This window comes from Rhinichthys klamathensis, unplaced genomic scaffold (genome assembly GCF_029890125.1).
Source record: "Rhinichthys klamathensis goyatoka isolate OS25496 unplaced genomic scaffold, OSU_Roscu_1.1 h1tg000107l_1, whole genome shotgun sequence".
Taxonomy (NCBI): domain Eukaryota; kingdom Metazoa; phylum Chordata; class Actinopteri; order Cypriniformes; family Leuciscidae; genus Rhinichthys; species Rhinichthys klamathensis.
Genome location: NW_026606645.1, coordinates 1724548 through 1868726, shown reverse-complemented (window position 1 = coordinate 1868726; position 144179 = coordinate 1724548). Strand labels below are relative to the sequence as shown.

The 144179-nt window shown below is 39.0% G+C and overlaps 7 protein-coding genes and 1 long non-coding RNA gene across 13 annotated transcripts in view; 3 read left to right on the top strand and 5 right to left on the bottom strand.

Moving 5' to 3' along the window:
• Positions 1-21543: 21543 nt before the first annotated feature.
• Positions 21544-25750, bottom strand: srd5a2a (steroid-5-alpha-reductase, alpha polypeptide 2a). The gene is made up of 5 exons (XM_056253602.1): positions 25424-25750; positions 23695-23858; positions 23283-23384; positions 22154-22304; positions 21544-21801 (listed from the first exon to the last, which is right to left on the bottom strand). Exons 1-5 carry the CDS (start codon positions 25741-25743, stop codon positions 21735-21737), a joined length of 804 nt encoding a protein of 267 aa, XP_056109577.1. The 5' UTR covers positions 25744-25750; the 3' UTR covers positions 21544-21734.
• Positions 25751-33637: 7887 nt separating this feature from the next.
• On the top strand, positions 33638-50818 carry psen2 (presenilin 2). Its single transcript, XM_056253601.1, has 11 exons — positions 33638-33729; positions 34809-34973; positions 42357-42571; positions 43411-43552; positions 43684-43751; positions 46839-47059; positions 47634-47732; positions 47879-47923; positions 48057-48176; positions 48363-48478; positions 50632-50818. The coding sequence occupies exons 2-11, from the start codon at positions 34842-34844 to the stop codon at positions 50785-50787; spliced, it is 1314 nt and encodes a 437-aa protein (XP_056109576.1). The 5' UTR covers positions 33638-33729; positions 34809-34841; the 3' UTR covers positions 50788-50818.
• A 3114-nt stretch (positions 50819-53932) lies between these two features.
• dpy30 (dpy-30 histone methyltransferase complex regulatory subunit) lies at positions 53933-56625 on the bottom strand. 2 transcript variants are annotated; one of them, XM_056253599.1, is made up of 5 exons: positions 56539-56625; positions 56214-56254; positions 55935-55982; positions 55638-55789; positions 53933-54149 (listed from the first exon to the last, which is right to left on the bottom strand). In XM_056253599.1, exons 1-5 carry the CDS (start codon positions 56546-56548, stop codon positions 54077-54079), a joined length of 324 nt encoding a protein of 107 aa, XP_056109574.1. In that variant the 5' UTR covers positions 56549-56625; the 3' UTR covers positions 53933-54076. The 2 variants fall into 2 exon arrangements, with proteins under 2 accessions (XP_056109574.1, XP_056109575.1); XM_056253600.1 differs by lacking the exon at positions 55935-55982 and having other exon boundaries at positions 56539-56613.
• A 544-nt stretch (positions 56626-57169) lies between these two features.
• spast (spastin) lies at positions 57170-71758 on the top strand. Of its 3 annotated transcripts, none has more exons than XM_056253584.1 (17): positions 57170-57638; positions 59777-59860; positions 62476-62559; positions 63389-63469; positions 63579-63733; positions 65071-65216; positions 66579-66672; positions 67052-67126; positions 67219-67290; positions 68921-68996; positions 69084-69175; positions 69253-69332; positions 69416-69458; positions 69747-69826; positions 69915-69985; positions 70103-70143; positions 71483-71758. In XM_056253584.1, exons 1-17 carry the CDS (start codon positions 57308-57310, stop codon positions 71606-71608), a joined length of 1731 nt encoding a protein of 576 aa, XP_056109559.1. In that variant the 5' UTR covers positions 57170-57307; the 3' UTR covers positions 71609-71758. The 3 variants fall into 3 exon arrangements, with proteins under 3 accessions (XP_056109559.1, XP_056109558.1, XP_056109560.1); XM_056253583.1 differs by having other exon boundaries at positions 57171-57638; positions 63573-63733; XM_056253585.1 differs by lacking the exon at positions 63389-63469 and having other exon boundaries at positions 57171-57638; positions 63573-63733.
• Positions 71759-71950: 192 nt separating this feature from the next.
• On the top strand, positions 71951-73167 carry LOC130087330 (uncharacterized). The gene is made up of 2 exons (XR_008807350.1): positions 71951-72177; positions 72688-73167. It is a non-coding gene; the product is annotated as an uncharacterized LOC130087330 (long non-coding RNA).
• A 472-nt stretch (positions 73168-73639) lies between these two features.
• On the bottom strand, positions 73640-101076 carry ugp2a (UDP-glucose pyrophosphorylase 2a). Of its 2 annotated transcripts, none has more exons than XM_056253589.1 (10): positions 101017-101076; positions 97370-97497; positions 93099-93206; positions 89813-89998; positions 87961-88094; positions 78497-78794; positions 77120-77317; positions 76804-77046; positions 73961-74065; positions 73640-73869 (listed from the first exon to the last, which is right to left on the bottom strand). In XM_056253589.1, exons 2-10 carry the CDS (start codon positions 97466-97468, stop codon positions 73762-73764), a joined length of 1479 nt encoding a protein of 492 aa, XP_056109564.1. In that variant the 5' UTR covers positions 97469-97497; positions 101017-101076; the 3' UTR covers positions 73640-73761. The 2 variants fall into 2 exon arrangements, with proteins under 2 accessions (XP_056109564.1, XP_056109562.1); XM_056253587.1 differs by lacking the exon at positions 101017-101076 and adding an exon at positions 97706-98083.
• An 846-nt stretch (positions 101077-101922) lies between these two features.
• On the bottom strand, positions 101923-113496 carry mdh1aa (malate dehydrogenase 1Aa, NAD (soluble)). 2 transcript variants are annotated; one of them, XM_056253595.1, is made up of 9 exons: positions 113203-113496; positions 107818-107916; positions 106439-106535; positions 105348-105523; positions 105074-105196; positions 104570-104746; positions 103726-103839; positions 103522-103611; positions 101923-102348 (listed from the first exon to the last, which is right to left on the bottom strand). In XM_056253595.1, exons 1-9 carry the CDS (start codon positions 113254-113256, stop codon positions 102226-102228), a joined length of 1053 nt encoding a protein of 350 aa, XP_056109570.1. In that variant the 5' UTR covers positions 113257-113496; the 3' UTR covers positions 101923-102225. The 2 variants fall into 2 exon arrangements, with proteins under 2 accessions (XP_056109570.1, XP_056109571.1); XM_056253596.1 differs by lacking the exon at positions 113203-113496 and adding an exon at positions 108489-108643.
• Positions 113497-142013: 28517 nt separating this feature from the next.
• otx2a (orthodenticle homeobox 2a) overlaps positions 142014-144179 on the bottom strand; it is a 5544-nt gene continuing 3378 nt past the window's right edge. Inside the window, exon 4 of the mRNA XM_056253597.1 lies at positions 142014-143132. Within this exon, the coding sequence (XP_056109572.1) occupies positions 142401-143132 (732 nt within the window). The 3' untranslated portion in view covers positions 142014-142400. The remainder of the gene's footprint in view (positions 143133-144179) is intronic.

The following is a 144179-nucleotide window of genomic DNA, read 5'->3' as shown; positions in this document are numbered from 1 at the left end:
ATGTTTCCTTATGCAGATTTAATGTAACCCAGGTTCTGAATTGCAGGTCTGACATGGTGGACACAGCCGTAACCGTCCCAACAGGGTCCACATTGTGTGTGGCTATAGACGTTCAGCTGAGCGCGGCGGGTGGGCGACCATGTGAGACAGGTTATGAAAGGCCTTCACACTATCTCTCTCTGCTGTCGTGGGAAAGCTGAAGATGCACACCAAAATAGACGGCATGAGATGCGCTTGCCTAACGTGTTTGCAAAGGCATCGCACAAAGAATGTCTTCTTCTAGCTTTTCAGCTTTTCTTTGGAAACCGCGCGATGACCCTTTCTCAACAGGCCTGATTCACTGAACATGTGCAAAACTGTTTTTCTGGAGCTAAAGTGACTGACATGCACGGATCATTAATCATGTCACTGAAATCATGACACATTGAGAAAGTATTTGGACATTTAAGACATTTAAAAATGTCAAACCACAATGTATTTATTAAAGCACAATCACACTTTTAAAGCATAAACGCGAGTTTGTTAAAGGTAGCCTATTAAACACCCCATGTTGACAAGTTGACAAAATTCACTTTTAGCACATATGCACATTTAAAATCTAATATGAAAAAACAAATGACATATATATATATACACCTTCCACAAATGTTAGACAAGAAAGATTCGAAACACTTTTTGAACAGCATATCTGTGTGTTTTATATATATAGAGAGAGTATATATACTAAATTATAATCCAGACCCAATATATTGATGACTCATCTTGAACTAAAAAATGTTTGTCCAATCAAATACTCTCTGGAATAAACATGCCCCTCCCACTAATACTTCTGACTAGCAATAGCAAGTAGCAAATCATGTGCAATTATGAAGTAAAATAAAGGATGGTGACTGTTAAAATGGGATGAGCCCTTAGAAATGTACTATTTTTCCAAAAGGAAATGTCAACACGGGAAACAACTGCGCACGTCAAGCGATTTCCCATGGTCATTTAGCAATAAAACACACAGATATGCTGTTCAAAAAGTGTTTCGAATCTTTCTTGTCTAACATTAGTGGAACATCTGTGAGAACTAAACTTCAGACATCAGTTGCTTCAATATATATATATATTTAAAACTTTAAAGCTCTAGCAGCATTTGAGCACAAATGACACTTGGTTTGACATTTTGAACGCAATGACAATGCAATTTTTAAGTGCAGAATAATCCAAATGCTTTCAGGGCCCACTCATTTTTTCATTTGAACAGATGTATAGCAAGCAGAAGCAGACAGAACAAATGCCTTCTGTGAAAGTCCCGCAGTTGTCTGAAGACGTAGACAAATCCATAAACACATTCTGACTATTAATCTAACTGACCCTTCGTTTCCTGGTCATCAGAACAGAAAATATGACCATTTCGCCGACTTCAAAGCCTAAGAACTGGGTCAGGCTGAAGGAAAGTCTCTCTGAAACTTGACTTGGCCACATTCTCCAACGCTAATGGCTCCATCACGTTAACAAATTTGTCACGGTAACTGGACTCAGTGTCCGCTTTAGAACAACACTGCCAGGGCTGAGGTGATGAAACATGAGCTTCCAGAAGGAGTTTTATCGTCATTTGTTCTATAAAAGCGTATTAGAAACGGATCTCTGTGTGTGTGTTTGTACTGTTAGGAGTGTTATTCCAGAGCAGAGGGTTGGAAAGTACAACGCATTTACTGCTAAGAGACACTTGCGCTCGATTTTAGCCAGAAAACCATTAGCTCTGTTCCAAAACCTAGTGAGATGCCTACAAGTGGTGTTTTAAGATAACATCCCAGCAACGGGGAACATTATTTGGCTAATGTTCTGGAAAGGTTCTCTCAAAGTTATGAACAAACATTATTCCAGTAACATTAATAGAACCTTCAAAGTCAAATTTTTCGTCATTGATGAGACAACTTACCCCGCCATTGATGAAATTTCCACTCCAGCTCAGAGATCCACTCGTCGACGATCACACGTTGATCTGATTGGTTACAAGGTAGTGTGACGTCAGAAACACCAGCGATTTCAAACCGTGTTTTTGAGACTGTCTTTGGTTCACTGCAGTTTTAAGGAGAAAATACTCAGCAATGGTGTTGACATGAATTTGCACATGGTTTGTCTTAAACCATATTAAAAATATCACATAGACATATAAACAACATTAAAAGCTTGATTTTAAAACATACTACTTGGTTTTAAAACATTCAGAGAACATTCAAACATTCCCATGATGAATGCAAAATGATAAAATGGAATAATGTTGCCTGAACATTTCAAACTAAAACATTTCAGAAAAAAAAGGCTCTATAATGTTTGGTGCTAAATTCTGTCAAATTGCACACTGAGTCGGAAATTTTCGTATGCGTTTTTTCGTATTCGAGATTCGGTGGCTCTGAATTGTCAAAACATCATTCAAACACCATTCAAACTGATTGCTACGGATGCGAAAAACGCAGAAAATCGAACCCGATTCGATTTTTTTTATGACGGACGAAAGTTTCGGAGGCAGTGTGCAAGCGTGATTGACATAATGTGAGGTCGTATTTATTTTTTAACGTGCGAAAATTTCGGATGCGAATTTCGGACTCAGTGTGCAATGGCCTTTAGGCCGTGTGTCCACCAAAGCGTTTTTAGCCAGCTGAAAACGCTAGACGCTCTACTGAAAACGCCTAGCTGTGGGCCATTGTGTGGGGGCTTGAGAGCATTTTGGCAGCGCAGCGTTTTTTCCGTTGAGACGTTTTCGTTGCTATGTTACAGAATTTTCGCAGCACAGTTTACTTGTAACTGATTTCGCAGATAATTTGTTTCATACTAAAAAAATATTTTTCATCCATTTTGTTCGGTTATCTCTGCTGGTTGATGTCGTTGTACAGAAAGAATGTTGTGACAGTTGGTCGGTGTGGTATCATAGACAGTATAAGAAGTGGACAGAGCCATCTCATTGGAACTCAGTTGAGACAGTTGAAGCCCATTTTTAGCGATTTTTGAGCACTTCCGTTCCTGATGCGCAGACTCAAACCGACTCAAACTAAGCTCGATGACGTGAGCAACCTGTCTGACAGACGTTACTCTTCTAGTAGCTGTGCGTGAAAATTGCCAACGTTAATCTTGCAGAGACAAGGAACTTGAGCAAAGAGTTCTTTGGCGTGAGTGAGCAGGAGTAAGTATTCCGTTGCTTTTATGGACTCATTATCTATGGGCTTCTCCCTTGACGGGACGTCCCCCCGATTGCCTGCGAGCTTCTCCTCCTGTCTGTACGGTAATTTCTGTACAGCGCGACAGAGAGTCGAGTGGTTATTACGCAATCGTTAGCCTATTTTTACTAAATCTGTTTCTACGGGGCCATAATGTAACATAGAAGGTAATGGAGCCCTTTATACATTGTCGTGTTTCTTTAGAAATAAATAATGGACAAATGGAGTCTTTAAACGCCTCAGATGTAAAGTTATTCGCTGTCAAAGTGACGCCAAAATGAATGGGAGTCAATGGAAATGCTAACGCAAGTGAAGTTCTGCTACAACATGGCGGCACCCGGCCGGCTTCAACTTCCGGTCGATGGATTACCCCCTTGTGTGGTATAAGTGAATACCCGCCCCTCCTCCACTGTGATTGGACGGCTGAGTAAAAAGTGACAGTGATGAGCGCTGCGTTTTATCCAAAGTTGAACATTCTTCAACTCTCGGCGACCTGTAAAAACGCCGAGCTCTCAGCGCTTCAGCGTGAAAAAAAACGTTCAGCGCCTCGTTACGCTCATGGCGTTCTTCTGAACGAAAATTCTATTAACGTTACTGGAAGAATGTTTGTTCATAACTGTTTAAGAATCTTTCCAGAACATTAGCCAAAGTTTTGAGAACTATGGCTACCGATGTTAGCTGGGTATGCAGCATAATAATGCCTCGTTTTGGCCATATTGTGAGCCCTTCATGGAGAAAGCAAACCCATAATGCATTGCAATGTGGTAGGTGAAAACATCCATCCATTCAAAATGGTGGAAAAAGCGGGAGAACTGTCAATTATAAATACCTAATACCTAAAGTATCAAAAGAAATAGACCAATTGTCTATTTTTTGTGGCTTTGTTAGCTTAGCAACATGCTAGCGACAAACTATTTTGAAATCAACTGTGAGTTAAGTTTCCTGTGAAGTGCTCTACTGGTTTTTGCTAGGCAGTACGTGCTTTCGGAACAGAACCATTGAATTTCAGACGCCATATACACTCACGCATCGTCCTAAACGTTAACCAACACTGGTCTCTCGACAGACAACTCAGTAACGTTACACACGCACAGATTCATGCACCCTGTCCTTGATGAGACGGGGGCCTATTCCTGCAGAAACACTTTCCCAGCGCAGCCACACCCCGAGCAGAGTCAATAATTAGGCGGTATCATGACTCAGCCTACGAATGAGTGAGTGTGAGACAGCGAAACAGAGACACGAGACTGCGTGGGAACTAATGTGTCCTCAGATGATGATGTCAACTTTCTTTTTTGGGGCGAAGAATGTGCTAAATAAAATTAGGGAAGGAGAAAGACAGGGAGATAACGCCAAAAGGGACAGCAGCCGCCCCTCGGGCTTTAGTCAGCAATTTAGACTGCAGTTGCATTGACAAATATAGCTTATTTACAGACTAACAGAGGCAGTTTGCCGATTGTATAGTGATTTGCAAGCACATGATGTTGTTGTACAGGCTATTAACATAGTGCAATAGGAAATCATAATTGACATTTACTTTCTTAATGCATGTCCCTGGCAGGGTTGCCAGGTTTGCATAAAACAACCAGCCAAAACCCGCCCAATCGGAGCCAAAACAATCCCAATCGCGTTCCACGTTCGCTTAACCCGTGCACTAAAAAAAACAACCCGCAGCAACAGTTTAAAAGTAATTACATGTTATTTGTGTCTATTTTCATATGCCCATTGTTTATCCCTACTTGAGTTTGTAAATTGATATTGTTTAATAAAATAATAATAATTTTTAAAAAACAGTATAAAAGTAGCAAAATTCTGCGGGGAAACCGCAGACTTGGCAACACTGGTCCGTGGGTTTATTGTGCATGAATCATCAATGCATGTGGTTCCAAAGAAGAAAACATTTCTTAATAATCTTTCATCAAAAAACAAAACATACATAAATATAGAAAACAATTCATATTTTTTTCTATCTATACACAAGTTTACGCGCCAAATCATGGGCGCCGCCATAACTCTACTTAAATGCACTTCATTTCCGCCGGAAGAGGTTTGCACACAGCGTCTGCCGGTGTACACAGCGACGGTTCCACGACTGGAGATGGCGTTACTATCCCCCACCCGAATTCAGTGCAGAACACTAACATGACGACGTGGCCCAGCATAACGTACAGCGAGATTTGCTCCTACTTCGTGCAATCCATGGCAATAGATGGAAAAGCAATTGGACAATCTGAAAGCCGTCGAGGCATATCAATATCTGCACAGCAACAAAGTCGGTTGTGTCATGTCATACACAGCTAGATAAAACAGACATAACGTGCAAATAACTATCAGTTTATGTCCGTGGTAATAGCAAATGTATCTGTGTGTTACTTTAATGTTTCTTTTAACATAATAACAACAATTGTGGCTTAATAAGTGTTTGCAGTTTATAGCTTAATCAGGGAAGACATTTACATGATTATAGGAAATAAAAGAAGCATGTTGTTGCGGATGGAATACGTGTTTGTATTTGGAAAACGGACTGTAACCTATAACATGACTTACTGCTGAGCTATAAATAAAGACATGATCTCTTTTGCAATTATCCTTATGACTCTGCATTGTTTTACCTGCTGTGTACCAACCAACCATTTTACCGGTTAAAATACCTTTAAATGTCGAAACTAACCCCTTAAAATGCAGTAGCCTATTCTACTTACAACAAAACGATTGAAGCCTCTACTTATTGCAATAAATAATGCAATCACTTTTCGGCACCGTGCCGGATCTCCGGCGTGCGGCCGTGAGAAAAATATTTTCCCGATTCATTTTTGTCCAGCTTTAACGTGTTAAAATATTTAATGCAAACGCAACATCTGTTCTTTCTGTCATCCTTTTGCTAGGGTTATGACCATTCTCTTATTCACGCAAATGCTTTAACCACTCATGCGCGACAAGACAAAAGAGAACGCGCTTTCAGTGAATGTCCTCCTGACGATCCGAACTATATCATAGGCTTCTTAGCTAGAGTGCAAAGTGTGTGTGTGTGTGTGTGTGTGTGTGAGCCATGATGATAATAATTAGGCGATCGAACTGTGTGTGAGAGAGAGGCGCGGGCGCGATACTGTGTGAGTGTGTTTGTGTGTAAACAATGGAGCGCATGGACCTCTTCGTAGCTGGTTTGCGGTCGTAGAACTCTCTATCTAACCACTCGTTCAGGTGCTTTCTCGAGTGTTTACAACCAACTATCACACACATCGTTCCCGAACCACCTTTCTTCATGTTGTAATTGTTATGTCACTGCGATATCAGCGCTTTGTCGGAGCTAGCTAGCAAAACAAACCCAGCCCGCCAGAACGGAAGTGGGTTGCATCGACGGGAGGAGTTTAGGATGTAGAGCGGAAACGGCTCATAAACTTGTGTATATAATCTATAGCCTATAACTCAACCAATAAAAAAATATACATGCCATGAATCACTTTTTTAAAGCCCCACCCCTCCAACCACCTGGTTCATCTTACATTTGGTCAGTGCTGAATATTCAGTTTCAAGCTAAATGGTCAGATTATTATTATTATTGGTCACTTTACATTTCGGTCAGACAAACATGCAATGTGGACCAGACTACATTAGCCTTGTGCACACATAACTTAACATCTTGTGAAGTCAAAATAGAAATCACATGCTTTGCTATAGCATGAGATCAGTGAAACCCCCCATTTAAAATGGTGAAGAAATAGGGAGAAATGCCAATTGTAAATACAGTTACTTTAATACCTAAAGAGTCCATTACAATTCTAAGTTTTATATGCATGCATTAGCTTAGCAACATGCTAAACATAAACACCAGGGATTTAATGCTAATAATCATACAGAGTCACAAAACCACACATTCTTCCATGATCTGATCACACACACACACACACACAACACAAACACGCTGACACACTCCCGTTTCCTCTTTAGTTCCTTTAATCACTCTGAAACATGAGAGTGTTTAAGAGAGGTCATAAAAACAACATACAGCCTTGCAGCCGAGAGAGACTCTGGCCTTTATCTAGAGCGTTCCTGTGTCATGGTTTTTAAGGTCTCTTTTATCTGAGCCGAAAACAAAAGCTGAATCTTTGGTTTCGGAGTCAGGAAGTGTGTGATCAAACAGACGGCCGGTGTAAGACAGTCTAGATTTCAGGGCCTCGCCGTTAGCGATTAGCTTATCTGCAAGGCGTAACTGCTGTGTTATTCTTCAGCGTGATAACAGTCTGATTTGCTTCTCTGATGTTGTAGATATTTCCCACAGTATCACATCCTCGACATAGAGCTACACAAGGCTGCTCAAACACTTCACAAGTGGCTAGTTGACAAAGAGGTTACCGTGTTTTTGAGTAGGTTAAATTCACACATAATGAACATCACAGCAAAAGAAAACAAAAGAATTACTTCACCACAAGTCCGATATAGGAACATATTTGACATAACCAAGGCATTGCTAGGTTTTACACTGTTCTTGATATTTTCTATAGTGTAACTATGGAATTGGGTCTTCTTCGGGTGGTTGCTAAGTGTCTTCTTAGTGGTTATTACGTTATTTCTATGCTGTTCTGGGTTATTTCTATGCTGTTCTGGGTTGTTTTTAGGATGTTCTGGGTGGTTGCTAGGTGGTTTCCATGTCATTTCTAAGTAATTGGTAGCATGTTGGTTTCTTTCCTTAAAGAATCGCAGTGAAAAGGAAATAGCAAAAGATTGTTCCTTTCTTAATATTGCTGCGTACATCTGAGTGTAACAGATTTTTCAAAAAAAAAAAAAAAAGATTTACAAATGTAGATTCTATGCATTGGTTGTTGATTGTATGCAGGCATATCTAAATGCAGGTTTGCAAGGTTTGTTCAAGAATATTATCTAATCAATATTTTCGTCTTTTTTTCCAGTGTAAATATTTAAACGTCCATAAGAGAAGATAAATTTACTTGAGAAGCAAAATTGCATGAGATGTTTAGGCTTGTTGTCAGAAAATATAACCTCTTATTTTAAATCAATGTAATTGTTTTTAAGAAATAAACTCAGCTAACAAGAATTTTCGCTAACCTTCCTACAAAATTATGAAAACTTTATTTCTAAATGTTCTCTGAACATTCAAAAGTTTTTTTTACGTTTGAAAAAAAAAAGTGTCCTTGGTTATTGCTAAACGTCAGATAAAATATTAAGGGAACGTTCCATTGTATAATTTTGCAAAAATTATGGGAATATTTTTTTAATGTTATCTGACCATTCTGAAACAAGAAGTTAGTAACATTTAAATAGCCTACATTAGATGAACGTACAACTAAATTCAAAAAAACACTTGTGAATGATGTATAAATTATATTTTAAGAAAATTATTAACTCTTTCCACGCCAGTGTGTTTTAAAAAAGTTTCCAGTCACCGCCAGCATTTGTAATCATTTTTCACAAAACTTTAGGTGTGTAAGAGCTGATCCTGTTGCAGTGTTTTAGACGGAGTATGTGGTGCTGAGAGTCCAGCTCTCTCTGTGGACTCACCACTGGGCTGTTTGTGTGTATTTTATCACCCTACAGTGCAAACTGTTGACAAACCGCATGCTATTGCAGTGCACGAGGAATGTAGGTCAGCTACAAGTAAAACTAAAAGTCTGACCTGTTCAGGCCCTCTGAAGTTCAAAAAAAAGTGGACAAAAGTCCAGATTCACAGATGTACTGCCAAGCACTTGAGAACACCCACACACACACACACACACACACACTCGTTCGCCCCAGCAGTTGTCATTCATGCTTATCCAGCCCCCACATCTACACATATAGGCCTATATGAATTTCTGTGGTATTTGTGAGGGAAAAAAGTTTTTGCCCAAGTTTTTTAGTGTGAATGCAAAAATGACATGATGATAAATCATGTTTTAGTCAAGCAGTGATGTTCAGTTCCCAGAACACTGGAGTCATCTTTGATTTACGACGATTCATTAATTCCCGTCAAGCAATTACTACCTCCACCTTTGATGACATCATCAGGGCATCCTTTCTTACATTACATATGAGAAGCTACTGGATTAAGGTGTGTCCACCAAACACACACACACACACACACTGTTATCTCGGTTTAGATACTGTACATCAGCAGTTACAGGTAAAACGATTGGGTGTGTCAGTGCTGAGTTCCATTTCAAGTGTTCTGGAACAAACCTTCAAAACAAAGGTAACAGAGCCCAGGCAGAAAGCTTAAAAACTATTTAAAACCATTAAACCATTGTTGTAGATGCTAAGGTGTTTCTAGCTGTTGCCTATTCTAGGCTGTTGCTGACATGTTCTAAGCTGTTGCTAGGACATCTCTCGACTGTTGCTGGGTAGTCTAGGGTTTTAGCGACTATTCTAGGCTGTTGCTATGGTGTTGCTAGACTGCAGCTGGAATGTTATAGGCTGTTGCTATGGCATCGCTAGGCTACTGCTGCAGTGTTCTAGGGAGCTGGTAAGGTGTTACTAGGCTATTGCTGGGATATTCTAGGGCTGTTGCTAGTGTGTTGCTGTGCTGTTCTTGGTAGTTTTTAGGGTGTTGTTGGGTTGTTGCTGGACTATTCTAGGCTGTTGCTAGACTGCTGCTGGGATGTTATAGGCTGTTGCTATGGTATCACTAGGCTGCTGCTGCAGTGTTTTAGGGAGGTGTTAGGGTGTTGCTAGGCAGTTACTACGGTGTTACTAAGCTATTGCTGGGGTATTCTATAGGCTGTTGCTGATGCATAACTGTTGCTGTGCACTAGGGAGTTGTTAGGCTGTTTCTGGTTTGTTCTATGCAGTTGCTAGGGTGTTGCTAGGCTGCTGCTGTGGTATTCTATGCAGTTACTAGGGTGTTACAAGGCTATTGTTAGGGTATTCTAAGCTGTTGCTAGTGTGTTGCTGTGCTGTTCTTGGGAGTTTTTAGGGTGTTGTCAGGTGGTTGCTGGACTATTCTAGGCTATTGCTAGACTGCTGCTGGGATGTTATAGGCTGTTGCTTTGACATTGCTAGGCTGCTGCTGCAGTGTTCTAGGGAGTTGTTAGGATGTTGCTAGGCTGCTGCTGGGGTGTAACTAAGGTGTTACTAGGCTATTGCTGGGGTTTTCTATAGGCTGTTGCTAGTGCATTACTGTTGCTGTGGTGTACTAGGGAGTTATAGGCTGCTGCTGGGCTGTTCTTTGCCTGGCTAGGGTGATGTTGGGCTATTCTGTAGACAGACAAAAAATATATGATAGATCATATTTTAAATTCAAATATCACTAAAATGTTGTCCCTAACATTTTTTTTTTTTTTTTTTTTTTTTAAATGCAGAATGTTTTCTGTGAGGGTTGTGTTTAGATGTAGGGTTAGAGTTTGAGGATAGAATATACAGTTTGTGCTGTATAAAAATCAGTATGTTTATGGAAAATCCCCATAAAACATGGAAATATGTGTGTGTGTGTGTGTGTGTGTGTGTGTGTGTGTGTGTGTGTGTGTGTGTGTGTGTGTGTGTGTGTGTGTGTGTGTGTGTGTGTGTGTGTGTGTGTGTGTGTGTGTGTGTGTGTGTGTGTGTGTGTGTGTGTGTGTGTGTGTGTGTGTGTGTCTGTGTTCCCTTTTTATGCAAATTTACCTAAAATTTTCTTGGAGTGAGACAGAGAGGGAAAAAAGGGAAAAGAGTGGGTGAGAGAGGGGAAAGGTCTCACACTAATGGGTATAAGTTACTGTCATCAAGGAAATTGCCCTGAAGTAATGGAGAAGCTGTAATACCAGGTGTTACACTCACACAACACACCCAGGCAGACACAAACACACATTTTTTCATAGATGTTGCCTGGAGGCTGTTGTCCTTCAAAAGTGGTAGTCATTATGAAAAGGAGGTAAAGTAGTAAAACTTCAACATTGCTGACTAACCACAACACATGTACATGTATTTTCAAACACACATGACTTGACTGTGTATACAGTGTTTTATTGCATGTTTTTCCATAATACCAGTATAATAGATTTTTTTTTTTTTTAATAATACATTTTTTTTTAATTATGAATGGAAGATCATTTAAAATAATACCCATAGGTAGTGCTGGGTTGCCTTGAAAAATCTGGTGTACGACAGCCTCCGATAAGAGCAACAATTACAACATCTGTCCCGGGGAACAGGTGGTTTCTACAAGGACCTGAGAAACGTATCACTTGGGCAAGAATGAGTTTCAGAGTCATTAAGTCAAGATCACTGGTGCTGAGGAAGGGAAAAGTGGTGGATAAATTTCCACTTCTTGCTATCTGGAATGACGTGTGCCTCTAGCCCATTTAGAGGTTATTTTTAGATTAGGCTCTTTGATTCTGCACTGAAAGACTTTACTGCTATTCAAAAGTGCAACAAAGAGCTTGAAGATTGGCTTAAGCTTGGATCTACCAGCATTGCACTCTGCCATGAGTCTTGTGGCCTTTGCTGGTCTATGCTGTCCCATTGTCAACAGTTGATGAATCTCTAGAGGGGAATATCAGCAGATTTCTCCCTATAGGTGGTTGGGTTTTCCCTGGAGCTTGAGTAGTGGAGCACTATCTGGAACCAGTAATGCTCTGCAGCTCCCATTCACTGCTCTCACTGAAGAGTTTATGGTGGCATGAACGAGAGAAGCCCAACAGTTCAAGAGACCCGAAGGTGTTATCAGCCAGTATAGAGGTGAGGACAGGCAGAAAATGGAGGGCGGAGAACACTTTGGAGGTGGAGGAGTCCCAGCTAAAGCAGAAGGCATTGGTGGGAAATGTGGCAACTGCCTGAGAAGGTTTGGGATATTTCCCAAAGGTCCAATTTCGAAAGACTTGGGGCGAAAGATCTGGGATCGAAAGATCTCAGTGCAAGATCACCTGGACAAACATCATGCAGGCAGACTAGTTTCATGTCAAGTTCCTTGTCCAGGCTGTGTATGACCAAGTCCAGCAAACCTCCATGTCTGGGGCAAGAGCGAAACACCCTCCTGCTCCCTGTGTCCAGGGAAAGGCTCATTGAAACATCTTCTCAGCGGCTGCCCAAATGCCTTGGGGGAAGGCCGTTACTATTCAGTGCTCGGGGCAGTTGCTGATAGTATAGCTAAGGCCATAAATACCAGCAGTCTCACTCCCACTGTGCCCCCATAAAGTCCATCCATTTTGTGAAAGCCGGAGAGAAACACCAGGTACATGCTAAAACAAGGTTGGGCCTCCTCTAACTTGCCTCTTGAAAGTTGACCTGGGAAAACAGTTGAAGTTCACACCGCACGCTGCAATAACATGACTCCGGCCAGACAGGATCATTAGCTCTGAGGCCACAAAACAGCCGATCATGCTGGAACTTACAGTGTCCTGGGAAGAGCGGATGGAAGAGGCAAATGAGCGGAAACATGCAAAGTACCAGGATCTGGTGGAGACTTTAGCTATCTGTGGGTCACCGGGGCGACAAAGAGAATATAAGCCATCAAATCCATATAAAGCTGCAGAAACAGCCACTAGGTTCCTTGGGCTGTTGTTACTGGGGCCTGATCAACCCCGGCCGGGTCTCCCATGGGAGAAGGTGTGTTGAAAGACCCGAAACCCTTGGACGATGTATCTGCTACATCAGAAATTTTTTTCTTCTTCTTATGTAGCAGAAATGAGGCTTCCAAAGTTGAAATTGAAAAATGTAAATTGTTGTCAATAGCAGGTGTAAACAAGACCTCTGTGTCTGCACAAGCCCAGAGAGAATGGGTGCAGATTGGAGGATTACCATGTGCGATGGTGTGTTTTTGCTTTCGTGCACGCGTGTGTGTGTGTGTGTGTGTGTGTGTGTGTGTATGTGTGGGGGGGGGGGGGGGGGTAGTTTGGGCATGTTACTGTAACACAGACAAGTTTCCCACACTACGTGTGTGTGCGTGTGTGCGGCGTATGTGTGTGTGATAGATGACTGCCATATAGCCCTGAGCTTTTTTGCCAGTTTAAACTGTTCTGTAATTCCTTCAAAACCTGCCATTTCTCTTTTCCCGTCTCCTCACTGCATGGGAAGGCTGGCAACTGTTTGAGGAGAGATGGAAATAAACAATCACCCTAATACAGGGAATGAGTATGACACATCTTTTCTGTGTAGTGACTTTGTCGTGATCCATTTCTTACTGTCTGTTTCTGTGAATCTGAGACGTGAATGAAGGCTAAAAAACAAAACTGAGACAGACACTCCCTCTCATTAATCTTTATTTAGCGTCTTATAGTGATCTAGTAGGCCTATAGAAGTTCTCTTGACACACACACACACACTGTGGGGGGACCTGGCGTGCTCTTGGGGGGATTACTTGTGAAGTTACAGTGTATGTGAGGGCAAATTCTCATGGGAACTGCAGAGATGCTGGCCTGTTTTAACAAAAGCTTGTTTACCACACATGCTAATTACAGAGTAAGCTTGGTGTCGAAATGAGTGGGAATGTTGTATTGTGAAGGATATTTCCAGAGAATTGGATTTATGGAAGCATTAATGGCAGAGTTCACCCAAAAATGACAATTCTGTCATTATTTTCTCACGTCATTCCCAAACACATACGTTGTGATTTGTATGGTGAATCTTCACGTAGATCTTTTCCAAATATTCCGGGAACATTCGGAAAACCAAGAACTAATGTTTACCGAAGCAAAAAATGTTAGTATCAGCTGTTGTTGTACATGAAAGAGCTGCTTGAAGATGTTCCTACACGTTATAAGAGCATCAGTTGCAATTTAGTTTTCCTATAATTCCAACAAGTCATGTCAGTGCAACGGAACTGTGTGGAATGATCTTGCATTTAATATCGGAGTATCAAATCCTCCGACAGCTCCACACCCTATCATTAGTGTCTTTAAACAGATAAGACCCAGATGCTGCACATTCCTGGCATTATAAAAGAAACTTCACAGACTATAATACATGACTGTCAGAATTTCATTACATTTTATAGATGTTTTTGGAACAGCTTATGCAGTGGAGCAAGATTGTAATAATGTCAAAGCAACAGTTTTGCCTTTGACAAACTTAAAATTAAAATAATAATACACATTATTCACTGCATGTTGTATGCAGTTCACTAGTATTCCCGTGCGAACTATTGCTCATCACTTTTTCAATCCTGTGATCGTTTACATGCTTATGTGAGGCTACTATATGTGAGTAGCTCCCTCTGCTGGTGCTTTATAGGCGGTACATTTTTTTCTCAAATTAATACCTCTTTTGAACCAATAATATCATGCCGCATGAAAAGTTAACCAATTAAAAGTGTCCTGTCATTCAAGAGTTTAAAGCATTCCTTTAAGGATCAAATCAGCTTTTAAGCCCCCCTTTAGTCAATAATTGTTTCCCTTAAAACTCGTCTTTGATCACCAAAATGACACACTCACACCCATGGCCGGACTTCCCATTGGGCTCCAAAAATGGATTTTATTGATACCGACTTCCTTTTATTTGGTCATAATAGCCATACACCGTGTCTTTCCATTCTCATTGAATTAGTTGACTTAATGTAAGAATCTGACATAAGAGGACATGATAGCTACGACGATTAATTTAAAAATACAGTTTTCTCTTGGCTTTTTTTATTAGAGTTTTGATCTTCTCTCAACCGAGAGAGCACATCCTGCATTATATTGTATTATAGCCTACCACTAAACTTTGACTAGGCATGTTGCATATTAATTTTTCTAGGGACCTCAAATCATATTTAATTTTTTGTGTAATTTGTGCTACTCCATGATGTTTGTAGCGTAGGCTAAGTAAAGCCTAAACATAAACTCAAGCCCAGGGGCCCCCAGCCCCCTAAATCTTGCCCTGCTCACACCAGCTCAGAGATTCACTCGTTGACCTGATTGGTTACAAGGTAGTTTGTGACGTCAGAAACACCAGCGATTTCAAACCGCGTTTTTGAGAGTGTCTTTGGTTCACTGCAGTTTAAATGAGAAAATACTCAGCAATGGTGTTGACATGAATTTGCGCATGTTTGTCTTAAAGGATATTATAAAACACCACATAAACATTAAAAGCTTGATTTTCACCACACGGGGACTTTAACAAATCTACTCCTGTGTCCGAAATTGCCCCTTTATACCCTTAAATAGGGCCCTATTTGAAGGGACAGCCATTAGTGAACATTATTCGAGTGCACTAATTCAATCCTGCGTCATGCATGCTAATGTAGGGAATAGTGAATTAGGGTATAGGCTAGGCTATAGGGGGCGATTTCAAACACAGCCTTTGTAAAATAATCAAACCCAGTATTATAATGTAGCATCTCACATGAGGCCAGAGTTCGGTTAACTTGTTTATTCACAGAAGCACAACGTGCAGGCATTCAAACCATAGACAGTATAAGAAATGGACAGAGCCAGCTCATTGGAACTCAGTTGAGACAGTTGAAGCCTATTTTTAGCGATTTCTGAGCACTTCCGTTCCTGACGCGCAGACTCAAACCGACTCAAACTAAGCTTGATGACGTGAGCAACCTGTCTGACAGACGTTACTCTTCTAGTAGCTGTGCGTGAAAACTGCCAACGTTAATCTTGCAGAGACGGGGAACTTGAGCAAAGAGTTCTTTGGCGTGAGTGAGCAGGAGTAAGTATTCCGTTGCTTTTATGGACTCATTATCTATGGGCTTCTCCCTTGACGGGGCGTCACCCCGATTGCCTGCGAGTTTCTCCTCCTGTCTGTACGGTAATTTCTGTACAGCGCGACAGAGAGTCGAGTGGTTATGACGCAATCGTTAGCCTATTTTTACTAAAACTGCTTCTACGGGGCCATAATGTAACATAGAAGGTAATGGAGCCCTTTATACATTGTCGTGTTTCTTTAGAAATAAATAATGGACAAATGGAGTCTTTAAACGCCTCAGATGTAAAGTTATTCGCTGTCAAAGTGACGCCAAAATGAATGGGAGTCAATGGAAATGCTAACGCAAGTGAAGTTCTGCTACAACATGGCGGCACCCGGCCGGCTTCAACTTCCGGTCGATGGATTACCCCCTTGATTCCATAGACAGTAAAAGAAATGGACAGAGCGATCTCATTGGAACTCAGTTGAGACAGTTGAAGCCCACTTTTAGCGATTTTTGAGAACTTCCGTTCCTGACGCGCAGACTCAAACCGACTCAAACTAAGCTTGATGACGTGAGCAACCTGTCTGACAGACGTTACTCTTCTAGTAGCTGTGCATGAAAACTGCCAACGTTAATCTTGCAGAGACGGGGAACTTGAGCAAAGAGTTATTTGGCGTGAGTGAGTGTAGCCGGTTCGGGCTCGCGTGTCTCTGCTATTACGACTCGGCTACCCCTCTGCGTTGTGTTGTGTTGTGTGATGAATAAAGACTGGAGTCGAATCGCTGGTTCAGAGGTTCTTTATCTGCATGAGTTGAAAAATGCAGTAATTATTTGTTGCATTCAATGTAGTGTGTTTTTAATCAGCCCTCTCCTCGCTCCGCTCAGACCTCCCGCGGACTGAAGCGAGCTCACATTGTACAATCTCATTTACAGTCATAAAGAATAAAAAGAAAATAGTAATAATTAATATCACATCAGATGTATCAACAATATACAATATATATATATATATATATATATATATATATATACATCTCTGAACATACATTGACACTCATCAAACTCATAAAATATACATCTTTAAATCACCCATATTCCAGCATTTTATATAACCAATACGGTTGAACACAAAGAAATCACAAAAACAATTTATAACCATACCTGCATGAGTTGAAAAATGCAGTAATTATTTGTTGCATTCAATGTAGTGTGTTTTTAATCAGCCCTCTCCTGTCAAACATTTGAACATAGAAAAGATATCAGCAGACACGCTTCACAGGCCTACTTTCACACTAACATACTAACAGCGTGATACTGCATTCACTCGGTTAAACTTTCACTTATGCAGGAAAAACAGCTTAACAAGGAAAAATCACATACTTGTACATACTCCTTAACATTTTAACGAAATCAAATCACATTTTATTAGGGATTATTTTCACTTATAACACTCTTTTGAACAGGAGTGCACACATTACATACCTCGCTCCGCTCAGACCTCCCGCGGACTGAAGCGAGAGCGCGCGCAACGCGACAATGACGTCACAACTGCGACGAACGCAAACCTCATAGATATATATATATAAATTAATTCTTTTCTTTTCTTACATATATATCTAACAGAAAAATTTGGATTTTGTGTGAATTTAAAATTAAAACAAGTTATAATTAATACCCGTTACATGAGCAGGAGTAAGTATTCCGTTGCTTTTATGGACTCATTATCTATGGGCTTCTCCCTTGACGGGACGTCCCCCCGATTGCCTGCGAGCTTCTCCTCCTGTCTGTACGGTCATTTCTGTACAGCGCGACAGAGAGTCGAGTGGTTATGAAGCAATCGTTAGCCTATTTTTACTAAATCTGTTTCTACGGGGCCATAGTGTAACATAGAAGGTAATGGAGCCCTTTATACATTGTCGTGTTTCTTTAGAAATAAATAATGGACAAATGGAGTCTTTAAACGCCTCAGATGTAAAGTTATTCGCTGTCAAAGTGACGCAAAAATGAATGGGAGTCAATGGAAATGCTAACGCAAGTGAAGTTCTGCTACAACATGGCGGCACCCGGCCGGCTTCAACTTCCGGTCGATGGATTTTTTTTTTTTTTTGAATTTTTTTTTTTGAAATTTTTCTTATCACAATAAACAATAAAAACGTCTGACAAAGAAGAAAAATATGACATCCTCAAAATGTACAATATAACCTTATTGTATTGTAAACTAAGAGTCACACCTCCTGAAAATCATCTGAAACGACATTTTCTATACTGTTCACATGACAAGGGAGAACAAACCAGATTGAAAGAACTCAAAACAATAAAAATAAACAAAAACAAAATAATAACATAAACAAACCAAAAAAGAGGGACTCAGCTCATCTGAAGTGTTATTAAACGATTATACAGTTTTTTAGCCTGGGCATTCTCAACCTTTATAAGACAGTTTTGAAAACTTCCGGTCGATGGATTACCCCCTTGCTTGATTCAAACACAGCTTCAGAACAGCTTCATAACCCGAGAACTTCCTCAATTCCACCCCCATAACCCCAGGGGGACCCGCCCCCCTCTCCCCAGGCCGCCAACCAACAGCGCGCCCGGGGTTACACATAGCTGATTGACAGCCGCACAGCCATTAACAGTCGCTACAATAATAATAGAGTCACCTCACCTGTTAAGAAAATTGATTAATTTATCATTCTCCTGAAGTAGCTTTTTTTACATATAATAGTGCAAACCCCCAAATGAGCGATCTAAAAGCAACTTTAGTAAGGAAATGCTTCCTATGAATAATACTTTAATCGATAGATTTTTACATTACTGTAATAATTAAAACAACATTTCAATGCTTGCGTTGCATTAACATATTTACCCATAGACAGTATTTACATTCAACGGGGTATTTTCCTACTAATATTTTTTTAGTCAGGACAGTTATCGGCTACCTAAGCCTCCATCGTCAGGACCCAAAATGGTGGCGACGTGAAGCAAAAAGTTGAAGGTGAGTGAGAAATTTATATAATCATGTACACATTTGATTTAACACTTCATCGTCTACAGATATTTAATTTATCAACCAGCATATTCACTCCTAAACATGTCAAAGTAATAAACTAGACCGGTATACAATATTACTGCGTCTGAAGTGTATGAGAGGAGGATTAATTCACACAGAGGAGGAGAGACCCGTCACTTTTTAACTGCAGTGAATGTGATGATGTCAACTGCCTATACCATCTCTTCCCACGGGTCTGGCATTAGTTTATTCATGTGTTTTTATGTATTTTGGTATCTATAGACATGAGTAAGCTCCGGAGCTTTTGGGATAACTATAAAGTCCTGATTGTTATGGGCTCTGGCCTCGGCTTGGTTCACTGGGGTTGGTACTCGATCAAATCCAATCCACTGCTGAAGAAGAGCAGGGAGGAATATATTCCCGAGCCGGGCATCGTGTCGTACGTCGACCCGTCCCCGCCTCCCCTGCCTCCCCTGCCCGAGAAGAGTAGAAGGAGAGAGAGCAAAGCCAAGGAGTAACTGCAGCTGCTGCTCGAGGTGGGAAAGGTTTTACTTAACTGATAGTTCAACCCCAAAACAAAAGTTCTGTCATTATTTACTCACCCTGTGAGGCGTTTCTGTCACTTCAACCTTGAGCTGTAACTGTCATTGTGCTGCAAAGATATTCTTCAAAGACTTTGTTTTCCATTCAAGTAATAAATTCAAAGGGGTTTGGAAAGAAATGAGCGAGTAAATGATGCCAGAATTCATTTTAACTGGCTCATAGATAAGTGTACGCAATGTCCATGTCACTATTTCTAGTTGTTTACAATAGAATATGAGATCACACACACGGATCTTTCCTCTTATGAAATGTGTGTGTGTTTAATCTTATCTGTGAAGATAACAGGGTTTTCTTGATAATGACAGTTTGGTAAAGCTTTAGATTACATCCCGGAAAGTACTGTGTAATTAAGAGGAATTTACAGAGTAACTTTCGGTAATTATAGTGTACCTATAAAGTACTTGCATGTAAGTATAATGGAACAATATGTAAAGTTTGGGGAATAATGGGGTAACAACCAGGAGAATTAAAAAAATATTTATACTGTAAGTATTATAGAACTAAGGGGTACTTATTCTACAACAATCTTACATTTGGGAGCAATTTAGCGAGAACATACACTGCGTACCTTTTTGTAATAATTGTGTATCAAGGCAATACATACTGTATAGGCTTTTAAAAAATGACAGGGTACATATCTATGCATTTATACTTTTATTTTTTTGATTGCAAAAGTGCAGATGTTTAAGTTTGGGCCAACATGTTTCAAGGCAAGAAAAGCTAAGACTATTGCAATTTTTTTAAATACTAGGAAATATATCTTGTTTCATGTGGTTACAGGGTAAGTGGTGCTTGTATATTAAATAAAGGTTTCTGAGTCAGTGATAAAAGATTGTGTATGCATTTTTATTGTACTTACCCTGTAACTACATGGAACAAGAGGGTAACAAGCACCACTACATGAAACAATAATATCTTTCCCCATTATTTAAGCAAAAGTTGCACTAGTTTTCGTTTTCAGTGCACTTTTGTTAAAAAGATTACATTTAAAAAATTACAGGGTACATATCTATTATATCTATTTATAAAGCCTATACAGTATGTACTGGTTCACCATTATTTCAAAAAGGTACGCACTACGCAGTGTATGTTCTTGCTAAATTGATCACAAATGTAAGATTGTTATATCATAATAGTAGAATAAGAAGAAGCCCTTAGTTCTATAATACTCACAATATTAATATTTTTTTAATTATCCTGGTTGTTACCCCTTTATTCCCCAAACTTAAAATATTGTTCCCTTATACTTATATTGTAAGTACGTTATAGGTACACTATAATTACCAAAGGTTTCGCTGTAAAATTGCTTTAATTACCCAGTACTTTCCGGGCTGTAATCTAAAGCGTTACCGACAGTTTTGGTCAAAGTGTAGAGTGTGCGGTTTTTATGATGGCACTTCTCCTTTACTACTGGGCACATTTTTTTATTAGGTACACCTTGCTAGTACCAATTGCACCCACTTTTGCCTTCAGAACTGCCTTAATTCTGCGTGGCACAGATTCAACAAGGCGCTGGAAACGTTCCTCGGAGATTTTGCTCCATGGATCTCCCGATCCACCACATCTCAGATAACAACACCTCTATTGATTCGCTTTTTCTTTCCTAACTCTCTCCCTTGCATTCGCAGGTCCTGAGCTGCACCTCCCCTTGAGGACAGAGAAGATGAGAAATCAGAGCTGGCTCAGGAAGAACTGGTTTTGGGTTGCCGGCGGTGCATTTGCTGGCATCCATTTTAGCACATGGCTCCTGCAGAAGGCGATGAAGAGTTCGGTGCGCACAGAGCGGCAGATCAAAAGCAAGACGGCTTCAGAGGAGTGACGGCAAATTCTATATGCATTTGAGTGATTATGTGTGTGGTTTATCACAGTGCGTTGTTGTCTGTCTGGTGACAAATTAAAATTACACACTCTGTTTGTTTCTGATCCACACATATATGGAAATCATTTGAAAGTAATTCAATTTTAATTCTAATCTACCGCCATGAAGCATTTACTAAGGGGAAAACAATAGTGGTGCGTATCGACCGCATTCAGTGAAATGCTTCAGTTCAGTGGACTTTGAACGGCAGCTTTGCTCGGTTTGCGATTCATGTTCGAGCACCAATGACGCATGACCGATGTCATAATCATTTATGACTGATGAATAGCTTTATGACAGGTCCATGCTCAAATGGGAATATGTATATAAATGACCATTCTCCACTGTGTACAGATATAAACATAGGTTTTTAATGGTGTATTTAAAAATAATAAATACAAACCTTCAGAAATGTCCCCTTGGGTGATGTTTGTGTGTGTGAGCAGGACATGAGGTTCTTATCTAGATCATGGCTTAAACTTGTTTTCATGAGAACTTTGTCGTTTTTCCACTTTATAAAATGTTTATGGCCGCTGACTGTTACAGCAGAAAAGGGATCACAGCCTTTCTTGATTTGGGGTAATCTTTAAATTTCTCCAAGTAATACCTGTGAAGAAGACAAGAAGGCATTTACTTTCAGGTTACCATAAGATAAAGACATAAACCCTTTATTATAATCCATTAATGTAACTTTGTGTGCTGGATTCTGGATTGACTTAAGAAGTCAGTCACCATTTTAATGTTGTTTAAGCTAATGTCATGTATACCAATAAGTATAAATACTTAAATGAAACTTTTTATCAATACTTTTTGGTTTTGAATGAATTATGTTTGTTTATAAATAAATAGTATAATCAAAAGTAGATATCTTTAGAAGGCAGCATTTTGGAAGAGCCTGCAGATATGATATATATCATAGATATCTATGTTTTGAAAGAGTTTTGGGGTTGGCGGAGCACCTGTGATGATGGTAGGCTCGTGGCCCGATGGAGCAGACGGTGAACAGAGCGAAGGAGAACGCAGGAAAGGACCAGCTGGCCACAGCGTAACCACACCATTCAACGATCTCCCCGAAGAAGTTTGCGCCGGAGACCAACTCAAACATTCCTCCTAAAGATAACACAATGCTAATATTCAGTGTACAATTGAGGTTCAGTCCCGCTCAGATAAATCTCACAAAACCTTTTTAAGAGTATATATATATATATTTGTGTGATTTATTTTAGACCATAAACAAAAAAATATGAATTGTCTTTATGCTGTAAATTGGTCACACTTTATTTTAAGGTGTCCATGTTATAGTGGAATTATACATTTAAGTACTGAGTAATATTAATGTACATGTACTTACTATAGGGTTAGGGTTAGTTTTGCATGTAATTATGCCTCATTTATAATTTTTACTATAGTAAATACATGTTATGTGTAAAAAGGCACATTAAAATAGTGTTACCATTATATTTATTATAATTACATATTATAATATTATATGTATAGTAATGTATTTATACCTCCCAATACACACATATACAATATAATACATGCACACATTTTTATTATATTTGTATTTATATAATTTTATACTATATAATAGATATAGTAGACATTATTTTATAATTATATTTCTATTCTATTATTTTATATATATAACACAATAATATACATAATACATGACTGTATATTTATTTTATAAGAAATATAATTGATTAATTTATAAAAAAAAAAATATATATATACAGTAGCCTATATATCACTTTTTATTATATAATATATATATAAAATAATAATAATATATACAATACATTACTATATTTATTTTATAATATAATTTTGATTTATAACAATTTATATATATATATATTATATAATTATTTTATAATTATGTTCTATTATTTATTATTTTATATAATATATATGTACAGTATATATATATATATATATATAATATTATAAAATTATAATTATAAATATTATAATATTATATATAACTCATGCAATTAAGTTTAAATTACTTTTAATAAATATTTTTTTTCCTTCTTTTTTTTTTGTACTTTTCCCCACATAATTATTCATAAATCAGATACTGACCTCTAGGGATTTTATAGCTGAGCTCTCCTGGTTTCCTCAGGTTTCGTAAAATATAGTCGCTGTGGATGTTGATGGCCATTCCAGAGAAAAACATCAACACACCTGGAAGGAACATTCATTTCAATTGAGTGTTTTTATGATGTATTATAACCAATGAAACAGCAGCAATAATTGATTCACGTAGTTGATCAGAAAGATTGAGGTGGGTGACAGGTTCGGTTGGGAGGTTTGGGTTTGAGCTGGGGTTAAAGGAAGGGTCAACAGTGTAATTATAAGACATGATTACACACATATATATTTTTTTAAATACAAGCACACTGTAAAAAACATGCATGTACACAATAAATGCTTTGTATTAAAAGACTAATTGAAACATTAGTACAGTTAAGGATCTATTATTAGCACCATGTACCAGTTATGAAGCGTGTGTCTCTGTGCCATTCGGTGTGGTACTGAGTGCAGTGGAGCATGTAGTGACCCTGCAGAAAGCCATTCACAGAGCAGAAGATGACCGCACTCAACACAATGTGGAGAGGAGACGGCCTGCCTTTGGTCAGTAAGGAAAACACAAAGGTCCTGCAGAACAGCAAAGAGTGTGAGCAAACAGTCGCCACAAAAGTGATTTTCTTTCATCCTGGAAGGATGTTTCTTTCAGCTGGGATATGTGACCGTATCATGCTGTATCAGCACAGACTTACAGGATATGTATACAGAAAAATCATAAGTTTAGAGATTTGATTTGAAATCTCTGATTTGGCATTTTCTGTAAATAAGACCTCAGCAGAAATCTGGCTAAAAACAGATATGTGCGCAGTAAGCCTGAGAGTACAGTCCTGATTAACTGAATGCAAGTCCATTCCTGTTTTATTAAATGCAAGTGCAAACCTGTTAAACTTAAACTGTGTCTGGATTATGTTTCAGTAACATACTGGCGGTTGAGCAATAAAATATGACAACAATGGTAGCCTATCTTAAATGTTGCTTCTTCCGCTCAAATCAGGATTAAAAAAATTATATTTCCAGCTGGTTAAGTCAATGAGGATATGCATTTGAATTTTAAATTACGTCCATCTTCATGTAAAAGCAGCAGTGGTTCAATTGCTTCACAAGTAACAAAAAGATGTGAACGTGATATTTGCCTTCGTTGATGTGCATTGTTGCTCTGTTATGAGAAGAAGCCGGTTGACTGTTGACGGGTGCTGTTACAAAACATATTTCCTTCCTGTTCATTCCACTGAGCTGAGCTGAACCTTAAGTGAAAAAGAAACAACTTCTGCCCGTACACCAAAAAGACATAGAAACTTACATCACCGGGTTTAATGAACTTGAGTAACTGTACTTTACTATGCTAAAGTAGTATGTTCGAGAGTTTGGACTTAGTTTGAAGTGCAAAGTACATTTGTGCAGGCTATCATGACTTCATTTTTTTTTCATTTGCCCCATTTTATTGAGTTGGTATGCCGGTTTAAATCAAATTATGATCAAATTATATACTGACTAGAGCAAGATATATGAATTATAGTCACTGCTGGAGATGGACAATCTTAACTCAAGTGTGAATGCAGTCTTTGTGAATGCTTGACTTTTATAAACCCAACTTCTTAACAATTTAGGTGGCAGGTGTCCCCTAATTATAATATATATATAATATATTATTTCAGTGCATTTTACAACCTGTTATGGACGTAAAGACTCTGATAGTGATTATACTTCATGCACCACTCACTTTCCTATTCCAAAACTCAAATCAATACAAAAATCAAAACTACACTGTAAAAAATATTTTAGCAATTTAGTTATTTCAACTTATTTTTTTTGAGTAGAGATAACTAGATTGTCCAGACAACAAGAAATTTTAAGTTTTCGTGTCCTCAACTTATCGAAATAAGTTAGTTAAACTAAAAAAAAAACCCATGCAAAAAGATAACACAAAATAATGAGTTAAGTTTTTTTTACAGTGTATAGATTATCTGATACGGCAACAAGCATGCATACAGTCACGTTTAACTGAACCTATGTCTAGATTGTTTACTGGCAAAACTCAACTGTGCTTCTCTAGAACACTCAAGTTCCTTGTCAGTATGAAAATGCAATGCTTGTTAAGATATTGCTAATCTAATATGTGAAATGTGAGTTGTTACCTTTGAAAGTAGTGCAAGCAAAAGGTCCAGAGCAGTAAATGTCTTCCTATCCCTGGCAAGCTTTCTGTTGTCAAAAACAAGAGCACAGGAACAAAGAATGATGGAAGTTCCTGAATAAACCAGCCCACCCTGGCTGGGACCATCACCCCTGGGGATTTTGTGTCCACATAACGTCCGTACGGCGTGTGCGTGGTCAATTGCCGCAGGAGGTAAAGCAATCCACCGACTACAAAACCCCAGCTGCAATAGTGAAGAGTGTTTTCCTGGCAAATCATTGCTTCTTCTGTTATGTTCCCCAGTGCACAGTGTGCTCTTCTCATGGGTTTGAAACCACCCTCATGTAAAACTCTTGGGTTCCTCCCACCACATTTTATTGGCTCTGTACAGTATGTGCCTGAAATGTACAAGAGCAGATAAACATCTGGAATCAATGAGTGACTCCAGTCACACGAAGAAAGAATCCCATGACAACACTGAGAAACTGGGATCCTGTGAGCTGCTGTTTGTCAATGTTTGTCAAGAACGAATGAAATCCATTGGTACACTCTCAGAAAAAAGGTACAAAAGCTGTCACTGCGGCAGTAACCGTACACTTTCAAAACATGTACAATTTAGTCCTCTTACCCCCAGTTTCACAGACAAGGCTTAAGCTAGTCTCAGATTAAAATGCATGTTTGAGCTGTTTTAACTGGAAGCATGAATCTTAAAATATGTCAGTGCCATTGTTTTGTTTTTTTGTGCATTTTTTTTGCACACCAGTAATGTTTTTTTTTTCTAAGACATGTTTATAAAAGCTACCTAAATGTCCTGATAAAACCATCCTGGCTTAATCTAAGCCCTGTCTATGAAACCAGGCCTTAAGGTACTAATGTGCATCTTTTAGGGGTAAATATAGTAAATATATGTACTTTTTTAAAGGGTACCACCACGCAGTGACAGTACCCCTTTGTTAGAGAGACCTTCATTTGCAGTCATATGTAGTTTAAATGGTCTAAAGCAGGGGTCTCAAACTCAACTTAACTGGGGGCCGCTGGAGGTAGAGTCGGGGTCAGGCTGGGCCGCATCAAGTATTCCACAAAAAAATGTATTCAAGTATTCCAAAAAAGGAGCACTGATCCAATCTTCTCAATATTTATTATTAACGTTTCTTCTGAACTGTTCCTCTGAATTTGAACATTCCTTTCTGTACATGATTGGTTCTTCATGAGCTGTCCTTCTGACAGTTGAAGTTCATTTTACAAACTTTCTTTGTCTACAACACATATTTGTGATATTTATATTTGCTTATGTCCTTTTTATTTTCTTTATACAACACATTAATGATATTGAATGTTTTTTTTGGAAGGCACATTTCCTTTTATTATACTTAGAATTTTTTTTATTGCTTTTGAAATACAAATATTTGCAGTCATGTCTGCCCGTCTTATTGAATTCTTTCTACACATGTATAGTGTCTCAAATTACTGACTGCACAAATCAAAGCAAACCTTCTTATCAACCTGTTGGACACATATTACAAGCTCAAAGTGATTTTTCTCACATTGTTTTAGAGCAGGGTCTCTCTCCAACACGTCGCTCGCGAGCTACCAGTAGCTTGTGGTCTGATAGGCCTATTTCACAAGATGGCCCCCGAGACCGGAAGTAGGGTAAACTCTTTTCCGGTGAAAGCGGCGCTAGCAGTTACAGTCGGAGGACAAATGCGGAAACTATAAGCGGTTTAGTCCTGTTGCTTACCTTTTAATGGTGTTTATGTCAACCCAAAGAAGAAACAACCCTATTTATCACTTCACAGCTTTCCGTGTCTTACGGGTTTTCATGGAACAACTGGGGAGAGGTTAAATCACGCCAGACACAGACGGCAAAAATACTTCTGGTCGCGCCGCCCGCCCGAATCGCCATTCATTTTCAAAATGGACTTTGAACAGCTTGTTTTCTCTCCCAGTCATTCATATAACGTTATCTGACAAAAGTGAGAATATCAAATGTTGTCCGTTTTGTTGATAGTTTTCAGGGAGTTGTGAAAAGATCGAAATTGGACAAATTCTTGACGTTTACTTAACGTTAGTGCTTACATAAAAAAGTTCCATTCATTTTTGGCATGACACTTGATGACTAAGCTCACATTTAACGTTAATATATCGAAAAACAATAAATAAATAAATAAATTGAAATGATGTCTGATTGTAGGCTATGAGTGAAATCTAGTGGCTTTTGTTAAAAAAAATCATGTTATTAAGTGTTAGTCCAGGAGATTGCAGCAATCTTCCACTACTAGATTATGGCTCCTTTTTCATGTTACCATGAATGAAACTAAGAATTGTACATCTTTACAGTGAATTTGACCTAACGTTGCTAGTATGTCTAATAATGAAATTAAGGCAAATAAAAAAATAGTTAGATTAAAAACATGAATGAACTGATTGATATTACATGTTAAAAAAAATCATGTTCCAAAATAATATTTAACTGTCTGGGGTCCCCTTATGAAAAGAAAATATTCCCTATATGAATGATCAATATATGAAATGGTTTAACAGTATATTTGAAAACATACAGAATAATATATGGTGTTAATATATTACAATATATTGAATGAAACATGTCATTCAAGTCACTTTTTGCATAGAAACAAGTCATTTTCATATATTTAAAAATGTGAGAATATATTTACAAATATATAATGTAATTTTATATTCAGTAATACAAATATATACAGGGATTAAAGTTATCCGTCGCTACGACGGACTTCTGTTAATATCAGGTTTCCCCTGTTTCTTAAATTACCCTTTTCATTATTTTAAGGCCGTAAATATGCTTATATTTCTCAAATAGTGTAATAAATGTCTTAATTTTAGTTCGAATGGGTCGGAAGGACGAGGTGTTCACCCGCTTAGGGAGATGTGATCAAAGCCTGGACTGGAGCAAAAGCCCGTTCCTCTCTGCACAGAAGCGTTCTATTATCACTCCGCTCCTGATCCACTTCGGGTTTTCCAGTCCCACTCACGGGAAAAACTGCTCCGTGTTCAAACAACTTTAAAAATTATTCCAATATGTTTATTTTTTTAAATCACAAACGTCTGAATTTATAAGACTATATGTAACGGTTTGGAAAGTATTTTATACGTTTAATAAATGTCCCAGCTGCCCTTGCTTGCACAAGTAAACAGCAGGCCTAGCAAAGCGCACCCAGGTAAAAAGGAAAGAAAGTTACAGAAAACAACTTCTACAAACAATTTTAATTTGCCAACAGGTAATAATAATAAATAAAAGTGCATGACGTGCAAATCGGGTAACAATCAAGTGCAATACATGTTTTGTCAGGGCATCAGTCCCGAACCGGCATCAACACTCCATTTCAACATCTGCTTCCTCCTTCACACGCGTCTGGCGTGATTTAACTTCTCCCCGGTTGTTCCATGAAAACCCGCAAAACACGAAAAGCTGTGAAGTGATCAATAGGGTTGTTTCTTCTTTGGGTTGAAACATAAAAAGTTAAAGTCCCCGTGAACCGGAAGTTGCAAACGACTTTTCTCCAGTGTTGTGACGTATTTCCGAGAGAAACGGAATACTAAATGAGGCAAAATGGTGGGCGTGGCTTTTTCCCCAACTAGCACCTGATTGGATCTAGAAAAGTAGGTGTTTTCATTCAGACTGTCAACTGTCAGTTGGAGGGGCGTGATTACGGATGTTAAGAAGACGCCCAAACCGTGAAACCTACGTCATCAGGGAAGGTCCTCCAATGCAGAGGGGAGGGGAAATTTCAGATTTTGATTAAAGATTACGAAGCCAAAAATTTTTTTTGTGTGGATTGACTTGCATGGATGAATTGTTCACCACAAAACGATCAATTTAGGCAAACAAAGTAAGTATGGTCAATTTTGAATTCATGGGGACTTTAAGCAACCACTTTTAGTCTCCGCATTTGTCCTCCGACTGTAACTGCTAGCGCTTTCACCGGAAAAGAGTTTACCCTACTTCCGGTCTCGGCGGCCATTTTTGTGAAATAGGCCTATTGGTGGTAGCTCGACAAGGGGCCGTTCACATATCGCGCTCACATATTTTGCGCGCTCAAGTTCGTTATTTCAAATGTAGGCGCGCGGTAAGCGCGCTCATAATTGAAGCGACGCGCTCATTTTTTCCAGGCGCAGTATGTTTGTACTTCGCGGTTGTCTATGACAACTATTGACAACAAACCCACCGTAAGCTGTCACGAGACTATCTATGGTAGCTCATAAGGGATAAAAAATAAAAAATAAAACGCGGCACACGCAACGACGGGCCGCACTAACATTAAAATTTAATGTCAAGTAGGGGGCCACAAAATATCACCCCGCGGGCCGCGAGTTTGAGACCACTGGTCTAAAGAGAGATCTCAATATTGTTGCAATAATGTTTTTGCTAAAGGATGGTTAAAGGAGTCATAATGTAGTATTAACTTTGATACCCACGCTCTATTATAGTCATTTCATGCCCTTCTAAAAAAGAAAAATTGGAAAAAAATAAACACAGAGCTCGTTTGACCCTTATTTCTGAATGCATTATTGTCTCGCGAGATCTGATGCGAGGTTTTGGCTGTCGTGGACGGTCATTTTAATAATGCAAATGAGGGGCGCGTTGACTGGTGGTAGGAAGGAGGGGGCTTGACACCGCAGGTAACTTCAGCATATCATTCCAAAAAGAGATCATGGCGCAAGTTGTTAATGAACCCGACCTGGCCGCGACCTACGGGATTCAACCGTATATGTTTGAGCCAGACTCTGAACCAGAGCTGGAAACGGAAGAGGAACAACAGTCAATTGAAGGACGTCTACATCAACATGTCTCTGAATGGTAAAGACAATTTTTTTGACTGAGACATACATTAACATCAGTAACGAGCTAAAACGTTTTTTTTGCTATTTTCTCCCACATAAGTTTAGCTTTAATTTAATGTAGATTACATTAACGGAGATGTAGTCTACTTTATTTTCAGCTTACAGTGGTTATAGAGATTAACGTTTGCTATAATGTGTTGTTTTTGCCTTTTTTGACGTTGTGGTTTTTTAGATATTTAATCATTTTCATCTGCAGACATGTAACGTTATGTTTTTCTTTATGTTTATTAATTCTTGACTGTTTTTTAAATGTATCTATCCTTATCACATACATTAACCGCATTAGTAGTTAGCTGCTGTTTGTTACACAAAATATAGTAATAAAAACAGTCTTACCGTTTCAAATTCAGGCAAGTCCCTGATTGTTGGAATGGCACCTTTTTCCAAACGTAGCTTCGATGCCAACTTCGCCTGATATTGCCCCAAATTTGTAAAAGATTCTTTTGTGAAATGTTTAGCGCAGACACCTGGGTGATTCTCTGAATTGGGTGCCCTTCAAGTCCCCCAAACTTGCTACAAAGATTTTCAATTGAAGGAAATCACAAAATGCATTTTAATGCTGTCAATTAATAGAACCAGGTGCCTTTGCATTATAATGCAACACAATTTCTTTAAAAAAAATATTTAATTTAAAGATAAGGTTGCCTAAGTAGTAGACAACAAGCAAGTTTGCATGTCCTCACTAACCATCATTACATTTTCGTTGCATATTAAACAAATAAAAAGTACAATTAATACCAAAATGTTGCTGCTAATATAATCATATGTTGGTCTACTTTAACTAAAATATACATATATATAAAAAAAATAATTAATTATATATGAAATTACAATATTTATACACGTCCTCCAGTTTGTTTTCAACCCCGTCACGCCATACTATTTACCCCCCTATAAAAATAATGGATCAATCCCTGTGGCATCTCATCCAGGAAGTGACATCACACAAGTCTCTTAAAGAACATGCTGCAAAGAAAGGCAAGTGTCAGTATCTTTTCTTACCTATATTTCATGTTTTTCGCTGTCAGATTAAGATTGTCAGGCTCAACATTTCAACTCTGTTGTATGACTAAATGATAGTAAACAACGGTTTGAGAAGAATTAAATAATAGTTTTGCAAAACATTACAATTTTATGATGTCCTAAATGCCATGTGGTGCAACTGTCTTTGCTTAGTAAGGAGTTATGGTTACTATTAGCCAAAAACTTCAACCCCGTCACATTCAACCCCGTCACATTTTTAGTATAACAGGGTTGAATCGTTGTGACAGGGTTGAATGTTTGACACTTCTTAGTAGATTACTCAATTGTAGACTTGTTGTATTGTGATGTGAACTGTCAGAAATAATCGATTATGCCGTTTTATTTTCAGACATCGCAATGGCAAAAACAGCAGCAGAGAGGCAAAGACAGTACAGAGCAAGAAGGGATGCAGACGCAGAGAGAAGGGAAAAATATCTCAGGAGAGAGCGTGAAAGGTGGAAAAGGGACACAGAGGCAGGGAAAAAGAAAGAATAAGTCGTAATATATAATAAATAAATCCATTCTATATTGAAATAATGATGATCACTTCAACCCTGTTATCATTTTCAACCCCGTTATGCTGAGTTCAACCCTGTTATTTGATAGTTTTTATTAATATTTTCGTGATAAGAAGACAAATTAGGTCAATGTTTGTTTTGCTGTGTGTAGAATTTACCGGACAGTCGGAAAAAATACGAAAGCCTGATTAAATCCTAATGTTAATGCATATTTTGTGATAAGATATGAAGACCAATGTTAGATACAGTTTTCATGAGCTGATTTGGTATTCAAATGGTGAGTATTTAAAAATAAAATTCTACAGGCAATAAATGATATCAAACAAGGGACATCTCATTGAAAAGCTTCTACAAGAATTTACTTGAAAATCTATTAAAACCATATTTAAACAGGGTCCAAGTGGTCTGTGACGGGGTTGAACTTCAAAACAACTTTCAGTAAGAAAAAACACTCAATATCGATTAGAATTTCATGCCTGAGGTGGGAAAATGCATTTTCTTAAAGGTTTGACTAATCCACTATCACATGAAATGATCAGAAATACAACTATTTGAGGTATAAAAAAAAAAAAAGGTATGACCCAAAAGGCACCCATCTCAGAGAATCACCCACCTAACGTTGAGCAAGTTGAGATGGTTGTTGGAACAGCGTCATTAAAAATAAATTTCATCCTCTTGTCCCTTGTAGTTTGGTCAGTTTTGGGTAAAGAAAAAACATTAGAATGTGGATTATGACAGTCAACCACAGAGCAACTCACGTGTGCACTACGTTCTTGCATCTTTCTTGACTGAATATGATGGGGAGAGGGGCAGGGCGGGCCTCCTCTGCGGTGTCCATATATGGTATATCCGGCCCCGTCTTGACGTCATGTCGGGGGAGAAATTGAAATCTCGTACTTGAGTGCGCGTGCACGTTGGCTAGTTTAAGAACCCTGGGGTAAACAAACGCTTCACTTTTGAATATCGGCATCCCGGCAAATGTATAATCGTTAGTCAATCATAACATACATTGATTCTCATGGAAAAGTGAAAATTGCACATTATGACTCCTTTAATAGATGACAAATTATGCAGATTGTTCCTTAATTTCGTCCTTGGTCACATAAACTGTGTGTCTCAGTCAGTGATATATCAGAGGTAGCATTTATATAATACCTCTTTGTTAGAAATGCATTTTTTTTTGTAACCAGACTCTTCTCAATGACCATTTAAAATTGAGTAAAACATATTACAAGTAAATACATATTTTATGTCACAGACCACAGAATGATAAATGGCAAAATACTACTACCATTAGCCTACTGCAATAATAATAATAATAAGCACTGTACACACACACACACACACACACGCACGCACGCACGCACGCACGCACACACACACACACACACACACAAACGAGTTTCAAAAAGAGTTTCAGCAAACTTTATTGAATATATATTGATTAAGTGTCATTTCATTTATTCAAAAACAGATGATATTTATGTTGGAAATTAGCGCATGTTTGTTTCTGAATATAATTTTCCATGCAGAATATTAGATTAAGTTTATGACGTAACCTACCTTGTAGCCTAGGTTGTTCTTGTCTTGTTCTTATTAGTATTGACACATGTAATATATTTCATGGACTGACTATGAATAATTAGTTGGGTCAAATATTGAGACAACTAAAATTCCGACCACACTCATAAAATAAAATTTGACTTGTTGACACCAGAGCCATATAGAGAGAGCTATGCTTTGGGTGACACGAATGTGGTCAGGTGACGTGACGTCACGAGGATCAGCTGATTGGCATCACTTCCTCATTCGCGATGTTTTGACGGAATATCCTTCTACAAATAACATTGCTGGATCATCCTTCATGTAAATAAATACCGTCACATTAAAGGTATTTCATTCTTCTCACCTGTACGATACGGCAGATGTTATTTTTCTTTAGATACGTGGAGGAACTGGGTTTCCAGACACATTAGGAGACGTTGGGAAATCATGGATCATGATGAATGCTTTAATCTGCGGAACATTATTGAAACATGACAGTATAATAACGAATAAGAATAGGGCTGTAGAAGTGATTAAAACTGGGGGAAACGCATATATTTGTCTCAGAGATAAACTTCCTATTTTTAAAGATCCATGGTTTCGGTGTTTTAAAGGCACAATCCACTTACAAAAGTATTGTGATACTTTCATGATGGGAATTTTATATCACAAACAATAATAATAATTGCAACGATATAGAAATGTAGCCGATACAGATGGATATTCTAAATCTATATTCCTCTGCCTGTTGTATAAAATTGTTCACACTGAAGCTCCAATCTTTAATATTTCATCTATAAAGCAGCCAACGCCACTAGGGAAACATGATATATCAGCACCATATCTGTTACTGACTTACAATTGACTTGTTTTATATATGATTTTTAAAGGAAAATTTAGTCTTTTTTTAATTATAAATGTATAATATCAGCCCGGATTATTGGTCATCGCCATTACATTAAAATTATTATGTGTGCATCACTAAAAATCACATCTCAAAGCAGTTTAGTGTCTATTTTGGCCACAGAAAATATTGTAATATATATATATATATATATAAATATATATATGTTTTAAATAAGCCCTGATAGTATCCGCTTGCTATTAATTTAGGCAGATACATCTAATAATAACATTTTAAAGAAATGCTATTATTGGCCTATACTGATATTGTTACTGAAATATTGTGCGTTATATAATGAAAAGTACAATAATTTTCATGTTTATAACTGTGTATGCTATGTGACAAATAAAAAATCTTGAATCTTGTATAATATCTTATTCATATACCATGATGCTTAAATACAGTATGGTATTACCATAATTCTGAGTTCCACAAGAAAACAACAAACTATGGTATTACTATGGTTTTTATGGTTATTGAGGGCTGTCAGTTGTATTAATCTGGCGTGATGCATCTTTCAGCTCTGGGCATTTGGCTTCGGTCACATTCTCTTCATGAATTCCTCGGACAGTGAAGAGGACTCTTACAACGAGAGGTCCGCTCTGGTCCAGTCCGAAAGCCCAACGATCCCCTCGTACAACCAAGATCATGATATGTCTCTGCCGGAGGAAACAGACACTAAACGAGTAAGTGTAGGCTTTTTATTACAGTGGACATATGTTAGCTCAAAGAACTAAACTTGAAGTGTGCCAAAATTGACAAAGATTTTCATTTGTATCTAATTTCAGTCATGATAACTCTCTGAATATTTTTAACGTGTTATTGAATATGCCAATGTTAATGTATTTGGTCTTGGGGGACCAGATCTTCTGCTGCTTCTGCTACAAGTATGGACTTGCTACTGCTAATAGATACACAGACGCGCTGCTGTAAGATATGCTGCTGCTGCATAAATAGAAATTAGGGATGTGCATCTCCATAGCTGAGGCCGATGCGATACGCATCTCGATGCATAGCCAACGATACGATACATTAAAGATACATATAAGCAGCTACGGATGCGATGCAATACGATTCACTACTCTTACGATGCGGTGCGATCCATTTCAACGCGATGCGATTCAATGTAATACGATGCAATGGAGAAAAATATGATGCTATGCAATTCAATATGGTATAGATAGTTAACTTTTATTTATTTTATTCAGACATATACAGCAAATCATAAAGTAGCTTAAGTGCCATCTGACTTTTAACGCATATTCTTTCATATTTCTTCACAAAACCAAAAGATTAAATAAAAGCAGGTGCTGTTTTAACAAAAATATACATCTATGAAAAACTATTATTTGCAGTCACAGGCTTCTGTAAACCAGATTAACTTAATGTCCTACTTTAAGGTTTAAAGGTGACTCTCAGGACACGCCTCGCACTCCGTAGTGATGTGATGCGTCATATTCATGTAGCAGCTGCAGCAGTGGTGATGAGAGAACGCGCTTGAGCAACAGTTCAGAAAGGAGAAATCAATCTAGTCGAACTGGACGCGCAAATGAGGCGAAATCGTGTCCATCGCACCGCGCTAAACGCGTCTCGCGCCGCAGGACCTCCAGACCCGCGTCAACGCGTCTTTACAATGACTTAACATGGAAATCACTCGCTACAGACGCTCTATCTGCGTTCGGAGTGAACGCAGCAGTTACATAATAAAATATTGGTCACAAATGATTGGTCACTTTCTAAATAGTAAAAGTATAGAGCATCTACTAATAATTATATATGAATAAATCGTTTTTTTACCGATGCAGATGTTAGAAACGATGCATCGCGATACACATGCCAACTTGTATCCGATGCACATTATTTAAATCGATGCATCGCATCGTTAGCTTTTATGCCGATGCACTGATGCGAATCGGTGAATCTTACCATCCCTAATAGAAATACATATGCTAAATCCCATAGCAGATCTAGGCAGGTGGAGGGGTTCAGAGGAACTCTGATGCCGGTGTGTTCGTGCTGTTGTGCCGGTGTGTCCGTGTCCGTGCCTGTGTGTCTGTGCCTGTGTGTCCGTGTCCGTGCCTGTGTGTCTGTGCCTGTGTGTCAGTGTCTGTGCCGGTGTGTCCGTGTCCGTGCCTGTGTGTCCGTGTCCGTGCCTGTGTGTCTGTGCCTGTGTGTCAGTGTCTGTGCCGGTGTGTTCGTGCTGTTGTGCCGGTGTGTCCGTGTCCGTGTCTGTGTGTCTGTGCCGGTGTGTCCGTGTCTGTGCCTGTGTGTCTGTGCCGGTGTGTCCGTGTCTGTGCCTGTGTGTCTGTGCCGGTGTGTCCGTGTCTGTGCCTGTGTGTCCGTGTCTGTGCCTGTGTGTCAGTGTCTGTGTGTCTGTGCCGGTGTGTCCGTGTCTGTGCCTGTGTGTCTGTGCCTGTGTGTCCGTGTCTGTGTGTCTGTGCCGGTGTGTCCGTGTCTGTGCCTGTGTGTCTGTGCCGGTGTGTCCGTGTCTGTGCCTGTGTGTCAGTGTCTGTGTGTCTGTGCCGGTGTGTCCGTGTCCGTGCCTGTGCGTCTGTGCCGGTGTGTCCGTGTCTGTGCCTGTGTGTCTGTGCCGGTGTGTCCGTGTCTGTGCCTGTGTGTCTGTGCCGGTGTGTCCGTGTCCGTGCCTGTGTGTCTGTGCCGGTGTGTCCGTGTCCGTGCCTGTGTGTCTGTGCCGGTGTGTCCGTGTCTGTGCCTGTGTGTCCGTGTCTGTGCCTGTGTGTCAGTGTCTGTGTGTCTGTGCCTGTGTGTCCGTGTCTGTGCCTGTGTGTCAGTGTCTGTGTGTCTGTGCCGGTGTGTCCGTGTCTGTGCCTGTGTGTCTGTGCCGGTGTGTCCGTGTCTGTGTGTCAGTGTCTGTGTGTCTGTACCGGTGTGTCCGTGTCTGTGTGTCAGTGTCTGTGTGTCTGTGCCGGTGTGTCCGTGTCTGTGCCTGTGTGTCAGTGTCTGTGTGTCCGTGTCTGTGCCTGTGTGTCCGTGTCTGTGCCTGTGTGTCAGTGTCTGTGTGTCTGTGCCGGTGTGTCCGTGTCTGTGCCTGTGTGTCAGTGTCTGTGTGTCTGTGCCGGTGTGTCCGTGTCTGTGCCTGTGTGTCCGTGTCTGTGCCTGTGTGTCAGTGTCTGTGTGTCTGTGCCGGTGTGTCTGTGCCTGTGTGTCCGTGTCTGTGCCTGTGTGTCCGTGTCTGTGCCTGTGTGTCAGTGTCTGTGTGTCTGTGTCTGTGCCTGTGTGTCCGTGTCTGTGCCTGTGTGTCAGTGTCTGTGTGTCTGTGCCGGTGTGTCCGTGTCTGTGTGTCTGTGCCGGTGTGTCCGTGTCTGTGCCTGTGTGTCAGTGTCTGTGTGTCTGTGCCGGTGTGTCCGTGTCCGTGCCTGTGTGTCTGTGCCGGTGTGTCCGTGTCCGTGCCTGTGTGTCTGTGCCGGTGTGTCCGTGTCTGTGCCTGTGTGTCCGTGTCTGTGCCTGTGTGTCAGTGTCTGTGTGTCTGTGCCGGTGTGTCCGTGTCTGTGCCTGTGTGTCTGTGCCGGTGTGTCCGTGTCTGTGTGTCAGTGTCTGTGTGTCTGTGCCGGTGTGTCCGTGTCTGTGCCTGTGTGTCAGTGTCTGTGTGTCCGTGTCTGTGCCTGTGTGTCCGTGTCTGTGCCTGTGTGTCAGTGTCTGTGTGTCAGTGTCTGTGTGTCTGTGCCGGTGTGTCCGTGTCTGTGCCTGTGTGTCCGTGTCTGTGCCTGTGTGTCAGTGTCTGTGTGTCTGTGCCGGTGTGTCTGTGCCTGTGTGTCCGTGTCTGTGCCTGTGTGTCCGTGTCTGTGCCTGTGTGTCAGTGTCTGTGTGTCTGTGTCTGTGCCTGTGTGTCCGTGTCTGTGCCTGTGTGTCAGTGTCTGTGCCGGTGTGTCCGTGCCTGTGTGTCTGTGCCTGTGTGTCAGTGTCTGTGCCAGTGTGTCCGTGCCGTTGTGCCGGTGTCCGTGCCGTTGTGCCGGAGTCCTTGCCGTGTGTGCGTGCCGGTGTCCATGCCGGTGTGTCCGTGTCCGTGTGTCCGTGCCGTTGCCGGTGTCTGTGCCAGCACTGTTGTCTGGTGTGCCCGTGCCGGTGTGTTCGTGCTGTGCCGGTGTGTCTGTGTCCGTGCCTGTGTGTCTGTGTCGGTGTGTCCGTGCCGTTGCCGGTGTCTGTGCCAGCACTGTTGTCTGGTGTGCCCGTGCCGGTGTGTTCGTGCTGTGCCGGTGTGTCTGTGTCCGTGCCTGTGTGTCTGTGTCGGTGTGTCCGTGCCTTGCCGGTGTATCTGTGCCCGTGCCGGTGTGTCCGTGCCGTTGCCGGTGTCTGTGCCAGTACCGTTGTCTGGTGTGCCCATGCCGGTGTGTTCGTGCTGTTGCCGGTGTCTGTGCCAGTACCGTTGTACGTGTCTCCGTGCCGGTGTGCCCGTGCGGTGTCCGTGCCGGTGTGCCCGTGCGGTGTCCGTGCCGGTGTGTCTGTGCTGGTGTGTCCATATCTGTGCCTGAGTGTCAGTGTCCGTGCTGTTGTGCCGGTGTGTCCGTGCCTGTGTGTCTGTGCCGGTGTGTCCGTGCCTGTGTGTCTGTGCCGGTGTGTCCGTGTCTGTGCCTGTGTGTCTGTGCCGGTGTGTCCGTGTCCGTGCCTGAGTGTCAGTGTCCGTGCTGTTGTGCCGGTGTGTCCGTGCCTGTGTCTCTGTGCCGGTGTGTCCGTGTCCGTGCCTGTGTGTCTGTGCCGGTGTGTCCGTGTCCGTGCCTGTGTGTCTGTGCCGGTGTGTCCGTGTCCGTGCCTGTGTGTCTGTGCCGGTGTGTCCGTGTCTGTGCCGGTGTGTCCGTGCTGTTGTGCCGGTGTCCGTGTCCGTGTCTGTGCCGGTGTGTCCGTGTCCGTGCCTGTGTGTCTGTGCCGGTGTGTCCGTGTCCGTGCCTGTGTGTCTGTGCCGGTGTGTCCGTGTCCGTGCCTGTGTGTCTGTGCCGGTGTGTCCGTATCTGTGCCTGAGTGTCAGTGTCCGTGCTGTTGTGCCGGTGTGTCCGTGCCTGTGTGTCTGTGCCGGTGTGTCCGTGTCCGTGCCTGTGTGTCTGTGCCGGTGTGTCCGTGTCCGTGCCTGTGTGTCTGTGCCGGTGTGTCCGTGTCTGTGCCGGTGTGTCCGTGCTGTTGTGCCGGTGTCCGTGTCCGTGTCTGTGTGTCTGTGCCGGTGTGTCCGTGTCCGTGCCTGTGTGTCTGTGCCGGTGTGTCCGTGTCTGTGCCTGTGTGTCAGTGTCTGTGCCGGTGTGTCCGTGCTGTTGTGCCGGTGTCCGTGCCGTTGTGCCGGTGTCCTTGCCGTGTGTGCATGCCGGTGTCCATGCCGGTGTGTCCGTGCCCGTGTGTCCGTGCCGGTGTCTGTGCCATCACTGTTGTCCGGTGTGCCCGTGCCGGTGTGTCCGTGCCAGTGTCTGTGCCGATGTGTTCGTGCCGTTGCCGGTGTCTGTGCCAGTACCGGTGTCCGTATCTCCGTGCCGGTGTGCCCGTGCCGGTGTCCGTGCCTGTGTCCGTGCCAGTGTGTCTGTGTCCATGTCGGTGCCTTGCCGGTGTATCCGTGCCCCTGCCGGTGTGTCCGTGCCGTTGCCGGTGTCTGTGCCAGTACCGTTGTCTGGTGTGCCCGTGCCGGTGTGTCCGTGCCAGTGTCCGTGCCGATGTGTTCGTGCCGTTGCCTGTGCCAGTACCGTTGTACGTGTCTCCGTGCCGGTGTGCCATGCGGTGTCCGTGCCTGTGTATGTGCCAGTGTGTCTGTGTCCATGTCGGTGCCTTGCTGGTGTCCGTGCCGGTCTGTGCCGGTGTGTCCGTGCTGTTGTGCCGGTGTCCGTGTCCGTGTCTGTGTGTCTGTGCCGGTGTGTCCGTGTCCGTGCCTGTGTGTCTGTGCCGGTGTGTCCGTGTCCGTGCCTGTGTGTCTGTGCCGGTGTGTCCGTGTCCGTGCCTGTGTGTCTGTGCCGGTGTGTCCGTATCTGTGCCTGAGTGTCAGTGTCCGTGCTGTTGTGCCGGTGTGTCCGTGCCTGTGTGTCTGTGCCGGTGTGTCCGTGCCTGTGTGTCTGTGCCGGTGTGTCCGTGTCCGTGCCTGTGTGTCTGTGCCGGTGTGTCCGTGTCTGTGCCGGTGTGTCCGTGCTGTTGTGCCGGTGTCCGTGTCCGTGTCTGTGTGTCTGTGCCGGTGTGTCCGTGTCCGTGCCTGTGTGTCTGTGCCGGTGTGTCCGTGTCTGTGCCTGTGTGTCAGTGTCTGTGCCGGTGTGTCCGTGCTGTTGTGCCGGTGTCCGTGCCGTTGTGCCGGTGTCCTTGCCGTGTGTGCATGCCGGTGTCCATGCCGGTGTGTCCGTGCCCGTGTGTCCGTGCCGGTGTCTGTGCCATCACTGTTGTCCGGTGTGCCCGTGCCGGTGTGTCCGTGCCAGTGTCTGTGCCGATGTGTTCGTGCCGTTGCCGGTGTCTGTGCCAGTACCGGTGTCCGTATCTCCGTGCCGGTGTGCCCGTGCCGGTGTCCGTGCCTGTGTCCGTGCCAGTGTGTCTGTGTCCATGTCGGTGCCTTGCCGGTGTATCCGTGCCCCTGCCGGTGTGTCCGTGCCGTTGCCGGTGTCTGTGCCAGTACCGTTGTCTGGTGTGCCCGTGCCGGTGTGTCCGTGCCAGTGTCCGTGCCGATGTGTTCGTGCCGTTGCCTGTGCCAGTACCGTTGTACGTGTCTCCGTGCCGGTGTGCCATGCGGTGTCCGTGCCTGTGTATGTGCCAGTGTGTCTGTGTCCATGTCGGTGCCTTGCTGGTGTCCGTGCCGGTGTGTCCGTGTTCCATGTCGGTGCCTTGCCTGTGTCTGTGCCGGTGTGCCCGTGCCGGTGTGTCCGTGTCCATGAAGGTGCCTTGCCGGTGTCCGTGTCAATGCTGGTGTCTGTGCTGGTGCCGGTGTCTGTACCGGTGTGTCCGTGTATGTGCCAGTGTGTCCGTGCCGGTGTCCGTACCGGTGTGTCCGTGTAGGTGCCGGTGTGTCCGTGCCGGTGCCAGTGTCCGTACCTGTGTGTCCGTGTAGTTGCCTGTGTGTCCGTGCCGGTGCTAGTGTCCGTTCCGGTGTGTCCGTGTAGTTGCTCGTGTCGGTGTCCGTGCCAGTTTCCGTGCCATGTGTGTAGCAATGTGTCCGTGCCGGTGCCCCTACCGGTGTGTCCGTCTAGGTGCCGGTGCCAGTGTCCGTGCCGGTATCCGTGCTGGTGTCCATGCCAGTATCGGTGTCCGTGTCTGCACCGGTGTGTCCGTGCTGGTGTCCGTGCCGGTGTGCCTGTGCCGATGTGTCCATCTCCATGCCGTTGCCTTGCGTTTCCGTGTCCATGCTGGTGTCCGTGTCGGTGTGTCCCTGTCTTTGCCAGTGCCATGCCGGTTTCCGTGCCGGTGTCCTTGTCCATGCTGGTGTCTGTGCCGGTGTGTCCGTGTCTGTGCCGGTGTCCCTGTTCTGGCTCCTCCCTCCCAACAAACTGTACAATGCGACGTACATTTTTGGGGGAACTATCCCTTTAATGTTAAGAAAAAAAAAGAAAAAAAAAGAAAATCCCTCACTGCTCTGAGAACTTTAATAGTAGCTTTAATAAGTATCAATGTATAATTTATACAGTAAAGTCTATGAAGTGTTTTATTTTTATATATTTGTTCATTTTTTTTTTTTCTTTCTTGAATGCTTCTGTTAAATATACCTACTGTAGCTGAAAAAATAAAGCACTGTTTATTTCATTTGTATATTTGTGTATATGTAATGTGTATCTTTGTTCTTATCTTCTAATTTAATTCTTATTATTTAATATTTTGTTACCTTATAAGGCTTTGTTTTTGAAAGAGGTTTGACTCTAAAACTCAGTCACTTGCAAAATAGTAAAACCAACATGCAAAAAAATCGTGATATGATATTTTTGCCATATCGCCTAGCCCTACTTGCAGGTTGCATGTAAAGGACTGCGCCCTCTTGAGTTTCATGACTGAACTAGATATTTGCATGATTATGCTCATGGCGAGTGCAATTTAGTGGACTTTGTTATAGTGTACCAAATGTGTATATATCTGCATCAACAAATCCCATTTTTCTCTTAATGTTTCCGCAGCGGCGGCCGGTCAGCTCAGGCTTGGACGAGCCCGTGCCAGTGCCAGTGGAGAGAGAGAGAGTGGCCACTCCTGATGGAGAGGAAGAGGAGCTGACCCTTAAATATGGCGCTAAGCATGTCATCATGCTCTTCATCCCCGTCACGCTCTGCATGGTGGTCGTCGTGGCAACAATCAAGTCCGTCAGTTTCTACACGGAGAAGAGCGGACAGCGGCTGTACGGGTTTTGTTACTTTAAAGTTCAGCAAAAATGAAAATACTGTATATTCACCCTCATGTTCTAGACCTGTATGCTGCTATTTTTCCATGGAACTGGATTTTTTTCTCTTTTTTTTTATTTATAAAACTTTTTTTGTTTAAGTAATTCTTTTTAAAATATTTAAAATAGAGAAAAAATTAAACACAAAGTAATATTTCCTCTTTTTACAATTTTTGAAAGTGTTTTAAATATATATATATATATATAAAAATGTATTCAAAAATAGATTTCAACATGAATATTCCCTCTTTTTTAATATTTTCCTTTTTTCCCCCTTTTTTTTTGAAATATTTCAATTATATTATAATATCTAATAATTAAAAATATTAAAATAACTATTGGTGAGCATTAAAAACCGTGCAAAACTTAACGATTTAGTGACCTTAGTGATCTTAGCCACTGAAAAAATATCTGCATCCAATATTAGGGTTAGGGTTATGATTTAGGCAGATACGTATAAAAGTAATTTGAAAGAAATGCTATTATTGGCGTATACCGATATTTTACTGATATTTTGTTCATTATAAAATGAAAAGTAATTTAAAAAAGTGAATTTTTAAAAAATTATTTTGTCTTTTATTAATGCTTTCTTTTTTTATTAAATATATATTATAATACGGTATATAATATTGATGTTCTTCTCATATTGTTATCATGTAACGGATGTCTTACAGCAGGATGCGATGCGTCACAAAAAAAGTGACAGATTTAAGGATGAATAAAGGACAGATTTTTCATTTTTGAATGAATCCTTTAAAATGAAGCAGAATTTTATGAAGGAAAGTCGTGTTTTGCAGCATCTACACTCCGTTCGAAGAGGATCCGAACTCTGTAGGTCAGAGGCTCCTGAACTCGTTCCTCAACACCATCGTCATGATCAGTGTCATTGTCTTCATGACGATAATACTGGTGGTGCTCTACAAGTATCGCTGCTATAAAGTGAGATCCTCTTTATTACTGAAACTCTATAACACTATGAAGTTCTGTGCTTTTGCTTGTGACTTCATGAGACTGTAGCACTAAAAACTGTTGTATCTTCAGAGAGGTGTTTATTTTCTCTGTGTGTGCAGTTTATTCAAGGCTGGCTGATTCTGTCTTCACTGATGTTGCTCTTCTGGTTCAGCTTCATGTATCTGGGGTGAGATTCTGCTTTCTTATCATATTGCTACTGTATGTAACCTATCTCATACAGCAGGATGTGTCGGTGTTTGGCAATATAGCTGAACAAAATTATATCTATATTTTTAGCCTTTCGATAGGGATTTTAGATTAATCATGGTCACGTTTTTTTGCTGCTTTTTCGATTAATAAAGCATTACCCGCTGAAATTTGATTGGCTGCTGGCCATGATTTTTTAAGTATCCGAGTCATTCACGCCATGTTTTAATTACCGTAAATAAAGCTATGGTACAAGTCGTAGGTCTCAGATAATTATGAGTTTACACGTTGTAATAACAAGCACGTGAAGGCTTTTTACAGTTCAGAATCGTTACGGTAATTACGACATGCTGTGAATGCACTGATATTAGAAGATATGTTAGGACGCCCACCAAAGAAGATGCATACCAATTTTCAGCGACATTGATCATACGGTTGCGGCTTTATAATGTTTTTTTTTTAGTTGTAGCGCCCCCTATTGGCGGATTTTTTTGCATCCTCAGAAAGTCCTGTTGTCTTTGTGTGTCAAGTTTCGTTACGTTTGGACATTGTGTTCAGCCGCTATAGGTCAACTTGTAAAAATGTAGGTTGCCTGACTAATTAATTACCTTTTAACTCTGCTTAGAGATGAATCAAAATTATTTTGAAAACTTTGCTAACTTTAATAAACTTTTTACTAGCACTGTCCCTAGCTGCTGTATGCCTATTTTGGAGCAGAACGGACAAACAGCTTATAGTTGGGGGCCTTAGGGTTAGGTCATTTCGCGCAAATTCATCTAAAAGCGCCAAATTTGGCACAGATGTAGGTCAGGTCATACTGAACTGATTTAGCTAGGGCGCCGGAGCCAGCGACCCTCGGGGCCAAGATGGCCGCCAAATCCAATATGGCCGCTGCCCGAAAAGGGTTCCGGCTATAACTTTTGAATATTGGATTTGGTGGCCATCTTGGTCTCAGGGACCATTGGCTTTGGCGCCCTGGCTAAATCATTTCAGTATGCCCTCAGCTACATCTTTGCCAAATTTGGTGCTTTTAGATGAATTTGCACTAACAATGGGGTGTAAGGCCCCATACTAAAGTCCAAACTGCTTTTTTGGACAGTGGCCATATTGGAATTGGAGGATCAAGGGGTCCATATATACTGGGTCATAACTTTAAACATTCCTTTGTGTTTCCCATGATCAATTAAGCTGAAAAACATATCAAGTTTGTATTTGTAACTCATGTGGTTCAAAAGTTATAGCCGGAACCCTTTTCGGGCAGCGGCCATATTGGATTTGGCGGCCATCTTGGCCCCGAGGGTCACCCTAGCTAAATCATTTCGGTATAACCTGAGCTACATCTGTGCCAAATTTGGCGCTTTTAGATGAATTTGCGCGAAAATGTGCTTAAAGAGCATATTGCAGGTAAAAAAAAAAATCTAAATTAATATATAACCTTGTATGAAAATACCATATGAAAAGTTAATGCAGGATTTAAAATGTTTTAAAACGACATAAGGGCACTAATTTAGTAGATAAAGTGAGTGTTTCTTGGACTGCTCGTAAAAACGGCATTTTTTTCAAAATCGCGTCATTTTACGTCACGCTAGGGAGCCTCAGCCTCGGCTCAGTGCAGAGTAGACTGGTATTCAGTGAGAGCGGCCGTGTGTCAGTGTGTTTTCGGTAGTTTTTGTATTTTAATTTATCATCGTCATGGTAAATTATTGTTTGTGGAGGTTGCAAAAACTCCGGCCTGTCAGGACATCGAGTCCACAGGTTTCCATAACAAGAAAAGGGACGGTGTTGTTGTATATCTTTCGTGCCTGGTGCGGTTTGTGCAGGTGAAGAGACGGGATTTCTCTTCCGCATCGGCTTCGAGAAACGCGGTCGTGTGTGTAGCGTTCACTTCAGATCGGAGGATTATCATCCCGGAGATATGATGGAGTTCAAAATGGGATGCCGAAGCAAAAATATTGATCGTCGTATACTGTACCAATGGCATGAAATAGTGTGATATAGGTAGTCATGCCCTAAGGCAACTTGTAATTGAAAAACAAAATTACTCAGGTTGTTTAAATATTCAAATCTTTAATTTTCTATTTATGTTATAACCCAGGTGAAAAATATGTATTAAAAATGTACTTGGGTATGTTTTTAGTACAATAGAAATATACTCAAGTATAGTTTTTATACATTTAATAGTATAAATCTACCCTAAAAATACGAATGTCTGCTGGCCTGATATACGATGGTAATAATCTGTACAATATTGTGAGCACAGTGTATATCGTTAGCGAACGTGTATATCTATAAGCACGTCTCTCACCAAGACACCTGTCCTGTTCTCCACTGGTTCTCACACCACAACTCATGGTGTCTCTGACCGTTCTGTCTGACCGTTAGTCCTGGCCTGTCCTGCTCTCTTGGCAGCATAGCAGGCTCATAATTGTATGGCTGTCGTCCGTCATACGAGTAAGTACTTCCTCAGCGTCCGAAATGTCATTGCGATCCATTGTTTTCCTGTTGTTTGAATCAACCGCTCTCCCGCCCGTTATGTCACGCCTGCCACGCCCATTTTCAGACGCGGAAGTAAAATTTTCTCACAAAAACGACTCCAGAAGCTTCTGTAGCGTATTTATAAGTATATTTTAAAGAAAATCTAGTTCCTACATTCTTTTTCTATACATTGACTCGTTGGGTCCTCTAACCTGCAATATGCCCTTTAAGGCCCCTAACTATTAGGAGAAGTTAAAAAAAGTAGGTTTTTCAAAAAATTCAAAATGGCGGATATTTTGTAGGGCTTGACTCAATGATCCTGGGGGGATTTTTGTTTCTAGCTAGTTCTGATCCAAAATGCAAATTGCCTTATTATAGCGCCACCTAGTGTCGGATGGGCATGTGTCTGTGCTCCTGAGTAGCGGTGCACGATTCGGACCATCCTGCCAATTTTGGGGTCTTTTACGACTTACAGTCTCTGAGACGCCCAATCACTTTTAGGGCAGAAAAATAAGGAAGAAGTAGAAAATCAATAGTTTGGTTCGAATTGATTTAAATGTGTAATACTTTCGCCAATCCCTTTGCTTTTCAGAGAGGTGTTCAAAACATATAATGTCGCCATGGACTACCCAACGTTAGTGATGATCATCTGGAACTTTGGCGTTGTGGGAATGATCTGCATCCACTGGAAAGGGCCGTTACGGCTCCAGCAGGCGTACCTCATCGTCATCAGCGCCCTCATGGCTCTCATCTTCATCAAATACCTGCCCGAATGGTCGGCATGGGTCATTCTGGGAGCCATCTCCATATATGGTACGTTTGCCTGAAGATTGATTGACAGCCCTCGAACCATTTGCTTCTACATTTGTTCTTCAACTTCTCCGTCTCATACTGTGATATAATATTATTTCTTTAAAGGGATAGTTCACCCATGTCATTTCGTTCCTAACCAGTATTACTTTTTTCGTCTGTGGAACATGAAAGAATATTTTGAAGAATTGGGATAATTTTGGTTCCCATTGACTTCCATTGTATCTTGTCCATCCAATGGAAGTCAATGGGAACTTAAACCATGCGACAATCAACATTATTCAAACAAAATATATATTTTTACGGTCTGCAGGAGAAAGAAATGCATACAGGTTTGGAATGACACGAGGGTGCATAAATTATGACAGAATTTTCGTTTTTGGGTGGACTATTCCTTTAATTTTTTTAATGTTAAAATTTTAGTTCTTAAAGGTACAGAGCATAATTTCTGTAATAAACAAAACGCCACAATAGTGACACAAAATCGCAAACTTGACTTTTAATCACTGAAAATGCTCATATCTGTGTGATTGGCGCACATGACAGTATCAGTAATAGCGTGTGTTTGCTTTTCCAGATCTGATAGCGGTGCTGTGTCCGAAAGGCCCGCTGAGGATGCTGGTTGAGACCGCTCAAGAAAGAAACGAGCCAATTTTCCCTGCGCTCATCTATTCATGTATGTCCTATAGAAATGATCCCAGCTTTGAGACTCAGAGCAGATGGGACAGTCTGAAATTTAAGCCAGTTTCTATTCCCACATGTGTGCTCAATTTAAGTCCGGTCAAGATGGGTCATGCACTAATAAAAGTTTCTCTCCCTCAGCTGCCATGGTTTGGATGGTTGGAATGGCTGATGCTGGTAATCCAGGTGAGCAGCATTTTAGTTCTTTACAAGCACTTTACTAGTATTTTAGTACGTTTTAAAAGACTTTGTGTAGAAAGTAGATATAATACCTTGTAACCTAGAGATAATGGTGAATAAGTGGTGGTTGTCTTCCCAGCTGATGAAAGGCAGCGTGGCGAGGGCGGAGCCAGGGCGCAGGAAGGGGTGGAGTCAGAGGACGATGTGGTTCAGGGAGGGAGCCGGAGGTATTCGGCAGAAGAGGACCTCGAGGAAGACCGTAAGTGCTTTCTACGTCAACAGTGTCATACAGATCATATTCTTGGTTACAAAACATGTAAATAGGGCTCATATGTACTGAATTACTAATGACTCACACACTAGTGAGGTGAACTAGTTAAAAAATGCTTTACAAACAGGTTTAGCAATTATTCTTTCTAACGCCTGTTGGTTGACTTTGACACAGGAGGGATAAAGCTGGGTCTCGGAGACTTCATCTTCTACAGTGTCCTGGTGGGAAAGGCGGCGGCCACCGGAGGAGACTGGAACACCACACTGGCCTGTTTCGTGGCCATTCTCATCGTGAGTATTTCACAACTAACGTTCACTACTGTTCTAACGTTTGGGATCGATACGATTTTTAAAATGTTTTTAAAGTCTCAAGTCTGCATTGGTTTGGTAAAAAATATAGTAAAAACAGTAATATTGTGGAATATTGCTATTTAAAGTAAGTGTTTTCAATTTGAATATATTTTCAAAATGTAATTTCTTCCCGCGATCAAAGATGAATTTTCAACATCATTACTCCAGTCTTCAGTGTCACATGATCCTTCAGAAATCATGCTAATATGATGATTTGATGCTTAATATTTTTGTGGAAACCATAGTAAAAATAATTCTAGATTGTTTAATGGATAGAAAGTTAAAAAGAACAGATATTAGTTGAAATAGAAATTATAAATGTCTTTACTGTCACTTGTGACCAATTTAAAGCATCCTGGCTGAATAAAAGTTTTTATTTCTCTCAAAGAAAAACATCTTTTGAACTTTAGTGTAGTATGGTATTAAATTGAGGGGGAAAAATCAATTTATTAGAGACATCAGTATCAGTGATACAGGCCTTCATTCATAGTGCTTAGTAAAAATATCCCGCTAGCGGGATATTTAAGTTTACTTCAATATTTTTCAAGAGTGCGCATCAAAAAAATCGGTGTTTTCACCTTTGTAACAAAAAGTCAACAACCACACTTTTAATCATTCAAACTTTGATTTGCATGGTAAAAGTTCACAATAAAACATATATAATCTTGTATTTGTCAATAAAAAAATATAAAATAATATTATCCTCTAAAAAGTATATTATATATATATTATCCTCTAAAATATACTATAATATTTTTTATCACCTTTTTTTATTACATCACATATTGTAGTAGTTATCATAAATTAGGTATCATTTGAAAGCTTGCGAACTCAGAATTCATCCTGTGAAAACTGTTGAAATTGATATTGTTGCGTTACCATAGAAACGGTACTCTAAATTATTTTATCAGGCTCCGCCCCTTTTTGGCATCATCATGTTTCATCATTTATGATCAAAATCTTTTCTAATCATGACAAAACACATTGTCAGAAAGGTCTGAGTCTCAAGGTTCCATATTTTGTGACAGAAGTGACATTTGGACAGAAATTTATTAATATGTTATGGCAGAATGCACACAATTAAATTCAATGGAATTCAATGTCACCCGGTGGCTATTTTTGGTATTACGCCTAAACAAAATCTCATGGGAACTTCAATGTTTGTGATATCAACTTCAAATTTGGAACACGACTTGGTTAGATATATGGCTTTGACTTTGTCATTTTTAGGCCTATATTAATTTATATATATTTTTAATAAAAAAAAAAAAAAAAAATTATTCTATTTTCATAACAATAAACTTAAACTTCAATAACTTTTATATAATTTCATTATATTAATTTATTCCACTTCAGCAATAATCTGCCAAGTGTTTTCTTTTAAAAGAGACCAACCGTAAGTCTTTATTCCAAAGGGTTCATGAATTAGAACCGTTTAAGTTTGGGTAGTGCATTTTCACGTCAACGCTCAAAAAGGGGGGTGACAGTTAAGGGGTTAAACAAATATTTTAAATATACTGTCTTTATGTTGTTTCTACATTATTGTGGAGATTCAATGTCAAAGAATATATTCAAAACTTTAATGTTAGGTGCGATTAATCATGATTAATTACAGAAAAATGTGTGATTAATTAGTTAATTTATTTAATCAATTGACAGCACTAATATATATATACACACACACACGCATATATTATATATTTACCAACTTTTATGTTAGATGCGATTTAATCACGATTAATCGATTTCACAGCACCAATTATATTATAATTTCTTTTTAATATTTATAATTTAATCAGTACTTAAAGTATTGATAAAAAAGTGTAATCTAATTAAATATTGACTGTCATACACATTCTTTGTGTGTGTGTGCTATGTATTGAGTGCATATTGTTATCTATACAACATGTTCCCATCAAACATTTGGAGTCGCTGCCTGTGTTGAATGTCCATACCAGGGCATGATGCCTTAGTAGGGCACTAGATCTAGTGATTTAGACGGCTCACTAGGTTTGGGACAGAGCCTAAGAGTTTAATTTGGGTGAATCTGGAGCATCAGATAACTTGAGAAAGTTGCTGTGGTTGTTTTGTAGGGACTGTGCCTGACGCTCCTCCTGCTGGCCATTTTCAAGAAGGCTCTCCCGGCTCTTCCCATCTCCATCACCTTCGGCCTGGTCTTCTACTTCTCCACGGACAATCTGGTCCGCCCCTTCATGGACAGCCTGGCCGCCCACCAGTACTACATCTGACAGAAACCCACTGATACGTGAAGGACTTTATAAGCGCCCTTCAGTCGTTATGTTTCAACGGGATTCACCTGTTTTTAGTTCTTATAATCCTGAGCCGGTTTCTGATATTTCCGAGACGCTCTCGGTGAGTGAGTGAACGTGTGAAATGCTTCAAAACAAGCCAACCGATATCAGTTTTGAGTTGTCATGCATCTTTGCATTGGCATTTAGTTTTTTATTGAGCAGCTACACATTAGCTCTTTGGCATTTACTGTAGTTTTACTAATTTTTTTGTACTTACTGACAAGATAAATGACTTAGGAGTGTGACCAGCATCCAGACGGGTGTCTTTTTCATCGTATATTATAAAGAGAAGAACCAATTGCAGCTAGATTCACCCCTAAGACAGAAGCCTGTGTATGTGGCACACGTGCAGCTGTTCGGTTACAGCATAATAAACTAATGACACAAATAGAGTTTTTCCTGCATACTTTCATTTCTACAACCACTAACGTTATGGCAGGTTAAAAAGTTCCATAACGCAGATTTATCATGATCTCGGCAAGTAGGATGTGATCCTGGATCAGCGTATTTGTTGGTCGTAGATAGGGCTAGGTGATATATACAGTGTATATATAATATTTACAATAATTTTGGTGGTGATATAAACGTAAACAACATTGTGATTGTTTTATAACGTGCTTCTTATTTGCCATTTACAATAACATTTGACTGTTGCATTACAGCGTTCTAGAAAACACCTCAAATTAAACATAATAGATAACATTTTTGGGTTGCTAAAGAAGTTACATTTGAATTCACAAAGACAAATGCTTTATACAACCAAAATAAAACGTTAAGAGCGAAGGTTCTCTTTAAGTAGCCAAAAAACATCAATATAACTTTTTAATATAAACAAAACCAGACCAAACCGTTTGTAGAATGTTTTTGATCAATTTTAGTGAAATTACAAGTCCTACGAATGAAAGTTTCAATGCAGAGATGTTTTAATAGTGTCTCACATTTACTTCAGTAGCAAAAATGGCAGTAAAACATATTTGTGCATTCTGCGTTATGGAATATATAATTTAAGAACACAAATATCTTTTACTGCCATTATATTATAAATGGTAACACTTTACAATAGTTGACATTAGTTAATACAGTACATTTAATAACATTAAAAATGAGCCATACATTTGTTACAGCATTTTTTAATCTTAGTTAACGTTGAAAAAAAACTGTTCTTTGTTAGCTCAGGTCATTTAAATAATATCAACAGATACAACTTTTAATATTAATAATATATTAGTATATGATGCAATTGACATTAACACTAATATTAATAAATGCTTTAGAAGTGTTGTTAAATATGTTAAATAATGTTGGAACCTTATTCTAAAGTGCTACCGAAATAAATAAATGTCAATATATAAACGGAATAATGTCAATAATCTCATATTATAAATATTAAAATGTATGATTTATATGATATTATTTCATAAGCTGTATCACCCAGCCCTAGTCCATGAAACAAAATAGCAAAATCTAGGTCATAATTAAACTTTTTTTTTTTTTTTTTTTGGTTATATACATGAAACGCACATTTGTTTCAATGCAGAGATGTTTTAATAGTGTCTCACATTTACTTCAGTAGCAAAAATGGCAGTAAAACATATTTGTGTTCTTAAATTATATATATATATATATATATATATATATATATAATTTAAGAACACAAATATCTTTTACTGCCATTATATTATAAATGGTAACACTTTACAATAGTTGACATTAGTTAATACAGTACATTTAATAACATTAAAAATGAGCCATACATTTTTTACAGCATTTATTAATCTTAGTTAACGTTGAATAAAAACTGTTCTTTGTTAGCTCAGGTCACTCAAATAATATCAACAGATACAACTTTTAATATTAATAATATATTAGTATATGATGCAATTGACATTAACACTAATATTAATAAATGCTTTAGAAGTGTTAAATAATGTTGGAACCTTATTCTAAAGTGCTACCGAAATAAATAAATGTCAATATATAAACGGAATAATGTCAATAATCTCATATTATAAAATGTATGATTTATATGATATTATTTCATAAGCTGTATCACCCAGCCCTAGTCCATGAAACAAAATAGCAAAATCTTGGTCATAATGAAACTTTTTTTATTTTTATTTTTTGGTTATATACATGAAACGCACATTAGTTGGTATCAGTTTACGAATCTGATCAAGTCTTTGGTTTACATTAATCTAGAAACTCTCGCAGACAACGTCACAGGCATTGAAAGAAGTACACTGGAAACGTGAGCCTCGCCGCTCTCGTTTATATCGAGGTTTTCTTCTAGACCCAAACCAGCTATACCAGCTCATAGAAGTTGTTGGTGCCTTGGTTTGTTGTTTTTCTGTGCCATCGAAATTGTGCATGCGAACTAGTGCACTGAAGCTGCACTACGTTACCGAGACAGAAAGCAGAAACGGAATTATTTCACTCTAGTTTATCGAGTTTCAGGTCAATTTTTCCCAGCATTTTCAGTTTCACATCACAATGTAATCTATGATCACTTAATATTAGTCTAAATTTTCTGAAACTAATTGAAAATATGTTGGTTGCATATTGTGCTGAGAGTCATTTGCTGTAAAATGATCCGCTCTCAGTTTAATAGATCTGAATTCCTTTTTTATCAGCTGTTAACTGAATGAAACAAACTTATGTTTCATATTCTGCTTTATGAAAACGGAGAGCTTTAATGGCCATGGTGATTTCGGCTGCTGAGAAACAGATCTGCTGTGAGTGCTTTAGGGCATGTTTTTGTTTTGCATATGCTGAGAGTGTCTAATCTTTATACAGGAGGAGGAAATTATATTTACTACTGATTCAAATTTGAATTGTTTTTGTATGTTCACAGTTAAATGAAATTGTTTCCCTCACTAGTTTTTGTCTGTTATTGTCATGCACAGTGCTTGGTGTCGTGTAATAAAATATCAAGCAAATAAAAGGGGAATGAAGCCGAGCTGGATTTTTGTATATGACAGGCCACATGTCTAACACAGTTTGTATGTAAATGTAAAATTTAGTGTTGTAAAAAAAAAAGTCGTCAATTCTCAAACAAAGAAAAACCCCACCATTGAAACGTACATCACTGCTTGAACATTTTATTAGTTTAAAAAACTACAGTAACATCGGGAAACAAACAATCTGAAGAGCGTGACACCATTACATTTACATTCACAACACACACAAAAAAAATAATAACCTAAGTCTTCCGCAGCACGCCGTGCCTTTAATTACGTTCCTCAAACTGGGACTTGTTCTTCAGTAAGAATGCCGCTAAAAACTCGATGGGATTTGGAGGCCTGAAGGAAGATGGACAGTGAGATTAGATGCATGTTCTTAATTTATACAAGTAAGGAAATTTAATTGCGATTATATATATTATATTGCGATTCTTGTATATTCATGTAGCATTCATATTATTTCATTATATATTCAGTCACAGTGTGCGAGGGCTAAATTTAGAGATATCAAACACTGATGGGAGACACACCTTTGTTATTTTCCTTATATATATATATATATATATTTTTAGTGCCTTTCAAACAACAGGGGACCTCAAGATGACTTAAAATTAGGGATGCACCAATATATATTGGCCAATAATCGGTATCGGCCGATAAAAGCAATTATTTTCACTATCGGACGATTTTATCTTGTTAATTAAAAAGTCAACAAAACTAGTCAAACTGCAAGTCATATAGGCCATGAGACGGGACCCCAAAATTGGGCTACCGGTACCATTTTGAGGGATTAAATTTCTTTTTGATTGTCATGAAGGTACACATCTCTAGTGTTGGAAAATGTGATAGCATCCGATCCATGGTAGCTTTTATTAGAAATCAACACTTATATCATCCTACCTCAAGGTAAGGTGTTCAGTGACTACAAGAGAGAAAAAATTATCCTTTTATAATTTAAAAAATTTATTTAAAAAAATTATAATTTTTTTTATTATAAAAATGTATAAAATTTTATAATTTTTTTATAAAATTTAAAATGTATTTAAAGATAAATTAATTTATCCTTTTTCTTGACATATGTTTGAAAATCGTCCTCCGTAACCAAAAACTACCTTGAATCTAATGCTATCACACATTTTTTAAATACAGGGTCATATACCTACACAAAAATCACCATGCGGTTTAATCCCTCAAAATGGTACCAATCAACCCTCTGTCTCACGGCCTAAATACTGTGTATGAAGAAAATCTCTCGTGTTGAATTTAGGGCTTTCAAAGTTACAGTAACGCATTGACAGTTTAAAATGGTGACGTTAAAGCAGACTCTATTTGACCCTGTGAATCACCCGTAGTTGAAGCCAGGATTGTTGAAGCCAGGATTGTCAAGTCTGCGTTTTTTCCCACACGGATCATTATTTGTAACGCCTCCCATTCAATAATCTCAAAGAGCTTTGTGCTCTGTCACTTCGGATAAGAAACAAAGTCTCAGCTTTCATATTCTGTCCATTTTATCACGAAATTCAAACAATAAATGGCGTTTCGACGCTCTTAAATGTGACGTGACAGATCTGTAGAGTCTTTTCTTCCACTTTAACACAAATTATAGCAAGAAGAAAAAACATGCATGAACATCAGAAGATAGCTGAAAGATACAGTACAACTTACCAAACTGTATCATGTCTCATGTAATCACTCAATAAGTGTTTAAACTTTAAAACACGGAAAGTTAAAGTCAAAATGGTTGAGATACACTGGTTTCGGGCAATCGTGATCCATACAATGACATGAATTTTTTTACATTTGGAAAAATGGTGCATTGATACAGACCTTTCCTTGGCCAGAACCGACAAGCCCTGCAGGAGAATAGGAACCACCGTCTGATCCAGATACGCTCGTGTAGGAAGCGTCTGCAGGGTCTGAGGGTCCACCTTCTGTTTGGTGACTTTTTCAGAGGTTGTTTTCTCATTCTCCACTATTCTCTAGAGGAACACACAGAAGCCTAGCCGTTATACTACAATCATAGAGCTAATGCTTTATTCACATTGCAACCAATTCGGAACGGTTTATCAAAAAAGATTCTTAATATAAATTCAACTTCCTCAAATTTAAGTACTGATGTTGTACCTGGATGTTTTCAGTGAGCCCATATTCTGCATGAGGATTTTCTGGGACCTAACATAAACAAGAAACATCTTGTGTTTTGCTTATTGTCTATTTTGTTTTTATTCCTCTATCTTATTCCCTTTTATTTTATTGTGATTCTTTGAATCATTGTTCAGCACTTTTGTCAACCTCGGTTGTGTTTAAATGTGCTCTATAAATAAACATTCATTGATTGATTGATCAAGAAAAAGTGACAAAGTGCTCCACTCGGATGAAATGAAATTGTGCAGTGATACTCACAGCAGTGTGTCCCTCCATGCTTTGCTCAGCATCAGTGTGTTCTGTTAGAATCAAAATAAAATTGTTATTAACAAGTTTAAGAACTCATGCACAGTACTACAATACATGCGACTAGTGCATATGTTGATGTAAAGTCAAATACTGTAGTGAATGGCGGGATTCAATGAGCCGCCTCAGCACAACGCTACCAATAATAAACAATCAACCGTTTGCCAAGAACTACAACTCTCCCTACAGTATGCTTACATTGAAGATGTCTAAAAATATAATCACCGCACAATTCCTGAGTGTAAAATAAACCACAAAGCTCAGAAACACCACTTACCGTCCGCCATAGTTTGTTGTTGGTTTCTAATCTACGCTGTTGGCGTTGCGCATGCGCAAAACACACGCTTGAATGACGCTAGAGTAGGTTCTAAACCGGGCGGGGCTTGTCGGCCAGACTTTGCCCCTGATTGGTCAGGTACGATTGGTTGAAATTATTGTCTGTGTAGTTAATTGTGTACAGTGTTTCTCAGTTATTGATATTCACTTATATTATTGGGGTGTAAAACATTTCCTAGACGCTGCTGAAGTCAAACCTTAACGGTGTGGTCACGTGACATATGTTACTATTCTAGACCTTCCAGTTACAGTCTCATTATTACAAGATATGGATAATGAATATGGATACTTATTATAGATATGGATAATTTACGTTGTACAAATGTCTCCAAAATTATACAAAAATTACATTAAAAAATAAAAAGATGTCAGAGTATAATAAAACAAAATAAAACAAAGAGAGGAAATGCTGCTTCACTTCATTCATAGCTTTAAAAAAGCATTATTTTTTAGTAACTGCTTAAGGTTATGTATAAAAAAAATGGTCTGGAGCCAGACCGTTTCATTTTATTATATTTTTTATAACATTTGTCGCCCAATGTCAGCGACGCGATGTGGTTCACGTCATTAGCGCGAGACCGTACACACAACAGTGACTTCCGCGATCGATGCTGGCCAAAACAAACCGGAGAACCGACATCGCAGAGAAATAAAACTCCTCGTTGTTAAACAACCGGCCCATTATGGTATGGAGAGCCCGAATAGGGTGAATGAATTCTGGGGACAGAGCGAGACAACGAGGATCAGCGCGTGCGGGAGGACGCACCTGCGCACAGGTGTCTGACGGAACCAGCCGGAGTCCGCTACTGGACCGGCTGCGCTCCTTCATCCGAACCCTCGCCCGGCTCCCGCTGTCCCTGCTCCGGGCTCTGCTCCTGCTTCTCCTGTGCCTGTTCCGGCTCCGGCAGACCCGACGAACCATGGCGGCCAAAGATCGCGGCTCCGACGGATGCGACGAGACCGGAGAGCTGATACGAAACTATCACAAACAAGCGTTTGAGTTCATTTCTTTGGCTCTGCAGATCGACGAGGATGACAGAGGTATCTGTTTTTTATTACTCTTCTGTAAATATGCTGTGTATATAAAACATATGTGTGAAGTTAACTGTCCCCTTACAAATTAGCCTACATAGTTTGACTTTGTACGTGTACCATGAGATATAGAATTATGAATACTTTACAGTTATTATTATTATGTGTAATGATGATGAATTAGGCTATTATAAGCATTATATAAGGTGTTTATCTTTTAGTTATATTCATTTTATCTTTATGCACAGTATTTTCAACTTTGTTTTGGTGTTCCTGGCTCTCATTTGCTATTGTAGTAAGTTATGTAACCTATAAACATTGTTTTTTATAGCACTGTATGGAATTTTTGGGGGGTTATTGTTCTTTAGAGACCCAAACAAAAGTCACGATTTATCTGTAGACCTGATATTATGAAACTGAAAATCAATTAAGTTGAAAATGTGTATACCATGGTATAAAAGCACAGTATAAGCACTGTGGTAATACCATCTGATAACATACCTTTATCATGGTTTCACCACGGGACTTTTTGTAAGGCTGCCTTTTGTTTTCCAGCACTGTAAAGTAGTTCTGGTGTTGGTTTTACTTTCACTTCGTGACCCATTGGTTTGAAGTGTTGAAGTGTTTAGACTCTTGACTGAGGTGACCTAGATTGACATAGATCAGATGTTGGACGCCAGCCATGATAACCCCGGTCCCAAAGCTGTGTTTGCGGTCAGTAGAGCGGTTCAGAACACAGTGTTGTCAAGCCCAGATCTGCTTGATCCCTGAGGTCAGTAGAGTTGAGAGGCCTGATTCAGGTCGACATGGATTGTCCTCATCAGCAGTCGAGTGGAAAACGAGGCCCCACGTACTGACACTCTGTGAAGAACATGATCACTGGCTCAGCTTTGCAAGGCTGTCCTTATATTTTGATATCATTGCATCTGCTTATCATGTCTTTTCTGTGGCCCTGTTTACACCTGGTATTAAGATGCGTTTTGGTCGATTAGGATCACAAGTGGACGCCGCCTACTCTTCGCCTATTGACCTGATGTGTAAACGCGCTAGAGTAGCCAGCCGGGATTTAACCCAGAGTTAAAATGTTCTTAAGCCATAGTTTAAACCTACTTTTAACCAGTTTTTTTTTTTACACATGTCATTTTAAAAGTGGTTTGAACCATGCAATGTTGTTTAGCAACAGTCAACCAATCATAAACTGCCTAAGTAAAATATTGCATTGGTTTTAAATTTCTTTAAATACAAAAATAATAATTTATGGTCAGAAATCGATACACTACCATTCAAAAAGTTTTGGGGTCACTAAGATAAAAAAAAAAGAAATTATACTTTTATTCAACAAGGATGCATTAAGTTGATCAAAGAAGACAGAGTTAAACTACTTATCATGTTAAGAAAGCATTTCTTTTATTAATAAATGCTTTTCTTTTGAATTTTATTCATCAAAAAAGTTCCACATTAAGCAGCACAAATCATCATATTAGAATGATTTCTGAAGGATCATGTGACACTGAAGACTGTATTGATGCTGAAGATTCATTTTGATCCCAGGAATAAATTATTTAATTTTTTTAAATATATTAAAATAGAAAACACTTATTTTAAATTGTAATAATATTTCACAATATTACTGTTTGCACTGTATTTTTGCTCAAATAAGAGACTTCTACCAACCCCAAACTTTTGAACAGTAGTTTATATAGTATTCTATGTTTAAAAAATTTTTTTTTTATGTATAAACATATTTTCATGTGATTTATTGTGACCTGGATTTGTTCCATTCGTCATATCTCAGGACATTATGTTGTTTGTCACTCTGTAGTCTCATTGTGTGCCAGCGGCATCAGTGAAAACAAAGAACTCTGTTCAATAGATTCATCAGCTGTTTCTCAATCCCATCATGCCCGGGGTCATAATGGCTGGGCCGCCATGCATGACTGTTAGCACGTACTGTTTTATTCCGAGAGCATCTTTCCAACAAAATATAGACAACAAAAAATCTGTGATGTAAAGTGTATCTGAAAGTTTTGACAGTGCTGCTCTGAAACCCAGGCGTGTTGGTTAAGAGTTGCAGACAGTTTTAGTATAGTGTGTGTCGAATCCCTACAGGATAGAGAATGATGTGTAATCTGTCTAACCTGTCGTAGGTGATAAAGACAAGGCGGTGCAGTGGTACAGGAAAGGCATCGCTGAACTGGAGAAGGGCATCTGTATCCAGGTCACTGGAGCTGGTGAGATTATTCAGTCATATTGATTTCCGTTAGTGTGTAAACAAACTATGTGATGATGTGTTTTAATTACATTAGCTTTCACGATTTATTTCGAGACAGATTGTGTGTGTGATTGTGGGTGTGTTGGCACTGTTTAACCCTATTTTCTTTAAAGCTGCAGTAGGGAGTTTTGAGAAAACGTTGACTTAGTCTGAAAATTTGAACAAGCACAACTTCCAGGTCCCACCCCCTTGCTCTCTGCTGCGCTACAGCCCTCCCTCCACAGCTCGTCCTCCACAGCGGAGCCTGTCGGGAACGCGCAGGCTAGTAAACAGGGCCACCGATGACGGCGGATAAAAAGTTATATGGCACATTCACTAATAGGGACTAAACGTCAATAATATGCTTTACATTGACTATGGCCTGCCCATACTTTGACTACAAACTTGGTCCTCAAATTATTATGTATTTTCCAATAGCCTACATGTAACTTTATAACGTTGCACTCTTTCTATAAGTTATAAATAGCTAGTAAGATAACGTTAATATAACGGTATATAATGCCAGATAAGGTGTGCTAGTACATTATTTCAGCAACATGACAAGCCAGTGAATTAGCAGGTTTCAATTGTTGCTTAGCAGAGTGCGTGACATTTTATCTACATGTTATGCGGCTAGAGTTTTGACACCGAGTCAATGGGCTCTGTGTAATTCTTACTTTTTCGCTTGTTTATCGTCATCGGCCTTTTTTCTTTTACCTCTTTGTTTTATGAGCAGGTGTCACTCGAGAATTGGCAGTTTAGGTTGTTTCTCCGTCATAAGCACAGCTGCAGCACGCCGGCAATCTTGAGTTTGAACGACGGCTCGCGCTGTGCAAGAGAGGGGTGTGATCAGCGCGTACACGAGCGTGACTGACACTGCTAAGACACTCCTCCTGGCTCTGATTGGTTGTTTCTGACCGGGAGCGTGTATTTCTTGCAAATGGCAATAGGACCACTGGGAAGAGCCAGAGGAGCTTGATTTTTACACAGATTATCTGTCTCATATTCTACTATCAGGACATAATGACAGTTTTAGCAAATACATGTTTTCAAAAGTTACCTACAGGAGCTTTAATGTACACTGTTGTTCAAAAGATTGGGTCAGTAAGAAGTCTCTTCTCACCAAAGCTGGATTTATCTGATAAAAAATACAGTAATATTGTGAAATATTATTACAATTTAAAATAACTGGTTTCTATGTGAATATATTGTAAAATGTAATTTATTCCCGTGATCAAAGCTGAATTTTCAGCATCATTCCTCCAGTCTTCAGTGTCACATGATCCTTCAGAAATCATTCTAATATGCTCTAATATTATATTTCTGATTATTATCAATGTTGAAAACCATTTTTTTGTGGAAACCATGATGCATTTTTTCAGGATTCGTTGATTAAAGGGGAACTAAGTAACTTTTTTACCTTAACCGAACAGCTTTGGAGTCATTGTAATGTTTATATTACTGATTTCGTGTTGAATGGTGGTCGTCTCGCACCCCCCTGGTGCCTGTGAGCCGCAAAACCACCCTTGCAACTTTGGGCCGGCACGCCGCCGGCCTCAGTGTTAGGAAGTATCGTGTGATATCAGGTCTCGCGAGGTAACGAATTGCTTTACGGCAAAAAAACAGATCTGATAAAATTCTGATAAAATGAGCATCAAATAGAAATAACCCGGCGCTGTATACGTGTGGTGTTGGGCGCGCGCAGCTCTTAAAGGGGCCATACCTTATTTCCACTCGTTACAGCGTCCATCCTACTGAACAGGTACCGGTGTACAGGGGGAGGGGATCCGGCCGTGAGTGCGAGCCATCTCTGCGTGAGTGCTATTCACGACAGTACAAGTACTCCACAGCGACTCTAGGGGTCGCTGTTTGACAAAAACAGAATTCCTACTTAGTGCTGCTAATAGAAAGAACAGCATTTAACTGAAAATCTTTTGACATTATAATGTTTTTACTGTCAGTTTTGATCAATTTAATGCATCCTTGCTGAATAAAAGTATACACTTCTTTTTTTGTTAAATCACCCAAAAAATGTATTGAATTAAATTGTCATCATTTATTTACCATCATGCTGTTCCAGACTCATGTCACTTTCTTTTCTTCCTTTGTACACAAATGTGATTTTTTTTTTTTATGTGTGAAAAATATTCAGACCTTTGTGAATAAATTGCTATCAAAGTCTAAAATGAGTATTATCAAAGTCTAAAATGTGTATTATTCAGAGTATCATAGAATTGGCCCATATGACTTGTGCAGTGTTTCTAATGGTGACATTTTATTTAAGAGTCTCAGTGATTTAACCGCTTAAATGTCTTTATTTCACTTACATTTCGATCCGTTCGTCACACGAAGCTCTAAACTAGGGCCACTTTTATGGTGCTTTTTTGTTTCTCGTCTTCTACTTTCATCATATTGAAAATAGATAAGAATATTCTTCTTGAATATGGAAGAACAAAAAAAGTCGAACCGCTTTGGAACAACATGAGGGTGAGGAAATGATGACAGATCGTTCATGTTTGTGTGAACTATCCCTTTAAGCGTAGATGAAGAAGTGTTTGTAGGACTTGATAGAAGGTCTTCGTCTGGCTCTTTCAGGTGAGAAGGCAAACAGAGCCAGAAAGCTTCAGGACAAAATGATCAGCAACCTCAGCATGGCCAAAGACCGGCTGGAGCTTCTGGGTAAGCGGATGCAGTGACATGACGAGGATGTGTGTGTGTGTGTTGATTCATCAACTCTAATAAGAGATGATGTCATGTGTTGTGCTTGTGCTCTATATCCTGCACACGGGTGTGTTCACCTCACACTCTTCTGTGAAAGTCAATGATTCACGTCAGTTTTATGCTTGATCGTATAAAGGTGAAGTGTTGTTTAATGTTGGAAGTTTTGGCTTACTTAAGTGGGATAGGAGAAAGCATTTTTAAAATGACACGCTTCCCTTTTATTGCATGCACACACTGTTCTTATTCCTCCATAATCAGCATTTAACACTTTCTGTGTTTCTGCTTCGGCTCTTGTGTGAATCGGTCAAGAAATGTATCCAGAACATGCCCAGATCACCTCAAAAACAAAAGGAAAAAAATGTAATTAAATTTTGCTCGGAGTATGAAGTCTATTTCATTTTATTTTATTGTTTGTGACATTTTTATGATAAAATTTAAATTACAAGCACATTTTCCACCAAAATTGTCATTTACTGTAAGGCAAAAATGTATGTATAATATATATATATAATATTAATATTAACTAAACAGTAAATTACTGTGTTTTTTTTACTGTACTATTGCAGTAATAAAATGTGAATAATTGTCATGTAATAATAAAAGGATAGGCTTCAACTTTGCAAAATAACATTTCTCTTCCTTTTTTTGTATTTTGAGGTGAAATGTGACTTGGACACGTTTTTCACCCTCTTATAGTTTCTGTTCTGCTTTATTATTTTAAATAAAGGTTGTGGTTTCCCTTTAAATATCTTCCTCTCTGTCTGTTTCCGGTTCTGCAATCACAAAGGCAAACTGGTTTCAAAGCCTCCAGCAGAGGGCTTCTCTGATCACACCAGCCTTTCTTTCTCCAATGGGAACCTGCGTCCAGGTGGGTGTTTTGGGGATTCTGGGAGATCTGTGTGCTGCATAAGAAGGCAATCAGAGAGACTCTAGAGTGACATGTCTGTTTATGTACGAGCATGTGTTTGTAGTTGCAGGCGGTGGAGCAGTTTCCAAAAAGAAGGACACTCTCACAATCTCAAGTCAATCCCATCTGCGGCCCAAAAACCCTCCCAAATCTGCCCAGAATGCATCTGGCCTGCACCGCACGCCTTCGACCAGTGGCAGGACCGGCCCTCAGAACAACCAGAAGGTTCGTCTCACAGGGGTCACACTTCAGACTGTCTGCACATTGTAACTTCTTCAGGCCATGTGCCACCTTAAAGGCAGCCTGGAAAAACCCAGACAACTTCCGGCAAATTTAGATTTCCTCTGAAAGTTAGTCTGGCAAAGATATTATATTGTCATTCAAGCTCATTTCCAATCCGCTGAAATCAAGGCACTAATCAGAAACGTTGGGGCGGGCTTTACACGATGACGACAGCGTTGGGATTTTGAAGCAGATTTTGTAGCCTACATTACAAAGATGGATGCCGCCGTCGAACATCACTCGTTCGAATCAGCTATCGCGTCTGTTTTAAGCGATTTGAACGTTTCCTTTTTGTTAAAAACCGAGCAAAGAACAACAACACTCTGAGATGTTTCTCTTCATCTCCTTCATCGCTCTGATTGGTTTTAGGTCTATCCGCGACGTCCGTTGGTGACGCCCCTCTGGAAATGATTTGTCTATGACGCTTTGCCAGACCATAACTCAGTTACAACTGAGAATGGTCTGGTTTTAACCAGGCTACCTTAAAGGGATAGTTTGCCCAAAAATGTTATTAATTTAAAAATTATATATTATAAAATATATATATAAATTAATATAAAAATGTGCTGGTAATTTACTCACCCTCAGGCCATCTGAGATGTAGGTGACAATTTTTCTCCAGTTGAACAGGAAAGTAGTGGTATTTGGGGATTTGTATAATGCAAGTCAATGGCTGCCGTCACTTTGAGAGTCAAAAAAACATACATGTGCGAAACAAAATGAACACACGTGTCTCCTGACGATACATTGAGGTATTATGAAGTGAAATGATCTGTCTGTGCAAGAAACTGAACATATTTACAACATTACCTGTAATCCACAGGCTTGGCAAACGGTTCTGAGCGCGTTCACGACGGTCTACAGCATATTTAGGTTGCTCTATCCAGGATAAGCAGAAGTATGATTTTGAGGAACAATACAACATGCGCGTCCTCCCTCTCTGTTGTAAACAAACACAGCATCAGCTCACGTGTGTGTTTGCTCCCGCGCTACGTCATTATGCATCAGGAAGTTCGCGCTGCAAACTGTAGTGAACACACTCCGCTCTGTTTGCCGAGGCTGTGGATTACAGGTGATAATGGTGTAAATAGTGTTCAGTTTCTTGACCAGACTGATTGTTTCTCTTCATAAGACCTCAGAAGCCACGCGTATTCATTTGGTTTCGCTTGTATATTAACAGTAAATTTTCATTTTTGCCTGAATTAACCCTTTAGGATCCTGTCTATGTAGGCAGCTCATTAGTTTTGGAGAAGGGCTGAACTTTGCTGTGGTGTTTGCAGGGGCCCTCGGCAAAAGGAGGCGTCAGACATAACATGAAAGCCAGCAACGCTGCCACTGCGTCACCTCAGAGGAAAAGAGACATGAAGAACTTAAAAAATGTGGACAGCAAACTGGCCAACCTCATCCTCAACGACATTGTAGACAGGTAGCATTAGAACCATTCACATCAAGCATGTAGAATATGGATGCATCAATCATCGTCAGAAATTGTTTGTATATGAATTGTTTAGAGAGAAAAAAATACAATATACGCTGTTTATGACAATGTTATTATATTGATGCATAGAAATGATAAGATTCTGTATGTGTTTTTTGTAATGGAAAGGATAGTATATTGCATCTAAAAGTGATCTATTTAAACAATTTCAGAGCACATGAATAAAAATTAAATATACAAATCTAAGATATTTTATTAGAGATTTCCACAAAAATACTAAGCAGCTAAACTTTTTCAACATTGATAATATAGAGAGCCTAAGTCCCTCCCCTTTCGGTCGACCACCATGGGACCTTATTTCGGAAAAATATTGTATGGTAGTCATGAGAGAACAAATATTTTGATGTCGTTTGAATTGTGCCCTGAATTACACATGATGTTTGTCAATTTAAGTCAAGAAAGTCGCAGTTTGACGTAAAACTGTTGAGGTATAAGACTGTGAAAATACGTAATTACAAAGACTACAAACCCCAAAGGCGCACATTTTCTCTCAATGAATGAAGCTAACGTCTGTCATTTTTTCTATAGTCTTACGCTATAATCGTAACGTTACGCCGTCATGCCTGCCTGTTTTGTACCAGACTGCACACACACGAGCAGCGGATCTTGCTCGTTGTTTCGCTTCCCGGGAGATGTAGTTCATTGAGCGATTTTCACATAAAACTAAATGTTACTCTTCCGTTTTATGACAAACTGCGACTTTCAGAATTATCTTTTAAATTGACAAACATCATATGTGTAATTCAGGGCACAGTTCAGACGGAATAAAAAGATAAGTTGTCTCTCGCCATTGACTACTACCATACATATTTTTGATCCCATGAGCCGGAAGCGGAGGGGAGGGACTAATGGTGTGTTCACACCGAACGCGAATTTAATTATTTGCGCGAGTAGATTACATACAAAGTCAATGCAAAGACGCGAATAGACGCATCATTCGCGCCGGGCGTTGCGAATGACGCGAATTGGGCGACGCGTTTGCCGCGAATGTCTTCCGCGCAAGTTGAAAAATTTGAACTCGAGCGAATGTTCAAGCGTCTAACTAAACGCGATAGACGCGTATTTGACGCTGTATTCGCGTTCGGTGTGAACACACCATTAGGCTCTCTATAAAATGTTTCTTGAACACCAAATCAGCATTTCTGAAGGATTATGTGACAAATATCTAAAAAATATTGAGATATTTTTTGAGAAAATGGTGATACATTGGTTGTCAAAACACCAGAATGGTTTCACTCACTCAATGGTTTACATTGAGGCTGATGGTTTGTGTGGTTGTGTTTGTTTCAGCGGGGCAACGGTGCAGTTTAATGACATAGCAGGGCAGGATTTGGCGAAGCAGGCGCTGCAGGAAATCGTTATCCTCCCTGCTCTTCGTCCAGAGGTCTGTATCCCCCCCCACCAAGTTTTAACTTCTCACAATCGGCCAGATTTACTAAACAGGGCAAATTAGCGTGAGTGCATTTCCAAAATGGGAGTGGACAGTTCTTCGCGAGATCTACCGACGACATGCAAATAAAATAACACGGAATCGGATAATTTTCATAATGACCAACACAATCTACCAAGAGCAACGCGAATTAGCGTCTGCTTTTTTTTTGTGGCCGTTAAATAATGCTGCAAATACCAGTAAATTGACTAGCGCAAACCTTAGTAAATCACCTTGCATGACAAAACTGGTATTCTGTATAGAAAAACTGGTATTGTGACATTTATAGTTTACTTGCATCACGTGTTTATGACATTTCTGCTGATCTTCACAGCTGTTTACTGGTCTCAGGGCCCCTGCCAGAGGACTCCTGCTCTTCGGCCCCCCTGGCAATGGGAAGACCATGCTGGTAAAACACACAAAAAAAGACTTCTTTTTAGATGAATGTATATTTATATACCATGCGAATAGAACTATATTGATCTTTCCATTTCCTCACAGGCGAAAGCTGTTGCGAAGGAATCTAATGCTACGTTTTTCAACATCAGCGCTGCCAGTCTCACCTCCAAATATGTGAGTGATCGTGAGATGTTTCATTATGACCGTCTATAGTTAGACTTATGAACTGGCAGTGTTTATTTGGGGCCAAACACCAAAGGAATCTTCTTCTCAGAATCTTCTGGAAATGTTGTCCAAAATGTGGGTCTGTCTTTGTGGTTTATGCCGATTCTGATGATATCCAATTTGTCATTTTTCGTAGCTTTGCTTGTCCAGCATTTTGAAATTTATGAAAAACAGTTTTTTTGGTCCCACTTTAGGGTTCAATTCTCACTATTAACTACGACTTTTGCCTCAATAAACTCTTAATTACTGCTTATTAATAGTAAGGTAGTTGTTAAGTTTAGGTATTGGGTGGATTAAGGGATGAAGAATATGGTCATGCAGAATAAGTCAAGTCAAGTCACCTTTTTCAATAAGGCATTAATATGTGCTTTATAAGTGCTAATAAAGAGCCAATATCCTAGTAATATGCATGCTAATAAGCAACTAGTTAATAGTTACCGTAGAATTGGTAATTGTACTGTTTTTTTGCTATTCCTCCACCAAATCTTTTTGTTCAAAATGGGCTCAGATGATTTTTGGATCAAACCGCTCAGAAATGACCAGAAATGTTTTAATTTGTGCTATCATTACTGAGAAACACCTTTCCAAAGTTGACCGGATCAGTGTTTGTTGTCCTGTGCTATTTATGCTTAGCACGCTAATCATAAGCTATTCTTCTGAATATGGCTTGAAGGTCATCAGGCAAACTAAGGTTACTAAGTTAGCTTAGCATGTGAAATAATTAGCATGCAACTAATGCATTTTTTCAATGTAAATTGTAAACCCCTGCTAGACGGACGTCTTTAAATCGCGGCGCTCAAGTTAAAAAGTTCAACACATCTCTTGACTTTTTTTGCGCAAAAACACCGGTCTAAAGCCATGTGTTATTCTGTCTACCCTCATGTGGTCTTCGGGTCATTTTGACCCGGAGAAGATTTTCTTTTTTCCCAAAAATACTAGCTAATGTTATCGCATTGGACTGAAACTTAGTGACTTTGTTCCCAAAGGGTATAACTACTTCTCAAATGTTTTTTGAAAAATTTCGTACTTTTTTTTAGGGGGGGTTTGTTACCTTGTTACACTTGTGGTCTTCCCGGGTCAAAATGACCGGCCTATAAAAAATAGCTTATAAATCACTCATTATACCATATTTTCACCAAATCTTGGATTCAATCTTTTTGTCAACTTGTTCTCGTTCAATTAGGACTGGTTTTGTATTTTCATTTGCATCTGATTAATCGTGGGCTTCATTTATCTAAGAGTAGGCATCTCACTTTTTGAGTAAAAAAAATGGTCTCCCCGGGTCAAAATAATGCTTTTTTCACTCAAAAACTAAGGTGCATAAGCTTGGATAAATGACTCCTAATATTAAACCATTTGAAAATTAAATACAAAACCAGTCCTAATTGAAAGAGAACAAGTTGACAAAAAGATTGAATCCAAGATTGGGTGAAAATATCGTATAATGAGGGATTTATAAGCTATTTTTTACAGGCCCTATAAATTTTGACCCGGGAAGACCACAGGTGTTATAGGGTTTTGAACACCACATGAGGGTTAAGAAACACTTATTCATTCATGTTGTTGTGTGCGTGTTCAGGTGGGAGAGGGTGAGAAGCTGGTTCGAGCTTTGTTTGCGGTTGCTAGGGAACTGCAGCCGTCAATCATCTTCATCGGTAAGAACTGTTAGTCAGGCGTATTGCTGCGTCAGGACTTGTGTATTTGTGTAAACGTGTCATTAAAAGTCGGTGATTTGGATGCAGATGAGATCGACAGTCTGCTGTGCGAGAGGAGAGAGGGCGAGCATGACGCCAGCAGGAGACTCAAAACAGAGTTTCTCATCGAGTTTGATGGAGTAAGTGTGTGTACTTTATATGAAAGTGGTTTCCCGATCACGGGTGACGACGCTCATGGTGTGTGTGTGTGTTGTAGGTGCAGTCAGGAGGAGATGAGCGTGTGTTAGTAATGGGAGCCACTAACAGACCTCAGGAGCTTGATGAGGCTGTTCTTAGGTACCTTTGACCTGTAATCTGACACTTTCTTTCAAAGACTTTATAATCCTCTGCATCCTCTAATGGACTCGTTTCTCCCACAGGCGATTCGCTAAACGCATTTATGTGGCTTTACCTACAGAGGAGGTACACATCATTCTGATATCTGATTTGATTAGAAGAAATATTTTTATTGTCACTTTTAAAAAACAATCTTACTGATCCCGAACTTTTGAACAATAATATTTCAATGGGGAATAAAGATATAGGTGGAGTTTCAGATGTTGCTTATAAATATTTTATATATTAATCTTAAAATAGTTTGTGTATGACAACATATTTTGAGTAGTTCACACTGAATTAACTGTACAGTTTCTATTTGATTAAGGATAAATACAGGTGGTAATCAGCGGTGTGTGTGTGTGTGTGTTTCAGACTCGTTTGGAGCTGCTCAAGAACCTCCTCAGTAAACACAGAAACCCTTTATCTCAGAAAGAGCTGAGTCAGTTAGCCAGGTAAAAGACGAGTTTATAGAGTATGCAAATAGGACTAATGATTAATACTGTGTGTTTAAAAGGGCATTATATTGTAATGTGTTTTCAGGATGACTGATGGATACTCCGGCAGTGATCTGACCTCATTGGCTAAAGACGCTGCTCTCGGTCCGATACGAGGTACGATTGTGAGATGAAGATATTTTATTATGTATCAAGACATTTTGCCTACTAGACAGTTTGGTTTAGAATTGGACTTTTCGTCAGATCATTTTGTCCTGTTCATTTTTAACACAGAACTGAGGCCTGAACAAGTGAGGAACATATCACCCAATGAGGTAAAGAGTTTTCCACTTCTGAATATTAACCCTCTGGGGTCCTTCGGCCCAAATGGACCCGAAGCATTTAAATACATTTTTTTTTTAAAATCATAGCTTTATCGGAATGGTCAGAAATTTGGTGACTTTGTTGGTACTTGGTATATGAACACCCAAAAAAAATTGGGGACAGGATTTGAATAGTCTAAGTGGTTGTAAAAAAAATAGTCACACTCAGGACCTTCGGGTCCAAATGGACCCGCATAGGAAATGAATGGGAAATTGGCAAAAATGTGAAAATACAGAGTTTTTTTGTGCGTACAAACTACAAATCAGCCACGATCCAGAAAAAAAGCACACAACAGTGAAGGGGTGAATCTATAAAACATCAAGAGTGCAAAACAGACACATCCACATACACACACAAACACACTTTTATACACATACACACTAATAAATTCAGATTACATATGGGTTTTGAATTTTTTAAATGCTCAGTTTGTCCACCAGATGGCATCCATCTCATTTCAAAAATTGCTTTCATGAGGCCTAGGCTTGACTCTAAAATGAAATACAGCTTTAAAAAAAAAAAAAAAAAAAAAAAAATTCTATTATATTCAATGGGGAAAAAATGGGTCATAATTATTGCATTAATATTAATTATAAATCATTTTTATTTTTGAAATTATCTCAAAACACCAAAAAAGAAAAGAAAAAATATTATAAAAAACAAGTAAAAAAAAGAAAATGATGATTTTTTTTTTAATTAATATTAATCCCACCCTTCCAGCTCATTTGGACCCGAAGGTCCTGAGTGTGACTCTGAAATGAAGGACCCCAGAGGGTTAAAGTGTTTTTATATATATATACATGTATATATATTTTTTTAATAGTTTTTTTTTTGTGCTATTTTTTTAAAATGTCTATGAGGGTTTTAATCATTTTCATTTCAATTTCAGTTTATTTTAGTTAGTTATTAGTTTCTATCACTATTGGTTATTTTAATCAAGTTAATCTAAATGAAAATGAGAAATGTTGCTTTGTCAACTAGCCGTTATACATTTTTTTAATTCATTTGAATGGTTTTAGATGTAGCTAACTATAATAACCCTGATATTAATTATCTTATTAAAGGGATAGTTAACCAAAAAATACAAATTCTGTCACCATGATGTTTTTCTAAAATGATAAAACTAAAACAAACCTATTTTACACAAAAGTTAGCTAGCTGAGTGTTCATGCTAAGACATTTGTATACAACAATTGTAACAATTGTAAGTATTGCTACTTTTGAAAAACTAAATTCCCATGCTATTTTTGACGTTTCCCCCCCTTTTGTTCTGGTGTTTTTCTCGGTCAGATGAGGGACATCCGTTTTCCGGACTTCGTGGATTCCCTGAAGAGGATAAAGCGGAGCGTCGGTCCTCAAACGCTGGATCAGTACGTGCGCTGGAACCGAGAGTACGGCGACACAACAGCTGTATGACACCAACACGCACTTCAGGACTGGGAGGAAGTCAAATGTTTTTTTTTTACTTGGAATAAAATTGTTGTCTTTTCTATGACTTTGCTTTTGCCTCTAACCTGGCGACCTGGAGCTCAATTCCTGCCTGAATCTGAATTCCTGCTTGAGATCTCAGATGATGTGCGGACAGCAAAGCATGACAAAAGATGTTTCTACAAAATCAAGAAACTTGTTTTCCGAACAAGTTTAAATCTGTACCTTGATAAATGTGTTGATTGATGTGTTTTCTTTGAATGACAGTGTGAAGTGCTGAAGTCAATCAAGCGTGCTGAAGGATCGAGGTGAAGAATGCACTGCTTGATCTTGTTATTAATCTGCGGATTTAAATTTACAGACACTAGGGGGCATCGATTGAGACTGTATGTCAATGTCTTCCCAAAGAACTAAAAACATGATACTGCCTCGTGTACAAACGTTTTCAGCAGCGTCTTTAATGTCAAATTTTGAAATGTTTGCAGTGAGCCATTGAGCAACGATTTGATTCATTTGTAAAGTGCATTACAGATTTATATAAAGATTGTACTTGCTGGGTTGGTGTTAAAGGTGAACTAAGTAACTTTTTTACCTTAACCGAACAGCTTTGGAGTCATTGTAATGTTTATATTACTGATTTCGTGTTGAATGGTGGTCGTCTCGCACCCCCCTGGTGCCTGTGAGCCGCAAAACCACCCTTGCAACTTTGGGCCGGCACGCCGCCGGCCTCAGTGTTAGGAAGTATCGTGTGATATCAGGTCTCGCGAGGTAACGAATTGCTTTACGGCAAAAAAACAGATCTGATAAAATTCTGATAAAATGAGCATCAAATAGAAATAACCCGGCGCTGTATACGTGTGGTGTTGGGCGCGCGCAGCTCTTAAAGGGGCCATACCTTATTTCCACTCGTTACAGCGTCCATCCTACTGAACAGGTACCGGTGTACAGGGGGAGGGGATCCGGCCGTGAGTGCGAGCCATCTCTGCGTGAGTGCTATTCACGACAGTACAAGTACTCCACAGCGACTCTAGGGGTCGCTGTTTGACAAAAACAGAATTCCTACTTAGTGCTGCTTTAAATGATGCTTTATATTTATAAAAATGAAATCTACTTTGTATTATAATTTACTTTTTAGTTAGGCTATAATTTATAATTATTCTATTATTAATTATGCAGTTATTGAGTAATTTTCTAGACTCCAATTTTTTTTTTATTTCTGCCATATTTGAACCGTCTCTTGCTTCCATCCTCTGCAACTTCTGGTATTCATATTTTACTGAGTGAGCTAATTAGCAGCAAACTAATCTTTTTAAAAACTGAATACAGGGTTTCTGCAGGTCTTAAAAGGTCTTAGTTCACACTTACACAGTTTAAGGCCTTAAAAAGCTCTTAAATCAGAGAAGAAAGTCCTGAATTCATAAAGTTATGGCTTTAAATGTTGCATGCATTGCAAACAAATGATATTTATTACAAATATTGAAAAATATTTTTGATACGTTTACCTGAGATGCAAATGTAAAATGAAGTCTTGAAAAATATAATAAAATGAAGTGAATTTATTCTTAAAACAAGAACAGATATCTGTCAGTGAGTTTCACTTTGAATTAAGTTGATTTTTTTTTAAGCAAAACTCACTTTGTTTTGATCAATTTCACAGAAAACAAGACTTCATAATATCTTAATATCTAACAAAAATACTGAGGAAGAACACCACTTTTTTGCAGTCTGATCAGAAGATACAGTAAAAGTTATGTCCATATTCTAGAGGTTGAGAGCAGAGGTATTTAAGATACTTTTTTGTAAAATGAATTAAAAAGTAATGGATATCTGTAGGAAGTTGTGTTTTCAAACTATGAAGTGTTGCTTCAGTTACATTTGAGTTACATTTTCGAGAACATATTGACGTTTCATGTTCCCTTCAATTTTCTTTACTTGGTCTTAAAAAAAAAAGTCTTAAATTTACATTAATAAAACCTGTGAATATACAGCCCTTTTTGAAATTCACTGTGAAAAGAATGATTGTTTTCTTATGGGAATTTAATAGTAATCAGATAGACGGCTTTTTCGGTCACACTCAAATCTGACACACATTTCCACACATACACATAGAAATGTCCAGGTGAAATGTGGTTGTGAAGGCCTCAGTGGTCCAGGATGCGCAGGTTTCCTGAAACGATCTTGTTCTCTAGCATCGCTCCAGCCGGGATGTCAATCCTGTCTCCATGATTGGCAATAATGATAACCGTTCCCTGTTGTACACAAACAGCAAGTTATGATACGTACACGCACAATGTTTGTGAATGCTCTCAAATGCCTACATGCGTATCAGTGACTTTGTACCTTGACCGTGACTTGTTTTCCGAAGGTAACGTCCCCTGATACAGTGAGGTGATCCAGTTCCAGCATGTCTGGGATGCTCTCAAACCTTTTCAGGAAGTCTCGAACCTGGAAAGTTCAATTTCTTTTGTGTTGATTTGCAAAGTATGTTCTTACAATGTAGGCTTAAAATAAAAATATTTAAACGGTACTTATTACTGAACAAGTAATTCAATGTTTCAGGCCTTGAATAACTGAAATTCGTCTGTGAAAATAACTTTTAAAATAAAATAAATAAACATTTTAAATCTAAAATATTTTATTAATAAAATAATTTAAAACTATTCAAATACTGAACAGCTAATTTTAATAACTTTATCAACATTTTTATTTGTACTACATTTTTTTATATAACTAATTACATGATGTGGCGATTAGTTAAATCTAATTAATCGCACCATATTTGGCTGAGAAATTATACATAATAATTTTATTTGACTCAACATAGAATTTATTACACTTAACTTTTAGACTACAAGGGCCACGAGGGTGAGTAAATTACAGAAATTTCATTTTTGGGTGAACTATACCTTTAATGTTTTTTTAATTAATATGGAAAAATGAAATATTTTTTAATAAAGTGATACTCTAAATAAGAAACCAAAACTGCCAGTAGGTGGTGGTAAATTTCTAAATGAGTAAATCATTGAATCATTCATTCGATTCGTTCAAACGGCAGATTCATTCAGGAATGAAGTAAATGACTCTTTATGAATGAGCCATTGAATCATTGGTTCGCCCGATTGATTCGCTCAAACCACGGATTCATTCGGAAACGAATCACGTGTTGTTTCTCGGAGACTCACAACAGTTCTGCTCTGGCTTTATAGGTAATATTTTCGTTGGCATAATTGAGCAAAAACAGACAGTATTGTGTCTAAAACATAACATTTATAACATAACATATTTATTTACCTGTTGTATAAAATCAATTTCACATTTGTACTCGTGCTATTCGGGACAAAAACATCACTCTGTGAAATTGCGCTCGTTACTCTCGTGCTATTGCTTAACTATAATATCATGATATAAATATGAGACAAAAACTCATTCAGGGGCATTTTTGATCTGATATCTTGAATTTTAGGGGCATTATAACTGCATTAAATAGCAGTGTTGTGCTAGTTACTAAGAAATAGTAACTAGTTACAGTTACTAGTTACTTCATTCAAAAAGTAACTCAATTACTTTGTTGATTACTTACACCAAAAGGTAATGCGTTCCTGTTAAAAGTAACTTTTTAGTTACTTAAAAAAACAAACATTCTTTAATGTTCCCATTAATGCCCTTTTATGCGTTATGGTCTATACAAACACAAAACTGACTGAAACAGAAAGTAATTTTTAAACACTATTTTATTTGAGTCAGACCAGCACAAACTGAATATATCACAAGGATTTCTGAGGTGACTCACTATGCCGACTCGCGATCTTCGCAGTAGACGCGCCAGAGAGAAATGCACATTTCATACGGATTACATAAGCAGAGAGCAGTCTGTAGTCTGTTTTCTTTCGTTTTGAATTGTTCTGTTTAAAAGTAGACATGTCTGTGAGGCAAGTAGGTTACCTTATACGCCGAGTTTCGGTTCATTTATGAGACGAGCTCCAGTTCACGCGCCGGCGCCTCCATTTCGTGATTATCTATCGTCTGCTATATTTACTTCTTATTTATTAAATCCAGGCAATTGGTTGATGAAACATTGATTAAAATTAAGATACAATTAATACAAAACGAAATTCACTTTAAAGAAAGGTTTTGTGCTTTCTGTTTGAAGTCTCTGCAAGTATTAAAGCATCTTTTAGTGCCGCTTTCAGAGCGCGTCGCGTCCATAACGGAGAACTGTCACGTCCGTAACACTGTTTTTTCCTCATAAATGCGAACACTAAAAATAAAATAAAATAAATATTTTGTTCTGTGGAGACTGAGAGCCAACCCTTCTTCATTCGGTGGGTAGTAGTTTGCGCAGTGTAATTCACATAATTACTAAACAAGCCTTAAAAAATTCAGCCCGTATAGCCTAAATGTGCATTTTCTAAGCTTAGAAAATGGACAAAATTAATTTGATTATAATCATAATGTAACATTATTGTGAAATTGATTTATTTAAAGGCTATTTGCTATTAGTATAGTAAAGCCTATGTTTTTATCCAACTAGGCTATGCGTGGGCCTTATGTAAAATACGGGACAAATCGCGTCCCTTATTGATTTGATACGGACGCGTAATTTTACTTGTAAATACGGGACAATTCCGTATTTTAAGGGACGGGTGCTGTAAACAGGTTAGGCTGTAGGCTACACTTCAGCCAAAATTAATTAATTTTAAAAAGTAACGGACAAACGCACCATATGGTAACGGTAACGGAGTTAATTTATTTAAAAAGTAATGCGTTACAGTATGAGTTACTGTCAAAGGTAACTGCGTTACAGTAACGCGTTACTGCCCAACACTGTTCAATAGGGTCTTATCAGTTATCACACAGTGAGTTGTTGCCCTGCTTCATGTTCGTCAGAATCAACTATGAAAAGTAAGATGAACTAACTTTACGTAGGTTTGATAGGGGACGGGTGCGTTAATAATTTTAATGCGCAATTTTTTCCCCATAACTAATTACTTAAATGAGCACGTTAAATCGACAGCACACATTTCTTTAATGTTTATATATATATAATTTATATTACAATAACATAAATGGCCCATTATTATGATATGGAGTGACTGGCTGCTTTACCTTAAAGTCAAGCGCTCTCTTCCTGTCTAGGTGGCCAGAATACCCTTTGCAGTGTATAAGTCTGCCTCAGAGCTTACCTTGGTGAAGGAGCTGCCCAGTTTGACGTGAGGTGTTGAGGGGAACTCTCTCTTGGGGCTCATGGTCAGAGAGCCCGCGTCCATGCTGTACAGGTTAGACATGACCAGCAGGAGGTCAGAGGTGGTTTTGACGGGGAGAAAGCGGCTGCGGGGCACGTTGATGCCCAGCGCGTGGTCGAAGCTCTTCATGGCAGAGCCCACAGCCGTCTCCAACTGAATGACATTCAGACCGCCATCTAAAGTCTGGGGACAGAAGAGGAATGCTGTTTCATACACAGATGTTGATATGCGTTAATGTGGAGGGTATGGTGTTCACCTTAGGGTTAACAATGATCTCCATGTCCATTGCGTTCTTTTCGTGAAGCCTTTTAATGGCCGGCAGGCTGATCCACAAGTTGTTGGTGTTGAAGATCTTGAACTTGGTGACGGATTTAAACTCGTCTACGTGAGCTTTGGGCACCTGAGCGATCTCCAGCAGTCTGAGTTTCCCGTCATACTGCGTCAGCGTCCCACCCTGAAACAAACAACACCAACTGATCTGCATTAGCCAATGAGCTTCAAGGCCCTGATATACTCACTCAGTTCTTTTTTCATTCTGCAAACTTTAGTTTGTAATACTTTTGCTGGATTATGCTGTTAGCGAACAATCAAAAACCATCCACGCTGCTGAAAGAGCCGTTTAGATGGATATGTGAATATGTGCCGTGTGCTTTCCTCACAATAGCAAACTTACACACCCAAAAACCAGCAGTTAAGAAAGCATCTGGTCATAGCGATGTGGATTCGCACAAGCTCTGCACGTCACGTTTATTTATATAGCACTATACAATAGATTGTTAAAAAGCAAGCAGCTTTACAGTACTAAACATGAAAAAAGGCAAAAAGTCAGTGTCGCTTTTGATTAGAATTACAACTTCAACTTCTACTAATAAATGCAGTTCTACAATGTGTTGTTTGTTTTGACGCGTGTCTGACCTCGACAGACTGAACAGAAGAAATGAACCGGAGAAGATTTCCATGTAAAAGAAGGTGGATTCTTATAATATAATATAATATAACTTATAGAAACTTTACATCTGTGCTATTTTTTAGCTGGAATATTTCTAAATAAACATTTCCCATCTTCTTTTTTTTTCTGTTTTCTGCAATTCCAGTCATGTCATGTTTAGTTATATAGCACTTATATTACAATATACTAGATTTCTTAAAAGCAAGCAGCTTTACAGTATTAAAAAAGAAAAACAGTGTCAGTGTCGCTTCCAATTAGAATTAGAGCTTTCATTTCTACTATAAAGCAGCTCTCCAGTGTGGTCATGTTTTCACTTGCCTCCGACTTCTACGGACTGAACAGAAGAAATGAGCCGGAGAAAGGTTTCCACGTCAAAGGCGGCAGAGACACAGAGGACACATTTTTTAAAAAAAAAGTTTGGTTTGGCAAGCTGTTTTGAACTCCCAGCAAACTTCGTGTTGCCTGATTTTGTTCTAAATTACATCACACCATTTCGTTCTTCAATTTCACTTCAAGTCTATCAAGCCTCAGAGGACCATTTCAACCGAAAATGAAAATTCTGTCATTTATTCACCCTGTCATTCGAAACCCATCTAAAAATATGAAGAATGCTGCTGCAATCCACGCTGCTCTGTTTCTGTGTTTCACGAATGAAATGAGGAATACGTTGGTCACAGCCCTCACCTTCACATCAGCTCGTGTCTTATCGGTGACCTCCATGACGAATTCGCAGCGTTTGCCGCTGGCCTGGCTCACCAGGTGGTTCAAGATGTGCAGGTCCACCGTGGCGCCCAGGTTATCAATGTTGGACACAAAAATGTACTCTTTCCCTTCAGCGATGAGCTTGTCCAGCAGGCCGGAGTTGTAAAAGCTGGCGTAGATGTCTCCGTGCCCGGGCGGGTACCAGGCTTCTTCATTCTCACCCGTCAGGCCTATGTTAGTGGCCACTGGTAACAAAGACTCCTTATTGATCCTGGGATACCTGTGCAGGAGCGAGAAATAGAGAAGTTGACAACTCACAAAGCTGTGGCCATTTTGAAATTATAATAATACCTCATTTACTAATGGTTTATTGTGAGAACTGATGGGTGAATCAATCTTGAAATAACAACAAACTTGAAATCATATTACCTCAGTTATTGATGTTTTATTGTGAGAACCAATGTTCCCTAAAGCTGGCTGATATATTTTTGTGCATATTTACAATATATTCAATATGTTTGGGCAAAATTAACAGAAAATAGCACAGTGTTCTTTAATGTGGCCATTGAGTGTTTTGTATTTAAAACATAGGCGTAATCCTATGGGGGGACAGGGGGACACGTCCCCCCCAATATTCAACGAAGGGCAATTTGTCCCCCCCAATATTTGATCATATTTGGGGCGCGTTTCCATTACAGATTTGCGCAAAACTTTTGCGATATTTTCTAAATGTCGATAAAAAACTATTGCGAAATGACGGCGTTCCATTAACCGATGTTATGCGACTAAAACGTCTTTTTTTCCTCTCGCGATCAGTCATTCCAAAAATCATGGCAACGGACGTTGGTAGGTTTATAGCCTATATCACAGCCACCGCATAGACATTATTATTATTAATGGAAGGAGACGTGGCGTGTTATCCAAGCGTTAATGGCAGGGAAAGACACGGAGTTCCTGGGTGTTTCTCCCTCATTTCTGCTCCGATGTCTTGATTGTGGCATTTCTTTGAGGTTTAGACACTGATCAATATAGAATGACTTTATTAATGTCATTATATAGATCAGTGGGTTTAGAGCCCAGTAGACTACTCCTGTAATTATTGTTTATTTTATGAATTCAATAAAGAACTCCGTCTCGTATTATGTCCAAACGGTCAGTGTACTTGCATTCATTTTTCTTATTTAACCCGTAGGCCTAATTGCAAAACGAAAAATGAACGGTTGTTGTATTTTTAAAACGCAAAGGTGAACACCAACATTTTAGTTTGACCTGTAGGCCTACACCAAATGCTGCACAAAAAAATAAAAAAATAAAAAATAATATATATATATATATATATATATATATATATATATATATGAGAGAGAGAGAGAGAGAGAGAGAGAGACGAATTTTCAAATATTTGTTTATGACTTTTTGCCCCTTTATTAAACATTTAAAATATTCACAAATTAATATGGAGAAAAAAATGTAGATTTTACTGGTTTTCTAAGGCCAAATTAGAACCTGGAAATTATATTTTTACCGCAGTGCTAAATGAGAAGAGCCATAACCACAGCCTACAGAAAGGGGATGTATAGTTGAGTTAGGCTATAATAAATGTGTCTGCAAAAAATAACGAGGCATTTTAATTGTTTATTAATAAACTATTGTTTTCCTAAATCAGTGTCGGCTAAAAACATATCTCCATCTCCAGATGCACCTTTAGAGAGAAATGCACCTTTCATACGGATTACATAATCAGAAGGTATTAGCTTTCGATTCGAATTTGTTCCTTTTAAAGTGGACATTTAAAGCTTCAGTCTACAAAGGCTAGCCTATCAGTTCTCGCGCTTCAGTTCACGGAGATCATGAAAGCGCGCCTGATTGTTTTATTTTATTTTACAAAACCACATCGTTTTCTTCTTATTGTGAGATTACGCAAATAAAAGTAGTTGCGAATAATGTATTATTATATTCTGTATGACCAGAAATGATAGAGTATTTTAAGTTGTTTCGACTGTTGATAGGAAAATGCAAGTGTTCGCGCCCACGCCTCCGTGCCATCCAGTGCGCGCTCCACACCCAGTCCGCACACACACTTGGATATGCGTCAAAATCTTGTGTTTATTTGTGATAATCTTAGCCCTATTATTATTGTCCAACCTGTATTATGAATGAAATGTGACGAATTGCTTTGTTCCTTTTTTGGATAAAAGCGTCTTCTACATATAATAAATGTTATGATGATAATTATAATTATTATTTGCGGACACGGACCCAAAACACACCGCGTATTCTAAGTCAGCTGACTGTAAATGCGCAAAACCCGTTTCCATTGCAGTTTTGCGAAATATTCCTTTTTCAAATTGCCTGAAAAGCCTCCTCATGCAAGCGTAAAAACTTTATTGGGATAAACGGGAGTTTTTGCGAAATGGACGTGTTTCCATTGTGCGCATTTTCATTAGGCTACGCAATTTCAATTGGCGCAATTTGAAGAGTAGCCTAATGGAAACGCGGCTTGTATGATTATGCGGGCAGGGCCAGATGTGATTGCAAATAGCCTACGTCTTTCTTCCCAGCTCCGAAAATATAAAATCCCGGCCGGTCCATTTCCCAAATCCATTCGGACTTCCTTACACTATACATTTAGCAAAACCTATTTCTCCTGAAATCCATGTCATGTTTTCCTATCCCTAGTGCATCGTCAGTGAGTTAGGAAAAACCAAACAGAAAAAGAGTTAGGAGGAGCGCGGAAATTGACAGACATTTGGCACATAGGCTATCTATGAATGGTAAATATCCTGTTATCCTGTAACCGTAATTTAATCAAAATGTTTATAGCCACTATATGTTTATAGCAGTGGCGTAGGTTTGATTTTGAAATTGGTGGGGACGGGGACATCAATATAAATATATTTTAAGTTTTGATCGAAATTATTGCTAGGGATATATCAGTGTCACTGGATATTGGTAGGGACACGTCCCTAGTGTCCCTACTAAATTCTACGCCCCTATAGAAGAATATAAGAGAGAGAGATCACTGACCGCTTTGTTGTCAATTCAGGCCTGTAATTGATGCCGATGCTGTAATCATTGTGAGTAGGCTATACGTTGGTTTGACGATCAGATGTAATAAAATTCCTTGTTGTGTTATAGGCCTACAATTACAAACATTCGGACTCTGACTTTTATTTTATTTTGATTAAAAAAATGTGTGCATGCGCCAACACAAAAAGTTCCACAGCTGTCCCCCCCAATGTGTGATTGACAATTTCGCCCTTGATTTAAAATATCAAACTTTATATTTACAAAAACACTGGAAGAAATGATTTTTTAAGACATTCGTTTCATTAACACTGTTATAAAAGACAAAATATGAGTACCCTATTTTCTGGAAAATGAAAAAAAAAAAAAAAAGAAAAAAAATAAACATGAATTAAAGCTGCAAGCAGCATTTAGCGGTGTTCAAGCAGTTAAGGCCTTTAAGGCCGTTAAGCACAAAAGCATCAAAAGACATTAAGTTTTATGTAGCATACATTTAAACACTGACATAATAGATGGAAAAGACCATTTACAGCCAATACAGGCAGTTATAGCGCCACCTATGGTCCGATCTCCATAAAACTTTGCATGCATGTTCATGATGTTATGTCACATATGGATTTATTCAGAAACATGGAACTACACACACACACATTCTATTGTAGATTAAACTGTCTCATTCAGGGTTCACATTTGTCAATGTGACAATGAATTTTGACTAAATGTGATTGTAAATGTTAAAATATTGATTATATAAACTCTAAATATGAATTATAGAACAATAATAGTCAGCATTATGACAAAATGACTATTTTAAACAGCAGGGGGCAGTAGAATACCACTTATTGGCTTAATATGCCATTATGGTCATATAATTTCCCCCCTTTTAACTGTAATAGAGGCAAATTTTGTCCGATCTGTCTGAAAATTGTCATGCTTGTTTAGAGTGATAGGTCTCATGTTCTGAGTTGTTTTTAATAAGATCTGAGCATTCATTGAAGAGATATAGGCTTTCGGGCACACTCGGTCAAGGCTACACATTGAAGTGACCCTTTTATAGCCATCAAAATGCAGAAGTTCAACCTTTTCTGATAATTATTGATCCAGAGAGTCCAGAGAATTGTACTGCACTGGTTTTAAACATTATGATATGAAAAGTATACGATCATAGATGGAAAAGACAATTTACAGCCAATACAGGCAATTTACCATAGGAAATGTATGGTTTTAAAGCTTTTTAACAGTTATAGCGCCACCTATGGTCCGATCTCCATGAAACTTTGAATGCTTCCTCACCATGGTATGACACATATGCTCATCAATTTTTGTCAAGTTCTGAGTTGTCATTTATGATTTATAGGCTTTTGAGTGTATTTTGACACGCCCCTTTTCTAAATGACCCTGTTACAGTGAACCAAAGGGCAAAGTTCAACTTTTTTTTGATAATTATTGATCTATAGAGTCCAGAGAATTGTCCTAGACTGGTCTGGTTTTGATCGGGCAAAAAACCAGGGACTAGTTCGCAAAAGTAGGTTTTTAACATATTCGTGAATATTTAATGAACGATTTGATTGACAGCAATGGTTCTAGAGGCAAAGTTGTTCACCATGAGGAGATCTATCATATGATATGCATTTTGTGGGGATATGTGCAACACCACGTGATTAAAGAGCCGTAAAACTCGTTAGCGCCAACTAGTGGCCGATTTCTTTCAAAACTCTTACAGACCTCTTAGGCCATGAGTCGAACATGCCCATCGAGTTTCGTTCTGATTGGCCTCCGTTAACCTCGTCTCATAGGGGCTCAAAATTCATTTGTCGATGGCGGCCATGTTTTTTGAGATATGCCAATGTCCTCATACACATACATGGTGCCTTGGACCAAGACACTGTATACCAATTTTCAAGTCAATCGGACTAACTGTCAGTCCTTTATATGTTTTTTTCATGTTATAGCGCCACCTAGTGTTCGATCGTCGCGATTTTTTTTACTGTGACCTCAAATAAAGCTCATACATACGTGTACCGAGTTTGGTGAAATTATTTTATTTTGTTCACGAGTTATACCCATTTTAGTAAAATTAGCTCCGCCTCCTGCGAACGTTTTGACGCCCCTTAGCAACCGTGAATCGAAAATTCAACGTTTTTTCGATAATTATTGATATTCAGACTCCAGAGAACATTTCTACACTGGTTTGGTTCCAATCGGGTGAAAAACCAGGGACTAGTTCGCAAAAGTAGGTTTTGGACAAAATCCAAGATGGCGGAAATTTTTTCCAGACGCAAATAAAATCGGAGATATACGTTTTGTCCGTCTTGAGCCAAGGATTACAGGGATATAAGACACTTGATTCTGGGATAAATGGTCTAGGAGTTATGCACAATTTCCTACTTTTGCTTGCTATAGCGCCACCTATGGGCCAATCGGGCTCATACTTTGATAACCTCTCCTCGATTTTTGTACTACCATCTGGCAAAGTTTCAAGGCTCCAGCCCTTACGGTTTGGGCTGCACGATGCGTTTTACAGGAGAAAAATAATAATAATTAAAGCTGCAAGCAGCATTTAGCGGTGTTCAAGCAGTTAAGCCCTTTTAGCACATAAGCATTAAAGACATTTAGCAAGCATGTAACCACTGACATAATAGATGGAAAACCGTTTACCATGATTTACCATGATACTAGCATGATTTACCATAGTTTTACCATGATTAACCATGTTCTAGTATGATTTACATGATTTACCCTGTTGTAGCATAATTTACCATCGTTTACCATGCTCTGGTATGATTTACTATGAACCTAGCATGATTTACCATAGTTTTACCATGATTTACCATGTTCTAGTTTGATTTACCATGAATCTAGCATGATTCACCATAGTTTTACCATGATTTACCATGTTCTAGTATGATTTACCATGAATCTTGCATGATTCACAATGTTCTAGTATGCTTTACATGATTTACCCTGTTGTAGCATAATTTACCATCGTTTACCATGATTTACCACGCTCTGGTATGATTTACCATGAATCTAGCATGATTTACCATAGTTTTACCATGATTTACCATGTTCTAGTATGATTTACCATGAATCTAGCATGATTCACAATGTTCTAGTATGCTTTACATGATTTACCCTGTTGTAGCATAATTTACCATCGTTTACCATGATTTACCACGCTCTGGTATGATTTACCATGAATCTAGCATGATTTACCATAGTTTTACCATGATATTCCATGTTGTAGTATGCTTTACATGATTTACCCTGTTCTAGCATGATTTACGACTGTTTACCATGATTTACTGCGTTCTAGTATGATTTACCATGCATCTAGCATGTGTCAGTACAAATAAAGTGTTACACTCTGACAAAATATGATTGTGTTATAAAAGTAATTGTTATAATGGATTTTATAGTAAGCATGGATAATGCAGTTAACATGGAAAAACTGGTTTGCTTTAGTTCAGAATTTTGTTGAAACTCGAGGCTGTTAAAATGAAAGTGAGCCAATAAGTGGTCTTCTACTGCCCTCTGCTGGCCACTCTACTTATTAATAAAGTCTTTTCACAGGTGCTTTCAGATCTAGACACACACACACACGCACAAGTCATTATGAAAATATAATGAAAATATATGAAATGCTTATAGACCATTAAAATATATGTCTTTGCAAGCTATTAATCAGATTATTCAGGATTTATTCAGAAACATGGGACTACACACACACATTCTGTTGTAGATAAAGTGATCTGAACTGTGTCTCATTCAGGATTAACATTTGTCTGTGACACAATGCTTCAATAGATGAATTTTGACAAAATGTGAGTGTAAATGTTAAAATAGTGATTTTATAAACTCTAAATAAGAATTATAGAATATTAGTAGTTAGTAGCATGACAAAATGACTATTTTAAACAGCAGGGGGCAGTAGAATACCACTTATTGGCTTAATATGCCATTATGTCATAACTTTAACCTTTTAAACTGTTATAGATGCATTATTTCTTATCTTATTTAGAGTCACATGTTCTGACTTGTTTTTAAGAAGATCTGAGCATTCATTGAAGAGATATAGGCTTTCTTGGTCAAGGCTACATATTGAAGTGACCCTAATAAAGTTATAACTTTTCTGATAATTATTTATCTAGAGAGTCCAGAGAATTGTACTGCACTGATTTTGAACATTATGATATAAATATTATATGATCATAGATGGAACACACCATTTACAGCCAATACAGGCAATTACCATAGGAAATACATGGTTTTAAAGCTTTTCAACAGTTATAGCGCCACCTATTGTCCGATCTCCATAAAACTTTGCATGCGTGTTCATGATGTTATGGCACATATGCTCACCAATTTTTGTGAAGTTCTGAGTTTTTAATTATGATTTATAGGCTTTTGAGTGTGTTTTGACACGCCCCTTTTTATAAATGATCCTGTTATAATGAACCAAATGGCAAAGTTCAACTTTTTTTCGATAATTATTGATCTAGAGATTCCAGAGAATTGTACTGCACTGATTTTGAACATTATGATATGAAAATTATATGACCATAGATGGAAAAGACCATTTACAGCCAATACAAGCAATTTACCATAGGAAATACATGGTTTTAAACCTTTTCAACAGTTATAGCGCCACCTATTGTCCGATCTCCATAAAACTTTGCATGCTTGTTCATGATGTTATGTCACATATGCTCACCAATTTTTGTGAAGTTCTGAGTTTTTTTGAATGATTTATAGGCTTTTGAGTGTATTTGGACACGCCCCTTTTCTAAATGACCCTATTATAGCCATACGAAAAATGCAAAAGTTAAACTTTTTTTTAATAATTATTGATCTAGAGAGTCCAGAGAATTGTCCTAGACTGGTCTGGTTCCGATCGGGCAAAACCCAGGGACTAGTTCGCAAAAGTAGGTTTTTAACATATTCGTGAATATTTAATGAACGGTTTGATTGACAGCAATGGTTCTAGAGGCAAAGTTGTTCAGCATGAGGAGATCTATCAAATTATAGGCATTTTGTGGGGATGTGTGCAACACCACGTGATTACAGAGCCATAAAACTCGTTAGCGCCAACTAGTGGCCGATTTCTTTCAAAACTCTTACAGACCTCTTGGGCCATGAGTCGAACATGCCCATCGAGTTTCGTTCCGATTGGCCTCCGTTAACCTCGTCTCACAGGTGCTCAAACTTAATTGGCCGATGGCGGCCATGTTTTTTGAGATACGCCAATGTCCTCATAAACATACATGGGGCCTTGGACCAAGACACTGCATACCAATTTTCAAGTCAATCGGACTAACCACTAGGTGGCCATATGTTTTTTTCATGTTATAGCGCCACCTAGAGCTCAATCAACGCAATTTTTTTACTGTGACCTCAAATTGAGCTCATACATATGTCTAGCAAGTTTGGTAAAAATATCTCATTTTGTTTACGAGTTATAGCCATTTTAGTAAAATAGGCTCCTCCCACAACGTTTATTTTGCACCCCCTAGCGACCGGAAATCGAAATTTCGACTTTTTTTCAATAATTATTGATATTCAGACTCCAGAGAACATTTCTGCACTGGTTTGGTTCCAATCGGGCGAAAAACCAGGGACTAGTTCGCAAAAGTAGTTTTTTGACAAAATTCAAAATGGCGGAAAATCTATATTGGCGGAAATTAAATCGGAGATATACGTTTTTTTCGTCAGGTGACCAGCTTTCCAGTGATATAAGACACTTGAGTCTACGACTTACGGTCTAGGAATTATGAGCAGTTTCGCGCAATTGGTTGCTATAGCGCCACCTATGGGCCAATCGGGCTCATAATTTGATAACCTCTCCTCGATTTTTGTACTACCATCTGACAAAGTTTCAAGGCTCCAGCTCTTACGGTTTGGGCTGCACGATGCGTTTTACGGCGGAAGAAAAATAATAATAATAATAATAAAAATCCTTACAAATACAATAGGTTTTCAGCACTTCGTGCTTGAACACCTAAAAATCAGGACGATTACAATAGGTTTTCAGCACTTCGTGCTTGAACACCTAATAAGTCGTACCGTGTATAAGGGACATTGTATTATTACATTCAGAAATAATATAAAATACTGGTAAAACGAAGCGTTTACAAACAAACACCATAAACATGTTTTAGTTTCCCTCAAATTCAGACCAGAAGCCTAAACTCAGTTATTTAAAGCAAAACTGAAACTACCTGTGTTTGTTAAATGCGCTATACAAATACACTTGTTCACTCATTCGGCAAAAAAACAAATGTTTTGTGTGCTTGACGTTAATTGTATTATTTAAATCGCTCTGGAATATAAGTCGCTGCATGTTTCTGATGATAAAAAACTGATTCCAGAGAACACAGTAAGATGATATTTCTCACTGGCCTGGATAAGGATATGTGTACCTGCTCTGGTTGAAGGTGTGTATCTTGACACGGTGATGTGTGTACTTCTGCAAGATCTTCTTAGTGTCCTCATCTGTGTTGAAGGAATTCATCAGCACCAGGGGCACGTCTGCATTATACGACTTATTTAGATGCTGAAAGAGAGAGATTCAGCTAAGGTATTTCACTCCACACACCAAAATTCTCCGGTCGCTTTATTTTTGCTGTTCATTTAAAATAAATTTTTTGTATATTACTCATCATATGTATATTACTGTATGACCATTACATTAGAGCATATGATGGCATTACGTCACTCAATTAAATTATTCTAGATGTTAAAACAAGTTCCTCTCAAAACCGGGCCTAGCCAAGCCAAGCACTGGTTGCCATTTCAATGTAGGTCTATCATAGGTATGTTTTTATTACATAACAAAATAGTATTTCTCAAGATATTACTGTAAATTTCTTTTATTTCGTCATGTGGGAAAAAACTGTTATTATTACGCAACTCTGGGGTAATTGGTCATTGGCACAGAGGGAAACCTTTTACCAAGGTCTGAAACTGCAAACAGGGTCTTACATCATCTTAAATAGATTGCAAATAATCCAAAGAAATGTCTAAACCCACTAGATGACACATCATCCACTGTTCTGAGGTCGCACACAATTCAGTTCTGTTCAATTACAAAAACTTAAAGAAATGCTAAATGCAAAAAAGTTTGGGGTCAGTAAGATTTCTTTTTAAAGAGGACCTATTATGCCCTTTTACAAAGTTGTGATTTAGAGTTTGGTGTCCACTAGAAGAGGTTTTCATGCTTGAATGTAAAAAAAAGAAATTTTTCACATATTTGACATTGTTGCGGCACCTCTCTTCTCAGTCTGACAGTAACGCTCTGTTTAGTTCCTGTCTATATGAACTCCTCCTTCTGAAAAGCACACTGTGCTCTGATTGGTCGGCTGGACGAGTGTGTTGTGATTGGTGAACCACTTCAAGTGTGTTTGTGAAATGTAGCACCTCTTAGTATAACTACGAGTTTCAACACAGTACTATCACAACTTAACCAGGTCTCGACTCGTTTTTTAACCAGGTCTCGACTCGGTCTCACTCGTGTGTGTGTGTTTTTGTGTGTGTGCATATTCCCCAGACGGGAATTACAAATATTGTGTCGTGTTTGTTCCCGCAAGAAAACGCAAGACTTCAATGGAGGCGTTTCAGTGATTTCAGAAACAGTGACACTGATATAGAGAATAACTCCAGCTCTAGTGACTTTGTGCTTTATAACTTTGCAGATCTTTTTCATGCTAAACAGCAACATTACACACTAAAGAAAGCTGAAAATGTAAAAACGCATAATAGATCTTTACATAAATTAATACTTTTATTCAGCAAGGATGCATTAAATTGATCAAAAGTGACAGTAAAGACTGTTACAAAAGCTTTCTATTTAAAATGAATGGTTCTTTTGAATATACTATTCATCAAAGAAACCAGAAAAAAATGTATCCACAAAACATGAAGCAGCACAACTGTTTTCAACATTGATAATAATCAGAAATGTTTCTTGAGCATCAAATCATCATATTAGAATGATTTCTGAAGGATCATGTGACACTGAAGACTGGAGTAATGATGCTGACAATTCAGCTTTGATTACATTTTACAATGTATTAAAATAGAAATGAGCTATTTTAAATTATAATAATATTTCCCAATATATAGTTTTTCTTTCAAAAACAAATTTTAAAAAATCGTACCAACCCCAAACCTTTGAGTTAAGTGTTTAACGTGACAATCTCGTCATCAGTTTTTGCTGTAAATCAGTAATGCTCTTGTTATGAATAACGACAGGAAGTGTGTGTGATGTAATACCTCAATCTGCTGTACAGTCAGATCCAGGAAAGTGTTTTCATTCCGGACGCTGATGAGACTTTTGGGTCCTTTGCAGCCCATGCTGGTCCCCAAACCTCCATTGAGCTTCACCACAGCCAGTTTATTAAGGCTGGAAGCCACATCGGCAGGAAGACCCTTCAACTTGATCTTCTCATAGGGCTGGATCTGTTCAAGCAAGAGACACAATGAGGGAGTGAAAGACAACCATATCAACCATACGTGTACACCATATCATTTGTCCAGGATACAGAAAGCTTGTGTGGAGTGGACTGAAGACAATTAATTATCTGAATTCTGCCTCTTTGTACTTCTCACTTCAGAGATGTGTAAAATGATGCGAGAAAGACCTTTGATAGAAGTTTATTTCACTTTTCAGTCCAGGGTTTATTTACTCCAGTCAAACAGAGCTGGCCCTTTAAACTAAACTCCAAAAACCAAAAGTCATTAACCCCGAGATCATGACATGAAGAGCAGGGCTTTGAGAGACTGAAACAGAGACTTGCATACAGTATTATTCTATATGAAATATGAGCTGATTTGATCAGATCTCAGAATTTGGGTGTGAAGCTTTTAACACGGGCTTCCAGCCTGCGACAGATCTAGATATGCACACACATCCACCTCAGATGAACAAAGCACGGATTAAAATTGCGTAAAGCAAGTCTTCCTACAGCAGTTTCATCACAGTGGCAACTGTTGAATTTAGGCAAAAATGTCAAAGTCCAATGACTCAGAAACTGCAAGTTGCCATTTTATTGCTTGTGCTCCACAAGACTAGTCTTTACTCATTTACATTTACTTAAAAATTATTTAGATATCTAGGTTAAAGAAATATTACAATATAAACAAGTTAAGATTAACTGACAGCATTTGTGGCACCACAAAATTAACCTCCACTTAATTTCTTTCCTTTTTTTTTAAAGCAAAAATCTTTTTACGATAGTCTTTTCTTCCCTATTGTGACGTTTATCCAAGCAAAACAGCTTTAAGAACAAGAATAAATGTAGGGCGGGACTTGATTTTGTCCATTGGGAGTTGATCGGATGGTTGTGGTTTGCTATTGGTTGATCTTGTGTGAGTGACAGGTTGCTCCGCCCTCACGCCAGTTAACGCATCATCAGAGAAGAGATGAGCTGCAAGATGGAGGGGAAGGTAGTTTTTTTTATTAAAGATTACGAGGGCATATGAATTTATAAAAAATAATGATGTGCACGGATAAATAATTTATAACAAACACTGCAATATTCCATAAAAAAACCCAAGAACTGTTCATTTTAATTTCATGGTGACTTTAAAATACTAACTGTATACTGCTTGTTAATATGATCTTAGTGTGGGAAAATCGCATACTAAACGTATAGTATAGACCCTAAAATGATGATGTAAACACTTTACAGCTTAAATAATACACAATTTTTAACAGAAGAAATAATTTAAGTACTTATAAGCTTCACATTTCTGCATTCAAATTCTCCACAAATCGGCCCCATTCACTTTCACTGTAACTTGTTGTCTTTTAAATGGAGGGATAAGGCCAAATTTCTTTTTTTGTGGTAGTCAACATTTATGCCACACATTCTGGTGATTAAGCTTAACTTGTACTGAACCAGGAACATAATGTCAATAGATGCTCTTTTTGGACTGGAGAGAAGCTTATAATAGAGTTCCTGTTCTATACAGTACACTGCATTTATCAAATCAATTTCTCTTTTTATAACCCCTTTATAAGAAGTATCCTCAAGGTGACTGTTAAAACCACAGACCAAATATAAGGTTTCAAACCACCACTCTCCTGACTGAACATCTGCCAACTAAACTTAACATTTGAGACGTCGGTTGTCAACAAATGACACACACATATACACAGCTGACCGATCAAGCATCCAGCCAATGAGCGCTTCCCCGCATGAGGACTGAACTAGAACCACTGAGGATTATGCTTTAGGCCTCAATGCTGATCTAGAAGCAGCCGTGAAGTTTATTTCGTAATGGGTCTGATGAGTGTCGATCTAATGGAGCTGATTTCAGATCAGCCTGAACTTTACTATGTGCTGTAACATGAGTTTCACCACGGCTGTGTGAAAAGAAATGTCAGCCAAAGTTGTGCGATGCTGGAAGTGCTGTGCTATTCATAGTTTAACCTTCAGTGTTTGTAGAGGGGCCGTGGGTTATTTGGGGAGGGGATCAACAGGGAAATGTCATGGGCTTGATAAAGCACCCATACACAAGCACGTTATGCTGCTGCCGCTCTCCCTTTCTCGCTGTGAATGTAGTGATAGGAAGCTTTTGAAGTAAAAAATGAAAAAAGATTTCATTGTGTTCATAAAAGATTATTGTTATTGTTATTTAAAACAAAAATTTCTGTTAATTAAAAAATAGCTGAAATGAAATAAAATATAAATATTAGTTTAAATTTTTTTTAAAAGTTAGAACTAAAATTAACTGGAAACAAAATAACAAAATAAAATCTAAACCTAACTAAAAATAAAAATGAAATAAAAATAAATAGCAATATTAAAACACTAATAAAATGCAAAAGCACAATGAAATTGCTAAAAATAAAAGCTAATTCAAAATATTAATACAACTAAAATAAAAACTAAAATAACACTGGTTATAATATATGTAACATTGACGAAACAATATCTTTTTTAATATAAATTATTTTTTTATATATATTATATATATATATATATATATATATGTATACTGCTTTATATATATATATATATATATATATATATGTATACACAGTAGTGGCCTAGGAAATTTGACATCTTAACTCTTTATTCAAAATTTCAAATATTATTAAAAATGTGTTAAAGATTTTGTAATCATATTGTGTAGTTGAGCTTGGAGTCATTTGTTTTATTTGCAATAACGCAATGAAACATGCAGAATTGTGCAGACATCATTTTTTGGCCAGGCTGTCATACAAAGAAATTATGAGCACAATAGAGAACCAATACATTAATAATAATTGATAAATGTTGTAGTAAATGTATGCTTTTGAGTTTTCTTCTTTTTGCATAGTAAAATAACCCCTATAGCTGCAGTTTTTCCTTTTTGCCAAATAATTTTCTCATATAAATATTTTTTATACTTTATACTTAAAATATTTTTTATAAAATATTACATTCTTTCCTCATATTTACATTTTTGAGTCATTAAAAACAAATATCCCCTCCAGACATCACTTTTGGCCACTAGTGTATATCTTAATATCTAATTTTTAATTCCTCATCCAAGCACTCATCTGTCTCACCGAGTCTTCGGGTGGTCTCTGGATCTTGGCCCAGTCAACAGACGGTCCCTTCTCCTGAAGGAAACGGTGAAAGAGCTTCTTGAAGCCCTCAAAGTCCTTCCTGGAGATCTGCAAGAGCACAAATAAGCAGAATATAGTTCTTCTTCTTTATTTATTTTTTACAATTTCAGTACATTTTAGGTTTGGTAGAATGTTAAGCTCTATATCCTGAAGTTCAATATTCAATAATTTGTATTGTTTCAGGGCCAATGGTGAAAAAGAGTCTCCGGAGTCGCACTAGACAGGCTAACAATTGTGAGGGTTTTGGGAAGCTGTCGGCCTAAACTATGTCGACCGGACCTATGAATAGAAACTACATCTAGAAACTACTCTTGTCCCATAGACTGCCATTGCAAGTGCATTACTGTACAGAGTATAAAAATCTTTCCTTTGTTTTTACAAACTAAACACTACTCCATAGTGTTGTATTAACTTGTATTAAACCTGGAATATTAATTTAACGGTTTATTAAATTAATAAAATGCTTTAGAATATTTAATCTGAATGCTTTATAACACTGAATTAATACCTTAGAGTTACAGATGTGTGATTAATCATATTCCTAATTATTCTGTATAACACTGTGCAGCATAAAAGCATAATTGATACTCTGAAGAGTCTCCTTTAACCTCTAGACTAAACCTTCTGGTGCTTCATCGTGGGATGACAGACAGTAATTAAGGCCCACTGCCTTCATTAGGTCACAGTTTCATAAAAAAACTCATGAATAAGTCAACATTTCAAAACTAGGCTGGATAAAATAGATTTCCAATATGTGCACAAGACTTCGAATGAATCACTTCCAAATGAGTTTAGTTTTTTTTTTTTTTGTCATATTAATGTCAATGAATGTCTTCTGATAAAAAAAAAATACATATATAATTTGAAAAAATAGTTTAAAATGCATGTACCAAATTCTTAGAAATATAAACTTTTTTTAATTTTGATGTTAGATACATGCATTTTTGAAAAATATACATACTATTTTCAAAATGTGTTCAATTTAATGGCTCTAAAAAAGTAAATTGGTGTAACCATCAAGCAAACAGTAACAAAATATTTACCTTACACCTTAATAAATGCACGTTTACACATCATAATCATTTTCAAATTTTTCAAGGTAAAAAATAGGTTCTCGTGTTCGAGATCCACCTATGGGAAGGCCATCCGTACCTGACCTCAGCAGAAGCATCCGATTGCACCAAGTCTGTCTAGACAGACTTGGTGCAATCGGATGCCCACCCCCTTAGCTGAGGGTATACAAGGCCTGCATGCGCTGCTGTTCTCCAGGTTACATTCGCTTCTCGCGATCTCTGGAATATTTTTACACTGGTTTTACGGACTTCACTATTGTCTGCAGGAGAACACATCTTTGGATCAGCCTCCGTCGGACGTGTTTGTCCCATCAGCCTGGTTAGCCGAAGTAATTCCTGCAAGCCGCCCAGGCTCGCACTCTTTAGCAGGACGCCCTTCTTGCTCCCTTTACTATTTCCCCCTGTTCTACGGCTGCCTGTCTGTCGGATTATTCGTTTATTTCTTCGATGGCTCTCTCTAAAACCACAACGGCTACCCCCGGGGACAACCAGTCGCGTGCCGCTAGGGATTCCCATCTTTGCTGTGTGGTGTGAATGGGCCTTAAACAGTATGGGCCAGTAACTGAAGAGGTTACTGACTTCCCCGAGTACTGTAGCCATTGCTACAGGCTTTACCCCGATCAGTCCTCTTTGAGGTTTGTGAGCGAGCGGCTGCTCACCTCAAAATCAAATGGCCGGCCCATCAAAGTACCTCTGACCAAGAGCGGGACGTCTATAACGGGAAACTCCTGGGACCCTCTCCCGGCCCTAGAAAGTAGTTTTTCCCCTGTCCTCCCTAAGTGTGCTAAACACATTAAACATTGCTGGGGAGACCCGTTCGACCTCAAACACTGTCTCGCGGGTCTGGATGGGTGACCCCCCCGCCATCGAGCCCTCGGTCATCAGACACCTTAACCCCTCTCAAGTTGGGCTGCTCGCCCCTCCTAAGCCTGTTCTCCCTGACAAAATGGATCGCTTTTCCGCGTCCATCCACCAGGCCTCTTATAAAGCCTCGGCCTTGTCTGTAAGAGCAGGCAACGTCTCCTCCCTGCTTTCCACTTACCAGACCGAGCTCCTGGTCGACATGGGAGAACAGCGGGAGAAAGGGACGTGCGCTCTCTGGAAGGAGATCGTCACTATTAATGGCCTCGTTCTAGGTAATGCCCGTCAAGAGAACGTAACTGTGGCTTAATCTATCTGGTCTCCCCGATAGAGAAAAGTGGCGCATTCCTGGAGTGCCGGTTGATCCTGGCCGCGCTTTCTTTGGTCCTGCCGTCGCTTTAATGCAACAGCGTTGCCATGTCAAGAATAAGGAGGACGAGGCTTTCAAACTTCTTAGAAAGCCTCCACCGCGCCAGACGCCCTCTGTGCTTCCACCTAACCCCCCTGCTACCGAACGCCATTTCCATAATGCAGACCAGGCTATTAAATCCCGCAGCAAGCCACCGGCTTAGCTTCATATTCCCTCAATCAAAATCTGTCGGCGAGGTCAGCACCCCCTCGCCAGTGGGTGCCCACCTCAAGTGTGCACAGGCTTCACTGTTCCCCGTGTTGCCCAGTGTGTGCTTTTATCTGTTTTTTTTTTCTTCTGAAAGCTGCTGTCCTTCGAGGCGGCTTTGCTCTCGGCCTTGGCATCAGCTAAACGTGTCAGTGAGCTACATGCACTCTCGGTGCATTCCTCGTGCACTAAATTCTCTCTTAGGTTTTCCTTAAGCCCAATCCGGCTTTTATGCCTAAATGCTTCCCTGCGTTCACATCGGAGGTGTTGGAAAGGTTTGCTTTTTACCCTCCGCCTTTTTCCTCCACAGAGGATCAAAGGCTCAATGCTGTGTCCTGTCCGTGCCTTACGGTCATATATGACCAGGACTAGTGCTTTCCGGAAGAGCAACCAGCTCTTTATTTCATGGGCACCCCCTCACAGGGGGAGTCCCATATCTAAGCGACACCTCTCACATTGGCTTGTGGAAGCTTTAGGATTGGCATATGAATCTAAGGGAGTGACCCTTTTTCCTTTCCAATTACACATTGGAGTAAAGGAACAAAGGGTGAATGGGCCGTCGGGCTACGCACATTCATATCACCAAGCATGCATTTACATTCTTGCCTGGGTGTGTGTATATATATGTTGCGGGCGGCGTTTGTTTTCATGTGTGTGCCTCATACATATTTCATGTCCTGCACAGCATGTCCTGCACAGCAGTTATGTGTGTGCGTCAGGGATGCGAGGTGCATGATTATGGGACATGTCAGGCACCGCCTCCTTGGGGCGACCGTCCTTCTCCGGCTTACAGAACCTCACTGTGAGTGTATTGGGTAAACAGGGAGCTTTCCATGCCTCTCCCATAGGTGGATCTCGAACATGAGATGATGAAAGAGAACAATAGGTTACTGTCGTGATCCCGGTTCTCTAAAGCATTGAGTGCAGAGATCCACCAGCTTTGCCCCGTTTGCCGCACGAGAAGGGAATATACTTACTGGAGAACAGCAGCGCATGCAGGCCTTATATGCTCTCCGATAAGGGGCCTTGGCTGGTGCAATTGGATGCTTCTGCAGAGGTCAGGTACCGATGCCCTTCCCATAGCCGGATACCTCCACTCGATGTTTCAGAGAACCGGGGGTTACGACAGTATAAAGTCCAATTCTGAGTGGAAAAAAGACTCACTTTTCTCAGAATTGTAACTTTATAACTCGCAATTGCAAGTTTATATCACGCAGTTTGAAATTTAAAACTCGCAATTGTGATTTTATATCTCACAATTCTGAATTTATAACTCGCAATTGCATTTTTATAACGCGCAATTCTGAATTAATTTATAACTCGCAGTTGCATTTTTACAACTCGCAATTCGGAATTTATAACTCGCAATTGCAAGTTTATATCACGCAATTCTGAGATAATTCTCGCAATTGCAAGAAAAAAAGTCTGTGAGATAAAAAGTTGCAATTACCTTTTTTATTTTTTATTCAGTGGCAGAAACAAGCTTGGTTGCTGACCCTTAGTCTATAGCATGTTTCCTTTCTGATAGGTAAACGAATGTGTGTGATGATACATGTGTGAGTTGGGCGTTAGAAATATCATATGAAGTCAAGGACAGAAGAACCACTGGGACGTGTTTGTCACCTCAAACTAGCACACAGTTTGCAGGACAAGGGTCTCACCTCGGCCTCCGGTGTCTTGGCGGTGGTCAGGAGCTTCTCCAGCTCTGTGTGCATGGAGTTCTCATGCTGCAATCTCAGCTTCTCCTGAAACTCCGCCATACCTGCATTAGAGCTGCTTCTATACAGATCTGACAAGCAAACACAAGCAACAGAAAACATTACTTCCAACATTAAAACCTGATGATAATTATCATTCTTAGGAATATTTTGTCCTACCATGGTTTTCGGTTCTCTGAAGTACCATGAGTATCATGTAAATAGTGCACATATCAGAGTAACATTATTATCATCTAACATCATTGTACCACCACAGCAGGCTATGAAGAAAAAACTTACCAGCAACAAAAGACATGTTCAAGAACTTCTGACAACTCCCAGATTAAAAAAAAAAAACAGTATAAATCCTGAATGGATTTCACCAGTCTAGAAAGGTCCAAATCATCAACTGTTGTACGGTTCCTTCTATTACACTACATAAAACTACAACAGCCTCAATGTAGCAGTAACAAGATGCTGTGAGAACCTCAGAAAAGCTACAAAGTGTTCAAAACAGTGCAGCATCCGAACTCGAAGCGAAACCTCTGTACAGCCTGATCAGATGAGATTTCAGACACATTCACCGACTGTCATGCTCAGGACACCCGATCAGGGCTTTGTAACGCACTGCTGCAAAGACCGAACCGCTGAAGGAGATGCGCAAAGAGAGAGAGATAGAGAGAGAGAGAGAATAGCGCACGATTCTTTTAATAAACTCCAGCACTGCCCAGTGCCCAGCCGTCACGTCACGACACGTCACGTCACGTCACGTCACGGACTCGGGGAAAAGTAAATAAGTCCAGAAACAGTGAACAACTCTTACAGGTACAGTATTTAATGTGTCAGTTGAATTATTAATCGCGTCACCAAGTTCACCATCGCTTTGTCACGTGCAGCAAGACCCGGACGCTGTTGACACCTGAGACGCCGGGTGCGTTCTGTCTCTGAGCGCTGGACGTTCGAATAGAACGCGTTCTCGAATCTGACTGGAGGGATTTTGATTCATCCGATCCCAGTGACTGGAATCTTATGAATTCGTTCACTAATACGTTCGTTCACTCCCATTTTTTGTTGGTAAAATGATTTGTTATAAAGTGAATCCGTTTCGTTAAAAAACACACACAGAGTTTACCCAAACAAAATCATTCTTCTTTATTCAATTTGTGACATTTTAATTGTGTTTGTGTCTGTCAGTGATACTTCCGCCTCCATTCTGTCCTGGTTGCTAATGAGAATTCTTGTTCACAATCAAAACTGTTTAGTGAAACTGTTATTTTAGTATCGAGATACTAGCTTATTGTAGTTTTTTTTTAGTTTTCAAAAAAAAAAAGAAGAAGTTGCAATTACCTTTTTTATTTTTTATTCCGTGGTGGAAACGAAGTAATGCCAAACCTGCCGAAATAATAAATAAATAAATACATATATATATATATATTTATTTATATATTTATATATATAGCAACAAAGAAATGTAAAAAACAAAACAAAAAAATAAATAAATAAATAAATATACAAATATATTTCTAAAAAATAAATGTGTATTTATACTTGTATTTCCTTTTTTATGTATAATTGTATTTTTCCCCACATTTATATTTTTCATTTATACATTTATTTATTTACACATTTATTTATTTATATACTTAATGTATTTATGTGTACCTTTATTTATTTTCACATTTATTTATACATTTCTTTGTCCATATGGTAATGAGGGGGGCGTGGTTTACCGCAGACATAGCAATCGAGCTCAGAGTGTTAAGTGCAACCCATAGGTGCAACCGCAAACTCACTATTCTTGTCTCTTACAGCGCAAGATAAAACGCTGCTGCTTGTCAATGACAAATCAGATATTACTTTATTCACAACCAATAAAACTGCAGTTGGCTTTATATGATCTAAAACAACACAATATGATACTCGCATTGATTACTCATTGATTACTAAAACAATTGGCTTTATGCCACAACTTTACTACTTCCTGAACTTCAGCCAGCCCTTTGTTTCCTGTCTGTCATTATTGGACAAACTGATTAATCCAGGTGTGCCTGGCCTCAGTAACAATAATCAGGCACACCTGGATTAATCAGTTTGTCCAATAATGACAGACAGGAAACAAAGGGCTGGCTGAAGTTCAGGAAGTAGTGAAGCTGTGCATAAAGCCTATTAACGGCTTAATGTACTAAGACAGTGATATTGGATGACCAAATCAAGCACACGCATTATTAATAAAGCATACAGATGAGCAGAATAACTTAGAATATGAAAGCAATGAGCTTAATTGCACGTTAAGCATTTTCCTCCCATCGAAAACCATTATAAAGAAATCACTAAATGTAATGCATCTGCTTTCCTGTACATAGGCCTACATCTTATTAACAATCTGTATACTAAATTTGGCACTTCAATATCACCGTCTTAACCACGTTTAGCATTTTCTATGATTTTATATGTTAGGAAAACGTCTTAACATGCAATTGAGGTTCTGGGCTCTTCTGCTTGATTGTGCATAGTATGCTTTTTTAATAAGTTAACTGAATATTGGCTTTTCTACTGTCTTACTGCACACACTTCCGTGTCTGTTATCAGATCATGTGAAGATCCAGTTTTCTGTACATGTGTACCAAGACATTTTAGAAATGTATGATATTTACAGCCATGGATAAAGAGTATGGTCAACATATATACATACAGTTATGGTGATATTAAATGACTTAAACCGTGATATGGGAATGTGGCTATATTGCCCATCTTTAAGTCATTCATTCCCTGTGTGACTTGCAAAGGCATGTCCGCAGACCTTTTGCAATTTGTTTAGTCACACCACAAGGTGTCAGTGTGGCCTCAAAGCTTCACCGTTGCCACTCTGAGCTCGATTGCTATGTCTGAGGTAAAACACGCCCCCTCATTACCATATGGACAAAGAAATGTATAAATAAATAAAGGTGGAAATAAATAAATGTAGACATAAACAGATATATAAATAAATGTGGGAATAAATGTATAAATGAAAGAATAAGTATGGGAAAAAATACGATACATAAATACGGAAATAAAAGTATAAATACACATTTATTTTTGTTTGTTTTTACATTTATTTATTTATGCTCTTCTTAAATTTATTTGTATACTTATTTCTTATTTGGGAGGTTTTGGCATCCCATAGGAAACTTCCATAAGCATGCCACTTTAGTAATTTTAAGGTTGTTTTAGCACTTCGTGATTCTTCTCTTTTTGAACGCAATAACTGTTTGAAAGCCCCCTTTAAAGGTCAACTGAACAATTACAGTTGACTGACTGTGAGTTTTACTAATACAGCACACAGCAATGGCATGAGGGGGAGTAAGCTTTTTCTGCTAATACAGACCTAAATAACTGCTTCTGTCTGTCCAAACACAACAAAAGTCACAAATAACCTCCTTTTCCAGTTATCTGTCATGAACTTTGCCCTTCAAGAACTCCAAGCTCAATGGCCCCTTGCAAGCAAACACAGGCACTGCCCACACAGATAGTGGTTTGGAGGGGTTGGGGAACTATAATACTCAAGCACATCTAGACAGCAGACAGGCTTGCTTTGCTAATTTTTTTACAAGCCATGCGAGGATACTCACGTCCAGTGCACAACACGCTGCTTCAAGGGCGGAAGTGTCACAAGAAATCGGTGTGTGGGAATGATGTTTGTTCACGGACCAATCAGAGCAGGGGGCGACCTGGCTCGACCAATCAAATAACAGCTATTTGGGTTTATTTGTTGATAGCGTTGGAGAGATCGTAAGCATGTGAAACAGCGTCATCTCTTGGTTATGGTTGTAAACAAACACACAGTACACTTTTATTTTATCGGTGCTTTAATTTTATATAAGAGTTTTATAAGAAAAAAAAAATCATGCTTTTCTAAATCATAATTTATCACAATTATGACATAAAATGAGATGACCAAGTAAGACATATTTATGAAAGTCGAAATTGACAGTTATAATTTTGACACAAGTCTAAATTGACAACAACAAAAAAGTGTCGAAATTTCTTATATCTTGATATTGAATTAATGGCATTATTGCAACCTTTTATGTGACAAAAATTCAAAATTCTCTCACTTGACTTAATCATAATTTAAACTGTCATAGCTGATTTCTTATCTCATATTTATGACTTTGTATGTCCTTATTTTCATCTCACAAATATGACATGCCATAATCTTGAACTTTTATGTCAATTGGGATTTACCAAATCATTAGTTTTTCTTGTGGTGGAAATAGGTTAACCATTCTTTCTGACCAATACATTTAAATTATTTCCCAGTCCTTCTTTCTACAAGGAAACAGAGACTGAAGCGCCAAGCTTATCCTGAAGCCAATTATGGAAATATATTTACACAATTTTGAGCTAAATATTCAAGTAGCTTTTTTATATACATATATATATATATATATTCATATTTTGAACTTGTGTGTTCATAGCTAGAGATGAGATGGACATGATCTTGCATTAAAACAACAATCCAAACAAATCTGACATTTATTTTCCACATGGCATTTTATTGTTGCATGACAGATGATCATTATTTTGGTCAGGACAACCATGTGCGTAACAGTTCTAATTGAAAAAGGTTTTCCTTCAGGTGTTGCCCCGGACACTTCAAGCGGAGTAAGTTACATTGCAAACGTTTCTGGTGAAGCAACACACACGCACGCACGCACGCACATGTTAAGATACATGAATATCCACACACACACACGGTCAGCTGTGACATCTACAGGACGTTACAGTCGGGGATTTAGGGACTTGGAAAGGTCTAACGGCTGTTGTGTTGTCTTGAGTCACGCTCCAAGGAAGGTGAGTGCCGTGTCTCTCTCATCGACCAGCTCAGTGGTGGTGGCGTCCATCTTACCGCGGGAGAAATCGTTGATGGCGAGTCCGTCAACCACCTTCCAGGTCTTGTTCTGTTGTGGGCGACATTCAGAAACACATGAAAATGAGCAGTACTCACATATAACTTATAAATCTTATATTTTTAAACTCCTTAATGCTTTGATTTCATTTATTCATTTTTTAAAGTGCCACTATTATGCCATTTCTTAAGTTCCTAATTTTGTTTTGGTCTCCTACAATAGGTTCACATGTATCCAAGTGCAAAAAACACTTTAATTCTCTCATTACATACATTGCAGAATCATCTCTTTTCTCAAAGTATCTGAAACGGTTTGATAAAGGATTCGGTCTCTAAACCCCTCCTTTCTGAGAATCTACTCTGCTCTGATTGGTCAGATGGTTCAGTCTATTGTGATTGGTCTACTCTGCTCTGAATGGTCAGATGGTTCAGTCTGTTGTGATTGGTCTACTGTGCTCTGATTGGTCAGATGGTTCAGTCTATTGTGATTGGTCTACTCTGCTCTGAATGGTCAGATGGTTCAGTCTGTCTCGATTGGTCTACTCTGATTGGTCAGATGGTTCAGTCTGTTGCGATTGTTCTGATGGTTCAGTCTGTTGTGATTGGTCTACTCTGCTCTGCTCTGATTGGTCAGATGGTTCATTCTGTTGTGATTGGTCTACTCTGCTCTGATTGGTCAGATGGTTCATTCTGTTGTGATTGGTCTGCTCTGATTGGTCAGATGGTTCATTCTGTTGTGATTGGTCTACTCTGCTCTGATTGGTCAGATGGCTCAGTCTGTTGCGATTGGTCTACTCTGCTCTGATTGGTCAGATGGTTCAGTCTGTTGTGATTGGTCTGCTCTGATTGGTCAGATGGTTCATTCTGTTGTGATTGGTCTACTCTGCTCTGATTGGTCAGATGGTTCAGTCTGTTGCGATTGGTCTACTCTGATTGGTCAGATGGTTCATTCTGTTGTGATTGGTCTACTCTGCTCTGATTGGTCAGATGGTTCAGTCTGATTTTTTTTTCAGTTCAGCCGAAATCCCGCCCTGCAGCCGTTTCTAAAGATTTCATTGGTCATGTCAATCGCTGTACTGATTGCCTGCCCTACACCAAACACTGATCCCTAAACCTACCCGTCACTGTAACCTTAACCAATGAAATGAACTGAAAGGCGGGATGTAAACAAAGTAGAACAGGGGCATTTTTTAATTTTTTTAAACTTTCAGTGATGAAGACAAACCTTGATCTTAACAGGGAAGGAGTACATGAGGTCATCATCAACTCCATAGGAATTACCAGAGGAGTAGACGCCCATAGACACCCATTCGCCCTGCTCAGAGACAGAATGATTTAGCATTAATAAACTGGAAATATTTAGGAAAAACAAACCGGAAATGTTTACTCCATTTTCTTCTGTAAAGGGTCCACAGAGGTGCAAACTCACATCAGGAGTGCCGAACCAGATGTCCCTCATGTGGTCACAGATGGCTTTGGCAGCAGACATTGCGCTGGAGAGCTTCCTGGCCTTGATAACAGCTGCACCTCTCAGCTGCACCGTCTGCCATATAGAAATCAAAAGACTTACAGATGGGTAAATTAAAGCAATAAGATACAAGAGGTCATGTATAAAGGTGCGGTCACATTAAAGCACATGTCTATTGTCAATAGTGCAGCGATGTATGAAGCAGAGCTCACACAGAAGTCAAGCAGAATTGTGTGGATTTCTATTGAATCATCACCTGTGAAAATCCACCGAACAACGATAAATATAATGCCTCTTTAATAGTGACTTTGCCTCAAATCTTTGTTGCAGGGTGATTAAAACCCCACTGAACAAAAAATATTTAAATTGTTAATAACAATAATAGTAACTTTAATGTGGCTCGTCTAATCTAGGGCTGCATGATTTGGGGATAAAATCCTATTGTGATTTTTCTACAAACAAAAATTCAGGTTTGCTGTGCTTGTTAGTAGGGCTGCAAAATTTGGCCTATATTTTGTTATTATATGTCAATAACGCTATAAAATAATAGTTATAATTATTATTAATATCTCTAGTTGGTTATAAAATGGTATAACTATCCATTTTATAATAAACATAAGTCCCGACAAAGGCAAACATTTTTTCACCATTTACAAATGTGACATGTCTTCGTTCTTTTGTGATCACTTATTTATACTAGAAAAAGTTAAATTACACAGACAGCAAGTTATGGCTTTTCAGATTTTCCTCCTAGTTAATTAAAGACCTGATGATCTTACAAAAGTGGTTCAGATGTTGGACTTACGGAGATGAAGTCGCCCTTCAGCCAGCTTTCGTCATTCACAGCGTCAAAGGCTGCCATCTCCTTCCCATTGTGGTTCACAGTAGCATGGTGCACATCTGGGTACTGAGTTGAGGAGTGATTTCCCCAGATAATCACATTCTTCACACTGTCAGATGACACACCAACACGCATCGCCACCTACAGGCATGGAGGACAACTGCAGATGAGCAAGAGGCCTGTATGTGTGATATGTGCTTATCTGCAGGGAGGGCTAAAAGTTCCTCTAAAATGGCACATGATGATCACACAACATCAACACCGAAGTCACTCTGATGGTCTATGAACTATTTTAGAGTACATACCAAAAAATGGCTACTCTAGAACCAAGCTATATGTGGGACACTGCCATTGAGTTTGACAATAAAAAAAGCTCAGTTACCTGCAGCTCTGGAAAGCACAAAGACTTAGAGAACTTCAATAAAGCAGAATAACAACTGAAGGTGAATGAGGCAGCGGGGTTCGGACCTGAGAGCGGGCCCTGTTGTGGTCCAGACGGGTCAGGCAGGAGAAGTTCTCCTTAGGAATGGAGGGAGCAGATTTGGAGGCGATCAAACAGTTGGTGTTGGCTGGGTTCCCGACAACAAGCACCTATGGAAAGAAAAGAACAATTGAACGCCATAACAGCATACATCAAATACTGACAAGTGACTGATTAGGGACATTGTTGTCTAAAATTAAATGGCTAGAAAAGAGAGCACAAAAACCCACTCAAGCTGCATTATTTGTTGCAGACTTTTACCTTGACTGTCTTCTTGGCGTACTTCTCCAGTGCTTCACCTTGGGTTTTAAAAATGGCCACGTTGGCTTTTAGTAGGTCCTTCCTCTCCATGCCCTCTTTTCTTGGCATAGACCCCACCAAGATGGCAGCGTCAAGATCTTTGAAGCCCACCTCAACCTTATCAGTAGGAATCACATCTGTGAAGGGGGAAGACAGAGAAACAGAAGGACACAGAAATAGTATCAGAGTAACATTTAGGTCAACAAATTTCCATGGGAAGGTCATTACTGATTTTTTTTTTTCCCAGCAATTGCAAATTAAAATGACATGGATACATTATTTTTTCATAGCTAAAAAAAGCTTTTATTAAAAAAAAAATTTAATAAATAATTTCTTGTTGAACTAAGCCTGACTGGACCAGGAGAAAAATATATATTCTTATTGTTTATTGTAATAAGTTACAGAATATTTTAGTTGATCAAGCATGGGAGAAATGCATGTGACTGAAAGATAAACTCGCATGCAAACATTTTAGCATCAGTATTGGGAAATGCAGCCTCATTATGTTTGTACCAAGACTATTATTTAACAGGAGCATGTGCTGACATTATCTCCTGACACTTTCATATCACATCACCATAAATGGTTTATGAGGCTTTTGATATTTCCTGAATTGGCTCATATTTCAGTGATAATCTTCAGAATGACAGTTAGTAAAGATCTATTTATCAGAATGGACTTCAACCAAAGCACAACTTCTGTGATACAGGTTGTTCTTTGGCCTCCTCCTCTCCGCCTCACATTGTTGCGGCACCATCCCGTTTCCCATTGGTCAGAGACTATCCCACAGTGCGAGCCAATAAGCTCAGTCGGTGCTGGTTACACCTCCCTGCTCTTCAAACACTGCGTACCACATGCTGGGTTTTTTTGTGCTACTGCTGCAGATCCATTCTGCAGAGTCACGCTTGCTCTTCTGCATTTTAATACATTCCAGATGTTGGCTATAAATAAACCAAGTTGCTGTACAGTGTCTCTAAGTGTCCCTTAGGAGTCCGATGAAAACTGTGCCACTGTGATGAGGTTTGATAAAACCAAGAGAAGCAACCCCTCACCCCTCAGAAGAGGAAGAGCACAATCCTGCAGCTCCATGACGACCCCATCCAGCACGGGCAGCATGGGAGTGATATCCAGAAGCACCAAGATGATTGGCTGACAGAGGAGGCAAAGAGAAACAACATGCATGTTACACTGCATCAGCCACAGACAGAAAACATGTTCGGAATAGAATATGTGCAGCTTTAGACAGCGGACATACAATTATACACATTCAGTAATACACTTCGTTCATGTCTTTTTTGAATTTCAGGTTTAAAATTAGTGCACATTTTGACAAGCGAAGCAGGAAGCAGTGATGGAACGATATGACTGAAGTTGATATAATGCCAATATAAAACAATACATATGTGATATAGGCTAAGCTATTGAGATGTGTGTGTATATATATATATATATATATATATATATATATATATATATATATATATATATATATATATATATATATATATATATATATATATGTTAAAATTACACACTTTTAATGAACATGACCAAACATTTACACACTATTTGCTCAAGACTCAAAATGCCATTTGGTGGCTCTCTAAACAACAGCACCTAACAATGCCATAAATAAATGTATTTAAAAATAAATGTATATATGGAAGCTTGTTTTCGCCCCCAAATAAAAAATAAAAAAGGTAATTGCGACTTTTTCATCTCACAATTCTGACTTTTTCCCTGAATTGCAAGATATAAACTTACAATTGTACGAATTGAGAGCGGACCTTTTTTCAGAATTGAAACTCGCAATTGCAAGTTTATATCTCACAGTTTTGAGGGGGAAAAAGGTCAGAATTGCAAGCAGAATTACTAGAGGTTTTGAGATATCAATATGGAAGCTTGTTTCTGCCAAAGGAATTACAAAATTCGTGCAAATTGCAAGTTTATTTTTCAGAATTGCGAGTTTGTATCTAATTTGTCAATTACCTTTTGTATTTTTTATTCCGTGGCAGAAACGAGCTTCCATATTTATATCTCAAAATATCTAGTAACATTATCGTTGTATTTTGCTGTCATCATTCAAATATTCAATAAGAATATTTTATTGTTATAGGCTATCTATATGATTAGGCTATAAATCCTTGCATCATTTGTATTGTATTATCAGAATCATAAACATGTATCTGTCTGTATTGTAATAATCGGTTCAAAACAATAATCTCAAAATGACTAAACATCGGCTTTCAAGTGTTCCATGCACACTACATGTATTACGTACTGCATAAATAACCAGTGGCTTATTCTGAGGGATCAAAAGAGTCGCATATTTTAATCACACATTATATAACACAAGAGCATGGTTTAAAATCCAGTTTGCTCCACTTGCAGTTTCCCCCCAGTGTCGTGTTATGCAATAACCCAGTCTCACCTGGTCCTTGCCGAACACATCTCCTTTAGCAATGCTGTACAGCAGAGAATATGCGATCTGCCCCGCTGCGCCAGTCACCAGGACTCGGATCGGCTCGGCCTGCAACAAAACACACGGTCACTGGCGTCAACAGCATGACCTATTTATTGGAACAAAGGCCTAACGATCTGGATTATACCAGAAGTGGCAGATTCGAGTATTTATTAACACATAATTGTTTCAGCGAATGGGAATTTATTCATTTTTATTTATATCCTCCTCAATGAATGAATGAATGAATGAAACAGTGATGCAACGGATGCTCCGCGCGACCATGGTAACGTCACTATGTGCGCGAGACAGTAACTTCGACGAAAATTTCCACTTCGAAGTATTTACAAATACAATCTGACAAAATAGCGCCAATGTGTACAAAAGATGGCACCTCACTTACACACACTCCCCAAACGCGGAAATGGCAGTTAAACGTTTATTAAACTGCTTCAAAATAAATCGTTACCTGATCACAGAGTGAGAGTTCACATTAATCCAGATATCAAAAATTTAACAACACCCAAAAAACGTTGGAAGATCAAACAAGCCCACCATGCTATACAAAAAAACAATTGCGAACTTGATTTGATTATGCTAAAATATCGTGCAGGACTAAAATGGAGGGATGAGAATCTCACCATGTTTCGGGTCTGATTGTGCAGGTTGAGATGTGCGACAAAGATGTGCTGCTGCTGCTCTACCTCGGACTGAACGGAGGGTCACCTCTATTCTTGTATGGAAATATGTCATGTGCTTTCACAGGCACAGAAACGCTGTACACTGGGATATGTAGTTTATATTGCTGTTCTCCCACACCAACCAGTTTCCAAAAGGAACTAATTTACCCATAAGAACCCGCGCTGAAGCCCTCACATCCTACACGCCCCCTGCACTACCATATATGGAGCAAACGCCTTGGAAACCATATAAAGGTCGAGTTTTGAAAGTCCCTCTGAGTTATGGTGTAAGGTTCGGGTCCTTGAACAACAAATTGTCTATAATAGCCAACTGAAAACAGATTAGTTAAAGTTATGTTATTTGAATGAGCAGTCAAACAGAATAAGCATCTTTTACAGAGTGATAAAGAGGACACTGAAGACAAAAAATAGTCGTGTAGGCCTGTGTGTATCCTTATGTCCTTTACAATAGACATTAAGAGGTCATTAAAGACAGTGTGTGTGTGTTTCTAACTATTTTTCCTAACTCTTTAATAACAACATATCCTGCTCAAATGTTGACACAATAGCTTCATGTTGTCACCTTCAGATGACATTAAAGGCAGGGTAGGCGATTTGTTCCAGAAATGTTTTTTGTTATGCTGGTTTAAAAGTCTTATTACATCCTGATTGTAACTACGTTAAGTGGTCTAAATGTATTTATATTTATATATTATATATATCGTCTGTGGAAGCGTAGGACCCTAAAATGTTCGTCCAATAATTGAATTTGGGCTGAATGCAATGATAAGATGTCATACCTGCCTGTCAGCGTATGCATTTCCACACCTCATTATATCACACGTCATCAGTGCATTTCATGCAGAATTAGACAGACATCAGTCATTGAGAGCTGCAACCGAAACAACAGCCGCCTTTTACAGTCACTACTGTAATTTGGAAGAGATAGAAACCCGTGATGTTACACTCGGAGCGGGTCGTGACTCGAATTTATTAATTCAATGGCAACACTATCAATGCTAAAATGAAACTGCAGCAGTCAGGTGGTACAGGTCAGCGCTCTTTAAGTGTTTATGTTCATTATTATTATAATGTTATTTGCTTAGAGACACAAGGTAGTTTTACGCCGTCTCTCGTGGCGCGTTCATGTGTTTTGAAGGAGGCGGGGCTTTGGAGGCGCTCTGAAGGGAGGGTGGGATCTCATGCTTTCAAAGCTAACTCGCTATATTGCTAACCTCTCCTAAAACTGCCTATACCTTTAACAGAACAGCATATGTCGACTAGTAAGAGCCCCCTACAGATTCCTGTGGCCTCTTAGAGCGCAATTTCCACTGAAGCTCAAAAAGCTTTTGGGATCATTCACAAACAGGATAACATGATCACCATTAGAGGTCATCAGAGGTCAAATCCAATTTAGCAATAATTTTCTATGCAAATGTTCTCTTATATTGTTATGCTTATAATATAATTTGAGAATTATTATAATAAGTTTCAAAATAGAAGCACTTTCACGATGGACTCTTACTTTGGACCCCATTGAAATATATAACTAATAATCGAGCTTAATGTCAGTTCAGTCAGAATGAAATCATGCTTGTGGTCTCTGGGAGATCGTGTGAAGAATCTAAAACAAGTTCCCCTTCCGTCACAACTGCCACATTTCTGACAGCAACATTTGCACATCAGAATCTCACATGACCTCTAGTATGTGATGCCAAACTGTTATCATGTTCTAAAGACTTGATTTCACTTTCAAATATAAATTCATGAGCTCCGCTGTCCTTAATTCTTGTCTTTTCTGGCTGAACAGGAAACATGTATGGTTTAAGACCATGTGCATTTCCTAAAGAGACCAGTAAGGTCAAATAGCCATGTGCTTTCACTTCTGTGGTGTGCTTTTAGTGTTTTTAACCCTAAAGCCTACTGTATCAAATATCAACATGATCAAAACTTTGCTGAAACACCTGTTGTGCACAATCTACAACATGCCTTCTGTCGCCTGATTGATATTTTATACTTTTTAAAGTAAACGTAAGAATAATTGTTATTAATATTTAAACACTTACTGAACTGAAGCAACGTAGGTTTACTTGTTTACTTTATTATAATTTTTTAAAGAAAAATCATGTTAAAAATATCAAATATGATACAACAGGCTTTTGAGGAATGTTTATTTGTCCATCTCTCAATCATAAATTGTATTGCATTGCATTATGTTTCTTTATTATTTACAGATATAGAGTGACAACTGATATTTATGCATTTTATGTAAGTATGTCTGTATTGCTGTAATAAAAATCTCATTGATTTACATTTAAAGCTGTTAGAATTTAATCTGACTTTTTGGCCAAAGAAATAACAACTGCACCAAATTGCACATTTTGAGGTGTTAAGGGCATACAATTATATATATATACACTCACCGGCCACTTTATTAGGTACCCCATGCTAGTAACGGGTTGGACCCCCTTTTGCCTTCAGAACTGCCTCAATTCTTCATGGCATAGATTCAACAAGGTGCTGGAAGCATTCCTCAGGGAGTTTGGTCCATATTGACATGATGGCATCACACAGTTGCCGCAGATTTGTCGGCTGCACATCCATGATGCGAATCTCCCGTTCCACCACATCCCAAAGATGCTCTATTGGGTTGAGATCTGGTGACTGTGGAGGCCATTTTAGTACAGTGAACTCATTGTCATGTTCAAGAAACCAATTTGAAATGATTAGAGCTTTGTGACATGGTGGAAGTAGCCATCAGAGGATGGGTACATGGTGGCCATAAAGGGATGGACATGGTCAGAAACAATGCTCAGGTAGGCCGTGGCATTTAAACGATGCCCAATTGGCACTAAGGGGCCTAAAGTGTGCCAGGAAAACATCCCCCACACCATTACACCACCACCACCAGCCTGCACAGTGGTAACAAGGCATGATGGTTCCATGTTCTCATTCTGTTTACGCCAAATTCTGACTCTAACATCTGAATGTCTCAACAGAAATCGAGACTCATCAGACCAGGCAACATTTTTCCAGTCTTCAACTGTTCAATTTTGGTGAGCTCTTGCAAATTGTAGCCTCTTTTTCCTATTTGTAGTGGAGATGAGTGGTACCCGGTGGGGTCTTCTGCTGTTGTAGCCCATCCGCCTCAAGGTTGTGCGTGTTGTGGCTTCACAAATGCTTTGCTGCATACCTCGGTTGTAACGAGTGGTTATTTCAGTCACTGTTGCCCTTCTATCAGCTCGAACCAGTCTGGCCATTCTCCTCTGACCTCTGGCATCAACAAGGCATTTCCGCCCACAGAACTGCCGCTCACTGGATGTTTTTTCTTTTTCGGACCATTCTCTGTAAACCCTAGAGATGGTTGTGCGTGAAAATCCCAGTAGATTAGCAGTTTCTGAAATACTCAGACCAGCCCTTCTGGCACCAACAATCATGCCACGTTCAAAGTCACTCAAATCAACTTTCTTCCCCATACTGATGCTCGGTTTGAACTGCAGGAGATTGTCTTGACCATGTCTACATGCCTAAATGCACTGAGTTGCCGCCATGTGATTGGCTGCTTAGAAATTAAGTGTTAACGAGCAGTTGGGTTAAACCCAATTGATATATACAGTATATATACTGTATATATATACTGCTTTTTATTTTTTTGCTTTTAACTTTTAATTAATTAAATTTAGCTAAAAAAAAACTATAATTAACTATTTAATGGTTGGTTCCCAATGTGATCTTAAATGTCATACATTATTAAATGTGTCATCCCCACCTTTACAGTATGTTGTCACAAAAAGTCAAGGTGTGTTAACAAGATAACATGCATACACCATACCTCAGGATTATATAATGACCCTGGGTTAACCAATGTAAGTTTTAAAAGCCTCTAATGGGCTTGGCTTCTCCTTCAGGCTAAATAATGCATTTTACTATCATAGTCTGCCTCTGCATTTCACTGGTGTGACCAGCATGGGTGTGTGTTTAAAACACAGTACACCGCTACAGATCAGCCACACACTGATGCAGATATTTGCTCCTGTTTGGGACAAAGGCACTTCAGCCAAGTTAACATTACATAACACGCCGTTGGAAAGGTGGAGATCCAGACGGAGCGAGTGTGCTATCCATGGTGCTGGACTCTGCTTGCCAAAAGCATCCTAAATTAATCATCATGCCCCACTGCCGTATAAGATTTCAAGGTGTGCATGATGAATGAGACTATTGCCAGTATCAACCAATCCCTGTGGAAAATTCAGCTTAACTGTGTTTTTAAAACAGTGTTTCTAGCAGGTTCAAGCTGGTCATTAGCTGCTCCTAAATGGTTTTTACTTGATCTAACATGGTAATTGACTGGTTTACCAGCCTGATGATCACCTTAAATTGCTTTGTCCAGCAAATTACCATCTTAGACAAGCTAATATTGGGTCAGGTAAAGACTATTTGGACCATCTATAAATCATCCACATTCCAAAACACTGCAACCATTTGAATATGAAATTTCTCTCATGAAATCAATTGCTTTAAATATAACTATCAGATATATGGCGAATTGTGCTTACGCATGCACGGTAAGGTTAAATCCTTAATGATATTTTAACGCATACCGCTTGTGTTCAAAGGAAAAAACGTACGTTTATGGTGCATCTTACGCCTCCGTTGTCAAGGAGAGGCGTCTTACCTGCGCCGAAGCCGTGCGCACCACCAAGTACATAGCCGACAACAGGGTCAACATTTTCAAGCAGTCTGTCCCTCGAAGTGTCCGATGGAGTCTGTTTTCCCTCCCCAGAACACAAAAGTGGGTGTTTTTGTGGGACGCGCTGAGACGCAGAGCGGTGTTCGCGGTAACCTGAGCTCACAGGCGCGAGACGGATACACACGGGGCGCGTGGTGTGTTTTCAGTCACCCTTCCGCACCTAATGAGCTTTGGGAGACAAAAATAACTCTACATCGAGTAATCTTTCCGCCATTTCTGATCACAAGGCTAAATTAATGAGTGGTCGGAGCTGCGAAATTTGGGGGTGACGTCAGTCAGGGTAGGATTGATGCTGCGGCGCTGAGTTGCTGAGTGAAGAAAAACATCCCTCTGCTGCGGGCTTACAGGGGACACACGGTCACGGGACAAGGGCTTTGATCATGTAACCTTAATTATAACAATGGCTAAACGTTTCATTGTGGGTTATTTATTTATTTCGTGCCATAAGAAAGGGCAATTTCTACATTGCAGTATATTTCATGGTCCCCCATTGTGTCTTAAAGGGATAGTTCACCCAAATTCTCAGTAGGGGTATGACTTACTTTCTTCTACAGAGCACACAATTATATATTTTGAAGAATGTTAGTAACCAAACCATGTAAGGACAAAAACATTTCTCAAAATATCTTCTGTTTCACGAGTTCCTTTGCCCATGCTGTCCGCAGTGGAGGGGCTCGAGGGAGCAGCTTAGCTTAGATATAGCCTATACCCCCCAGTGGGACTACCAATGCTTGGATGATGAGTATGATAGCAAGATGCCTAAATTAAATTTGGGGAGGTGGAGGGATGCCAAAACAGCTGATGCCAGCGCAAGGTGAGCGGCTGCTTATATGCTCCGGCAGTTAATTGAAAGATTAGATGTTCACTTCACTCCTCCCGAAATTACGTTGTGAACTTCACTATAGTCTGTAGCCTATATTCCAAACAGGTCCAACATGAGGGTGAGGAAATTATGACAGATTTGTTATTTTTGGGTGAACTATCCCTTTAATATAATAGAAGGCAATAAACTCAAAACTTAAAACGATCAATTTAAAAGGTAAAACCATGATTTAAAATCTTAGTCATCCGTGATCACTATTAAGTGAACAACATGGGTAAATTTAAAAAATACTAACCAATGAGTTAGGCTTACTAAAAAATGCCATATTTTTTTATACAAAACATGTTTTTCTGGGAATATTGGAAGTCTTGGTTTTTCACAGAGTCCTTAATAGGGCCTATCACTTTTCATGTTTTTTTTTGTTGTTGTTGTAATATCCCTCAATAAACAACAAGTCAAATTTGCTCAGTTTTTCTTAACCTCACACATCGGAATTAAGAAAAAAAAGTATAATGAACAAATTGAATAAGAAGCCATATAGGCCTATACTTTTTGCTTTTACTCACTTTATTAAGGCAAGTGTTTAAAGCAAAATGAATTAATCTTAATTTTAGATATACATACTTAGTCTGTCACTGCTTGCCATTGCACATTAGCATACGTCCCTTGAATGAAGCAATGAACAATAAAATTACTATGTATTATTCTCTATATCTATTATTATTAACTATGAATCGGAAGTATCGCACATTAAAAAAAGAAGCAACTTAGGCCTACTTCCGCGTTGCAAAAAAAGGTGGATATAGTGTACTGTACATACATAGTATGCAATTTTCTGTGAATATGGAATACTGAAATACTAATTTTCAAAAATGTGCCAGTGTGGTAGTAGGCTATGACCACATGATGGAGGCAAAGTAGGTCTACCTTCCTCAGAGTCACGTGACAGCCAGGAGTTCTGCTGCACTACTTACACCCACCAGAAGAGGGCAGCATAGCGTGGCCATTAAAGCATCTGAGCGACTTCTGTTTAACAGTAGGAATTACACTCAGAAGTTCTCAGGCCTACTTTCAACAACTCTGCCGTTTGAAACAGTGTCAGTTCACAGCCAAACTGATCTCAGCATGTTAAGCATGCAGTGTCAAATGATCATTGAATCAGCCTGTCTGTGAAGAGAGACGGCATTCCTCACTCAGCACATCATACAAACTTCTTATGCTTGATTAAACAGCCAGGAGCCATTTAACACAAGTCATAACCTGACCTCAACACACTACCCACTTTACTCATTCACACAGCGCATTATTAACACCTGTCAGAAGTGTGAACTAGGAGTCATATGTAATTTTGTCTGGACAGTATAGAACAATATAGATCTTTTGTCTGGAATGACTGACAGTTTCAAGGCATGGAGAAGGACATCACTGGTTCAGAGCCAACAGTAAGACATCTCCACTCTCTCTGGTTTCTCTTCGTCTGTCAGTCAGTGCCAAATGGCCAAAAGACAACTGGAAGAGCCATTTTTAATGGTTGATGGGTGTGAGTGACTTGTTCCTGTCCTCTCTAATTACACTAGCCCGTGACAGGGGCTGTCAGGAGAAGATCAGAGCAGCAAGGCATGCTGGGAATGTTGTCTTATTTGTATATTTGAAGAATCGGCTGTCGTTAAAATAAATAAATAAATACTGCGCTGATAGACGTCAAAATCATTTTCTTCTTTAAAGCAACTTGTTTCAAAAATAAAAATATATAATTTATTCACCCTCATATTTTAATATTATATCAGATATTTTATATATAAATATATATATTATAATTAATAATATATATTGTATATAATTATACATAATATCTTTTCAGTTGTCACTTTACTTTAAGTTTTAGTAGTTTTGTTACATGCTTGTGTCGTTTTTATTATTTTTTTGTAGTATTTCAATTTATTTCTATTTAATTTATTTTTTATTTCAGTTGCAGTTTTAGTCATTTTAGTACTTCAGCTGTTTTATTTCAGTTAGTTCCCAAGGCAGAATTTCTCATTTTCATTTAAGTTTTTTATCTAATATTTATATTTTCATTTATTAAGATTTATTCCAATTAATGAAAATACTGTCATGGAGATCATTTTCATTCATATAATAACAGTTAATATTACTGACCACATTTGTCCAAAAACAAAACACAACAAAACCAGATAAAAAATCACGTGTAGTGACTATAAGTGATGTCCGGCCTATAGGAAAACTGACATCTTCACCCTTTATTCAAATATTATAAAAAATGTGTTAAAGGTTTTGATCATATTGCATAGTTGTTCTTGTCATTCAATTGTTATATTTGCGATAACACCAATTAAACACGCAGAATTATGCAGACATCATTTTTTGGCCAGGCTGTCATACGTAGAAATTATGAACGCATGAAAAAACAAGAGAGAACCAAAGGAATATCAATAAGTGATTATGTTATATACATTGTATATTTTTCCAATAGATATTTTTTTGCATAGTAAAATAAGACCTGCAGCTGTAGTTTGCCTTTTTTTAATTTAAAATAAATAAATAATTTGGTCAGCTAAATACCCAAACCAAGTTAAGGATTTTGTACTTCCCTCATATTTAACATTTTTTAAAATATAAAATATTTTCCTCATATTTTGATGGTTTTATCAAACTTGTAATCAAACTCTTCTGACACCAGATGATGCTTTAGCAGACTGAAATTTGAGTTATTCATAAACCTTCTTTAAATGGTTAGTTCACCCAAAAATGAAAATGATGTCATTAATGACTCACCATCATGTCGTTCCAAGCCCGTAAGACCTCCGTTCATCTTCGGGACACAGTTTAAGATATTTTAGATTTAGTCCGAGAGCTTTCTCTCCCTCCATTGAAAATGTATGTACGGTGTACTGTCCTTGTCCAGAAAGGAAATAAAGACATCATCAAAGTAGTCCATGTGACATCAGTGGGTTAGTTAGAATGTTTTGAAGCATCGAAAATACATTTTTGTCCAAAAATAGCAAAAACTACGACTTTATTCAGCATTGTATTGTCTTCCGGTTCTGTTGTGGATCCGCGTTCAGTGCCGCTGCTGACGTAAGACGCTGCTGACGTGTATCTGGTGCGCCCGAGCTTTGTTTACAGTCTGAGGGAGACGCATGCTATAAACAAAACAATCTTCGCACACATGTCTAAGGATTTCAACACAGAGGAAGACTTGCATTTTTTTGCCCAGCCATATTTATTTGAACCCGAATACACGGACACACCAGATACACGTCAGCGGCGTCACTGAACGCGGATCCACAACAGAACCGGAAGACAACACAATGCTGAATAAAGTCGTAGTTTTTGTTATTTTTGGACCAAAATGTATTTTCGATGCTTCAAAACATTCGAACTAACCCACTGATGTCACATGGACTACTTTGATGATGTCTTTATTTCCTTTCTGGACAAGGACAGTACACCGTACATACATTTTCAATGGAGGGACAGAAAGCTCTCGGACTAAATCTAAAATATCTTAAACTGTGTCCCGAAGATGAACGGAGGTCTGACGGGCTTGGGACGACATGAGGGTGAGTCATTAATGACATACTTTTCATTTTTGGGTGAACTAACCCTTTAAAGCACCTTCTTTTGTGTATTATGAAGAAAAAAAAACGCACAAAGGTGAAAACAATTTCTGGATTCCTAATCCTGTAAAGCTGATCATTCTCATGATTAAGACATATTTGCAAAGCAGTTTATGACATTCAAATGCAACAAAATTGAATTTTGGATTGATTCCAATGGAATCCATTGATCTGGTCCTCTGAAGCTCCTCCATGTGTGTTATTATGGTCAGAGTGTGGACAGTGGAGAACTGTGGGCATTCTCTCCTTGACACACACTTGAACCCAGAGCTTGCGATCAGCCCTGTGATTGGTGGGTTTATCACGAGCTCTGCGTGAGTGTGCAAAGCTGCCCCACGAGCTCGACGTGAGCTGTTTGTGCTGTGACCCGATGGCACTCGGTGTCTTGAACTTACACAGAACTGCACACCTTTTCAGCTCTCATGCTTCAGCCCCGCTGTGTCCTGCTGCTCGACAACGAGCTTTGTTGCAAACACACATCTCACTGTCTACATAGGCAGCTCATTTCTAAGGCGGCATTCTACTCGAAATGTCTCCATAAACACCATTGGCGCCATAGAAGAACCATTTTTGGTTCCTCAAAGAACATTTCTGAAACCATTTTTTTGTGTGTGTGAAGAACATTTTAATAATCTAAAGAACCCTTTTGTCACTTTAAGGAAGCCTTTGTGGAAAGGATGTCAAATGTTCTTCATAAGGCTTCTTCATATAGTTATCGTTCTTGGTGTGAACGAACCTATATAACCATAGAAGGCAGTAAATGGTAAATGGACTGCATTTATATAGGCTTTTCACAGACCCAATGGCCACCAAAGCGCTTTACATTTTTGCCTCACATTCACCCATTCACTCACTCAATCATACACCGACGGCGGTGTCAGCCATTCAAGGCGCCATCCAGCTTGGCGGGAGCAGCTGGGGTTAGGTGTCTTGCTCATGGACACCTCGTTCGTCAGGTGGAACCGAGGATTGAACCACCAACCTTCTGGTTTGTAGACAACCTACATGAACCACTGAGCCACTGCCGCCCCTGCCGCCCCTGCCGCCACTGCCGCCCCTGCCGCCCCAGTAAAGAACATTTATTTTAAAGTTGGCAAGAAAAGAAAGTTGCGATAGACTTTTCTTCCCTATTGTGATCTATATTCAAGTAAAATGGCTACTTGAAGAAGAAAAATGTTGGGCGGGACTTGATTTTGTCCATTGGGAGTTGATAGGAGGGAGGGGGAAGTTATTTTGATTTCATGGTAACTTTAATAGTGCAGGTGCATACTCTAGTTAGTAGGCATTGCAGTCTCAAGAATAGGTAGAATTTTATTAATACCGTATAAAAAAAAACGGTATAAAACCGATGTTTACTCTAGTTTAACATGTTGCTTTTACATCACTATTACTCAGAGTTCATTGGAAGGTAATATGTGCGATCAGTATCTTAATACGGGCAACACACTCACACACATTCCGACAGGGATTAACCAACAGACACGGGATTGCTATCTTCATCTGGATTATTGTAGACCATGATGAACCGATACGAGACGCTCATGGAACACAGAAGCAATCGCTCCTGGTTTTGTTTTCGATGTTTTCGATACTGCATCAGACACAACAGCTCTTGCAGACATATTGTCGTCTCAATGAACCCAGCGCACAAAGGTTAATGTGTAAAAAAGTCACATTTTCTGAAAAGCATAATACTACTGTTAATAACCCAACAGGGACCATTCTCAGAACAGTGTTCTGTCAAAGATATATGCAAAGAATCTTCCAAAAGTGTTAATAGAACATTTGTTCAAAGTTACCCAGTCTTTAATAATGTTCTCAAAATGTTGGCACAAAAACATTATTTTATACATCGTTCATGGGACATTTTTTTTTCTGAAACAGTTGCTCGCTCATCTAATATTTCCTAAATGTTACTACTCGTTTCAGAACGCTAGACAACATTCAAAAGTGACGTTCCCATAATGTTTGCAGAATTATAAAATGAAATGTTTCCTTAACGTTCACATAACCCAAAAACTAGACGCTTTGAACGTTCAGAGAAAACTCAGGAATCACAATTTCATAACCAAAACGTTCTTTTTTGATCATATTTTTGTTAGCTGGGAAGGTGCAGTGGGTTTTTGTGCCACTAGTGACACCAAATGCAATTGCAGTCGTGTTTGAAGTCTACATGATATATCTAATAAAAAATATAATGTAATGTAATGTAATATTACTGTACACTAAGTTTCAAATATTTGGGGTCAGTAAGAAATTAATACTTTTATTCAGCAAGGACGCATTAAATTGATCAAAAGTGACAGTAAAATGTCACTAGATTAAATTATTTGTTCACCATATACAAATCCCACAAGTTAAGTTATTCCTTTGTCGTGAATTATGTTTATAAAGTTTATGGCTTTATTGCTTTCCTGAAAAAACTCTTTCAACTTTTTCAACATTGATAATAATCAGAAATGTTTCTCGAGCAGCAAATCATCATATTAGAATGATTTCTGAAGGATCATGTGATACTGAAGACTGGAGTAATGATGCTGACAATTCAGCTTTGATCACAGGAATAAATCACACTTTTAAATATATTAAAGTATATGTTTTACTAATGCTATTTTATAGATAAAGTTTATAAGTCAACATAGAGTGCAGAATTCATCTTATTCACTATGTGTGTCTGATTGTGTTCAATGACAGGTGCTTTCATTTTAGTTTATAGACAATATAAACAATATGCTTGTTTACTGTCGTGGTTTGTGTGCTTGTTGTGTGTTTGTTATTGTATGGTCTTGGAGTTCTGTTGTGTTTGAGGTATTCATGTTCTGCAGAACAGGAACCTGCTGAAAATCAGTTTTATGCTGAGTCAGGCCCGATTGCTCTTAATCTTTTCCTGTTTAAATAAAGGAAATTAAAATTAAAATTAAAATTATAGACATAGATGATATCTTGTGTGCTTCTGGCAATACTGAATAGTTCGTGGTGATCTCATGATCTGCGCTCCAGTACCAAAGAAGGATTTTTACATGGGCTAGCATGAATGCGCACACATGACAATACACACATGCACACGCACACACTTACCCTACGAGCTGTCTTATCTGCCATTATTTTTAAGAAAGAGACACTTGATCGGCCACTAGGATGCTGGGGCTTCTAAACACTTGCTCTCACACACACACACACACACTGGCGCCGCTCTGTCCGCTCTGGGAATCCTGTGCCACCGGGTGCGGTTGTGCGCTTGTTTTCCTGCCCTCCTCATCAGCCTTTTCTTTATCTCCTTCATGTCTCCTTTCTTCTCCTCACCCTCCCTCAGGGCCTGCAGAGCGAGTGAGAGAGAGAGAGAGAGAGAGAGAGAGAGAGAGAGAGAGAGAGAGAGAGAGAGAGAGAGAGAGAGAGAGAGAGAGAGAGGAACTGTAACTCTAGAATGGAAATTAGTGTGACGCAAATTGGGGTTGGATGTCTTTTTTCTTTCTTTTTTTTGTCGTGCAAACGCACTCAAGTGTTCAGTCTAACAAGCAAAACAACCCAGTCTCAAAGGCCTCAAACACATTGTAAAGCTTTAGGAGTGACTCCTATTTCTTGTTCTGAATGTGAACCAGAGTACAGAAGTCACTTCTGAATTCATAATGATTGACACACACACACACACACACACACACACACACACACACACACACACACACACACACACACACACACACACACACACACACACACACACACACACACACACACACACACACACACACACACACACACACACACACACACACACACACACAGACACACAGACACAGAAGTGTTTTCAACATTAATAACAATCAGAAATGTTTATTGAGCAGCAAATCATCATATTAGAATGATTTCTGAAGGATCATTTGACACTGAAGACTGGAGTAATGTTGCTGAAAATTCAGCTAGAAATTTAAAAATATATTCAAATAGAAAAGTGTTATTTTAAATTATAATAATATTTCACAATATTACAGTTTTTCCTGTATTTTTGATCAAACAAATGCAGCATTGGTGAGCAGAAGAGACTTTATTCAAAAAGAAATATTAACCTTAATTTAATAATAATTATTATGACAATTACAACAATTGATTTTAGTATTTAGTGTTACATTTATTTTGACAAAATTGTAAAGAAATTTAGCATCGGCCATAACATAAACATAATTAACGGCTTATCATTATCAGCCAGAATTTTAATATTAGTGTATTCAAAAATTGATATGACCCATTGAAATATCACGGTATACGTGCAGCTTCTCAGTGATTTATTTCACACACAGCCAGTTTGTCTCAAGTCAAACGTGCGATAACGCCTCTGCCATTTCAGGAGAGATATTATCAGGCGATGTTAATCAAATTGCAAGATTTGTGCCACCAAATCTTTCATTGTTCCTCCAGACAACTGCAACCGATCAGATTCATCTCCCTTCTCGGTCTGAATGAGATTAAAGCGTATCCGCACACCACAATACAAGACTCATGAGGGCCGTAATCCAGATTACTGTTCAAACGATCGTTAACTCAAGAGATTGTTGTGTAATCGTTTTGTTTGAGCATCCAGCAGGATCGATCGCATTTTAATCCTTCTGATGCTCATTTCTTAGGCTGGTATTGAGGCTCTGCTCTTTCTTTCTAATGGTCAGATAGACTGATAGAGAAGTAATATATCCTATAGTACAGGCTGGATCAGGAGCGTGAGAGTGATAAGACTTATACCCCCAATGTTTTTGACTCAAATCCCTTTAAAAAAGCCTCGATTATTCCACTGACCAACAATATCCAGCCAACAGTGAATGTTCTCAGACCTTTAGCTAATGTTCTGACATGGTTCTCTCAAACTATTTAGAGTAACATTAATAGAATGCTTGATCAAAGTTATCTGGTCTTTAATAAGGTTCACAAAAACATTGTTTATACATGTTGTGCACAAGTCCTATTCATTCCTCGAGTTGGTTAACGTAGTGTAACAGCGCAGCGCTTCTGTGTTGTACGTCACACGCAGGCTCACTATAGCTTGTTTTCATATGACGTCACGCCACTGCGTTGCCATGGCGCGAAATGCAAATGGAGGGCAGGAAGTGATTTGCTGTATTTAGAAAGCACTATAACAAACTCAAAATGCCTATGTTTTGCGTCGTTTATGGTTTCTTAAATCGATCAAACCACGATGAGTTTTTATCGTGTACCAAAAGTTGTTGTTCATAAGGGGGGAAAATGCAAGAAATTGACAGAAAAACTCCGGAAAAACGGCTTGCAAACCTACGCCTGCGGTCCGGAGGAGCCGAATGGGAAAATACCCGTGTGTGCAGTGATCACTTCGTCAAAGGTGAGTTAATGCAACTTAAGTGGCTATGTTTGTGTAACGTTTCCGAACTTTGTAAAGTCAAAGTATGTCTGTAAGACGAGGTAGTTGCTGATATCTACCACCTCGATGGCAGGAAAATCTTTAAATTCAGTTGAAAAATCGCTCCTCTTCATAACGTAAGGATCACGTCCAACATATGTTTGATTTTTTGTTTATTTCTTTCTCTTGTAATAGCGTGTAAAGTAGTACAGTACGGACTTTCCTCCATCTCGTCCATTGCGCTCTTCACTCCCTGCCCTCCATCTGAATTTCGCGCGTCATCATAATCACGTGACTGAAACCCAGCTATTGGCTGACGCTGGTCATGTGTGTGATGCGTGTGACCTCCAACACAGAAGCGCTGCGCTGTTACACTACGTGAAATCTCGAGGCCCACAGAGAAGGAAATTAATAGTTGAATAAAGTCGTTATTTTTGTTTGTTTTTTTTGCGCACAAAAAGTAATCTCATCGCTTGATAAACTTAAAGGTATAGCGGAGGATCTTTCCGAATTTTAGAGAAGACCCGCCCTCTCCAATTTTTTAAAAAATGCACATGCGCAACACTCTATTTGCTCCCGAGAGGGAACGCCTATTAAACTTTTACTAGCAGTGATTTTAAATGGATTTCTCCAAATAGCATGACAAACTTTACCTGTCTAGTCCCGCCCAACTTCGCGACTGCGGCATCAGTGGTGCCAACCTGATGCCAACCTGTGCTTTTAGCGCACGCCAGCGTGTCAAATATTCACCCAAAATCACTCTGGTCTTGTTTCTATATTCTGCGGCCTTTCTCTTCTTATCATACACTTCGTATACATTTTTTCTCTTTCGACCCTCAGCCATTTTCAAAGGTATGGCTGAAACCGTAACTCATCACACATAATACACGTGAAAGTGCGCATGCGCAGAAAGCGAAAACTACATAGGGACGAGCACGAACGACGGCCTTACGTAAACATATCACCAGAATGATTGACACTTAGGTGGACCAATAGTATAGACTACCCACCCGGAAAAAGAAAATCCTCCGCTATACCTTTAAGATTGAGCCACTGTAGTCGCTCAGACTATTTTAACGATGTCTTAAAGGTGCTATATGAAACTTTTCTTCTAAAATGAATCCTTTTTTTATTGCCTGTGTGTGAAGGGGCTGTAATCACACATTACAATGATCCACTTGTCGGGTTTTGCTATTACCTCTGAAGGCCAGTATTCCTATTTCTATGTGAAGTCTCCGGGTCGGATTTTCTGCGAAATCCATCGGATGTGACGTGCAAGCGCGCTCCCGAGCCTCTCTCCTTTTTATATACAGTCTATGCGACGGCACTGCAGCTGACGACATGGAGTCTGATAACACCCAAAAACGACCTGCCTCCAGCACAACACACACTCCAACACAAACTCCACATAAATATAAAAAACAAAACAAAAATGTATCTGCTGAAGCTCGTCAGGCCAAACGTGAATCGGATCGACTTAGGACGAAAACACGGATCAACATCGGCAGAGCGTTTGAATTATGGAGAGACCTCCGCTATAGTATTTTTATTGTGATAAATTACAAGTTTTCAGATATGCTGAAATAAATAATGGTAAACTGTAATGAAATAGCAAGGTAAACTACAACATACATGAGACATGAAATGAATACAAAGGACTGTTCCAGGATAACAAAAAGTAGGTGCTTTAGGATGTAACTTTTATTTTATGTACTAGATCTACTGTCTAACGTTACTCATCCCACTACTATCATATTGTTTATAATACACATTTCCAGACACGTTCAGTACAGTAATGTTACTTCCTACGATCTTACTGTTACACTGAAATTGTTCAGTCTAGTTCACTAACCGTTTTCGTTATCATATTATATATTCACCTATGTTGACATTGCTGATTGTGAAAGATACACGAATAGTTAGTGAAATGCCCTATTATGCTAACACCACATGTCGGCTAAATGCAGTCAATGTAACGTTATCATGGTACGAGCATGGAGCATTAGTTCAACGTCAAGCTGCTAAAAGTAGCCTATTATTGTAACGTTGCAGTGGGAGTTTACATGAGTTTCCAGCATGTTGTGTGATGCTTTCTCCGGTGTGTTGAAAGTCTCAGTGTGGCCGGCCGGTACCATGAGTGCTCGCTCTTGTGTTCGAGCACGCGCAAGAGCACGAGCGCTCTTGTAAAAATTGGTTGCAATCTGAAACATCACCCATAGAGGCCGCTAAAAAAACATATAGCACCTTTAAATAACTTTTCTTGGCGGGCAAGTTTCAATTACATACTAAGCCTATGGAGGAGTGATCCAGCTCTCAGATTTCATCAAAAATATCTTAATTTGTGTTCCGAAGATGAACGAAAGTCTTACGGGGTTGGAACAACATGAGGGTGAGTAATTACTGACAGAGTTTTTGGGTGAAATGAAAGCTTTAGCGCAAGTTCTGCCGGGAAGACTCAATTGTTACGTCATTCATTACCTTCTCATCTATCCAATTGCGTCTAACATTGTGGTATAAAAGATGGGTACTTACACATGTCTGAGTTCGCAGATGCTGACGCTTACATTCACCTCCACCCTCCCCACCACCAAGTTGGTTCCTTCCATCCATCCTCCCCACCACCACCAGGATGGTCCCTTCCTATACCTCACGGGGGGTCGGCTGCGCCCCTGCCTTCATCTTCAGGCAGGAAATGCAGAATCCGTACCCTCGGATCGCGAGTTACGGACGGGGCCTACGCCAAAGAACTCTATTGCATATATTGCTTGCTGGGCTGCTAATAAATGGTTTATTGTTCCAATATTATTTTCCCGAGTCTTTCTGGTAGAACTAACCCTTTAAGTTGAATGTTCGTAATTTTTTAAATGTTACTACTTGTAACAATGTTCAGATGACATTCAAAAGTAACGTTCCTATAATGTTTGCAAAATTATAAAATACAATGTTTCCTGAACTATTTCTCGCCATTGACGGATTTTTTTTCCAATTATTTAAAAAAAAACTGGATGTTTTGAACGCTCAGAGAACATTCAGAATAGGAATATTAACAGAATGTTCTTAGAGCATATTGTTTTTTAGCTGGGGCACAGAGATTCATGAATGCAAAGTACTTGAAAATAATGTCACAATGCAAAAAAAACTATTTAATGGTCCTACAAATAGGCTTTATGACCTTGACAGGTGCTTCATAAAAACAAAACAAACATTCTTATTTTGCACAAAAATAGCACTAAATGTCAAAAAAGGATGATTTGAAATTCCCCACCCAGTTTTAGCAAATGGTGTACTTACAACCTACCAGCAGGGACTCATCAAAACCTTGGTGACAATGCAAATTGATTAATTAAGCTTCTGTTTTACAAATGTAATGCAATGCAATTATGTTGAAGTTCAAGAATTGTGTAACATTTTAATCAGGTTAAATTGAGCAAGCAACAACAACAAAACAATTCACTCTTAAAAATAAAGGTTTTTGCAGCAATGCCATTGAGGAACCATTTTAGGATCCCCAAAGTACTTTCAGTGAACAGTTCTAAAAAAAAATAAAAAAATTCTTAGCGTGAAGAACATTTTAATAATCTGAAGACCCCTTTTTCCACTATAAATGCTTCTTGTGGAATGGAAAGATTCACTGCACGTTAAAGGTGGTAAAAATGGAACGACAGATGCCAATAAATAACCTTGATTTTAAAGAGTGAAGTGTCAGATGGGCCGTATTTTAACTTGATCAGTTTTGTGACATTGTCGCTTCCTCTGGTGTGTGTGTGTGTGTGTGTGTGTGTGTGTGTGTGTGTGTGTCTTTCCTCTTCCACACATATCTAATTAAAGTGTGTGTTGTCAAATGGCTGATCTTTAGCGTGAAATCATCTTAGCGGATAGAAGGCTTGGGAGAAAAAGAGAGCGACAGAAAGAAAAGAGACAGGGACTTCAATCAGCTCCAGCTGGGACGGTTGTTTTCATTGTTGCTTGTATTAGCTGTAGTTTAAGCCTGTTTTCTACTTAGAGCGGCAGCTTTTGCACAAACGTTATTGCGAGCGCTCTCACTGTGCTCTTCACCTGCTCTGATTACTGAAGCCAAACATTTGTACAGCACTCACCAAAACTAATATCCACTATCATCAGAAACACTACCAGAGCAACACAAGCATGATTGGAGTTTAGAATTTGCGGCCTATATTTGCATGGGTCCATTTTTAACCCATTTTCTAAAAAAAAGATATGATATAATAATCAGTAAATCATGGCAACTTATGTTTTTACAATACTTTAATCAAAATAATTTAATATATACTGTATACAAGATTCAGCAAGATTTTTTTTAAGGTAGTTTAATATAATTCTGTAAAGAATCTTGAGAAGCTTAAAGCCGCTAGATAAATACAACGTCTATTTATGTTTATTATATTAAGATAGCACTGTTTTGAAATTCCTGTCCACAAATTTCTGCAGTTGTAATGTCATGTAATGCAATGCTCATTCATACTTCCAAAAACCACTAGCACAGTGTTATATACTTTGTTCACTTGCGTACTTATATTATCCCAAATGTTTACACTTTATTTCATTACCTCTTCCATGAACATGATTTGCGAGTCCCATCGGATTGATTTCTATCGGCAGAGGAGGTGAAGACGACAACTCCCATCATTCCCTGTCATGAAGCTACGCCTTTGTTTTGTATGCGACCTCTAGGGACAATAATTACATACTGTATCTTTAACTTTTATAGGCTGCATCCGAAATCGCACACTTCCCTACTTGTAGGCGAAAAACAGTATGTGACAAAAGTATGCCCGATATAAAGTATCACATACTCATATGCAAAAAGTACACGGGTGACCTACGACTTCCGATGAGATTCTGAAGTGTGCATATAATGGACTCTTTACTATCCCTTGAGGCCACAGGAGAGGATTTATGAATGACAGTGAAGCGACGCAACTGATGCTGGAAGGTCACATGATCATGATGACAGCATGGTGAATGTAGTACGTCCAGATTACATTCATACTACATGCACTCATACTACAGGACATACTATTTTAGTGGTCGTGAAGTAATAATTACTTATTCAAAATAAGTACAGACTCAAGAGAGTATGCGATTTCGGACGAGGCCGTACACTTGCGAGCTTCTTCTCCTCACTCGAACCCTGCCGCCATATTGAAGTGCGTTCACTTTTTCAACACACTTTTCACACATGATTCAAACGATGGAGGGAAAAAAGCTGTAAGGCAAGTCAATTAAGCAGTTTAGAAGAGTTATGCGGAGAAGACAACAGCATGGCTTCATGGCAGATTCAAGTGATCAAGGGCTCAGGGCGATCCATTTAAACACTGCAAGGGTTCTGCCAGTAGTGGGCACTCGTGCAACGCAAGCAATGACGTACATCCGAGTGAACGAGACGGAGGGAAGTTAGCGAGGGAAGGGCATAGAAGAGTGCTGAGAAGTTAAATGCAGCCTGATTGACTCAAGATTCACAGTATTGATTCTTCATGCTAACTATTAGCCAGTTTCCCGCTAGAACCTTTTTACCTTACAATTCTTACGACCATAAAATTTTTTTGTGAAAATGTAAAGTCGAGTCCCTACAATAACAGACTGGCGTGCATCTAATAAATGATTCATTCAAGAACGTTATGCAAGTTTACTGGAGCCGCAAACTTTACATACCTTTGAAAATCTAGCATTTAGTTGATCCTTGTTAGTGCTCATTGTCCCACTTGTAAACACACGGCGTTCTTCTACGAGGGGGTTTGGCGTCACGACGGCTTTGTTTCCAGGCGGAACGTTAAAGAACGACACACACACACACACATCTCCTGGACATCCTGAAGAATTTAACCAATCAGATGACAGCTTGGAATATCCTGAATTGTTTTCCAATTAAAGGTGCTCTAAGCGATGTCACACGTTTTTTAGGCCAAAAAATTTTTTTGTCACATACAGCAAACGTCTCCTCACTATCCGCTTGCTGCCTGTCCCCTGAACACACTGTAAAAAAACGCTGTCTCTGTAGACAAACGGCAACAAAAACAAACTGGGCCAACCCGCACCACGAAACATAACAAACTGTGTTCCAGCCAATGAACAACAAGAAGGTTTTGGGGGGTTAGTGCGCGGATGAGGAGGAGGGAGGGTCTAGCTAGCCTCCGTTTTGTTTGACAATACTTCGAACGTCAACAAGAAGTGATGTGACCCAACATCACTTAGTGTGCCATATGTTTTAGACGTTCAGCCAACGGTCCGTGGGAGTGACCTCTGAGGCTGAGACTAATATCCAGCTAACAGGAAACGTTTAGCACACGTTCTGCCAATATTCTCTCAAAGTTATCAACAAAGGCCCTGTCCCAAATGGCGCACTTCATGCGGACTTTCGGTCTCGTAGACTTAAATCGCGCGTGCTCGCCGAGTCTACGAGTCCGTAGGCCGTCCCATTTAGCATTTTAACGCTCTGAAGTGTGCTCAGCAGCGCCCCCTGTGTACCCTTGAAGCGGTCTTCCGCGAAGCTCGCATAGATGCAGGCTCCACGCACTTTAACTACCCAGGAATCCTTGCGAAAGCCCAATCAAACAACGGATGGGAGGAGATTTCGCTCATGGACAATTGTTAACATGGCTGAGAAGAAAATATTTAAGTGTAATTATCATTACGGTTTTTATGACAAGTTTATACAAACATTATGATCATCGACCAGTGGTTGATGTCTCAAACATAGGCTAATAATAGCGAGCTGAATAATACGATCGCATTATGATTCATTAAATAAATAGAACAGAATATCAGGGCTTTACTGAGTCATATGTAAACACAACAACAATAGGCAGCATATTTCCCCGAACCTGTAGCTCCTGTCCATAACAACAATCAGACCGTCTTCCTGTTTCCGGCGTGACGATCGAGTCTGTCCCAAAAATACCTCTCAATGCGCCCTCGCGGACTCGCACTAAGGGCCCTATAGGTCTGCACTACATGACGTCACCGAAGTGTGGACTCTGAGGAAGTCCACAAGTCCAGAGTGTGCCATTTGGGACAGGGCCAAACATTCTTCCAGTAACGTTAATAGAACATTCGCTCAAAAGTATAGCATGTAATCATGTTCTCAAAACATTAGCACAAAAACGTTATATATGCTTTTTTATACGTTTTTTTTTCTGAAACGCTTTAGTTGACATGTTAACATTCATTTTTAAATGACGTCTTGTTTTAGAATGTTCAGACAACATTCAAATGTAACACTGCCAAAATGCTTTCAGAATTCTAAAATGGAATGTTTCCTTAATGTTCACAGAACAAAAAAAAAAGTTTTTAAAACATTTAAAAAAAACTGGACTTTTTGAACGTTCAGAGAACTTAACGGCAACATTAAGCAAAATATTCTTAGAACATATTTTTGTTAGCTGGGTACTTACATATGAACTTTCACTGTAATCTCTTACACACACACAGGGAGATTCCAAAGATAGCAACAGTTCCAGTTGAGCCGCTCTGAGAAAGTCACTGCGGTGCGCCCAAATTGAAAGGGTGGGACCGGGGCCGCCAAGCATGAAAAAGGATAGAAACGAGGTAGGGAGAGAAAGAAAGCATGAAAGAGAGAGAAGAACAGGGAGGGCGGCACCCTTAAAGGACCCCATCCCGCTCTCTTAAGGAAGATGAGAGAGTGCGAGTGAAGAAGGATGAAAAAGAAGGGAGAGAAACAAATTATTAACACCCCACCGACCACTTTAAAGAGGACAAAAGCGGGGAATGAGAGAGGAGAGGTGAAGACACAGAGGAGAGGAGGGACGCTAACGTTTCACCGTTACACCCACAGGGGTTTCCACCCGTTTAATTTAGGATAAACTGACCAGATCAGTGTGTGTGCATGTTTATAGCCACTATATATATAATGCTTACAGGATGACTGCATTATAACTCAAAAAAGAAAAAACAACACAGAAATTATTATATGAAAGAATTAATAAAGTATAATAATTTTAAGTATTAATAAGAATTAATATAGCCTGTTAACTGTTAGTGTCCAGGTATAGAGGGACACTTGGCATGCTTTTTTATTGCCTTTTTTCCCCATTCACATATTTTAGTAATCATCATAAGTTAGGTATATAATTCGAACGCTCAAACTTTCAAAATTCATACTGTGAAATCGGACACTGAGTTACAATAGAAACGGTTCTTTAGTGGGCTTAGCCTATTTTTTGTGATATCAACTTAGCAATATATATACAGTATATATATATATATATATATATATATATATACACTCACCGGCCACTTTATTAGGTACACCTGTCCAACTGCTCGTTAACACTTCATTTCTAAGCAGCCAATCACATGGCGGCAACTCAGTGCATTTAGGCATGTAGACATGGTCAAGACAATCTCCTGCAGTTCAAACCGAGCATCAGTATGGGGAAGAAAGGTGATTTGAGTGACTTTGAACGTGGCATGATTGTTGGTGCCAGAAGGGCTGGTCTGAGTATTTCAGAAACTGCTAATCTACTGGGATTTTCACGCACAACCATCTCTAGGGTTTACAGAGAATGGTCCGAAAAAGAAAAAACATCCAGTGAGCGGCAGTTCTGTGGGCGGAAATGCCTTGTTGATGCCAGAGGTCAGAGGAGAATGGCCAGACTGGTTCGAGCTGATAGAAGGGCAACAGTGACTGAAATAACCACTCGTTACAACCGAGGTATGCAGCAAAGCATTTGTGAAGCCACAACACGCACAACCTTGAGGCGGATGGGCTACAACAGCAGAAGACTCCACCGGGTACCACTCATCTCCATTACAAATAGGAAAAAGAGGCTACAATTTGCAAGAGCTCACCAAAATTGAACAGTTGAAGACTGGAAAAATGTTGCCTGGTCTGATGAGTCTCGATTTCTGTTGAGACATTCAGATGTTAGAGTCAGAATTTGGCGTAAACAGAATGAGAACATGGAACCATCATGCCTTGTTACCACTGTGCAGGCTGGTGGTGGTGGTGTAATGGTGTGGGGGATGTTTTCCTGGCACACTTTAGGCCCCTTAGTGCCAATTGGGCATCGTTTAAATGCCACGGCCTACCTGAGCATTGTTTCTGACCATGTCCATCCCTTTATGGCCACCATGTACCCATCCTCTGATGGCTACTTCCACCATGTCACAAAGCTCTAATCATTTCAAATTGGTTTCTTGAACATGACAATGAGTTCACTGTACTAAAATGGCCTCCACAGTCACCAGATCTCAACCCAATAGAGCATCTTTGGGATGTGGTGGAACGGGAGATTCGCATCATGGATGTGCAGCCGACAAATCTGCGGCAACTGTGTGATGCCATCATGTCAATATGGACCAAACTCCCTGAGGAATGCTTCCAGCACCTTGTTGAATCTATGCCACGAAGAATTGAGGCAGTTCTGAAGGCAAAAGGGGGTCCAACCCGTTACTAGCATGGGGTACCTAATAAAGTGGCCGGTGAGTGTATATATGTGTGTGTGTGTATATGTATATTTTGTAAAAATAAAATTTGTTCAGTACATTTGTTTTACATTTACAGTAAATTAAAACTTTATAACGTTTTTACACTTTCCATTTTTGAAGCTCATTTAACTTATTTCAGTGAAATAATTATCACAATTTTCAGTTGAATGTCTACTTTTAAAAAAAGCCCAAGATTAGGCCTGTATTCTTAAGCATTCCTGATTTACATAACCATTTAAGTTAAGATCTATGCTAATATATATATATATATATATATATATATATATATATATATATATATTAAAGTAACGTTACCATGTTTGCGAAATAATAAAATGGAATATTCCCTTAGTGTTTTCTCTAATGTTTGCATAACCAAGAAAATTTTTTTCGCAACATTTAAAAACAAATTCACAGAACAAATTAAAACATTAGCATTTTTGTTAGCTGGGATGTCCTTGGGCAACCTGCATTACCAGCTAACATGTGATAATGAACATCTGGACAGCAACAGATCAGGTTCAATAAACTATGAGCTTTTCATTGTATTATATAAGTAGCAGACAGATATAAAACTAATTCAAATAGTCAGAGTACTACTCTCAAAAACTAACTAAAAGTGTGTGTCATGTAGCATGACCACCAACACTCGTAATGCATCAGAGCCTCTTTGATTCCTGAACCATCAGAACCTTAGAAGTTCAAAGGTTCTGCTCAAATATTGTCCGAGTCTCATTCAGGACCATAAATAGTCATAAAGCGTGTGCGAGTGGTCCTGGCAGATGAAACCTCGGGGTTTGTTTATGCTCGGCCAGCCTTAATCCTGCAGCTCTCTGCTGTCACTCAAAGTCTGACAGTACCCAAGGGCTTCTGGGAGATCCCTTTACGCTCTTGCTCAGACACGCAACACAAAGCAAACACACAACAAGCTCAGCAGTAAACACACTTTGGGCAGGGTTGTGGCGTGCTGGATATAGTTTCAAAGTCGGAACATTGACGCATGTGTGCTCAGAAAACACACAAACAGATTGGAGAGGTCGAGGGAGTCATCTTTAGTGCATTTGGGGCGTTTTGGCTAAGACGTGACCCTGTCATAATTTATTCACCCTCGTGTTGTTCCGACTCTTTCTTCTGTGAAACGGCAAGAAAATCTGTTACCTGGGATGACGGTTAAATATACAGTTTAGTGTTATAATACAAAAACATTCGACCGCAGAGTGCAGCGATTGACCACAGTGAGGAAAGGAAAGAGAGAATGTCATTTAAGGACGCTGATGATATAGAGCTTAAATTGGTAGCTTTCGGATTGTTAATAGTCTTCTTTTCTCTTTCCCCGGCCCGGATAGCACAGATAAACACACATCTACATATGCAAAATTGCAAATCATTAATGCTTGCATGGTGGGAGCAGTGAGCACAGGTTTTAGGCCAACTTAATTGAGTCCTTTCTTTCCTTTATCTGAATTATTCAAACAGACAGAGAGAGAGATAGTAGAGTATCACACATGCCATTTTAACGCTATTTTTAGACAGGGTCACGCCATGATCAAGGACTGTAGTCTGACGATAGAAAAAAAGACAGAAAGGGACTATAAAAGAAAAAAGAAAGAAAAAACTGACAGTTGCTTGGCATGGAAAATACCAATGCTGAATGTACAATGTAATAATAGATTGTAGCTAACCTCATTTAATATTCAAATCAGGATGACGGAGATGCACACCATTGGTTCTCGCGCGTCTCGTAAAATAAGCACTTGTTACTGATAGACTTGATCTTTATTTATAAAATAAATAAACACAAAAAACCCTGAGAGTTAATTTGATTTCAAATGAAAGTGGCTGTTGGAATGATATTTATTTATTTATCATATTTATTGGTGATATGCAAATTCTTCATGAGCTGTATAGCATGTCCTAGCCAATCAGAACATATTCATTAGAACACTCAATGGGTATAAATATAAGTGAAGAGAAGTGAACTTATAAGTGTACTTCACGTCGTGCTTTTGTACCAAGTCATCGTGGAGTTCGGATGCCACAAACAGGCATGCTAATAATAAAGATTTGACTTATTTCATTCACAGAATTGTCCTTTATCTTGTATTACTCTATATATTCAGACATTATATAATCGACATTGTTTGTCTGCCCCCTTACTAGGCTATATATTCACTTTCACACGTATGGGTTTGGGCTGAACTGAATTGTATGCAAGATGTGGAATTATATATCTTTATATACAGTTGAAATTGAAATTATTATTCAACCCCCATTGCTAACAGACTGATCTCATGAAATGGCGTATGTATGACACGCGAATTCGTATTTCTATTTTTGGCGTGCTATCAACACGCATAATCGCTTTTCAGCGTGTTTATCAACGCCGTTGACTTAACTACATTACTGTATATATAAATATATGACCTACCCCAACCCCGTCCCTAAACCTACCCGTCACTGGGGTTAATACCATTTATGAGTCTTCCCCTACCATCCTAGGAAAAAAATATCGCTCCACAGACGTAGATATACTTTTTGCTTCGTTTCGCTCGGACATTTAACGGCGTACACATACACGCGGAATCACTCGGACATTTAACGGCGTAGACATACACGCTAAAGTTTCCGGCGTGGACATACACGCGGATAGCTCAAAATGCGTATAGATAACACGCCACTTGACTTGAAAGTGGCGTGTATGTTTACGCAAAGTCATGATGTCATGTTGGCTAATCAGGTTTATTGCCAACATTTACAGACTTTCAGCTGCGTAATTGAAATAGCACAACACAACAAATGTTTCAAGTGGTTTTCCCAAATTCAACTGACAATTCGACTTCTGCAGTCTCAAAATTATTCAACCCCTTCATGGCAAGCATCTTTAGCACTTAGTAGAAGACCCTTCTGCTGTTATGACCTGCTGCAAACGAGATATATAACCAGACAACAGCTTCTGGCAGCGTTTCTGAGGAATCTTAGCCCATTCCTCATGAGCAATGGCCTCCAGTTTAGTAATATTCTTGGGTTTGCGTACTGCAATCTCTTTCTTCAAATCTCTACAGAGATTTTCTTTCGGGTTCAATAAAATGACTGTGATGGCCACTGTAGGATCTTCCAGGACTTCTTCTGCAACCAAGCCTTGGTGGGATTTATGGTACGCTTGGGATCACTGTCCTGTTGGAAGGTCTAATGGTGCCCAAGTTTCAGCTTCCTCACTGACGGCATGGCATTTTCTCCTAGGATTTCCTGATATTTCAATGCCTTCCACACACTGCAGGTTTCAAGTGCCAGAGGATGCAAAGCAGCCCCAGAGCATCACCGAGCACCACCATGCTTAACTTTAGGCAGAGTGCTCTTTTCAGCATATGCTTCATTCTTCTTCCTACATACCGCTGATCCATAGGGCCGAAAAGTTTCATCGCTCCACAGAACAGAATCCCAAAAATTGTGTGGCTTATTTATATGACTTTGAGCAAATTGAATCCGACTTTTCTCATGCTTTTGGGTCAGTAGTGGTGAACGTCTTGGAGTTCGGGCATGGTTTAGTTGCCACCAAGTCTTGCTGCAGGTCTTTTGAGTGACGCTCAATGGTTTTTCTGAACCTGCCTTCTCAGAAATCTGGTTGCAGCCATTGATAGCTGCCCTTTTCTGCCCCGTCCAGGTAGTGCAACAACCACTGTTCCTTTAACTTTGAACTTACGAACTATGCTTTCAACAGTGTTTGTGAAGGGCGATGATATCTTCTCTAAACTTTTTGGACCATTCTTTTAACCATATTTCTAACATGCAGTCAAACGTGACACTCAACAAAGCCAGTTCAGATATTTCATGTGTTCTAGCTCAAGCACACCTGGTGCAACTAATGAAGCCCTTGATTAGTTGCATCAGGTGTGCTTGAGACAACACCTGTTTTGCAGATTCATGCTGTTATTCAGGGGGGTTGAATAATTTTGAGACTGCAGAAGTCAATAAAAGTTGAATATGCAGACATAAATGCATAGGTTTGTCAGCAGTCGTGGCCTAATGTTTGAGAGTCAGACTTGTAACCTGAAGGTTGCGGGTTCGATTCTCAGTACCGCAGTGTGTGTTACCGACTCACTGCTCCTAATGTGAGTGTGTGCACTATATGATGCAGAGGACAAATTCCAAGTATGGGTTGTCATACTTGGCCTTCATGTCACCTCACGTCAATTAAAAACATTAACTATAACAGCACATTGTGTTGAAGACAATGGTCTATTCATGCATTTAATTTAAAATCTTCTTTTTTTAACATTCAGTCACAAATGGATGAAAAGTTTGGGCAGATTGATATAATATTAATATAAAACAGTTATTTTAAATTATAATAATATTTCACAATATTACTGTTTTTCTCTGCCCTCTGCGTGTAGTTAAATCTTTAACAATGAACTCTGTTAAAGAGCTACATAGCCTACTGTATGCTAATGTATGTTCAATAAAATACCTTATTCACCAGGTGAGTAATAAAAACGCCATCTCTGCGTCGCTTTTACATCATTTCAAATCCCTCAGTTCTCACCATCTCTGAAAAGCCAAGCCAATGTTGAATCTGGTTTTGTTCTTTTTGCCAGCAGACTCTCTGTTCGGTGTTTTTTCTTAAAACGGCTGATTTCCCGGAGGTTTGAGATAAGGGGCTGTTTAAACGATATTGTTTTCTACTAAAAACGTAAAACTTTTTATACGTTTTGGGTGCCTGAAAACGCAAACTTTTGAAAACGGGTTTAAAAGTCCAAGTTTTTGAAAACGTCTCCGTGCAAACAAAAAAAAGGCAAATCTCTGAAAATGATGACGTCATGCTCATGCGTATTATGTGTTCAAATAGTGTTTCATTTTACCCCTGGTATTGATTATGTAGGCTATATTCTTAGCAATAAATAAAAACATAAAAAAAAAAAAAAAACTGTAGTGTTTCATCCCCATCTAATGGCCTGGCAGCAGAATACAGCGTTTTTAGTCATTTTCGCGGATACTTGTGCATGGGGATCGTTTTGACAATGGTGTCGCCTGTACGCGGGAAAACTCAAAGCAAAAACTTCTGCATTTTAAGCATATCGTTGTCGTGTAAACGTACCTGCTCCATGTAGCCTACCTGCTCCATGTCAACCTTTCTCGCTCGTTCCTTATGGAAACTAACCTCTCCCACACCATACACGTGTCAAAGTAGCCGAGCAACTTTTCTCTTATGCATAGCATTTGACCAATGGCGCCGCCAGGGGGTGGCCACCCCACTGGCCACCCCAACGGCCAGAATAAATTTTAGTAGCATCAGTTATGCATTTCATAAATAAGTCAAAAATATTCTTTAGTAAAAGAAGACGGTGTCGTGACGTGCTTTTTAAGTACCAAATGGTTACAGTATACTGTTACAGCAGCTTTTTGATGCGTCTTTGCCACGTTTTGACAAGCAGGGATGCAAACAGCGCGCTTTTCGGCGCCTCCCGCTTTTTTTACGTCAGTTTGGGTGACAAAGTCATCTGAAGTCATTCCATAGCTTAATGTGAGGGACAGAAGTCTATTTACATCATTAAAGTATATATACGGAAACTCGTTTTCCCTCCTCTGCGGCTGTCAATCATTCTCCATTCATATTCAAACAGCGCGCGCGCCTCTAGGATGCACGGTAAAACTCTCTCCAAATTATATATTCACATTATAATGCATGATCTGTAGATAAAAGGCTGTAGATTTGCATAAAATTACTTTATTTTGTTGGAGTTTGTTGTTTTTAAACGACTCACTACCGTGTGCTTGCTAGATCATCACACACACATCACAGGGACTATGAATCGGCATCAAACGCACAATAACTGGAATATAAAACTGAAACAAAGGAACAAATCGCACTAGGATTTGTGCGCTCGACATTTCTTCGCTTTGTGAGTGTGACGTGAACTTATAAATGCGCACTTATGCAGCGCTGCACACAGAGTCACCATGTTGCTTTGAGCACATCATTCTGCACCCGCGATGCGCATACACGCTGTGTGCGCTCTGTTTTTCATGTTATCATCGGTTTGCGCACTGAAATATTAAAAGCCAATATATTTTGTTATACCTAGCCTGCTCAATACATTTAAAATAAGCATAATTTAATTGTATATTATTTCTTTGTAGTGTAGGCTATGCACTTCTGAATTCTTGACATTAATATATAAATATAAAATTGTGAAATGTATGATTGCCTGATTGAATTTTATAAGAGGACTAATAGTAATTTGTTTTTATTAACATATTTAGATTTTATAAAATTACTGTGCAGATTTTTTCAAGAATTACTTTTTGCTGCTGATTTATACACTCATTAAGTTTATTAAAAAAATCATAGTACATTTATGTAATATTTAAAGGTGTTAGTAATCTTACACTGCAAAATAATAACTTAAAAAGGACTAAATTCATCACAATTTTGTAAGTATCTGGAAATTTGCCACGGGGCAAGGGCCCTTATATATATATATATATATATATATATATATATATATCATATATATATAATATATATCATTATATATAATATACTATAGGGCCCTACTAATATCTTTAGTAAGCTAACATTGAATATGACACAATAAACCAAAGTATATCAGTAGGAGTTTCCTTAAGTCTTTCTGATAGTTTTCTACAGGCCGGTTTACTAAAACAGTAGAATAAAATTCTGAAATTATGGTTTATAGTTTTGGTGTGCCACCCCAAGATTTTAAGTGGCCCCATCTGGCCACCCCTATGAAAAATTTCTGGAGGCGCCACTGCATATGACAAGACGTGCACTGGCAAGTGACTCGTGTAGGCTACCCAATTTCCCGCGAAAACACTTATCCTCCCGACTCCCGAGACCCAGAAAAAAAAACAACGTTTTTTTAAACGTTTTTTATTCTTTCATATCATCACATTGTTTACACTTTAGAGCATAAGAAACAAATTAAAAACATTTTTTTTTTGAAAAATGTTATTCTGTGTCCTCTGTAGTTGACACCAGGACTCAGTTGTTTAAAAAAAATAAAAAGACATGAAATTGCATGTAGGCAAAACCAATGGGGTTTTTCATTCATTCACCAATCAATTTTTGGGTTTCAGGATTTTTTAAAGCAAAATGTATATAAAGATGATTCTCAACTATGTTATGAAAGATATAACGGAATTAATTGATAAACCATTTGACTTTATGCAAAATGTGGGTAAAATGGCCATAAATGAATATTCCCATTCAATACAATATATCTATACACTATCTAATTTGCACATTAATGTGTTCTTGGGGCAACTAATGGAAGAAGAAGTGTAAAAATTGGAGTAATAATTGGCAACATTCTAATAATAATATCTTTTCATAGGAATATTGATGTATAATTTCTTTCCCTATTCACTTGTTGTGTCTCCCAAAATGTCTGATAAACATGATTTTTAGTCCTGTTGTCCACAAATGCCCTGTTCTGTAACAGAAAGTCATGTTTAGATTTGAAACCTCATAACGTTTTCCTGAGATGTTGGTTGATGAAATACAATTTGAAAAGTACTCAGATTTAAAGATAATTACAGTATATTATCATATGTCCATTAGAGTGCAACATTTTATCAATAAATTAATGTCAGTCATTTTTAAAGACCAAGGAGAAGTTGTTTTCATGGTGAAACCTCCAAACATCTCTGAAAATCCCTGAATGTGCTCTTTACAGGACATCCAGACTAAAACTGTGACATGTATGGTGTCAGAGAAATTCACTAAAATATAATGTCCTTTACGTCTATTGCCATAGTTATTAGGGGTAAGACAAAAACACATTTTAAAAGGAGGGATGCTGTATTTACTCGTTATCTAAATTTTGTTAAGTTTTGTTAATATACCATACATTTAAACTAATAATATCATGTTAATATCCCTCAAAAAATGTTGCATGACACCCTATGTCATCTTAACTGTTTCCCTAGGAAGTTCATTGTATACATTTTAAGATTTGATAAACGATTTCGATACTGTTGGGTTACAACTTGATTTGCAATGCAAAATCTGGGTCCTGAAGTAAAACCTGTTTTATGTCACACAATTATGAAGTGTCTAAACACCAGGATAAATGTACGGGAGATGGTGTTGTTATGTGTTGAGAACAGGTGTTTGCATTACTTCGGTCCAGTTTTAACTAGACAACAGCATTCCTCAAACATGCTCAGAGATTAGTTGAGCTTGTTTGATGCAGATTTACCAAATCCCATGATGTTTGCGCCTCAGTAAGATGCCATGCAGCTTCAGCACAGCAGGATCCCACTGACCAAACAAGCAAACACTGCCATCCCGTTTATCTAGCCCTATTTACCCAGCTGCATCGCAGAGAGTCTTGAGCTAGCTGATAATTAAAATCGTGATTTGCTGTTTTTCTGTTGGATAAATAAACCTGCACATCGTTGCAAACCACTGATTGCCGGTCAGAATACCAATACGTGTTCATCAATGTGTTGATATGACTTAATTATTGTTTATATGACTTGAGAGCTTTTCTCTTGGATTGAATCTAAGCCACCCTTTCATTCCAGCAAGGACTGAACTAATCAAATTACAATTACAAATCAGTTTACTCGGTTATTAAAGGGATACTCCACCCAAAAATGAAAATTCTGTCATCATTTACTCACCCTCAAGTTGTTGCAAACCGGTATGAGTTTCTTTCTTCTGCTGAACACAAAGGAAGATATTTTGAAGAACGATTCCCTTTAAACTGTGAAGGTATTCTCAATTTATATACTTTTAGCTTTATAAAACAGAAACATTTCCACTTTGAAATTGCTGTAAAAGTTCCTACAATAGTTAACAGGCTAATAATGAATCATATTACTGAAATGTTTTTATCATTTTATCATTTATCAAGAAATGTTTTTTATCATATTGCCCCCGCCACCATTTTGAAAAGCAACAAAATATTTGAAGCCATATGTTACAGTGATTTCAACATGATAAAAAGACTTTTAGGCCCTTCAAGTTGTACACATGGCCTTGAGTGGCTTATTGCGCAATTACAAAATTAATAATAAAAAAAGACTGGATAAACCACTTCTGAAGCTATACACACATATATTTATGACGGGTAACATATAAAATGTCACCTAGAGTTATGTTTATGAACTTAAGTATTTGGTGAAATGAATAATTAGATTTACCATGGTAAAAAAATCACTGTAATTCATAGTCTCTTTAAAAAATGAAATAATTATAACCTTTATTGTGGACCTTAGTCATCCCGTATGTGACCGATTTTAAAGCATAACATTCTTTACTGAACAACTTTCTTTTTCTCTGTTTTGAAATATTAATTATTGAGAGAATTTTTAGCAAAGAAATTATGCAGAGAAAATAGGACCACCATTTCTGTTACCTGAATACCTGATACTTTATGCACAAACCCAATGACGCTTAAGTAAATAAGGAAATGAAAAACAATTTGTCTCCGTTTTAAGCTTATATTTATTAAATGAACATGAATGCAAATTAGTTTTTAACATCTCACATGAGGCTGCAAGTCACCTTTTCCTCTGGAAAGAAAATCATAGATAAAAAGGATTATTGCCTTCATTGCTTTAAACACCACGTGTCTCATTCATTCAGTGCGTCATGCCGGGAGTGCCCTCGCTTCTTACTCTGTCCGTTGAGGGTGTGACGAAGAACCCGTCTCGATTTTAAAATGCACAAGAAACTTTGGTAACCCGTGTTCCTGCGGCTGGAAAAAGTTGGCACAAAAGTCTCAAACTTCTTCCCAGTGGTGTCCGATGTTGAGGAAGGGACGAAAACAAACGAGTAAACGTCAGGAAACCGCATCAGAAGCCCTTACAAAACCTGAAAACGCCAGGCGGCCTGGTCTTTGTAGTCCAAGCAGTCGGCCGCCGCAGAACTGAAGTTCAGTTTCCATGATGATGCCACGGCAGCCTGCTCTTTGTAATCTTTGTAATCCAGACAGTCTGAGGAGCTGAAAGGCAGCCCAGTGCCGCCGTACCCCTGGTGAGGGTGGCTCTGCCCGATGTGGTGATGCGGGGCGGTGCTCAGCTGTGTGTGATGGGCGTGCGGGTGATGGTGGGCGTGACCTGGCATGGGCGCCAAGTAGGATCCGCAGTCCATGCCTCCAAAATAAGAGGCGGCGTTCGAGGTCGGGTAGCCCTGGGCGTAGCTGGGAGCCTGGTTGTAGGGCATGGGATACGACGGCACTCCTGTGGAGCCCCCGGCGCCCGAGATGGCCCTCTGCATGCAGGACGCACTGGCCGGGGGGGAGATGTCGGGTAGCGACGGGGGAGCAGGGAGAGGCGAGACCGGAGCGGGACTCCAGATGGACGAGACAGGTGTTGTTCCTGAGGACGAGCCGTTGATCAGAAGACCGGAGGGGTTGGAGCCTGAGGACGAAGACGAGGACGATGAGGAGACGGCGGGAGGAGTGAAGTGACCGCTGCTCTCTGACCCCGGGCTCTCACGGGACGGAGAGGGTTTCTTTTTCGCCGGACGGATCTTTGAATTGCCGCTGCTCTGCTGCTGCTGCCGACACTTTGCCCTTCTGTTCTTAAACCAAACCTGTCAACAAATACGTCACGGGATAGTGATTGTTATGCTTATGGATGGATTGGAAATTTGCAAATATTTGTCAATGACCTAAAATGACACGAAAAAAACTGCACTGACACTTTCCGATTAGATCAAAATTTGAACTAACTTTGCAACATCGACACTTATTGAGTTGAACTGAATCAACATATTTGATTCAACTTGAGTTGAATAACGACACTATTGTCTTCTGCAAGCTGCTTTATAGCTGAATTGAATTTGTTTCATAATTTGCAAATTTGACACTATAATTGAACTTAATTGGAACAACATTGAACTAAACTGAATAATGACACTTTCAGATGAGAACAAAATTTGAACATCAACACTGTTGTTGAACTTAACTGAAACAATATTGTACTGAATTGAGTTGAATAACAACAGAATTAAACTCGTTTTATAATTGATGAACTGCAACATTTACACTATAATTGAACTTAATTGAAACATTGAACTAAACATAATATTGACACTTTCGGATGATTACAAAATTTGAACCGAGTTGAGCTGTATAATCACACTAACTTTGTAACATCAACACTGTTATTGACCTTAACCGAATCAATATTGAACTGAATTGAGTTGAATAACGACACTATTTTATAGCAGAATAAACTTGTTTTATAATTGATGAACTGCAACATTGACACTGTTATTGAACTTAATTGAATCAATATTGGACTGAAGTGAGTTGAATAACGACACTATTGCTTTCTGTAGAGCTGTTTTATAGCTGGATTGAATTTTTCATAATGATGAACTGAACTGAAACAACATTAAACTAAACCGAGCTGAACAATGACACTATTAGATGAGAACGTTTTTTGAACTGAATCGACCCGAATAATGACACTAATTTTGCAACATCAACACAGTTAATGAACTGAATTGAACTTTTTTTAATAAGATGAACTGTGCAACACTGACTTTTTTCGGAACTGAATCAGCATTGAACTAAACTGAGCTGAATAAAAGCACTATTGTCTTTGCACTCTAAAAAATGCTGGGTTGTTTCAA

What these genes read in the sequence shown, in the direction of transcription:
- ugp2a (XM_056253587.1), bottom strand. An exon ending in CCAAGACACCGGAGGCCGAG is followed by an intron (nt 93,207 to 97,369) that starts GTGAGACCCTTG and finishes GTGCTCTTGCAG; the next exon opens with ATCTCCAGGAAGGACTTTGA. An exon ending in GAAAACAAGTCACGGTCAAG is followed by an intron (nt 73,870 to 73,960) that starts GTACAAAGTCAC and finishes TGTGTACAACAG; the next exon opens with GGAACGGTTATCATTATTGC.
- dpy30 (XM_056253599.1), bottom strand. An exon ending in GCATGGAGGGACACACTGCT is followed by an intron (nt 55,983 to 56,213) that starts GTGAGTATCACT and finishes TGTTTATGTTAG; the next exon opens with GTCCCAGAAAATCCTCATGC. An exon ending in TCGGTTCTGGCCAAGGAAAG is followed by an intron (nt 54,150 to 55,637) that starts GTCTGTATCAAT and finishes ATCTTCCTTCAG; the next exon opens with GCCTCCAAATCCCATCGAGT.
- srd5a2a (XM_056253602.1), bottom strand. Translation starts at nt 25,743, where the DNA reads ATGAGAAGAGCACACTGTGCACTGGGGAACATAACAGAAGAAGCAATG. An exon ending in TGCTTGCACTACTTTCAAAG is followed by an intron (nt 23,859 to 25,423) that starts GTAACAACTCAC and finishes GCTGTTCTGCAG; the next exon opens with GACCTTTGTGTTTTCCTTAC. An exon ending in AGACACACGCTTCATAACTG is followed by an intron (nt 23,385 to 23,694) that starts GTACATGGTGCT and finishes TGTTCCTTCCAG; the next exon opens with GTGTGTTGATGTTTTTCTCT.
- spast (XM_056253583.1), top strand. Translation starts at nt 57,308, where the DNA reads ATGAATTCTGGGGACAGAGCGAGACAACGAGGATCAGCGCGTGCGGGA. An exon ending in CAATGGGAACCTGCGTCCAG is followed by an intron (nt 63,470 to 63,572) that starts GTGGGTGTTTTG and finishes ATGTGTTTGTAG; the next exon opens with TTGCAGGCGGTGGAGCAGTT. An exon ending in GCAATGGGAAGACCATGCTG is followed by an intron (nt 67,127 to 67,218) that starts GTAAAACACACA and finishes ATTTCCTCACAG; the next exon opens with GCGAAAGCTGTTGCGAAGGA.
- mdh1aa (XM_056253595.1), bottom strand. Translation starts at nt 113,256, where the DNA reads ATGTTGACCCTGTTGTCGGCTATGTACTTGGTGGTGCGCACGGCTTCG. An exon ending in ACAACAGGGCCCGCTCTCAG is followed by an intron (nt 104,747 to 105,073) that starts GTCCGAACCCCG and finishes CCATGCCTGTAG; the next exon opens with GTGGCGATGCGTGTTGGTGT. An exon ending in TCTGGTTCGGCACTCCTGAT is followed by an intron (nt 103,612 to 103,725) that starts GTGAGTTTGCAC and finishes GTCTCTGAGCAG; the next exon opens with GGCGAATGGGTGTCTATGGG.
- psen2 (XM_056253601.1), top strand. Translation starts at nt 34,842, where the DNA reads ATGAATTCCTCGGACAGTGAAGAGGACTCTTACAACGAGAGGTCCGCT. An exon ending in AGGAAACAGACACTAAACGA is followed by an intron (nt 34,974 to 42,356) that starts GTAAGTGTAGGC and finishes ATGTTTCCGCAG; the next exon opens with CGGCGGCCGGTCAGCTCAGG. An exon ending in GGCTGATGCTGGTAATCCAG is followed by an intron (nt 47,924 to 48,056) that starts GTGAGCAGCATT and finishes TTGTCTTCCCAG; the next exon opens with CTGATGAAAGGCAGCGTGGC.